The sequence below is a fragment of the Erinaceus europaeus genome, chromosome 19 (assembly GCF_950295315.1).
Source record: "Erinaceus europaeus chromosome 19, mEriEur2.1, whole genome shotgun sequence".
NCBI lineage: Eukaryota > Metazoa > Chordata > Mammalia > Eulipotyphla > Erinaceidae > Erinaceus > Erinaceus europaeus.
The window spans coordinates 64,853,487-64,997,665 of NC_080180.1; the positions used below are offsets into that span (position 1 = coordinate 64,853,487).

Here is a 144,179-nt window from a genome sequence, read left to right on the forward strand (position 1 = left end):
GAAACGTCATTTTTAGTACTAACCACCAAGTAATAGGGTCACACTTAATCAAAATGCTTGCGATCAGCATATCAATTTTTTTTTAAAGAAAGGGATTGTCAGATGTGTGGCCAAGCCTTAAAAGAGAACACATCTTGATTTTTTTTAAAGGAATGTAGATCTATATACTCACAAGTACAACTTTATTCTTCACTCTTAGACACAGCTGATAGAATGCAGACATTATCATACATGAAGACCCGGGTTCAAGTCCTAGATCCACACCTGTAGGGGGCAAGCTTCATGAACAAGCTTTATGAAGTAGTGCTGAAGGTGTCCTCTCTTACCCTCTCAGTTTCACTTTGTCCTAGCAAATGAAGAAGAAAGAGGAGGGGGAAGAAGAAAAAGAAGAGAGAGAGAGAGGAGAGAGAGAGAGAAAGAAAGAAAGAAAGAGGAAGAAAAAGAAAGATAGAAAGAAAGAAAGAAAGAAAGAAAGAAAGAAAGAAAGAAAGAAAGAAAGAAAGAAAGAAAGAAAGGGATACACCAGGGCACTGCTGCTCAGTTCTGGCTTAAAGTGAAACCAGGGATTGGTCTTGTGACCTTTGGAGCCTCAAGCATACAAGTTGGCGTTCTATCAGGCTGGGTTATTTGTCTGGATCCGATTATGCTGGAATCTTAGATGTAATATAATTTATATTCTCTTTTCACAGACTACAAAAAGCAATCTATAGCATTGACCCAAGTTTGAGCGTGAAGTCACCTTCCTTTGCTCTTCCATCTTAAGTTTTGGGGGATGCAAGTTCTCTACAGTATAAGTAGTGAGAATTTCTCCCAAGTAAACTTTAAAATAGATGACTTTATTCAAAGACCACTTGAAGAAAAGTTATTAAGTAACTGCTGTACTAAGCAGACTGCTTCAGTTTACAAAGAACAGGATACCATCACAAATTCATTTAAGAGGGAAAAAAAAAATCACACCTAGATTCTAAAATTCAAGTAAACAATGTCCATACTCTGTCTCTCTCCTGAGTTTACCTTTGCTTCTCTTTTGATAAGTCAGTCACTTGGTCTCACTCCTTTATTGTGTAAATAAACTGGATCACTTTGGGGAGAAGGGTCAACTTCCAGCAGCCCCAGTCTCAACATGTTCATGAGAAAAAAGAAAAAAAAAATCCAAAAATGTATGGGGAAATTAATTACTACTTTTTAACAGTTCTGAAAGTTGAAGCAAGTGGGACTCTTGTCTTACTTTGGAACCAATTCCTTCTCTTTGGGCGGGTTCTAGTAGTGGGAGGCAAGCTATCCAAAGAAAACATGATATTTTATTAACAGGAAAAGGCAATGACTGAGGAGATAACATAATGATTATGCAAATAAGTAAATAAGTAAATCCGTGTCTGAGGCACCAATTCCCAGCATCAGCATAAACCAGAGCTGAGTAGCACTCTCTTAAAAAGAAAAATAAAAGAAAGAAACAAAGAAAGAATATGAAAAATTATTCTAAGAAGATCAAACAACCAAACTAATTAAAACTCCACACAAACTAAGCAAAATGAAGTCTACAACACCTATTATATTAAAAAATTAAAACTTTTCTATTAAAGATAAGTATACAATTCATTCTCATAGTACGAGCTGTTTTCTCAGTTTTATATTGATTTACATTCTGTAATTATCATTGACTTTGAATATCTTTGCATGGACCTGTTGACCATCTGAGTGTCTGCAGTAGTGAAAAGTTGATTCAGGTCTTCAACAGGAAAGAAATAACAAATGCTAGTGAGAAAGTGACAAGAAAGGAGTGCTCTTACACTGTTGGCAGGAATGCAAATTGATTCAGCCAGGCTGGAAATCGTCTGAGGAGTCCTCGAAACATTAAAACTGACCCTTCTCCATTACCCAGCAATTCCTCTCTTACGCATCTATCCTGTGAACACAAAAGCATTTACTTATCAGATCTGTGCCCACCTATGTTTGAAGTAGCACTATTTTAATAGTCAACATTTGGAAAAAAAAACCCAAGTGTCCAATGATGAATGAGTGATGAGGAAGTTGTGGTATACAGACAACAAATGGTTGTCTACTTGGGGCCAGGTGGTGGTGCATCTGGTTAAACACCCACATTCCTGTGAGCAAGGACCCAGGTTCAAGCCCCTGGTCCCCACCTGCAGGGGGAAAGCTTCCAGAGTGGTTAGGCAGGCCTGCGGGTGTCTCTCCGTCTCTCTTCTCTCCATCTCACTCCATTCCTTCTCAATTTATCTCTGTCTCTACCCAATAATAAATAAAATATTTTAAAAAGACAAAGGATTGTCTGATCAACACTTAGATATGATGAAACCTTGTCTTTTGCCACAGCCGGATTAGAACCGAGAGACGCCTGATATACAAAAAAAAAAAAAAAAAGCTGCTAGAAGAATAAGAATGACTGTTAGACCATCTCACACATAGGCAAGGCCTGAGAAAATGAAACAAGGAATAATATAGGAGAAAACCTGATTGGAAAGTGTTGTCCCACAGCAGATCAGAAGACTCAGACATGTGCCGGGTGGCTTAAAGGCTTAAGGACCCAGAGCCCTTTGATGGTGACGGTTTCGTGGAAGGCTAGATAGACTGAGATCCCTCTTGGGGAGATGGGTAATTGTTCTCCTCTGACAGCAGCAATACACATGAATATTTCTTTAGTAAAGTGTGATTTCTATGGTATGTACTGTTACCTAGTTTTTATATTATGGGCGCTTTGAATTTTATTTTGTTGGTATGAAATAGTATGTGATAATACCCATTATATCTAGGGAACAAATTCAGAAAGTGACAGCATGCCGTTTATATGTGTGTTTTCCAAGTTTAATATTGACTGTAAAACACATGAACAACTACATTTTGGAAGCCAACTCAAGTTCCCTATCCCCAGGGACTTTTTACTTTTTGTGGAACCCTCACTGCAGAGGCTTCACGGACAACCCTACTTTATGCCTAGTCCATCCCTCCTCCCTGGAAATCAGAAGCTGCAAGTGTGGGTCCCACTCTGTATTCATTCATGTTGGCTTCTCTGGTAGCCATCACCCAGACCTAGGTGTTTTCTAAGGGATACCTTCATTACTGGGCTATTTTACATCTGGCTGAACACACATGTTATTATTATGAAAGGCCCAAGTTCAAGCCCCCCGCCCCCAGTCCCCACTTGCAGGGAGGGAAACTTCATGAGAAGTGTATCAGTGCTGCAGGTGTCTCTCTGTTTCTGTCTCTCCATCTTTCTTAAGTTTTCTCTATCTCTTCAATAAATAAATAGAATATGTTTTAAAATCTACCTTCCTTAGGCAAGAGCCACATTTTCACTATCCTAGGTTTGGGGAGCTGTAAATGAAGACCAGATAGAATGAGAAATACATATTTGGTCCTCGGAGTCATCCAAACGTGTATTTCTTGCAAATACGTATTTATCTTTTGCTTACTGAGAATTTATACTGGAAAGAAAGCTCCTCAGAGATCCTTTAAATGACAGTTGATACCACTTGAGATAACAAAGATGGTTACTGTCTTTGGAATACTGAGAACATTGAAGTTTCTTGCAGGATGTTGCCCTGTCACACATGTTCCCCATGGTAGGTTGTCACTATAAATACACTCGCCCATTCATATATTGACTTTTTTTTTTCACCAAGGCCTTGTACTTGCATGATTCCATGGTTTTCAGGCCATGGTTTTTTGTTTCATTTTTTTTTCCAGTGTGTGCGTGCGTGTGTGTGTGTGTGTGTGTGTGTGTGTGTGTGTGTGGGTGTGTGTGTGTATGTGTGTGTGTAGTAAGAGAGTGAGAACCACTACTTTGAAAATATGAGATGGGATTTTCTGGAGACATCTTGGAAGCTGGGAGATAGGTGGTGACATTTGACACAAAACAAGTGACATTGGATGAGATTAGGTGGTCTAGGTAAGGGGCAGAGGATACCCACTAATAAACATAATAAACATCATGGTGGTATTTATCTGTCCATTAATTAAAATTATATCAAAGCGAACTCTTCATTATAGCATCATATAAAAGGCGGTCATTTATCATTCTAAATCCACATTTATTGATGTCTGTTTTTGCATGAAGGTTGACAGTTTGGCTTTCTGTTCATGGTGCAATGGACTCCCTCTACTCAGTATTTCTGGTTTTCTGTTCATGGTGCAATGGACTCCCTCTACTCAGTATTTCTGGTTTTCTGTTCATGGTGCAATGGACTCCCTCTACTCAGTATTTCTGGTTTTCTGTTCATGGTGCAATGGACTCCCTCTACTCAGTATTTCTGGCCCCTGCCTCAGGTAACCACTAATTTAGTCATACAGCCTAAACGTTTATTTTTGATGGACGGCAAAGCAGCACACCACCCAGGTAAGTCCTAGCTTCTCTGGTTTTAAATGCAGAATGTCTCTTATCCTGGGAAACCCCTCAATCTAGACATGCATACATACAACACATTTTAATTCTCTATTTTAATAATTTATTATTTACTGATTTATTTTTAGATAGAGGCAGAGACCGTGGCACAGCACAGCACAGAAGCTTCCTGGAAGGCAATGGAGGCTGGGCTTGAACCCGGTGTCATGTTCATGGGAAAATAGTGCATTATCCAAGTGAGCTATTTCTCCAGCACTCCTGATGTTGTCTTTCAGACGAACTACAGTGGGCATAGGCAAAAAAATAACGGGGGAGGGAGGTGAGGAACTAGAGATGGAGAAACACAGAAGGAACCTGCTAGAGTGATTTCAGGGAACCCTCTAAAATAAAGTACCAATGCAGTGGCATTGAACGTAGTGGCTCCCAGACTTCAGACTTTGCGTTTAGGAAGAGACACAGACATCCTTTCAGGTCGCTAAAGGGAAGATGTATGTCTGGTAGGACCAGTAGTTGTTTCAACTTAATCCAGAAAGCAAATTACTAGTAGTGATACTTTAACATGTGGATATGGCAAGCCAGCAAGAGTAGAGAGAGACTAACAACAGAGATAGAGTTTAAGAAAGGGTTTAGATTGAAGAGGTAAAAGGACTTATATAAAGCTCAGTCTGCAGAGACAGAGACCCCTATGGAAATAGTAGCAAACAGTTCATGAGAGCTGACAGTGTCTTGAATAGTGCCAGATGACACCATTGTAGGATCAAAAGCACATTGTTTTCAATAAGTCTGGATTCACTGATGGCTGAAGAAGGAAAAGCAGTTAGCAATTTTTCTCCTATCAGGAACAAGGGCCGTATTTTGCTAGGATAGATTTTTGAACAATGCCATTCAAGAGAAAGTTCTTTAGGGAAGGTGTGAAACTACTTGAAGATTTGGCACAGTAAGAGAAGATTAAAGAATGAGAGATCTTCAGCCCACAGAAGGGCTGATTTGCAGTAGTTCTCAAGTAGTCCTTACTTACATGAAGGACTCTTCTATGGAGACACTCCTCTGGAACTCACCTTTGGGAGTTTAGAATTTAAGACCCGACCACTGCTTTGTTCTAATTCAGAAGAATACAGCTGGTTTGTGATGAATGAAGAGCAAAGTGTATTTGGAATTGTTTGGAATCACAAGGGGTGAGGAGAAAGCTACAAAGAGACAGATTATGGTCCCTGAGGGAATACCAGTGCTTAATTGAGGAGAGAATGCCTTATGGCCTCCTTTCAGAGGGTTATTTTCAGATAACAATGAATATATACATGACTTTGTTTGCTAACTACCTGGGTGCAGCACATTAGGAGACTGAACAGTTTGTGCTTCCATTTACAGAGAATAATATCATTTTGCTTTTTACATTTCCTCTAAAAGTTTCAACTGTTGACTCACTTTCATATTTTTAGAATGAGAATGGGTTGGCTCAGTAAAGGGTTCTTTTATCTTTGATAGTTTCTGGTCTTGGAATGTATATTAACCATCAGGATCATTTAATATTTATTAGTTACTGTAGCTTCTATATGTATGAGGTATGTGAAAACTGAAACGATAGCTTAGTAACAAAACAGATAACACATAAATCTGCAGGATTACTTTTGAAAACCAAGGAAATCTGTAAATCTCAATGAAAATTCCTAGTTTTACTCTGCTGTTTTTTTTTCCCTATGACCACTTTAATATGATGATTTAAAAACAACAGTGTGCTTAGTCTTATATTAAAACTATCGAAGGCCAACAACATTCCTCCCTTGGATAGAGTGATGCCTCCTGCGAACCCAGGTTTGAGCACTGTTCTCACTACACTGAAGGAAGTCTTGGTACTGTAGTCTCTTCCAGTCTCTCTACCACTGTCTCCACAAGAAAAAAAAAGAAAGAAAGAAAGAAAGAAAGAAAGAAAGAAAGAAAGAAAGAAAGAGAGGAGAGGAGACTAGACCTCATGTGGAATAGTAATATATATTTAGAAAGAGTTGTTGGACCTTTGATGACTAAAAGTTTATAATTTACTGTCTTACATCTTTTCCCCATCAAAATGGACAACAGGAGAATAATATAGTTAAAAAAGAATTGAGGGTCTTCTCTCTGGCCAAATGTAGGAAGAGCTCGACTATGCTTTCGAGACAGAAAAGGATACCTTCAATGCTGGTCATCTGAAGCATAAATTTAGCTGTTACTGATCATATTGTCCTCCAGTTGAAGTAACTAATCCTTCAGTTGATGGCAAATGGAAGTAAGAGGGTCTGATTATTTCACTTTGAATTTTAAAAGACACACAGTCTGGTTTAAACTTAGCCGACTAAAAATAAAATAATGGAAAAAGGTGTTGTCAGCTAACTCAACAGAAATAGAAATGTTTTCATTACTTCAAAAATAATGAAAATATATTTTAGTAAAGAAGAAATCAACACTCCATCTCCCAGCATTATTTTGGAAACAGATCATAGAATGGTAATGTGAGGAGGCTGGATGGGAAGCATACAAATCCAAAATGAATCTTTTCAGAATCATTCAGGGTCAGGTGCACCAGAACTCTGTGCCTGGAAATATTTATTGCCCATTGCATAAAAATTTAGCAAAGCTGTTTTTCATTAGGTTGTATATAGAAAAAAGAAGCATATATGGATATATGCATGAAGCATATTTTGGTCTTGATGGTGTGAGACAGAAAATAGAAACCAGTGGCTCGTAGATCCTGTAAGAATTTCATCAAACAACTTTCTGAGTGTTCTAACACATAGTGTGGTACTAAATTTAATCAACTGTAGCATATTATAAAGTTTTCCATAAATAGATTTCTATTATGACTATTAGGGAAATTTCTGCTAATATTTTCTTCATTGAAGCATGTGCTTTGTATTTAAAAAGAATTCCAAAAAAAGCAATATGCCCTAATGGATGTGAGAGATAGAACCACTTGCAATATAGCATACTGCCTTGGAAATAATAGGATCAATCATTTCTCTTCAGTTCACGTGATAAAGGATTTCATAGCACTTAAATTAGAGCTAATTTGTCCTGAGTTAGACAGACCATTTACCCAAATCTTCGTACCCACTTTGGTAAGTCATTCTATAATTTCTTCATCAAATGCCATTGGATGAAATTATTTGTGAATTTTTCACAGCTGTGAAACATCAAACGTGATCAAAATTCTGCTGTTAAAGAGAAAATTTAGAAAATCATTTTGAAAATTGAGACCAATGTACTTTTTTTTCTGATGACTTCTTTTGCCAAAGAAAATAAATCAAAACAACATTCGTAAGACGGGATCATGGAAATTGAAGCAATTGGCTATTAACAGTTAGTTTGCATGCTTTCAGATAATAAGATTCACTCTGGGTGAATCTATGTTGACATGCAGACTACCAGCCATGAGATGATTTTGACATAATAACACATGTTCCTGTGAATACAGTTTAAGCTGTTTCTATAAAAGGAAATCACAAAGCTCTATATTTATATAAGGTGTTACCCTTAATTCACTCATTTAAAGAATGGAAATTTACTATTAGCTTAGAACTGTTCAAGTGTGTTGGAATAAAGAAATTCATGTCAGTTCTAACCTTTCTTCTTTTTTTTTTTTTTTTTTTTGCCTCCAGGGTTATCTCTGGGGCTTGGTGCCTACACCACCAATCCACTGCTCCTGGGGGCCATGTTTTTCTATTGTTTTTGTTGTTGCTGTTATTATTGTTGTTTCTGCTGCTGTTGTTGTTGGAAAGGCCAGAGAGAAATGGAGAGAGGAGGGGAAGACAGAGAAGGGGAGAGAAAGACAGACACCTGCAGACCTGCTTCATCGCTTGTGAAACAACCCCCCTGAAGGTGGGGAACAGGGGTTCGAACCGGGATCCCTGTGCTGGTCCTTATGCTTTGCACTATGTGCGCTTAACCTGGTGTGCTACCACCCAGCCCCCTTAACCTTTCTTTTTAAAATTTTTATCTTTGTGTGGGCAGGCATACACAAAGAGAGAGAGAGAGAGAGAGAGAGAGAGGGAGAGAGAGAGAGAGAGAGAAGGACAGAGAGGACAACACAAAGCTTTCTACGGTGCAGTAGGAGCTAGGTTCAAACATGGATCTTGTTCATGTCAGAGTAGTGTACCTTCATGTGAACTGTCTTCCCAGCCCTCTGGGTACTTTATTTTATTTGTTTCCAAGCTAACCTTGGCGTATAAGACTATGTTTTTTTAAAATTTTTTTTAAATTTTATTTATTCCCTTTTGTTGCCCTTGTTGTTTTATTGTTGTAGTTATTATTGTTGTTGTCATCGTTGTTGAATAGGACAGAGAGAAATGGAGAGAGGAGGGGAAGACAGAGAGGAGGAGAGAAAGACAGACACCCGAAGACCTGCTTCATCGCCTGTGAAGTGACTCCCCTGCAGGTGGGGAGCGGGGGGCTCGAACCGGGATCCTTATGCTGGTCCTTGTGCTTTGCACCACCTGCGCTTAACCCACTGCGCTACAGCCCAACTCCCCTATTTTTTTTTTTTAAGGAATACAATCTCACACCTCTTCAAAACACGTTTCTAAACCACTCCCACCACCAAGGTGCCACTATCTGTCCACCAGGCCCCTGGGCTTCCTCTCCACCCTCAGCCCATGCCTCCCAAGCTAGACTCTGAACTCTGGGCCTACCTTTTGCTCCTCATTTGACTTTGCTTATTTGGTTTCTTTATATACTCCATATGAGTGAGATCATTCACTGTTTTCTTTCTCTCTCTCTGTTTTTTATTTATAAAAAGGAAACATTAACAAAACCATAGGATAAGAGGGGTGCAACTCTGCACAATTCCCACCACCAGATCTCCTTATCCCATACCCTCCCCTGATAGCTTTCCTATTCTCTATCCCTCTGGGAGCATGGACCCAGGGTCACTGTGGGATACAGAAGGTGGAAGTTCTGGCTTCTGTCATTGCTTCCCTCCTGAACACGGGTGTTGACAGGTGGATCCACACTCCCAGCCTGTCTCTCTCTTTCCCTAGTGGGGCAGGGCTCAGGGGAAGCAGAGCTCCAGGACATATTGGTGGGGTTGTCTGTCCAGGGAAGTCTGGTTGGCATCATGGTAGCATCTGGAACCTGGTGGCTGAAAAAAGAGTTAGCATATAAAGTGAAACAAGTTGTTGACTAATCATGAACCTAAGGGCTGGAATAGTGCAGATGAAGAGTGAGGGTCCTCCATTTTGTAGATAGCTAGTAGGCATATTTTAGTTATATTCCAAAGGGCCCATGACTATACGAGTTGTGTTTTTTTTTTTTTTCCTGAGCCTGACATCTGATATGCAGGTGGATCCTAGTTATTGTCTGAGGAGATGATGTCATGACTGGAAAAAGGACCAGAAAGCTGGATCAGGGAAGAGAGTAGCTCCCTAATATGGGAAAGGGGTCTAAATATTGTTGACTGTAAACCCCATTGATTTAATCTGATCTGAGGCCCATATTCAGCTTAGGAGCCTGTGTGACCTCTGCATCCCTGTAGATCTGAGCTCACATTCTGTGGTCATGAGTAGGAACATTCCAAGCTGCCCCAGTATCAGGACCCATCTTCCTCAGGTGGAACATAGAGTATGTTGTCCATCCTCCCCTCGGTATTTGTCTGAAAATGACTTTTTAGCACTCTATCAAGCCTGAGTGAAGACTGGATAGTGTATTCTTGGGTAGATGTCTTTTCTTTCTTCTTCTTCTTTTTTTTTTTTTTTTGCCTCCAGGGTTATTGCTGGAGCTCGGTACCTCTACTATGAATCCACTGCTTCTTGGAGGCTCTTTTTCCCCTTTTGTTGCCCTCGTTGTTTATCATTGTTGTTATTATTATTGTTTTTGTTATTGCTGTCATTGTTGTTGGATAGGACAGAGAGAGGAGGGGAAGACAGAGACGGAAAGAGAAGCTAGACACCTGCAGACCTGTTTCACCACTTGTGAAGCGACTCCCCTGCTGGTGGTGAGCCGGGGGGCTCGAACCGGGATCCTTACCGGTCCTTGCGCTTTGTGCCAAGTGTGCTTAACCCGCTGCGCTACCACCCAGCCTCCTCTTTCTTCTTTTTTCTTATACTTTTTAAGTCTTTACTTATTTGATATAGACAGCCAGAAATCGAGAGAGAAGGGGGTTGGTAGAGAGGCAGAAATGAAGAGAGACTTCTGTAACATTCAAAAAGCTTTCCTGCTGCTGGTGGGGATTTGGGGTTCAAACCCTGGTCCCTGGTGTATTGTAACAGGAGCACTCAACCAGGTGCGCCACCACCCGGCCCCTTTGCGGGGATGTCATTTTCATTCAGAACTTTGGACGCATCCTGCCAGTCCTTCTCCACAGACTCTCTCTAGTCTTCAGACTAGACTCCATGCCCCCTTGAGGGATTCTGCACGAGCTTCTCTTCCTGGAAAGTTTGGCCCAGCCGGTCACTTCTCAGCCTTTTGTTGACTGGCATCCAGGCTAAGCTATCTTCTCAGAATGCCTGCTTCCTGTCGTCACGCTCACAGTACGCTCACAGTTCTGCACTGAGTCGATCCTGTTTATTCTGCATCTAGTATGACAAGACAGAGCGCTCTTAAACTGCTCCGCTAGTAAAGCATATCCACCTCCAGTTGTGGCGATCCAGTGTAAACAGAATTTGTTACATTCTTTCATGGGGTGTGTCTTATTCTTGAGATCAGAAAATGGCTACAAATTCTCTTTACCTCTTTTTCACTTAAATAGGCAAGAGATGAATGAAAGTGTAAAGTGGACGGGTGTCCATGAGACCACAAGCTTGAGAGAGGAAGCTAAACAGGTAAGGACACGCGCGTTCCCGGTTTCATCAAGTCTCTGTAGCAATAGTCTATGCGCTGTTTGTCAAATGAATGTATGTATCTGGTTTTATACCACTTCAGCTACTTGCCGTCAGAAATAGCTACACAGGCCCAGTTTAAGGTCTCAACTCCAACAGGAAACACAAGTTCTAAAATAACTTCCCCAATCACTTAGATTCAAGGGGCTGAACTGTCTTTTTCCGAGCATGAGTTTCATACTTGTTTATTTGTTGACTAGCTAATGATCTCCAATTCTGCAAGAGCTGGGACTTTCGTCTTTTCTTTTCTTTTTTTTTTAAGCACCTTTGTTGTCATATTTCACCTGTCAGAACATCACAGAATATGTGATGACGGTAAATGGAGAAGATAGTCTAGAGATTTCCCATGTTTATACCAGAGGGAAAATGCCCAAGGCAAGAGAGTCTCATGTGGGGAAGTGAAGGAGGCAGGAAGTAATGGCAAATAGGTCTTCCTGTGTGGAGCAGAGTGTCTGGTGGGATGTCTTGAGGAAGATGCCAACAAGTGAGTTACTTTGGAGAAGATCTGCTCTACACCTGCTGCTGTGGCCTGCAGAATCTCTGGTTCAGCTTAGAACAATAAGCGATGGCATAGATTTTTTTTTTTTTAATAGACAACCTTGATGTGCAAGATGGGACCTTATGAAGTTTGGTAAATTGACCAGGCAGTGGCACACCTGATTAAGCACTCACATTACAGTGCCCAAGGATCCAGGTTCAAATCCCTGGTCCCTGCCTGCAGGGGAAAAGCTTCACGAGTGGTGAAGAAGGGCTGAAGGTTTCTCTCTGTCTCTTTTCCTCTCTATCTCCCCTTCTCCCTCTCAATTTCTCTCTCTGTCCAATAATAAATAAAAACAAATATTTAAAAATAGGTTTGGTAATAATAAAAAATATGGCAGTGAGTCATTAAAAACTACTAAAATAAGGGAGTTGGACAGTAGCGTAGCGGGTTAAGTACACATGGCGCAAAGCACAAGGACCTGCGTAAGGATCCCGGTTCGAGCCCCTGGCTCCCCACCTGCAGGGGAGTCGCTTCACAGGCGGTGAAGCAGGTCTGCAGGTGTCTGCCTTTCTCTCCTCTTCTCTGTCTTCCCCTCCTCTCTCCATTTATCTCTGTCCTATAACAATGACGACATCAACAACAATAACTAAAACAAGGACAACAAAAGGGAAAATAAATAATAAAGAAATTTTAGGGCAGAGGGTAGATAGCATAGTGGTTATGCAAACAGACTCTCATGCCTAAAGCTCCGAAGTCCCAGGTTCAATCCCCCGCACCACCATAAGCCAGAACTGAACAGTGCTCTGGTTAAAAAAAAAAAAGAAATTTTAAATTTAAGATAAATAAATAAATACAAATAAAAACTATGAAAGTAGCCATTTTCCTGGGTTTCAACTATGGGCACCATTATACTGAAAACAGAATTTTGCGAGGTATACTCTTTTTGTCCAGTTTTCTTAGCCCAGCATCATGTGTGCCAGTCATTCATTTGCACACATACATAGAGATGATTCCATTGTCTGAGGCACTGAAGTTGCTGGGAAGTGTTTGCTTGAGTCTGGCGGTCCTGACACATGAAAGCATGTTCCCATCTTCGCCTGTTACCCATCTGAATAGTTTTATTTTGTTTACTAGCATATCTATCCTGTGGATGATCTTTTGTTCTGTTTATGTGCTTCTATATGTGAATTTGTGTTTGCCACAGACAGAGTTTCTAGGAATGTTCTCTGCCATGCCATTTGACAAACTATTGCCAAGTCCCCTTGGGAGTGGTTGGGTCTCAAGATACGTTTCTGCATTTCGGTAGATATTGTCCACTTCTCCGTGCTCCCTGTGAATTTCTGTGGCCCCACATTCTGCCCCCCCCCAATTTTTAACATTTATATTTATTTACTTTCCCTTTTGTTGCCCTTGTTTTTTTATTGTTGTTGCAGTTGTTGTTGTTATTGATGTCATTTTTGTTGGAAAGGACAGAGAGAAATGGAGAGAGGAGGGGAAGACAGAGAGGGGGAGAGAAAGACAGACACCTGCTGACCTGCTTCACCGCCTGTGAAGCGACTTCCCTGCAGGTGGAGAGCCGGGGGCTGGAACCGGGACCCTTAAGCTGGTCCTTGCGTTTTGTGCCACGTGTGCTTAACCCACTTTGCTACCACCAGCCAGACTCCCCTATCCCCCAATTTCTATTCTCTGTTTTTCACATTTGAGATTATAGGGCGGAGGGGGTGTGTCCTTCTATCACCTTAATTTGCATTTGTGTGGTGCCTTCCCCACTTTTAAAATAAGTTTTCTGATGTTGCTTATTTGAATTTCTTTTGTTTCGAGTCTATTCAAGTGTTTGGCACAAAGTTTCACTGAGATTTATGTCTATTTACTAATAATTTCTAAGATATCTTTCATTACCTGGACTGAACTCTCCTTTGTTCTGAGTGTGAAGTAGTTTACCTTGTGAGGGTTGCATTTCCATCCTGCTTAGACTGTCCTCTGAAGGCAGAGATGATTTTTCAGAGTCTGTGTTGTGATCTTCACTGATCATTAACTCTGCTTACTAAAAATTACACATCATAGAAGTGGGGCACTTACCCATAGTAGGACTCAAGTCAGGATATTCTACATACCACAGGGTCACAAAAACACTGCTTGACCATTCTCATTCAGTATGTGACCAATCTGTAATAACTTTTAGCTAGTTGTATAGATCTGAATACATAATGCAGATGCATATACAGCTAGCTTTGATTATTTCAGTGCAACATCAATGTACAGAGACCTGATACTGTAGATTTACTATCTATGTCTTTTCATTGCCTATCTTAAACCTTTGAGACTTTCCTGTATCATTAGCAGATAAAATAATGTTGCACTAAGAGAAGATTTTGCCATTGTGAGACCCATTACAAAGACCTCTTGCAATATAGCAGAAACCATCAGAAAATCTCAGAATCTACAGCTTCCTGTTAAAAGAGTCATGACCCTGGGTCCATACTCCCAGAGGGATAAAGAATAGGAAAGCTATCAGGGGAGAAGATGAGATACGGAGATCTGCTGGTGGGAATTGTGTGGAGGTGCGCCCCTCTTATCCTATGGTTTTGTCAGTGTTTCCTTTTTATAGATAAACAAACAAACAAAAAGACCCACAGAAGTGATATCCACACAGGAACCATGGAGCCTCAAGGCAAGGAGTGGCACAGAGACTGAAAGACAGAAAAGATACATGTAGTGGGGTTTTCACAGGGATGCCTTGTGGTAAAAGACATCCTGCTACATTCCTTCTACAAAAATCTGCAGCAAACTCTGAATGATCTACCAAATAAAGCATCCTCTTGTGAGGGCTGACAAAGCCTGTCACTTAGATGGTGAACTGCTTTCCTATGTGCCTAGCCCTGGCTTGAGTTTGGGTCCCATCACCTTGATGGGAACTGTGTGTTGTGGTCTCTCAGTCTCTCTCTGCCTCCACATAAAAAAAAGAAAGAAAGAGAAGAAAAAAGAAGTAAAAGACTATTCCTTTGAAAGGACACTGATTAGTAATGGAATATGGTAGAGCTATTTCTCTTTAAACCCCCTATCCATGTTAGAAGTCATGTCAGGGCAGTGCACATATCATAACCTGGGACACATTTGTCAAGAAGATGGATTCTGACACCACATCTAAAATGTTAAAGAAATTTAGTGAAGGGCCTGGGTGGTGGCACACCTGGCTGAGCACACATGTTACAGTTCACAGGGACCTGGGTTTGAGCCCCCAACCCCCACCTGCAAGGGGAAAGCTTCTTGAGTGGTGAAGCAGGGCTGCAGGTGTCTCTCTGTCTCTCTCCTCTATCTCCCTCTTCCCTCTCTATTTCTGGCTGTCTCTATGCAATAAATAAAGATAATGGAAAAAAAATTAGTGAAGGGCGAGAGAGATGCATCACTAGGTAGGGGACCGGGGGAACTCACTTTGCCAGGTATGTGGCCTGGGTTCTAGCTATGGTATTACATGGGCAATGCCTTGGCAGCAGAAAAAGCTCTCTGCTGCAGTGTCTCTCCCTTTGGCGTGAAAACATACCACACATACAAACAGACACACCCTCACATACACACAACCACACACACACCTATACACATACACACACAGACACACACTGACACATGTGCTATACAGTAGTGGTTCAATTGAATAGTGAATACTTAAAGTTACCTATGAAAGGAATCAATGAATTTTTTTAAAACTCTTTTTTATTTTTTTATATCTATTTATTTATTTTTCCTTTTGTTGCCCTTGTTTTAGGAATCAATGAATTTATCAATATGAGAGGTTTCTTACATCATTTTGAAGATGGGGATTAATTACCACTGATGCTTAAATGGCTTTGCCGGGGAAGTTAAATCAGTGTTGTTGACCATGTGGTTGCATAAGAATGTCCTTAAAAGACTTTTACTTTGCTCCCTTTTAGACTTGGTTGGAATCTGGAAGGCTAGATGGTATGGTGCTCAGAACAATGAACTGTGGGTAGTTCAAGAAACATAGATGCTGTTGTTTGTGTTGAAATGACTGGTGGCAAGCATTCCCCTTCATTCTACAGAGGGTTGATGTCTCGATGACCTTGTGCCAATGTGCATGCTGTGACTGCAAAGGGCTTGGAAGCTTTGTGTGGACACAAGTCAGCGTGTCAGAGAGATTTGTGCTTACTAGAGCTTTTTGATTCCCAAGTAATGGCAGCTTCATGTTCATGGACATTCCCTGACCACACAAGGTGGTGATGGTGTGTGTGCTGGTCATCAGATAGACAGCACTTCCCTTAAAACCTTGGCCATGGAGTCGGGCTGTAGCGCAGTGGGTCAAGCGCACGTGGCGCAAAGCACAAGGACCGGCATAAGGATCCCGGTTCAAGCCCCCACTCCCCGTCTGCAGGGGAGTCACTTCACAGGTGGTGAAGCAGGTCTGCAGGTGTCTTTCTTTCCTCCTCTCTGTCTTCCCCTCCTGTCTCCATTTCTCTCTGTCTTATCCAACAACAACAACATCAACAATAATAACTACCACAACAATAAAAACAAGAGCAACAAAAAGGAAGTAAATAAATATTTTTTAAAAAATAATAAAAAAAACACTGGCCATACACGTGGCTGTGAAACAGATTTCTGAAATTTCAGTCAACAATTGATTTCCTGAGGAGAAGTAGTGGGTAGAGTAGGTCAGTGTGGAGGCCTAAGTGGTAAATACTTAATTAGATCCTTTATGGTGTTTTCTTTAGGTTTTTTTACTTGCTTGCTGAGCTTATTAAGTCCACGTCTAATCACAACAGACTACTGAGCACTTTTACTTTGCAATATCTAGTTTACCCTAACTTACGGACGTATGTGCACGTGTGTACGCTGTCCCCTAGACCCTGGTCTATATCTAAGGTATGTAACTTTATTAGGGAGTGAATCATTTAAAATGGAACTAGGTGGTCCCGTGCATTAGGAAAGGCCTCACCTGATTATTGAGTTGGAAGGTTGACATCTCAGATTGACTGTGTCTTTGGATACAGTCAAAACAACAACAACAAAAATATTTCCTTGGACTTCATGTGCGTCATGTAATGACCTGCAATCAGGAAATGCCTTCCTGTGTCACATATCTCAAGGGCATATTGACCCATAATATTTGGTTTTAGATTTTGCTGTAGTGAGTTTGACACTGTAGTAGAGAAGGTGCCTCTCAGTAACTCCACGAGTCATTGGACATCTGCGGCACTAAAGTGATCAGGAAGTAGTTGCAGAAGAACTACAGGGGCAGTACAGTTAAAAGCAAAAGAAATCCCTGGGAATATTGAGATATGTCTGTCTCTCTTACACACTGTTCCACTCCTTGTCAGTGCAGCTCGCTTTAATTTGGGGGTATTGACCTCACTCTTACCTTCACGGCTGAGGATGCGGATAATGTCCTGCCCAAGTTACAGCAGAGAATATATAAAAGTCATTTATGATGGCTGCCTTTTAGCGTCTGGAACATGAGCTATAGTTGACAACTGAGTGAAGAAATACCTCACTTTGGACATGCTCCAAACATAATCACTCAAGTATTGATCTCAATGTAGAAGGAATGCATTTCTGCTCAGCCTGGTAGACAGATGGAGAAAGTGAAATCCTCAGACCACTTGAGGAAGGTCAGTCCTACACAGTCCATATCAGGAGATTATGGAAAACAGAGACATTGCCTGAATGCTAAAGTATGGAGCTCTGAACACAAGGTGTGCTGAGGAAAGATGGTCACTGTCATCCGCAGCCCGACACAAGAGCAAGAACTCCATCAACCATGGTCAAGACACAGTTTGTCCATGTAGCAGGACCCAGAAAGAGGGCCACAGACTGGCTCGTAAGTCAGCTGCCCAGGCTTTGGTGAGTCAGAGTAATTGCCCCAAGATACAAAAATGGATAAAAGCAAAAAAGTGACAAAGCAAAACTGGGAGCAAATCTCAGTCCGTGAATAACCAAAAGCATCTTTACAGTGAAGGAAAGTTTCTCTATAGTGTCTCAGAAATGTTACCACTAGATTCCTTTCCAGCTGTGATTTATATCAGCTGAACACAGTGGGGACTACTGCTTCTACAATCAAAACTCGTGTTTACTTAAGATTCTCCTCTGCTTGAAACAAGGGGAAACAAACAAAAAAACAAAAAAACTTGCAGGGGCTGGCTGGTGGCGCACCTGGTTGAGCACACATGTTACAGTGCGCAAGGACCCAGGTTCGAGCCCCTGGCCCCCACGTGCAAGAGGAAAGCTTCACAAGTGGTGAAGCAGGGCTGTAGGTGTCTCTCTGCCTCTCTCCCTCTCTATTACCCCATTCCCTCTCAATTTCTGACTGTCTCTATCCAGCAAATAAATAAAAAAGTTGAAAAAGAATTCTATTTATTAAAAAAAAAAGCTTCTGGGGGAGTCGGGCTGTAGCGCAGCGGGTTAAGCGCAGGTGGCGCCAAGCACAAGGACCGGCATAAGGATCCCGGTTCGAACCCCGGCTCCCTACCTGCAGGGGAGTCGCTTCACAGGCGGTGAAGCAGGTCTGCAGGTGTCTGTCTTTCTCTCCTCCTCTCTGTCTTCCCCTCCTCTCTCCATTTCTCTCTGTCCTATCCAACAATGACAACAACAATAATAATAACTACAACAATAAAAAAACCACAAGGGCAACAAAAGGGAATAAATAAATAAAATAAATATATATATTAAAAAAACTTCTGTAGGAATTTTTGTTTTAAGTCAATTTTCTCTGTCATTAAGATAAAATACTTGTGGGGCTGAGTCATAGCACACCTGGTTGAGCTCACAAGTTACAATGTGCAAAGATCCAGGTTCAAGCTCCCTGTCTCCACCTGCAGGGGGAAAGCTTTGAGTGGTGAAGCAGGGCTGCAGGTGTCTCTCTGTCTATCTCCCTACCACTCCCTCCCTTCTCCCTTTCTGGCTGTCTCTATGCAACAAATAAGTAAAGATATTTTTAAAAATTAAAAAGATAAAATACTTGTATATAGAACCAAATGATGGTGCGGGCAGTGGCACATCCAGTAGAGTGTATGTATTACCATGAGCAAGGATCCTGGTTCAAGCCCTTGGTCTCCACCCTTCCTACCTCAATATCTCTCTGTCCTATCATATAAATATAATAAAAAAAAGAAAAAAATGGCAAAGTACTAAGAAGAAATGCCAGAGATAATAAGATACATTTAAAATAAAATACAAAAGTCATAGTAAAAAATTTTTTTCTAAAAAAATATTTGTTCTTTTAAACACCAAAATATGACAAAAAGAGTAACATTTTAAAAATGCTAAATAACTACATAATTCACTGTAGGATATGTCATGATACGCAAGAACTTTACATCAATGAAATAATATCAAGACATAATCACTGTATGTTGGAAAGTTAGCCAGATAGCCCCTCTCCTTCCCGAGTCAATCTGTCTCTGATTTCCTAGCATTTCAGGGGCAACATTACATGACTTCTCAAAATTAATGCAGAACATCAACCTGAATTGAGCAATTTCATTCACAGATCCTTTCAATTTATATTTATTTCAGGTGTACTAAGTGTTGGACATGCTACTAATCCCTTGGGAGAAAAAGCAAGTTCTTCATAGTTCTAGATATTGATGGCAAACTAAATCTTCAGAACTGCAAAATCATTTCTAGATAATTTAGATGAACATGGGGAAGAACCCTCAAACATCCCTTCCCATTTCAATGTTCTTTAAAATCTAAGGCTCTTTTTGATGACAATACACAGCTAAAAAAATACTAATGTCAGCAATATAGCTTTTTATACAGAAATTTAAATTTCCTTACTGGTGTTATATATTAAATCATTCATTTTTACTGAATTATTATTTCAATTTGTAAGAATTATCTCACCAATAAAATTAGGTGGCCTCCACCATGATATTTCTTTTTTTTTAATTTTTTATTTATAAAAAGGAAACATTGACTAAACTTCACACAATTCCCACCACCAGAACTCTGTATCCCATCCCCTCCCCTGATAGCTTTCCTATTCTTTATCCCTCCTGGGAGTATGGACCCAGGGTCATTGTGGGATGCAGAAGGTGGAAGGTCTGGCTTCTGTAATTGCTTCCCCGCTGAACATGGGCGTTGACAGGTGGATCCATACTCCCAGCCTGTCGCTCTCTTTCCCTAGTGGGGCAGGAAGCAGGGCTCCAGGACACACTGATGGGGTTGTCTGTACAGGGAAGTCTGTTTGGCATCTTGTTAGCATCTGCAACCTGGTGGCTGAAAAGAGAGTTAACATACAAAGCCAAACAAGTGTTGACCAATCATGGACCTAAATGCTGGAATAGTGCAGATGAAGAGCTGGGGGGGTGGGGGGTGGTCTCTGTTTTGTAGATAGCTAGTAGGTATATTTTAGATATATTCAGAGGGCCTGTAGCTATACTAGTGTTTTGTTGTTGTTGTTTGTTTGTTTGTTTGTTTTGCCTGAGCCTGAAATCTGATATGCAGGTAGATCCTAATTATTGTCTGGAGAGATGATGTCATGGCTGGCAGAAGGACCAGAAAGCTGGATCAGGGAAGAGAGTAGCTCTCAAATATGGGAAAGCTGTATAAATATTGTTGATTGTAAACCCCATTGATTTGATGTGATCTGAGGCCCATATTCCGCTTAGAAGCCTATGTGACCTCTGTATTCTTGTAGATCTGAGCTCACATTCTGTGGTCATGAGTAGGAACATTCCAAGCTGCCCCAATATCAGGACCCATCTTCCTCAGGTGTAGCATAGAGTATGTTGTCCAGCCTCCCTTCTGAAGATGGAACATTCTCTACCATTGTTGATCCAAGTTGAGGGCAAGGTCCCACACCATGCTATTTCTAAAGGCATACCAATGATTACAAATAATTTAGAAGAGATAGTATATTGTTACAAAATTCTGTTTCATTTGCTTTCTGAAACATCTACTTAAGTCACATCTCTGTAAATGAATATCTCCCAATATCCTTTATCTAGACTTTACTCCAAACTTCTTACCTCATTAGCAAATTTTAAACAGTACAGCGAGTGCATGCATGCGATTCAGATATTCCCACACTTTCAATTCCAGTATTGAGTTTAACAACTCCTTTTGCTCATTTGAATTTTTGATTATAGGGTTGGGGAGACAGCATAATGGTTATGCAAAGAGATTGTCATGATTGAGGTCGAAAGTCTTAGCTTCAGTCCCCCACGCCATCCTAAATAAGAGCTGAGCAGTGCTTCTAAATGGATGGATGGATGGATGGATGGATGGATGGATGGATGGATGGATGGATGGATGGATGGATGGATGAAACCTGGGTCTTTATACATAACCAGCTATAGACCTGTCAGCTACCTGAGTTGGAGAAATCTTGTGTTAATCTAGTGGGTTGATGTTCTGTTTGCTTAGAATCACAAGAGGCCTGACAAAGTGCAACAAAAATTTGCTCTGTGAAGATTGAAAGGCAGGTGCCGATGATGTTGATATCATGAGGTCTGAGGAGTTATAGGAACATTTCTTGCTCTCAAATTATTTCTCTGAGCTAGAAGGCAAAATCATATACTGAAAAGTGTGCAGGGGAATCCTGAACTTAGACTTGAGAAGTAGAAATGATTTAAAATTGAAAAAGGAAAACAGAAATAGAATAAAAAGGTTCTGCTGAGTTTTGTTTATCCTAGGAAATGGACTTGCTGAATTCTCACTAATTGTACATGGCAATGTCACGTAAGCAACTTTACTAAACAGCCTATCTCAGAACACTTATGCATTTAAAAACCCAAGATATTAGTTTCCATCTAATCACAAATTAGAGAGGTGGTCACACTTGCCTGGTATGAACTCTTTAAAATGAGAAAATGTGACTACATGCTCTAATAATTGTACACCTTGGATATTAATAGGGTAAATCAGGTTAGAAAGGAAAAGAAATCAGCAGTTCCTGCAAGCTCACATTAATTCCACTCTCTTCATCAAAGTGCGTTTTCAAACCCCTTTTTAATTAAGAATAAGTAATGAATCCAATCCATCAATGCCTTAAAGCATTTCTTATTGACCTTGATTACATGCAAATCAATTACTAGTCATCTGTTTTTAAACAAAGACTTTGTTTTTCATATCATGTTTTGAAAGATGGTAGATATACTTTTAGTTCATTGGGTGAAATGTTTGCAATTATATGTGTATACAATCACATACATTGTCTAGATGTCTGTCTCTAAACAGGACATATACATATACTTCTGCATTTGTGTATGTACACACACATGCTGTGTCTATATAGCATGCAGGTGTGTCAATCCTAAACACATCTTCATAAGAAAACATGTGTGTTCATGCTTGAGGCTCTAAAGTCTCAGGTTCAGTGCCGTCATAAGTAAGAGTTGAGCAGGGCTTTCCTATGAATGAATGGGTGGGTGGATGAATGAATGAATGAATGAATGAATGAATGAATGAATGAATGGAACCTGGATCTTTATACATGACGTGAAAAACATGCCTGATTTTATATATATATGTTTGTATGGCTAGGAAACCACTCTTCAGGGATATACAGTGTGAGGGACTGAACTTGGGACCTCGCGCTTGCAAGTGCCATGTTCTTTTTTTTTTTTTTAATTTAAGAAAGGATTAATGAACAAAACCATAGGGTAGGAGGGGTACAACTCCACACAATTCCCACCACCCAATCTCCATATCCCACCTCCGCCCCTGATAGCTTTCCCATTCTCTATCCCTCTGGGAGCATGGACCCAGGGTCATTGTGGGTTGCAGAAGGTAGAAAGTCTGGCTTCTGTAATTGCTTCCCCGCTGAACATGGGCGTTGACTGGTCGGTCCATACTCCCAGTCTGCCTCTCTCTTTCCCTAGTAGGGTGGGTCTCTGGGGAAGCGGAGCTCCAGGACACATTGGTGGGGTCTTCAATCCAGGGATGTCTGGCCAGCATCCTGGTGGCATCTGGAACCTGGTGATTGAAAAGAGAGTTAACATACGAAGCCAAACAAATTGTTGAGCAATCATGGACCCAAAGCTTGGAATAGTGGAGAGGAAGTGTTAGGGAGGTACACACTGCAAACTCTAGTGTACTTCTGCTTTCAGGTATATATTTTGCAGTAGTTTATGGGTACGTGTGAACATAAGCTCTCTCTCACAGAAACTGGTGTATATCTAAGTTATGGGACTTTGTTAGAAAGTGAACCACCTGAGATGAAATTAGAGTATACTATGAAAGGAAAGGTCTCACCCGAGTAATGAAACTGAAGGGTTGTCATTCCACTCGTGAAGTCTCTGGACACAGTCTGAGGTGAAGCATGTTGAGGTGGCAATCGTTGCGTTGGTTAGGTTGTGATCGGCGGATGCAATATTATTTGGTATGGATTGGGAGAGGCATACGGGAAAGTGGGCCCTATCCAAGGGTTCTAGGACTGGGGGAAGTAGGGGCTCTATAGTGGAGATGTGAGGTTCCTGCTGTCTTAGGGTTCAAAAAGACGATCGATAGTTATCATCACATTATTTGGTAATTGGGTTAACTTTGAAAAGTCCTTTTGTTATGGTTTGCTGTACAGTACCCAGTATCTTGTATATAGCTGTGCTATTGGATGCTTCTAATCTACTTGGTCTAGGCTTTTGAGAGAGTCTGCATATCAAATACACAGCCTATATATTAAAAATATTCAGTTTGTGTTTTGAAAAACTTTAAGACATACAATTGATTTTCCCCCTCTCATATTAATCAACTAGTGATTTATATGTCTACATTTTGCTAGGAGTGTACATAAACACCATCCCCACCACCAAAAGACTGTGACCCATCCCTCCCACCCATACCAAGGAAGCTACATGTCTACCCCTCACCACAGGGTTTTTACTTTGGTGCCCTAGCAAGTGCCATGTTCTACCCACTGAGTCTGCTCCCTTGTTGCCTTGATATTCTTTCTTTCTTTTTTTTTTTTAACCATAGTCTACAATGGTCAACTCAATAAAAGACATTTCATCTGTAAATGCAGAAAGAAAATCAGAAAGCACTGCACTTATTTTCATTAGTGGGATTCAGATGATATGATTTCAGTGTGGTTGTTCTGTCCTGGGCATCATTAATGTGCATTGCTTATTTCTGTTAGACAGAGAGACAGAGGGAAAGTACTCAGAGCACTATGCTCTGGGGCTTCAAACCTGGGATTGTGCCCTAGTCTGGAGCTGTTTAAGAACTCACAGCCTAGATTCTATTCTATCACTTTTGTCAAGAAAAAATAACTTTCAGCACCTAGAAGTGTAACTTAGAACTTCTGTCCCCATGACTTGGAGTATGTCAGACTTTGGTCATTTGTGTGTATGTTTTTATTCCGTCTCAAATTTGTACTAAACAGAATCTTTCATGTGAGCAGATGGCACAAGTAGACCCCTTCTTCAAGATCACTAAAGATTCTCCCCCAGAAAATAGGTGGTGTTGTGTCTAATTCCATTCCCAACTCAATTCAATTAAGTTCAGTTCTCTTTTAGATAACAGAACTGATCTGAGTTTTTAGATTAACCTCAGGAAATTCCCATGATCACGTGATTTTAGGCAGCAATGCTAGTCCAATTTGGACTGAGCTCAGAGAATCCTGCTGTCCATTATGCCGTTATCTGATAGTTTTCTCTAAAATGCACGGGACTAGCCTAATGTATACATTAAGATTTTGTTCCAAGTCTGACTTTCCTTAAATCCATGTCAACTCTTTCAGCAAAGAGACTTTTTACTAGATTGGAAGAGTTTAAGAAATTGTGGTCTGAGAGCTGATTTCAATTATGCTTTTCCCAAGTACTCCTTGGGCCATCCTTTCCTTCCTTGTATCTTCTGCAGATTCCTCAGCGGTTAGCTTTGCACTGTGCCAACACAGCGAATGTCCTAGCCAGGACTGAGCATTTAAGGTTTATGTTCATGCTGGACTCTATTCTGCTTGAATCAATATTCATTTCAAAGTGCTTATTTTGTTCAAAATGTTTCACCTCCATCTTGTTCTGAATCCATTTGTAGTTACTACTGGCATAGTTTCAAAACACCTAAACGCAAGGCACTTTTGTGCTGAAGTTGAAGTCCCTTCTTTGACTCTGCACTAACCAACCCAGATGAGGTGACTACTCCACACTTACTGTGCATGATAATTTCAAGAATGGATATGGCTTTTAGTTAACAAAAAGAAATCTTTATTTGTGATTTGTACAAAGCACAGTTGTGAAATGAACTTTTCCTTAAGTCACAGCCGTTGGGATAGTGAAACTGCATGCACATAGCCTCTCAGTGTAATATTTCTTAGAGTTGTTTCTTTTAAATAGAGGTACTGACACATACAGCCACTCAAAGCTTCCTGCTGCTGCTAAGATTGTGACCATTTTAAATCCTCTAGATGGGTCTGACACCACACAAAACACTCTTCCTGTGCAGAATGGCCCCTTGTCTGTCACCCAGCTCTCTGTGGAGGTGAAGATTGCCACCTGGGTTTTCTATTGACTTTCTAACATGTCACTTCCTCCTCTTGGCTGCCATGTTATAGTGACAGATGGGCAGACAATTCCATCATCAATGTTCACTGTGTTTTACCATTTGGGGCCAGGTGTCATCTTCGGGGAAGAGATCTAAAGCTTTTGTCACAGAATATTTCTCTTGTTTCACTTAACATCTACTCCTCACCTTTTGGCATTGAAAGAATAAAAAAAACCCAAACTGATAAGCCTATCAGAGCTTCCCTGGCAGAGCTTCCCTGTTACCAAGCAAACTGTGCAGTTATAAAGACCCTTCAGTAGCCTGTCAGAAACTGACATGGCCGGGTAAGGTGCTGCTCACTTCTGTATCTCGCTTTGGATTGATGTGTGTTCACTTTTATATCCTTCAGTTCCATGTAACATTTGGCCTTTCATGTTCTCAGCTTAAGCTACGGGGAATTCAAAGCTATTTCAAAGCTTCATTATACCAATCTGCATATAAAAGGCTGTATGTCCTACAAAGGGCTCCATGGAAAAGAAACTCTTTCAAAGAAGAAAATTAGAATTCCCACAACCGAAATTCATTCAAGTTGATACATTTTTAATCTGATGAGAACAGTTCTTTTTTTTTTTTTTTTCAAGATGACAGAGGATTAATCCAGAAAAAATTGTCCAGATTTTTCGTGAGGTTGGGGGACTGGGGCGGGGGAGGGGTGAGGAGGAGAGGCCTGAAAATTTAAGAGGAAAGCAAAAGAAATGGACGGTACATGTACGTTATACCAATCATTTGTGAAAACGGCCACAGTGCACCAGAAAAATCAATACTTCATATCGCCGCGGCAGACAGTAGGTTCTCAGTTATATATTGCATTAGTTTCTTTTCGCAGAGTAACAATATAGGCGAGCGCACAGCAGCTTATAATCACAAACACAGATTATCTCATCCTTGGCTTGGTTCGAAACTCTGAAGGTAGCTTCCTGGGTGCCTCTGGCCACAGTCTCTCCGGAGTCAGCAGCCAAGTTCTAGTCCACGACCACAGTTTCATTTGTAGACACAACTTGGGGGTAGTCTGTTTCCTCGTTCCCCCCACATGGTGGTGGACAGGCTGCCATCTCCTGCCCCACGGGGCTCTCCACACAGCTGTCTCCAGGAGATCTCTGTAAAAAAATTTGGAAGAGAATGATCTGGAAATCAGAGCATAGCGTTAGTCCGACGTCAAAAGGATCACCTCTCACTGCTACCGCATTCTGATTCTTAGAAGTGGGCCTCGGAGCCTCCTCTCCATTCAGAGACCCAAGAGGGCTTCATGGCGTGTATCCCAAGAGATGAGCATCACTGTCAAGCGGTGTAGGGGTGACCCACCCCCACCGTGCACATGCGGGCTACTTAGCTTTCAGTACTTGTTTCTATTACAGTGGACTTTCCAAAACACAAGTCCTGGAAGTGTGGTTTGATTGACTCATTCTTAAAGGAGTTTCACTTTCAAATGTAAAACTTTTCTTAAAGGAAGATTCTTTTATTTGTAGAGGATAGAGCATGAGCACCAGAGAGGGAGGACTCTGACACTCAGCGGTGCTGGGGACTGAGCTGAGACACCCTGTGACACTGGGCGCACAGATTCTGAGGCTGTGCCCCACGACACATTATACTAAAACAAATTGACTTCTTCTGCCCAAATCCTGTACTTTCATGTGTTCCGAAGCCATCTCTCAATAGCGCCTTGCTAGTTCTTAAAGGTTGAGTCACTCGAGACGGATGAAGTGCTGCGACTTGAAGCTTGAAAACAGTAGTTGTAATTATTATTATTATGAAAAAAAATCAGAATAATGATTTTTTTAAATAATGGGACAGACCATTTTACATTAATAATGGTGTGTCCCATTCCACCCAAACTTCCTCTGCCAAGATTCCTGCTCAAGAGAAAGAAGATGAATTCATTCACTCACTTCTAAAATTTGGCTAAATGAAAGTCAAAATTAAAGATTTGCAAGAACAAGACAACCAAAGAGGAAAATTACTGTGACTGTACTTTAAAAGTTTGGAAAGAGATCAGCAAGTTGTAAAGGAGTTAGTAGTTTTGAAAATATTTTATGCTTTCCTAGTAATGAATTTAAAAAGCCCCAATAGACAGGATTGTGTAGATTCTAGAGATGACAAAATACTTAGCACAGAAGTTATGTAACATATGGTTATCCTGGTCCAAACAGGGGAAATGCAGCTGCCTGTGCCAGCTCTTAATTACCAGCTCATTAACACCCAGGTGTCAACTGCTGGTGGCAAAGGCAATACCCAAATGGCCCTGTTTCTGTCATGCACTATGTAATTAAATTGACCTCAAGTACAGAAGCTTGCATGTTGCCTGATACTATTAGGACAGGAATTCCAGACACTGCTCAGAGAAGAGTGACATGAGGAAAGCAATGCAGACAGAGGGAAGCTCTCTTGGACTTTGCATCATATCTGTAAGGACAGCCTCAACCACAACTGGGTCAGCAATCACCATGTTAGTCCACTTCAAATGCAATAACGTATATCATAGGTTTCATGTTGGCACTATTGAGATGAAATTCTGTAAGAAATCAAAATAAGGTTGTGGAGTTGTACCCCTCCTAGCCTACGGTTTTGTTAATGTCTCCTTTAAAAAAATAATTAATTAAAAATTTAAAAAATAAATCAAAATAAGGATAAAGTTGTTATAAATCAAAAGCAAAAGATGACACCTTCTTAGTTGTGTTTAAGGAAACTGGAATTACATAATGCTATTCTTGGAATTTCATTTATTTCTATGTAATTTACATTTCACCATAAATTCAGCAATTTGGTCCAGAGTCAAACATTTCAATGCTTTTTTTTTTTAATATTTATTTATTTTCCCTTTTGTTGTCCTTGTTGTTTAACATTGTTGTGGTTATTGATGTCATTGTTGTTATTTCAATGCTTTCTACATAGCCCTGACAGCAGCATAAAATTACTAGCAAGAATGCCACATTCTAACTCTATAACTGAGGCTCAGATTTCTTTGTGGTATTTTCTATGATTTCCACAAGGTTTGTCCCATTCCACCCAAACTTCCTCTGCCAAGATTCCTGCTAAAGAGAGAGAAGATGAATTCATTCACTCACTTCTAAAATTTGGCTAAATAACAGTCAAAATTAAAGACAGATTTGCAAGAACAAGACAACCAAGTAGGAAAATTAGTGTGACTATACTTTAAAAGTTTGGAAAGAGATCAGCAAGTTGTAAAGGAGTTAGTAGTTTTGAAAATATTTTATGCTTTCCTAGTAATAAATCAATAGGAAACTGGAGTAAACACACACACACACACACACACACACACACACACACACACACACACACTTCCCAAGGCTCCAGGATGACTGGATGAGTTCATTTTGAAGTGGGAGTGAATATAAAAATCACAAGAATTAAAGGTGTCAACTAGAAGCAATCTGACTTCATAAATGGTCTTATCAGCTGCACATAGGGAGATAATCAGTGACCTCTCAGGTCAGGAAACAGAAGACATCAGTAATATCTAGATTGCCAGACAGCAAGTAGTTAAATGTTTGGTTATTAGAACGTGAAATCCTTACATACTGACTCTCCAAAGATCTTTACCTACTTAGCTTTTTGACTGCAAGTACCTAATCTTACACCTCCAGACAAAAGACTAAAGATATTTCTCTTGCTTCTCTAACTAGCCCAAGAAGAAACATATGTCTCTGACTTTGACATCAGGGGACATATAGATCATAGTCAACAGAGCCTACGTTCTGCATTTTGGCGTACCTTCCTGAGCTAGGAGCAGATAGTGAGGTAGCCAAGTTTCACGAGGCACTTGCAAGTTCTCTCTAAGATAACTTCTGGAGAGAGTTACTTTTTAGGGATGAAGACATTCTCCTGAGAGAGACGCCTTAGGCAGACATCATAAGGGCGTCACAAAGGGGGATGCAAAATTGGGGTAGGGCGATCACGTCACGTAGCACCAGGCCCGCCAGCATGGTCAGTCTCTGAGCGTCCTTTGATTCACTGACAGTGGTGTCATCTCTGACTCTGTCAAGACACAGCAGTGGAAGTACTGAGTGCATATAATGTTTGCACATCTTGTAGATCTTCTTTTGCTTTCTGGAAGCAGTATCTTATGAAGTTACAAATTCTAAGTCAACTCTTTTGTGGAACTACTTAAAATCCAGCTAACCTTTGATGAGGACCAGCAAAAAAAAAAAAACAACAACAAAAAAACAAATCATCATCTATCAACTGAAATCAAATTTAAGAAGTTCACAGAGGATGTATGTGAGCAGATATTAGAATGCTAGCAGACACCAGAAACTTCACCTTATTCTTCTGACATCTCTCCCGCTCCCTCTTGGTCCTCAGTTATCTGAAGCTTGTGGTAAGAAATACTTTGAGCACTGAGTATTAACTATCTAGGATCCGGAGGATGGGGAGGGACACAGAGGGTCCTCCTACAGAGGATTCTTAGCGATATGTCTTGAAATTCTGCAGAGAGCAAACTGTCCTGTCCTGGCCCTTGTGTTCTGGTGATTTACCAGATCACTGAAGGCAGCTGGACATATGTGGGACCAAACGTCTTCTTTATCTCCCTGATGAACAACTCATGCTCTTTCCGAGAAGAATCCCAGACACTGAACTGAGAGTAAAATAATGAAAAGAAACTCATTTTCCATGCCCCAATCCTTGACTCTTGAAATAGTTGGCCCTTTGAGGAGAGCACACCGAAATTTGGCATTTTTAGAAACAAGGGAGTTTAAGAAGTTTCTCTTAGGGAGTCGGGCGGTAGCGCAGCGGGTTAAGTGCATGTGGTGCAAAGCACAAGGACCGGTGAAAGGATCCCGGTTCGAGCCCCCGGTTCCCCACCTGCAGTGGGGGAGTCGCTTCACAGGTGGTGATGCAGGTCTGTCTTTCTCTCCGCCTCTCTCCATTTCTCTCTGTCCTATCCAGCAACAACATCAATAACAACTACTACAACAACAATAAAACAACAAGGGCAACAAAAGGGAATAAATAAATATTTTTAAAAAAGAAGTTTCTCTCAGGGCTCCAGAAGTCTCTGGGCCAACTGTGATGGTTATCTATGCCTAAGGGACCTCTGAGAGGGGGCTCTCCTGTCCTTGGCCGACATCATCCATGAAAGGAATAAGAGTGGTGACCTCCCCAGGAGCTCTTCTGGAAACAGACACTTCCCACCCTCCACACCAAGCCCGCCATTATGCTTCAGGCCACCGTGGCTTCCTTCTCAAACTGGAGCCCAGTCTGGACTTTCAGATGTGGAACGCCTACAGCACCAGTGGTCTGAGCTCTCCACAGTCCTTGCTAGAGTCCTTGCTAGTGGCACCAGAGGATAGGAGCCCTCTCCCAGACCTCTTGGCAACATGGAGACATCCCTTGGCAGCAGCTGGGTGAACTTGACTGGGGTATATTACACGCACTTTGACGATCAGATTGCTACCATTATATCTGATGCATCTCAGTGGACTGTGATATCTTCTTTTTTAAAATCATTTTATTTTATTTATTATGAGACAGAGACAGAGAAATTGAGGAGGTAGAGAGGGAGAGAGACAGAGCGACACCTGCAGCCCTGCTTCCCCACTTGTGAAGCTTTTCCCCCTGCTGGTGAGGGCCAGGGGCCTTGCACACTGTGACGTGTGTGTTTAACCAGGTGTGCAGCCGCCACCTGGTGCCATCTGTGCTTGTTTCCAAAAAGGCTTTCAAAGCCCAAATAGGTAGGCTGTGCTCCTCAAAGACTTCTGCTTAACACAGAGTGACCGGAGGCCAGGTCGTGGCACACCCGGTTAAGTGCACAAGGCACAAGGACCCGCCCCAGGATCCTGGTTCAATCCCCTGCCGGCTCCCCACCTGCCGCAAGGAGGCTTCACAAGTGGTGAAGCAGGTTTGCAGGTGTCTCTCTTTCTCTCTTCTTCTCTATCTCTCCCTCCTCTCTCAATTTCCCTCTGTCCAGTAACAAACAAACAAAAAAGTGACCAGTGACCCCCTGCTGCCTGGAGTTTGTCTAAATGCAGACCTCTTGTAGACATGCTCAGCCAAGACTAACACAGGTGTCCCTCTATTTCCCTTATTAGCCATGGTGGGGACGCCACTTAAACTTCTTCATCTCATGTTTTTTTTTTAACTTTATTTATTTTCCTTTTTGTTGCCCTTGTTGTTTTATTGTTGTAGTTATTATTGTTGTTATTGATGTCATCGTTGTTGGATAGGACAGAGAGAAATGGAGAGAGGAGGGGAAGACAGAGAAGGGGAGAGAAAGACAGACACCTGCAGACCTGCTTCACTGCCTGTGAAGCGACTCCCCTGCAGGTGGGGAGCCTGGGCCTTGAACTGGGATCCTTATGCCGGTCCTTGCACTTTGCACCATATGCGCTTAACCTACTGCGCTACCACCGGACTCCCATCTCGTGTTTTTAATGGCTAACTCCTTCGGACTCTCTTTCCCTAGGTCACTTGTCTGTTTCATGTTCCAGGAAATGTCTCCACTCCTAGAAATATGTATTCCTCACCAAGCTACAGGTCAAACCCAAGACTTCTGGGAGTCAGGGATGGTGTAAGGATTGAAATGAAAACCTGGCAGAATGGATGTGACCTTGAAATCTATCCCTAAAGGGCTTCCAGTGGCTAAGCCTCACCCTCCTCTTCTTGCACAATCCAATATAAGCTCCTCTGGTCTCATAGCAATCTGGATCAGACACCAGATGGAGTTCTTTGCTAGGTAGTAAGGTTGAGTGAAGTGGTGGGTTTCATACCTCCTGGAATGATACAGAAATAAAGACCCTGTAGGTTGGTTGCTTTCATTGGAAGGTCTCTGAAAGCTCAGTGGAGGTTGGCTATTGACATATTTACATGTGCAAAAGAGAAACTCTATGTGAGGGATGTCTCTCACTGTTGTCAAAAGACCTAATCTTTCTTTTCTTTTTCTTTTTTAACTGTCCCTAGGGTTACATTGCTGAGGCATGGTGCCAGTACTACAATCTACCACTCCCGACCTTCATTTTGTCCCTTCCCCCCCCCCACTTTCTATTTTATTTGATAGGACAAAGATAATTTGAGGGAAGAGGGAGATAAAGGGGGAATGAGAGAGGCACCTGTAAAGCATCTCTCTCGAGTGCAGAGCCAGAGGCTTGAACCGTCATCCTTGAGTATTGTGATACCATGTGCATCACCTGGCCCTTGAAAAGAGCCAATCTTTTCACACCTTCTCCATAAAGAAGGCAGGACTCACACCTACATAACAGCCACACCTTTATTCTCTGTGCCTTCTCATAGCAGACCTGCCTGGGGCTCTCCCTAGCCCACTGCACACTCCTCCATGGGCACTGAGCTATTCTGGAAGGTGCAAGGAAGCCACCTGAGTAAGTTGCTAGTCTTTCTGAGGCTGTCCATGGAGTCCAGAGGCTGCCTGTTATTATTAAATTTTTTTGTGTGTTTTTTTTCTTATATGTTTATTTGCCAACCAAGATACCCCCCAAAAAAGTATGTGGCACTTTCTTTGTGCCCTGACACTGCCCATCTCTACTGATTGGGAGCAAACCAACCCTACTCTCTAAAGGAAGCACCGAAGCCCCAGTCTCCTGCTATCAGAAAAGCCTGCTTCTCGTAGCTTTCCCGACCTCTGTGGGTTACCCTAGCATGAAGGGGCCAGGTGGCACAGCACATGTTACAATGCACAAGGACCTGGATTCAAGCCTCCAGTCCCCTCCAGGCAAAGCTTTGGGAGTGATGAACCAAGGCTGCAGGGGCCTCTCCACTTCTCTTCCTCTCTGTCTCTCCATTCCTCTGGACTTCTGGTTGTCTTTATCTAATAAATACATAAAGATAATTTTTAAAAATTAACCCCAGCGTGAGCACCTGTTGGCTCGTGGCAATGCTCGGAGACCGTGAGGCTTGTAACTGTCAATGTCATCTCACTGGCCAGTGTTGGTGTGTGTTGTCCATGCCAGAAGGTGGAAATATTTCTCTCAAGAGAGTTGACAGTTCAAACAACCCGGGTTGTGCCCCACGTTACTTTTCTTTCAGTCCTAGACTAAAGCAGGGGAGGCAAGCTGGGCTAAACTGCGTGACTCTTCTGAGACGGATGACCGTGGCTTGGTGAAGTTAGGATATTCAGACCTCTGCTTGTCAAAGTGTGTTCAGTGTGATTTCTCTGGAAGAAGGAGACTCATGACTGTGAGACTTGGGCTTTGCTTACTCACTGCCGACATAACATGTTATACAGAGGAATGATAATGCCTATATTAAAACAGAATTTCATTCTAAATATAAATCATGAAAGGACTGTCACAAGTGTCTGAAGTTTCCTCAGCCAGATTCCATGGTGCCTGCAACGTGAGACTCAACCTTGCAGATGAACATGTGGCGGAGGGAAGGCGCTGAGATTTTAAAACATAAGTGATGTTTTAAATATAGTTTTTACAAGGATTTCAAGTTAAAAATGAGACGCAGGGACTAGAAACACATCCCACACTGAGTCAAGAAAAAGGACTTCAGGGGGTGTCTCACTGCGTTCTCTCAGCACTTGGTCCAAATGCATTCTTATTATTTCACTAGATCACTGCTAGGCTTTGGCTGATAGTGGTCCTGAGAACTGAGTCTGGAATCTGAACCTTGGGAGGGAAGTAAAGGCATGGAAGTCTTTGGCGTCACCACTATACCGTCTCCTCAGCTCTCAAATTAGCCGTATCTTCACAGCTGGGATTAGAATCAGACATTTCCAGAACCCTGATCTGTACTAAAGTGATCCCGTTTTCTATGGGGTTCCCTGGAAAACCCGTAAGAAATAATCTACATGGAGGACAGCCTCTAGCTGGTGTCTGATAAATCAAGTTGGAATAACACAGACCTACCTTGGCTTTTTCAAGTGTTTTTGCTGAGAAATAATATTTGGAGTCAGATGGAAAAAGGATGATAAATAAGTAAGTTTTTTTTTTTACAGTTCTCATGTATTTTATTTAATTTTATTTACATTTCTTCCTCTTTGATATCTAGTGTTATCTATGTTTCACAAAAAGAGCCAGAGAGTTGGACTTAACTTGTATCCTTTTAAAATTGGCCAAGCCCACTTTGGACATCTCCAACTGTCCAAAATTGCACAAAATAAAAGAAAATACCCTTGAAATTATATATATATATATATAGTTTACATATTATAGCTTTATAGATTTATTTTCAAATTAACATAATGAAGAAAGTTAACTTAAGAGATATTATTTAAAGGCTAATCGTCAATCATTATACAAAGAGAAAAGCAGAATACAATAGTCTATCATTTGATATACAGATGGATAAAAATGTAAATTCTCTAGAAGTCGAAATGTAATGCAGTTCAGCTTTCACTTCAGAGCAAACATGGTGAACTGTGAAAGATAAAGAGAAAATTAGCAAGGCCTTCTCCGGATGGTCACAACCGTCTTTCATTGGGACGGTCTTCTGTAAACACAGCATGATCTACTCAGGCCAACAAGAAATATTGGCCACTGTGCTTTCTCTCTCTTCCCCACCCATCGGCAAAGCCAGGAATCAATGAGGAGGCTCACTTGACTTGTTCTCTGAAAAATCACCCCATTCTGTCCATGCACCTCTTGTTTTTATTAGTCTAGTCTACTAATTAGTTGTGTTCATTTTTTGCCTATGACTAGGAATGTACAACAATGTTGGGTCTCTTCTTACCTCAATTTCTTTGTTCTTTTCTTTTATTCTAACGGTCTATTTTACTACATCTAAATTAGGTAATGCTAGATGTTGGAAGCATTTATTTTCATCTTTTCATCTTAAGTAGTATTATATCTAGTACTGGAGTAATCTCTTCTATAAAGAATGCTGCTAAAAGGAGGCATGATAGTTTGCACGAAAAATGTGCTTTACACCTACACTTTAAATGGACTTAGTGCTCCTCGTCTGCCCCTCCTACAGGACTTGCTTTTGAAAACTTGCTCAGTGGCAGGACCCGTCACCAATACTCTTGGGGTTGGCGTTGCAATAACGTCTACTGCTTTATGAAGCATTATGCCAGTATCACATTTTTTTTTTCTATACAATCTGTTATGGCATTACCGATTTATTTCCGTCCCTTGTAATCACATGCATAGTATCATAGGAACACCAGCACACCTCTGAACTGAGCACTATTTTCAAACACTGGCAAGGAAACAATGGAAACAAAGACAGCATTTAGGGAGGCATCTGAATGGGACAGTGTGTAACTACTGCTACTTTTGTTTTTTATTTGTATACCTCTTCTCTGTTTTTATTTCTTCCTAGCACATATTGTATCACTTTTGCTCATTCCTGGTCATACTTTATCTAGAACTACTTTCACATACTGTCACTAATTCCCCCAGTGTTCTAACTTACAGGTATGTATATTTGGCCACAGAAACTCCAGAATCGATACACTTCTCAGTCCCCTAGACAGAGAGGAGGTGAAGGAAGACAATGATTACATCTTTCCCTTTTCTGGTCTCTCACATTTCTTACTCTGTCTGTCTCTGCAATACTTGGTCCTTACTTAATTAGAACCACTGTATTATCTCTTAGTCTCCTGTGGAATAGGAACTAGTGGTCATTTTTACATAATGTGGAAAGAAATTTAATTTTTATTGTAGAAGTGTAGGAATACCATGCCAGTTTTTTGACAACTAAATATTTAACAACTTTCAATGAAGTATTTTGATATTTTAAAGATTAATCAATAAAAGGACATGGGATGTAAGTGTCTACCAGTGAAATCATTCTTTTTCTTCCTGCACCCCTACATGAGTTCCTTTGGTCCAGGATATGCCCTTTATTCATCTCTCTTTCACACACACCTGCAAATATCAAGTTTGAGAGACATATATTGTCAGAAGACTTTGATATTGGTTATTCTCTCCACTATTAATTGGAGAGTACACCTAGAGTAAGAAAGCTATGACACAGGATAAAATTTAGATTTTTCAAGTGCGTTTCACCATGACACTGCCCATTTTCTTCCCTTCTTGTGATTAAGTGTAAAGTCATGCATGATGATAAAGGAAGGGGGTGTCCGCCTTGAGTTCCAGATTGGGTGACTGGTCATACACTTAAAGGTTCTTATTCTGAGAAAGACTGGTTGTGGACTGACCCAGATTTACTAATTTCTTTAAGAGACAAGATGAGAATTTTCTTATTCATACAATATTCTCAGCAAGTTATTATTTTTTTCAAACACAAATGAATGAATTGCCCTTCACATAGATATGTATGCTCCATTAGTAGCATTAATTTAGATTTACATGGACTTCCTCATTTTAGCTGTTAGATTTGAATCTTAGTTTTTATGACAAAGAAATGAAGCTTTCAATTTGTAACAGCGAACAGGGAACATTAAAAAATGGGAACAGCCAAAGGACAGCTCTAGAGATTAGAGTCTGCCAAGCTAAGAAGACACAGTTTCAACAAGAGTTCAATTAGCATAGTAAAAAAAAAAAATCAAATCTTACAGAATTAATACTGAGTACATGTGATTCTACCAACTTTACGTTAATTTCAGCTGATGTTTACTTGCATGGAAGCCAAAGACATTAAGGAAGCACATTGAAATCAAGGAAAATAATGGGTGAACCTGTCCTAGTGTAAGCATACAATTACTTTTCTGATAGGACAGAGAGAGGTCTGTGTGAATGCTGCAAAAGGATTTGAGGGAGATGACTACAGTGTTATTCCTGGACTCCAAGATGCCAAATAAGAAGAGACAAATATGAACTGTACTCATTGCTGAGTGGCTACCAAGCCGAAGTCCCTTTACATTTGGAGGTTTTGAAATTAGCACTGTTCAGAGGCAAAGCTAAAACACTCTGGAATTCGAAGAAAGGAATTATTTCCCTTTGTAGACTGTATTCCCTTACTTTTGATAATCAAAAAGAATGTGAAAGTGATGAGAAGTAATAATAGAATATTCCACTGATTGTAAGCATTGTGCTATGCATTTCACATACTCAAATCACCTAATTTACACAAAAAATTCGACAACTAAGTGTACTTCCCCATGATTGACAAGATAAAGGGTAAGATTCAGATGTGAAGCAACTTTTTGAAAAAGACCTTCCCTGGCTTTCTACAGTACTAGATAAGTTTCCGTTTGAACTACAGGTCATCTGGTAGGTGCTTCTAAAACATCTGGGGCACTGATTCACAGTAAGAGATCTAGTTCATATTCTGACCTATTTCACACATATGTCTGAGAAAATGTTTCACTAGGAACAATTTGCTTTACCATGAATGATGTGTTTTGAAAACTTTTCTACTCTACTTTTTTTTTTTTTCTATTCTATTTACTTGTTTTGGTCTATACGTTATCATATGGATACACTTAATTGCCCTTGTCAGCCATTATTGAATTGGGACCACACACTTTATTTGATCATGTAGTCACTACTCTCTTCTTTGGTCTCCAAAGCAAAGTAGAATTTTCTTGAGGGCAGACTGCTACCATGCATTCTATTGCCAGACCTTGATATGAGTCTGAAATGCAGTCAAAAATTACTTTAATCTCTGAAAGTCCATCATCTCAGCTAAATAGAAGAGCCCATGATATGGTTCCCAGAAAGTGTGAAGTAAAGAATGGAAGACACAGGTCTTAAGGGAAGCCAAAGCAACGTCTAGGCACAGCTGTTAAGATTTCCTTGAGTTATCATAATTCCTATATATTTTATTCAGTTTATTTCTATCTCTGAGGGTTGAAATTATTAGATGCTTAAAGCTAGGGGGAAAAAAACAACAAACCTTGTCCTCTCTCTTTTAGTTCATCTCTTCCCAGATGTATGTAGTTTGATCACAGTAAAATCAGTTACACAAAACCACAAGTTAGATTAAAAATCTATTTCCTATTATTACATCTTAGCTATTTCAGAAAGTACATTTCTCTAAGATTTGTGAGATTATTTTTACATTAAAAAACTGTATGTAAATTCCATTTCCTTCTTGGAAAATGATATCCATCTGATCTCTTATTTTATATTTCCGTTGGCTTTAAGGATGAAATGATTAGTTTCTGAATAGAGAAAATGTTTTTGTTTAATTGCTAAAGGCACACATTTCTATGTACAAACTCTGCATTAAGACTTAAGAATCATTGATGTTGCTTGCAAATCAACAAAATTTAAAAGAAACCATGCCATTATGTAGAATGAATATATATATATATATATATATATATATATATATATATATATATATGATTTTCACTGCATCCTAAGGAGTAAAAGGAACTAAAAGGTTTTTTCCAAAATTATAAATACAGATAAATCCTTTCAACCTAGCATATTGTTGCTTCAAGTGAGACTCAGTTTGGAACAGATGTACTTTTAGACCTGTTCTCTTAAGTGTAAAGTTTAAAAAAATCAATATTAGTTGTTTTTAAACCTGGGCCATATCTTGTCACTGATTTTTATTCAAAAATCCCACAACCATCATTGGAAGATCCATGCATGGAAAGATGTCATAATGTGTATCCTAGATTCTTTTTATTTCTTATGTATAAAGCAGTATAAAATAATATATTACATTTACACTCATTGTATGTAGGTATTATTATAGTATTCACAGTACAAACACTATAGTTAAGATTTAAACTCATTTTTTGTTATAATACCCTGTTTCACTCACAGATAACTGTATAGAAAATGAGTTGAGAGCTGAAACTCCCTGCTTACTTTTAGCTCAAGGATGGATGGGTGGATGGGTAGGTGAGTTCTAGTGGTCAGAAATATTTGAGACTTGCGCAAAAAAAATGTCCTATTTCTCTCCATCACAAATGCTACGTTTTCACGCAACTCAAAAACATCTGGAGCGTTTCAAACCAAGCAGGTGACAGGTTTTCTAAAAAGAAAAGCCACTTTTCTAAGTTTACAAGTACTTAAAAAATGACTGTTGAGAAATGCACACATGCACACTAAAGATACTAGGTTTCTCGCCATTATTGCCTGTGATACTCTGGCAGTCTCTACTCTCCACTCCCAGAGAACGCTCTCAGCTAAAACCTGGGCCAAGTTTTAGAATCAGAAAAGAAGTTCTCAACAGAACAACAGCATCACAAATTAGCATATAAGGGTTTTGTTGGACCTAGCAGAGAGACATCCTTGAAGAGCTAACAATATATAAAATAATTTTAACACTCCATGGCATAAAAATATGGAATTTTGTTATTTTCTGTTTTTCCTTGTTAAAAAGGAACATAAAAAGGATGTTAAGTGAAAAGCATTTACCACTACAAAATTAGAGTTGAAAAAGATAAAGAACCCAAGAATTTGCAATATGAAAAATAGAAGATTTTCAGAAAAGCTATCAAGTATACCAATGGTTTAGGTATTTTTAGTCTCTTGGGTATTGAAAGTACACAAAGAAATATGGAGAGAGCGATCAAAGCACCTGCAATGACAACACCAGCCAGCAATATAAACAATATTTTTATCCTAACATTTGCAACATCTGACTATGTAATTATATTCATGATTAATTTCATGCTAGCAGATAACCTTTGAGGGTAAAGTGGCAAATTAATGCAGTTATCAAAATATGCATGGAGAATTGTGAGGCTCGTTTTCTTCTCTTTTTGGAAAATCAAGAAGCTTTCTATATTACAAATGTGTCAGCACAAAACATGACTAAGACATGAAATGGAAATGTGATTAATTAAAGTATTAAATCTTCAACTATAGTCCTTAGTGTGGAATATTTGCTAAGAGCACTGCATTTGGTATCCTTATAAGATGAAATATACGTGTGTGTGTGTGTGTGTATGTGTGTGAGTGTGAGTGTGTGTGTACACACACTCACACTCACACTCACACATGTATACTTCCTTTGAATTTCCCAACAAAAAGGACACACCACAATGACTCAGGACCTCAGGACCTCTTCTATCTGAAAACTAACTCAGGTGTGGTATCTAAATATTGGACTTAAAGTTATTTTACAAAAATTACGTTCAAGAGTTAAAAATTAGAATTTTACATGTGAATGAATCATTTCTAAAAATTGTCATTTGACATACCTTTAAAACATTAAGACACTGTTTCCACAGGAAAATAGTTTGACTTCTTACTATTCTAAAACTAACCATGTAAACAAGGAGTAAATGCCATGATTGTTCTTTTCTGAAACAATTTGTTGATAAAAGACTGCCAGATCATCTGAATATTAGTTTTCATTTATATGTGTAAAATTATGGAAGGTGGATATCAGAATAACAAGATTAACTATAAGACCGACTGTAAAATGCTTCTCGTTATCCTTATCTAAGAAGTGTGTAGCTAAGAACTTTCATCGTCGGCTGCGTGCATTTTTTAGTCAATTTACTGAGATTATATCCTCATTATGTTGCGATCCATAGGTGACTTGCAATTTGATCACGAGTATTGTATATTTAGCTGATTTTATATGTCTCACAAATTTAGGTAAGAGTTTTATAACATTTTGCTTTTGGAGATTGCTGATATTATTTAAAACTAAAAAGCAAACTAGTGTGACAGGTTAGGCATTATATAAAATACGGAACACTCAATTGTAGGGTATAAGAAATTGGTTTAAGGGAGAGTATAGATAATGATATAAAGGGTTAAGCAATTTTAAAATTGTCCTATTGATAAGCAAATGGCTAGAGAAGGAGTGTGAGAGGAGGGAGGAGTGGAGAGAACTTAAGGGTCCTGGTGCATAATGCCCTGCAGCTGTGTCTCGGGTCAATAAACTACAAACCTTTAACCCCCCTCAAGAGAAGAAGAAGGAGAAGAAGGAGAAGGAGGAGGAGGAGGAGGAGGAGGAGGAGGAGGAGGAGGAGGGGGAGAAGAAGAAGAAAGAAGAGGAGGAGGAGAAGAAGGAGGAAGGAGGGAGGAGGTGGAGAATAAGAACAGCAAAACAACATATAATCTGATAAGAAAAAAAGCAGAATTCCTGAAGTCAAATGCACCATTACAGCCATTCTCTATGGAACGAATATAACCTTGTTTTCAGTACTGCAGAAAAGCAAATGGATGCTTTCTCCATGTCTTCTCCTGCAACTGTAAAATGATAAATGAAAGGTTTCAATGAAAGCATGGTGATTTAAAAAAAATCATTTTTCTTACTTATAAAAAGTAACGGCAACAAAGTCTTTTTTTGCCTAGTTAAATCTATAGAAACTATCCCTCATGAAAATAGCAGGCCTTCGAAATATTAACATAGTCGTGCCAAAATCTGAGCAAGTGTTAACTGCTTGTGCTCTTTTGTGACACAGATGTCAGCTTAACTTCATCTCTAAAGGGCCCATCAAGGCTGTGAGGCTAGTTTCACTCAGATATACACATCAAACTGCTCACGTTAAGGAAATAAAACGAGGTGGAACATGAATGTGCCGTGTTAAGATTTAGTTCCTTATTTAATAACATAGCATCACTCATTCTATCATTGCACATGAGATCAGTTAATAGTTCAGGAAGATATTTCAAAAATTAGATCTGTAATACAGATTGGACGAGTCCTTAGACATCACACTGAAGGCTTTTTAGAGAGGAGCTGTGATAATTCTGTTTTTTGCTTAGAAGACTAAGGTTCTCTGATTTCCCCCCTCTCTTAGTTCTCTTTCAGTAAGAAATCAACAACAGTAACAAATATATGAAAGAGAGAAAAATGTATCTTACTGAATTTAATAATTAACTTTGTTGACATAAAAGTAAGTGGCAGGTTTTGCTTTTCAAGGCTGACTCAAGAATGTTCTCATAAACAAAACACTGACTATATTTAAGCTATAAAGTTGAACAATAAAATAGTACTGAAACAATGATATACCACTTTTCTATCTCCAAATTTATTTTAAATTTAGAGACATGTTTTATAGTTATTCTTTATCAGTACAGAGATTTATATATCTCCATAATTTGATATAATTATAAATAGACTATATATTCATGTGTTATTAAGAGTCACAAAACTATGTAAAACTATGTAAAATAAAATTCTGTGTGAATTCTATGATTGAGGACTTCTTAAAATAGTCATCTTCAGTTACATATTTTACACCACAAAAATGTACAGACACCAGTGTTTTTTTTTTTCTCAACAACAAATACAGGCAAATTTATATATTCTTTATAAAAGCTTCAGATGATTCTCAATTCAAAGCTATAGAAAGAATTGAAATACTATAGATTGCAAGATGTTTTTTTTTTTTGATAGTACATATTCTGTGTTCTTCTGGTAAAACTGACAGCTCTGTCTTTGGCATTGAAAATTCAGTATGCATTCTTGACAAGATTTTGTAGCTTAAGAGTTTTTTTTTTTCTTTCTTTTTCTTTTAAACAAGGAAAAACAGGATTGGCTAGGTTATGAAAACTGGAAGAAACTAGTCATGGTAATCTTTTTCTCCATAAGTTAATCTTTGGGACCCTGAATACCTTTTACTACATTGTATGATGTGCACTACATGAGTCCATTGAAAAACCAACTGAGTTAGATACCACATTTTAGGAAAATTATATAATATAATATAATATATAGTTTTATATTTATTTAGAAGCTTTGAAATAGTACAGTAAACACTTTGCAACACGGTGTATAAACTACAGAATGATATCATGTGGGTCTTCAGAATACAACTATATATGTGTGTGTATATGTATGTATTTATCTACAAATACATACATATACACACACACACATATATATCCCACAGGTGAAAAGAACATAATCACAATCTCTCTTGTAAAATTGGAATAGTTTGGGTAACACTTGATCACACAAAAATAATATAAAACAGTCAAGTTTAAAACAGTGAAATTGTATTTAGAATGCACAAATTTCCTTTATCTTATGACTGGCTTCTCGTGGTGAATACAGACATCTAAAGGGCTCAGTGACGTTTGGAGAGAGAAAGATAATGTAGTGCTGTAAACAGGCACACGCTGATCGCAGAGGCAAAATCGGTCGCCTCTAGAGTTTCTACAGTTCTGCACATTTCAACTCATTTCTCAGGCCTGCTGAGAGCAATTAGGTCCTATAATTGGCCACGCTGATCCCGCCGGCAATGTAAGACTCAAGTTACACGTAACTAACTGGATGGCCAAGATAATGAAGTTGAAAAGTTGATGCTTTTGTTGGTCGACTTTGTGCAAATCATGCTGCTTCAGGAAAGTCCTGTAGAATTGACTAGCATATCCTTTTCCGTGCTGTGAAAAAGAAAGAAAAATACTCTAAGCAAAGAGCCTGACTTGGGGGATTTCGAATTGTACGTCATTTTAAAGAAACAAATACAGTGGAGACAGGTTGTGTTTTATTATTATTTTGTTTTGTTTTGATCCCTCCACCTGACCCAGGTAGTGTCAAACTGTTTCAGGTTGACCCTGAGTCCTAGTCATCACTGTCATTCTATTATCTGGCTTTCTGAAAATGATAGCTTTGACATTTTCACAAATCAGTGCTACATGGGAAAGGTATAATTTACATACCCATGGTGGATATTGTGAAAACTATCTTTTTAAAGCTACCTACAAGCAATCCCTACTTTATCATTTATGCATTTCTGGAACAAGTTTATAGATTATTTATAAATGATTTTCCAGATGTTTCATTCAGTAAACTCTAAATTATATAAATTAAATCAATATATAGTAAACTCACTCCAGAAAGGATTTATAGATTTAACAAAACTTAAGAATCACATTTCCTGACTTATTTTATCTGAGTTTCTTAGTTCTATAGAAACCAATATCTTATTATGGCTACAAAAAAAATTCTAACATAAATACATTCCGTAAAAGGAGTCCATTTCTCCTTGGCTCCCCACCTGCAGGGGAGTCGCTTCACAGGCGGTGAAGCAGGTCTGCAGGTGTCTGTCTTTCTCTCCCCCTCTCTGTCTTCCCCTCCTCTCTCCATTTCTCTCTGTCCTATCCAACAAGGAAGACATCAATAACAACAACAGTAACAACGACAACAATAAAACAACAAAGGCAACAAAAGGGAATAAATAAATAAATATTTTTTAAAAATTAAAAAAAAAAAAAAAAGGAATCCATTTTCACACAGAAGACAGAGGTGAGTGGGAGAAGATGTCTTCAGACTTGCTCTGAAATTTAAAAAGACATTAACCTAGGAAGCAGTGCCCAGGTTTAGTCCCTCTACAGTTTTCGCATTTTATTTATACACAACACTAGAGAATATTCTTCCTATCTGTCTATAATCTTTGTAATAGTTGACCTGAAGCAGTGTGAACAGAAACTTCACCTGTAGGTGAGCACCTGACTTATAAGAGATGCTTCATGAAAAGGTGCTTTTTTTCAACTGTAGTGCAGCGGGTTAAACACACGTGGTGCAAAGCGCAAGGTCTGGCATAAGGATCCTTGTTCGAGCCCCCGGCTCCCCACCTGCAGGGGAGTCGCTTCACAGGTGGTGAAGCAGGTCTGCAGGTGTCTGTCTTTCTCTCCCCTTCTCTGTCTTCCCCTTCTCTCTCCATTTCTCTCTGTCTTATACAACAACAACAATAAAAAACAACAATCGTAACAAAGGGAAAATAATTAAATATAAAAAAAGAAAATGCGATTTAAAAAAAAAAAGATAGTTCCATTGCAATTCTACATGAAATTGAAGTTTTAGAACTGCACTAAATAGCCCGACCAAACTGCTTCAATCCAGCGACTAGCTGAGATGTCTAGAGAGAGATGCATGTGTGTAGGTGTATTTTCTCTTTCAGCCAATTCAGTTCCTCTCCCGTGGGACTTCCTTTTACCTTTTCCTTCTATTTTATCAGGACAGGAAGACTTGAGAGGGGAAAGGGAAAGATAGAGAAGAAAGAGAGAGACGCCTGCAGCCATGCTTCCTGACTTGCAAAGTTTCACTCCTGTAATTGAGGAGGAGGGTGTGTGGGAGGTCAAACTCAGGTACTTGCTCATCAGCAAATGTGTGGGCTCAACAGGCTTCACCAGTGACCGGCCACTCCTGTGATATTTTCAAAAGGATTTTCTACTCATATACCTTTCTGAATCTTTTCCTTATTTCCTCATTTATTTTTTTTTCTCAAGTATTCAATTTCTAAGCAGATCAAGCATTTATTCACTGGTTTATTTACCTTTTAGTAGAAACATATTAATTAAAATTGTGAAAGTCAGGTACTGCCATTTACAGAAATCAAATTGGAAATCAGCATAATGCATGTACTGTGTAGCTCCCAGTGTTAAAAATAATCCAAGCAGATTTTCTTTGGCAATGTCATATGATATGAATCGAGTTAGCTTTGACACAGGACTACATGGTAATGGCTGTAACTTACCTGATCATAAAGCTAAAAGGAATATTCTATAATCAAAGAGAAACTCGATTCTCATAAAAAAAATTATCAAATCCATTTTTTTCAGGTCCTTGAATTCAAATCCCCTGTTTCATCATAAACATGTGTATCCTTCAATGTATTCTGTTTTTACCAAGTAGAATTTTAATTTGTCAGTAAATTATAATAATTAAAATTCTGCCAATCTATAAATAATATTGCTTTTTCATGAGGTAAGAATATTAATTACAAGTTGAAGCTCTCTTTTTTTTTTCTGCCTCCAGGGTTATTGTCGTGGCTCTGTGCCTGTACCAGGAACCCACTGCTCCTGGAGGCTATTTTTTCCCTTTTGTTACCCTAGTTGTTTTACCATTGTTGTGGTTATTATTATCATTGTTATTGATATCATTGTTGTTGGATAGGACAGAGAGAAATGGAGAGAGGAGGGGAAGACAGAGAGGGGGAGAGAAAGACAGATGCCTGCAGATCTGCTTTACCACCTGTGAAGCGACTCCCCTGCAGGTGGGGAGCCAGCCGGGGGCTCCAACCGAGATCCTTACACTGGTCCTGGTGCTTTGCGCCATGTGCGTTTAACCCACTGTGCCACCGCCCAACCCCTGAAGCTCTTTGTTTTGATATTATGAATCAGAAAAAAATCTTGTGGGGGTTATATGGAAAATTGGGAAATGTTATGCATGTACAAACTATTGTATTTACTGTCGAATGTAAAACATTAATTTCCCAATAAAGAAATTTAAAAAAAAATAAGAAAAAAAAATCTCATGTATTGGAAGCATTAGTTCTACAAGGTTAAGATCAACAGAAACTTGGGAGTGGCCAACACACAGCCTAACGAGTAAGCCAGTGTGTAAGAAAACAAGTACATCAAGAAACTACCTCTTGGGAGAAAAGCAGAAACTCGTCAACCTCACATATGTTTAAGTCAGTAAAAGATTTCTAATTACATTACAATAGCACTTGTGGGAAAAGCTATTAACATACATTTTCTACATTCATTTGATTTAGTCAGAATACAGAAAGGAATTATTACTGAAATGGATCACAGTTGTAACAGCACAGAAGTTTACATGCGTTTGACTATCTATAGGCTTGTTTTACTCACTGCTTAGGGCTCTGTGTAAGTTGCTTCTTAAAAAAAAAAAAGTGAGGGGATCAGGCGGTGGCACAGCAGGTTAAGTGCACAAGGTACAAAGCTCAAGGACCAGTGTATGGATCCCGGTTCGAGCCCCCAGCTCCCCACATACGGGGTGGGGGGGGGTCGTTTCACATATGGTGAAGCAGACCTGCAGGTGTCTATCTTTCTCTCCCCCTCTCTGTCTTCCCCTCCTCTTTTGATTTCTCTCTGTCCTATCCAACAACAACAGCAATAGCAACAATAGTAACAAGGGCAACAAAAATGGAGGGGAGGCACAGGGAAAGGCCTCCATAGCAGTGGATGTGTGGTGCAGGCACCGAGCCCCAGCTCCAATCCTGGAGGCAAAAAAAAAAAAAAAAAAAAAAGTGAATCTGCTCCAGATTTTGAGGAATACAATCAATCACCGTTCATTAAATGTACTTCCTCCTTCCTGCCTATCTGATAATTTGGGAATGCAAACAGAGCAAGGGCTGAGTTTGGAGGTCAAGACTAATCAGAATACGGACACAAGATTCCTTCCACTACAGAAGCCAGCTTCCCAGATGTAAACTACTCACAGAGCAACTGGAGGAAAAGGGAATATCATCCTGTTTCTAAAGCTAGGGACGGATGTATACATACGTGTGTGTCTGTGTACACACGTGTGTGTGTGTGTGTGTGTGTGTGTGTATGGTTTCAAGGCTTTGAAAAGATGTTTGAATACAGAGTAATCATTATATGGCTTCATGTTGGACAAGCACAAGCGGCACACAGATATTTCCAATTCATTGCTGTTGCATTTTTTTGAGTCAGTACTATGGACAGTTACTGCTCAGCATGAACTGGTTAGGCATTTGTTGAAGCATTTCAAGCTAGAATAGGGTCAGGTGCTTCGAGTCACTTTGTTTCTGATGGAGTGTGTGTGTGTGTGTGTGTGTGTGTGTGTGTGTGTACCCAAAAAGCACTGGGGGAATTTTCATCTTTTCTTTTCATTACACAAGTGCATTTTCTCCCTAGGGATTTGTCAGCATATGTAGGGAAATGGTCAGTTGATAATGGATGAGAGATTTATCTCCATCAAATCGAGAGTAAAGGAATAAGGTCTGTTAGGATTTCTTTTTAACTCTATTCATCTGCCACATTTATTCTTCATGTTGAGTCAGAAAAATGTCACACTTAAGACATTTAATGTCTCAACTACAAATGAAAATATACTCCTAATGGAAAATACTCAAACATCTGCCTTCTTATAATTTAGCATCACACGGCAATATTTAGCACATATATTGGGTTGTCAGAAAACTCATGAGGCATTTTTCTATGCAAAATATGCCATGACTTTGAAGATACCCTAATATATGTATCTTTATATGTATATATGCTTAATAAAACGATTTAAATAAAACTTCCATGATGCACATTTTCTTGTATTTCTTATCTTCTGTTGTTTTTGGTAATTTTCAACATGTGTTATTAAATGCCAACAGCAAAAAGGCTGATCAATGAATTGAGAATACTCACTGCAAACATGCATGTCACAAAGAAATGACAAACCTAGCAGTACTTTCATCCTTTCTATACTGCGTCTATTGCTACAAGCTACAGTTACAGCCAGATGGAAAAATAATTTAACGATCTGAAAATTCATATGACTGCACTTGTACAACAGAAAGCAAAATGCCCATTACACTTTATAACAGTATGATCCACAGGAATTAAAGTAATCATTAAAGTTGGGGGGGGGAATCTCATTTATTTCTGGGATGGAAAGAAAGCCCACCATTCAAACAATCCTGATGGTGGAGGATCTCTACTACATTAAAAAAAAAAAAAAAAGAAAGAGAAAGAACAGGAGAGAAGAAAGAAAAGAGATGGAAAAGGAAAGGAATGGGAAAAAAAGGAAAAGAAAGGAAAGGAAAGGAAAGGAAAGGAAAGGAAAGGAAAGGAAAGGAAAGGAAAGGAAAGGAAAGGAAAGGAAAGGAAAGGAGGAATACAGATCAGTAGTATACCCCAGAGCACACTCAAGTGTTTGAGACATTTTCGCAGAGGGAGGACACCTGTTAGGCATGAAGTGAATCTGGCATAGTTTAAGCCTACTGCCTGTTCCAGAAAGCAGGGAGAGGCAAGGAAATCTATTGTCTGTCTCCAGACTAAAGCTTATCAGAAACTGAAAGGCCATTCAAATCAAGTCTCCCTCGGAGTCCCGGTTGGTTATGTTCATGTTCTTATGTCTTATTCTTGAATTGTTATTGAAGATTCTCTTTAAAAATCACTCTAAAGAATTTTTTTTTTCTTTTTAACTCTAGCGCCCCCAAATTGGCCCATTCATGTTAACTATGAAAAGTAGGTCACCGCTCAGTTTATTTTTTCTCTTCCAACTTCAACACCCTTTTATTCGCTTTTAACTTGAGAAATACACTTCTCACTGTGAAAGAAGCCATGGATATAGCTCATATGGTAAATATTTTCCTCTTCACGAAAAATTCAAACAGATTCTAAATTATGAAATATGATGAAAAAACTGAGCACGTTATATCTTATGAAATATAAAATATAGAACTTTCTGTTGGTAGGCTATATATGCATATGCCTTTCGGAAAATGATTACATCATAAAATTGCATTATATTCACACAGTATGTATCAGATAAATATTCTATGATGTTCACTTTCGTGCCTCCTAAAGTTAAGCTTATTTTATAATCATCATGCCATCTTCATTTTATAACCATCCAAGTTAAATATTCAGTCATCAGACAGTATGCCTCTTCATTCTAGCTTGACAGTTAAAGGACTACGAAAAATACCTATGACACAAGATTTTATTTTAAGGAGATGGTTAACATACATGAACTTGATCAGTCTTCTAGAAAAAGAAATTTGCGAAGCAAAGGACTCATATGATCCTTCAGCCCAATTATATAAGCAGTATGTAGCAGGACCGGCAGTGTAGCTCAGCGGGGTAGGGGATACTGCCCACTTAACAATACGTGTCACCCATATTCCATTCCAGCCCTCAACACAGGCAGGGAGCCTGTGGTGCTGTCTCTCTTTTTTTACCTGAAAAAATTAGCCCAGAATAATGAACCACTGGCAACTGTGTGTGTGTCTGTCTGTGTCTGTGTGTGTGTGTGTGTGTCTGTGTATGTGTGTGTGTGTGTGTTAAAGCCAAGTATATAATTATATGTGTATGCAGTGTTTACAATAATGTTTGTAATTAATAAGTATTTGCTGAATTAAAAGATAAGTACATATGTATTTTAAATTATAAAAAGGTGAAAACTATAGTTTCATGAGACAGAAAGGCTTTTTGCAGAATGACTAAAATGGGTGATTTCATTGAGAATATATATATTTTTTCTTAGTCATACTTCCTGGGAAACCTTTAGTTAATCATTGACTACTAAAACTGAATATTATTATCTATAATGCTATGACTTTTGTGAGACCATCTATCAACTTGGGGCTATTAGCTGAAAATAAATGAGAACTCAGTTCCTCAGTTAAAAATATTGGGTGCAAAGGAATTTATTTTATAATCTTTAAGGTATCTTAGAGATCCAATAGAATTATGTATAGTCTTGCTTTTATGAACTGAAAATTCAGATTTTTAGTATTGCTCAGTATTTATTTCTAAGCCAAGATGAAAGACTTAACAGTTTTCATAAATACATATACATATATATTAATATACACCTCTTATTTGTTCACAAGTATATTCTTTAAGTAAGATGATACAATGATACTCTCACTTAGCTTTGTATAGGGAAGTGAGCCACTTGAAACCTCTCTAGGCACTAAAAAATATTTACATTGTCGGGCCAGAAAAATTGCTCATGTTGGTAGTGAACAACATTGTCATATGCACAACCTACATCCAGACCCAGCCAGTTCAATGTTGTGGTCTCTTTCACTCTCTCTGCCTTTCTGTTTTATAAAAGTATAACCGTGTGTGTGTGTGTGTGTGTGTGTGTGTGTGTGTGTGTGTGTGTGTGTAACTGAAATCTATCTTCTAGCACATTGAAAACTGATTTACCAGGAATAACCTTGGTTATGTCAACCATATTAAGAACCACAAATTTTTTTAAATAGGGAAAATATAATGTTAGTAACTCCACTTTATTCCACTTATAACCCTTCTATATCGTTTAATATATTAATTACAGGTGCTTTGAATCTATGAAAAAAAAACCATCAGTGATTATGTGTCAACCTCTAACCAGATGATATACCCTAAGCATTACCACTCTTAAAGTTGATTTGAGCAAGTTCTCTAAAAGCATACTATAATCATACACAACTTTTCCATTTATATAACAAGAATTACCAACATCCAAATTCTTTTTGAATATTAAAATAATTAATGTTGAAAAATTAGCTCGTGTTGAAAATAGTAAGACTATTACGTTCCATATAATTTTCTATAGAGTGTAGATATCTCTTCTAAACTTATGTAAAATTGTCAAAAACAATGCTCTAGGAGCTTAAAACATCTTCCCCAAAGGGAAATAAATAATAGGACATCCCATTGCTCAGGATGCTATAGTCATTGCTCTAGGGCCTCTTGAGAGAGTCCTATTCTGGGTCAGAGACAGACTTCACCTCCTAGGACACACATGTCGTAAGAACCATTCAGGTTCAGGCCCTGGTACCATATGGGAGCTCCATGGCCCTGGGGCCCTGGGGGAAGCTTGAGTTGTGGTTCCTTCTCTATGTCTTTTATATATGACAAATCCGGAGGCACGGAGCAGTGAATCATGCACCAATGCAAAACAAAGAAACCCCACCACACTGGCCTCTTACAATTAAGCTTGGAGCGTGAATTTCTTTTTAAATGCTCTGACCCTACATAACATGTCTTTTAGAGAACACACTTTACCCTAGGTTGCTCTTTTTTATACCATGACTGAAAAAAGATTTTTAAATCCTTTATCATAATCCACTGAAATATTTTCACTGGTTTGTTCTAGAACTATCTGAAAATCAAATCCTTTACAGTGACCAGAGAGAAGTACACTTCGTTTCTTTTGAAGACTATAATCTTACTTTAACACCAAATAAAGGATTCTTTCGTTCTTGCCAGACAAATACTGTTATTTGGTCTATCAAAAATTCTTACACAATGTCAATGTTTCCTTAAAGAATAAATAGGTCCTTTTTTGAGAATTACAAAGCTGATAATATTTACTGACATTTAGACACTTGTACTCCACGTAGTTTCATTCCAAACAAAATTAGGAGATCAAATTAGCTACTTCTTTGTAAGGTGAAAATTAGCATTATTTTTTCCAAACAGAAGGCATAAATTATTACTTAATTGAACATTTCTAAAACTATCAGAACTCCATGCCTTTAGAGATCTGTTTGCAGTAAATACCATCATTCCTTCACAATATTAAATCAACTGCTAGATGTGCAATGACTCTTTGAAAAATGAAAAGAAGCTTGAATCCACCAACAAATGATGAGTAGATTTAAAAATAAAGCCATAGTGCCTTCATTTAAAAATATGTAACCATGTATCTGATTCGTTAGCAACTAATCGTTATTCAAGAAGGATTAAGTGTTCCTCAGTTTTTCTATACCTCTATCAAAAGAAAAAGAAAAAAAGGCCACTAGGAGCAGTGGATTCCGAATGCAGGCAACAAGGCCAGTGACAATCCTGGTGGCAATAAAAATATATAATAAAATGGGTTAAGTTCTTTCTGTTTTTCCTCCAGGGTTATCGCTGGGACTCAGTGTCTGCACTATTATGAATCCATTGCTTCTGAGGCCATATTTTTTCATTTTTTATCTTTTGGATAGGACAGAGAGAAACTGAGAGGGAATGGGGAAGAGAGAAAGGAAGAAAGATAACATTTGCAGACCTGAATGGGTTAAGGTTTCAAAAGAACTGAACTACAACACTAGATATTAAAGTCATGAACATAAATGGAGAATCTTCTGGAGTAGTAAATAACATACCTGTAACATTAATTTATACAAGTGTTCGTCCCAAAAAAGATAGGCACACTACACATTGCTAAAAACTGTGCACAAACATAGGGCTACTTATTACATCCTCGATGACCTGATTTCTCCTAGCATAATTCAGTATTTTAATGGCAAAGCAAACAGTAGGGTGATTAGGATACGATCCAAAAAGACAGATGCACACCTATGCTCACTGTTGTGCTATTTACAACAACTAAGATTTGAAAACAACCCAAGTGTCCAACAATAGTTGAGAGGATAAGGAAGTTTGCATAAAAGCAGTGGGGTGCTACACAGCAGTAGAGAGAGATGGTGCAACAGAGATGAAAGTGGAGACAGTCACGCTACGTAACTGAGCCAGAAAGACGAGTATCCGTCCTGAATGATCTCACTCAGGTCAGAAGAGAAGAGAAACAGAAAGCAAGGGAAATGACAAAGGAAAAGCCCAACAAACTCAGTCTCCAGTAGCAGAGATGAGATTATCCAAGGAGAGGGAAAGGCATCTTGAGGGTTGGAAGGTGACTGACACTTGAATGGTGGGTGAAGTGTGCTAAGGCTTATGCTGAGGAGCTTTGAAATCGGACCCCTAAGACATAATCCGTTTTGCAAAAATAAAAAATGCAATCTTAAAACTATCCTCTACCCAGAGAAACGGCCCTACTGGCAGCTTCAGAACCCAGTAACCCCAGAACAGGGTTGTCAGATACAATACAGAGATCCCACCTACATCTGAGATTCAGATAAGCAAAAACTTAATTTCTTAGCCTATATGTGCACCGTGTCACCTACATGGGGACTCAGCTATTTCATTTCTTAAGCCTCATAGCCCCAGGCTCCAGGAACTTGTGCTTTCATGCCACAGATGACACTAGCAGCCACAGAGATTGGAATGCTGCACTGTCTTTTCTAGAAAAATCTTTTACCCACTTTTCTAATCATCTTGTAGCTTTGTAGATCATGTAACAAATTTTATGCAGATTCACGTCAACAGCAACTTAAAATTAAGATGCTGAAATTTCAAAGGAGAATAAGATCTAAAGTCCAGTTGTCTAAAATGCATATTTACATTTAATGGTTAATTGACTATCCTATGTGAATGCAATCTTTGCTTCTTAAATTATTTCTTTGTATGATAACCAAATTTTAGCCCGTTTGAGTCAAATCTTGTGTGTGAGAGATTGACAGAGCATGTTAAATAAAATATTCTTTCTTCATGGCATAAAACATCATATTTAATTATTTATTCTAAATTGTAGGCTAGGTATGCATTTCAAGTCTAGTTCTATTCTAGAAACTCATTAAGCCACCTCCCTCCTGCCCTTTCCATTTAAGCTATCATAAGATAATTAGAAATCTGAAAACTGATAGACACTGAACCAACAACTCAGCTTCAAAAACAAAAATCTCAAAAATGCTAAATTGTTTCAATAAAGTTATGCTTGTTATAGGTTAGAAATATTTGAACTATGTAGTCGTTAGATGATAAGATTCAGATAGTTAAATAGTTGCCTTGCATTTGATACCTTTATGCTTCCTGTCTGACTGGGGTTCACCTTTGTTACTTCAAGCATTTAACTACTAACAAAGCAAATAAAAGTACAAATCATGTTATACATTTATTTATGAAATTTAAATAAATCTAGGAACAAGTTTAAATGTTAGATAACCAATCTTAGTTGGGACCACTAAAAGGTTCCGATTAAGCATTCTACGGTATCATTATTAATATGTGACAAAGGCACATATTTACTTATATATTAAGTTTTTTGAAAAATGTATCATTACTTTTTAAAAAGTGCCTGAGATGCTCAGTTACCATAATGTGATAAGAATGCAATACATAGTGATCATGAGTAAGAATACCAATGATTTACAAGTGGTTACATGATAAACCCCAGAGACTACAGAAAATCTGTAACTTGTCTCTGCCTGTAAACCTTGTTCCTGCCAGTCAGAGCCTCCCACCCATAACCATGGAGGTACAATGTATGTACTTGATGTTCACATTTAAGATAACCTGACAGCCAGGGTCTTTGTTTAGACTTTGTGTAAAAGGACAACTTACAAGGGAAAGATGAGTGAAATTAGCAGCTGGTGATAAGGAAAGTGACATTCAAGGAGCCTTTCAAGGGAAAATGTGGTAGATTGGGGAAAAATAGTAAACAATGATTACAGTTAAAGCCAGAAAAAAAGAACATGGAGATCCTGAGAGTGTGACAGATGAGGAAATCCAGGCAGAGGTGAGTAAGTGAGGATGGAGTTAGATTTTTTGTTGTTCCTCTCTCTCTCTCTCTCTCTCTCTCTCTCTCTCTCTGTTTCTTTCTCTCTCTCCTTCTTTCCCTCCCTCTCAGCAATAATAGACTACTATAATTATATTAATGTATGTAATGAAAGCCAGGGGCCAAGAAGGACAACTAAAGAGAAGAAAATGGCATATGCGGGAGTCACAGGGTAGCTCAGTGGGTTAAGCGAACATGGCGCAAAGCTCAAGGACCAGTGTTAAGGATCCTGGTTTGAGCCCCCAGCTACCCACCTGCAGTGGGGTCGCTTAACAAGTAGTGAAGTGGGTCTGCAGGTGTCTATCTTTTTCTTCCTGTCTGTCTTCCCCATCTCTCTCCATTTTTCTCTGTCCTATCCAACAACAGTGGCATCAATAACAACAGTAATAATAACCACAACAATGATGAATTTTAAAAAAAGGAGCAACAAAAGGGGAAAAACAAGAAGAAGAAAATGACATATGCTGCTTTGGCTTCAGGAAGTCTCATTCTTTGGTTCCCTGGTGTATTACACAGGCACCACTCAGGGACATAAAATGCTAGAAGGAACACACATTTGGATTCTGCTCTGAAGTGAACAGTCCAATGATGAAGCTAAGAATTGTTTTTGCAAAATATTTTAAAAACAGCAATCACACGTGAGACTCTGAAGAGATTACAAGAAGAAAGGAAGCGTGTCATTGGGAAGACTAATCTTTAAAGGTAAAATGTGTTGGATTTTTGATCGATGGGTAGGAGATCCCGAGAAGTGGTAAAGGATCATTTCTGTGGAGAATAGAGCATTCAAGAAAGAGAAGAAAATGTGCAAAGGACAAAACCCTGGGGAAGATGGTTTGCCGAGAAGCTGGCCGTCACTGACTGACTCGTCTTGTGCTAAGTGTGGTGGCTATCTTTGGGAGGTGGGAGAGTGGGGACAGAGCTTTCCTAGTGGGTATGGTATGGAGCTAGACCCTATAACCCTACAATTCTGTAACCCACTATAATCACAAATAAAAAGAGATAAAATGAAACAAAGCAAAACATGTAAGCATCACTTAAATTATTAAAAATGAGTCTAAAGCTAGTAAAGTTGTATTTATTGTTGTGATTGCAACAGAGAGCCTCTCAGATTTTTAACAAGGGAAAACTGGAAGTCAAAGTCTTGGCAAGCAGAGGGGTCTTTATTAGCTCGTTTAACTCAGGCAGAAAGAACTGGATTAGGGGAGATCTAAAGAAAGTCTGCGAGTGTCTCCTCACAGATCCCAGCAGACGACCTAAGGCCTACACTTTACTGATGTGCTAACACGTTTGCAATCCATCACCCTAATTCACAGTAATAAAGGTGATGAAATGAGGTGCCCCAAGAAGTGATTCTCTCCTACCATCTCAAAGCTTGGATTATGTCAGCAGCAATAAAATCATAGCACTCCGAGAAAAGACAGGACATTTCCCCATACATTTAAACAAAGAAAAAACAAGGTGGGTGATTATACTAGACTCAAATGAAATTCACTTTATAACAATAAAGCTCGTTGTTTTTGTTTTTTTTTTAATGAAATGTTGCTCCTTGGTTTATTCTTTCATAGACTGGCACAAATAAATTTCACCCTAGGAGCCTCTGGTCTACAACTCACAGAAATATCGAAGACATAAAAACTATTTTAATTATGGCATTTAAAATCGTTTATTTTCAATGATTAAAGGTCTCATACATTTAATCTGGTTTTTCTTAGCCAAAAATAACTCCTGCTATATCTGAATGTAATGTTTTCAGTCATCATCTTCCCTTGTGCCTGTTTCTCACTTTTAAAAATCTTAAGTTAAAAAAGAAAGTACACTTATTTTTTTAACATTACCTCATGATATATAGTAAGTGCTTACTTAATATTGTAGATAGATTTTCAGAAACTTCACCTTTAAGTGAAATTATGTATAGATCTTCAGATGACTTTGTTTTGTTTGATGTAAGCCAGGATTTTTTTTCCCCCTCCAGGGTTATCACTGGGGCTAGGTACCAGCATTATGAAGCTACTGCTCCTGGAGCCCATTTCCCCCAGTTTTTTATAGGACAGAGAGAAACTGAGAGGGCAGGGGACATAAAAAGGGCTAGAGACAGATAAGACACCAGCGCACCTGCTTCACTGCTGGTGAAGCCACCCCCCACCCCCCCCTCCGCAGGTGAGGAGCCAGAGGCTTGAACCAGGATCCTATGCAGGTCCTTGTACTTTATACGATGTGTGTTTAGCCGCCCCTCCAGGATTTTTCTTTTTCTCCACCAACATTAAAGTAAAACACATTGAACAGAGCAATGTCATTTGAGGACCAGACATTAAATACACATTTATTTTTCATTTTGCCTTTTTCCATTCCAGTGAAATGTATTATGGGACTTTGCTAATTGGTAATCAATGCTTCAATCACAATAGACTCCCTCCCGACAGATGACCTTGAGTAGAGGTGGTAATGAGCAGTGTAACCTTCTCCCAATTCTAGAGTCTCACGTTTGGACAAACCATCCTAGATAATAACTGTCTTTGCTCTATTTGTTACATTTTGGATTCTAATACCATCCCCGCCACCCCCCAAATATCTCTAAGAGTCCTAGATAATAACTGTCTTTGCTCTATTTGTTACATTTTGGATTCTAATACCATCCCCCCCCCACCCCCCAAATATCTCTAAGAGTAATTGCTTCGCTTTCATTTTCTCCTGGTTTCTTACTCCAACAAATGTTGGAAAACCTCAGAAAGAGTGTGCTAGTAAAGCAAACACATAAATCCAACCTCAACCAGAAAATTCTTGATGAGGTTCTTACTAAAAAGTGCCCAGTTTCTTAAACAGGAGCTTCAAGATGTGAACTAGCTACAAGTGTTCATTTTAGAATCAGATGGATTTAAGTAAGAGACACAGCTCTCACCAGATAGAGCATTTGGGTGTTAATGGGCATCTGTTCTTTATATTATAAATGATGAAACAGGGACAGAAAGAAGACCTATTTAATTTGGCTATTGTAAGATTGAAATGGATTTATGAACAAAGAATTCTTAGAAGGGCAGGTCCATCATAAGATCTCATTATTACTACTGGTATTCTTAAACACAAAATCACCTTCAAGATTTAACTTCTGCTATTCCTCTTGGATTTGTCTTAAAGATTTAGCAACTTAAGAGTATTCACTTTTGTCTCCAAAGAATTCCGAAATGCTTCCCTGATTACCACTCTAAGGCATATTTCTCAAAGATAATAAAGGCATTTTATTCTAATAAGCAAACATCTTGTTCATCTATGAATAAGATGAGAAGCTTAAAATGACATGGAGCCACGGCAGTTAGAAAAGAAGGCCTATTCTTAACTGTGGCGACAGCAATTTCACTCTCACATTAAAGAAGTAACAAAATAAATAGGATGTAAAATGTTTGCTTCGTCTATGACTGTGATCGGCACTATTAACTACAGGAAACTTCACTATTTTATGTTTTTAAAAAATGGGGATTGTTTACTTTCATTCGAGACATGAACATCAAAAGAAACAGGATGTGGCTCTAAAATGCAGTTGTGTTTAGAAGTTAGTTGTTGTTAGCTATCTTGTTATTAGAGCAAAGTGGTGATGTTTATGTGAAGACAATGTAGCAATGTAGAAGACAGAAAACACAGATGTCATGGGGATTATACCAAGAGCCCTTTGAATAAAGCAGAAACAGAGCACGGCTCTGGCATTTTTTATAGACATTCCTCAGATCAATCTGTGACATCATTTGCTAGTTCTGTCTGAATTTGAATGACAAAGGTGCAAAAACAGAAATATGAGACTGACTGCAGGAATGATATTGAGCAGAGAAGAGGACTTTACTGAAGGAAACAGGAGGCAAGAAAAATCTCTGGACATGTGTGTGCATGTTCAAATCCTGACTTAGGGCAGACATAGATGTGTTTGTTATTCATTTTCCCTGCGAATGGGCAGTTATCCTATACTTTCTGAGTGTTACTGTCTCTTACATAAATATCTCAGAACTGTTTGGAGTAAAATATCCTATCCAAGCCAGAGGGTACACTAATGAACTGGCATCACTTTGAATGTCAAGACTAAGTCAAATTATAGGCAACCATTTATATCATATCACTTTAAAACCTTTGGCTTGAACATAATGTCTTATAGGACAGTTACTTTCTGTACTGAGATAAATATTTGCTGTTCCCTAGAAAAGCATTCTTTGCCAGGTTACTTTAACTGTTTATTGAACATAAACACTTCACTTGCAGAGACACCAAAGTAAAGTAAAAATAAAGAGAATTAGAAAGTTTGCAAGTTATAACCTTGATTTTTGTTTGGACATCATGATAAACTGAAGACACAGCTGTCCATGCTAGGAATACCTTTGATCACATTCACTCTGTTCTGTTGGTTTCATGGGCGAAAGAGAAAGTCGCGCTATTGTACTTTTAAAACATGTGCATTATAGAAAAAGCTATATACTGCAGATGTAAGATGGTAATATATCATGAAAAGAACATTTGGAGTCTGCGTTTTTTTTCTTTCTTTCTTTCTGGGAGTAAAAGGGAGCATAATTAGTTCTATTTAAGCCCAGAATTTTAATTTTCTCCATACTCAGGCTGATGTCATTGTTCCAATTTTAACCAAATATGTGGTGCCTTGAACACTTAATGAGTGCTTCTCTGGGCCAGGCACTCACTGCTCTAGAGACGCTAAATAATTTAATCTCCGCAATCAGCTTTGCAGGAACTATGTCACAGATGAGAAAAAAAGAGTCTACAGGAAGGTTCAACTAACGGTGGAGGGCCCAAGGGCTAGTAACAATGTCCCTAAGTATCTCAAAGCTTAGCCCCAGGGCCACGGCTCTTAACATCTCAACAGAGCTGTCTCTGCTAGGAGGGGGGATAAGAGCTGCTCCAGACTTCCACAGTCAAGTCTTAGATCAGAGCAAATGTATGTGTAGCAGCCAGCAGAGTAGCAGACTTGTATAGAAACATCCTCACTTGGGAGTCGGGCGGGAGAAGTAGCACGTGGCGCAAAGCGCAAGGACGAGCATAAGGATCCCGGTTCGAGCCCCCGGTTCCCCACCTGCAGGGGAGTCGCTTCACAGGCGGTGAAGCAGGTCTGCAGGTGTCTGTCTTTCTCTCCCCCTCTCTGTCTTCCCCTCCTCTCTCCATTTCTCTCTGTCCTATCCAACAATGATGACAACAATAATAACTACAACAATAAAAAACAAATAAACAAGGGCAATAAAAGGGAATATATAAATAAATATTAAAAAAGAAAGAAAGAAACATCCTCACAAGTCCCAGGCTCAATCCCCAGCACTATCCTAAGCCAGAGTTGAGCAGTGCTTGGGGAGATCTCTGTCCTTCTAATGAAAAAAAAAAAAAGTCCTATTCAAAAGAAAGTGACATCTTCTGAACTTAGAAGTGCTAAGTCAACATAAAATATCAGTGCTACTTGGGAAAACCTCTCTGGAAAAATAAGACCAAAGTATTTTATTCTTTTTCAAATATCAGAGTAGGGAGCAGGCAGGTTCCCTGCTCCTGGTGGAGGAGGTCAAAACGGTCACTGTTGCTGTATTAAGCTCAAGGTGGGTTTATTTGCTCTGACCTCAGAGGAAGGCTGGTGGCTGGCAAGAGGTTTGAGGCAGGGCACATGTTTGGGTGGTCAGGAGGAGAGGGCAGTAAGACGACCTCTGAATGTGTTCATCTGCATAGCAGGTGAGGCAACCGGACATCTGTCCACACACCAGTGAGGATGCAGGAGGCTGCCTGGGGACCACAGCTGTTGTCACCTCAACTCTCCACCTGCACCCTCATAGAACTACCACTTCCGGGAGTCGAGCGGTGGCACAGTGGGTTAAGCACAGGTAGCACAAAGCGCAGGAACCGGCGTAAGGATCCCGGTTCGAGCCCCCGGCTCCCCACCTGCAGGGGAGTCACTTCACAGGCGGTGAAGCAGGTCTGCAGGTGTCTGTCTTTCTCTCCCCCTCTCTGTCTTCCCCTCCTTTCTCCATGTCTCTCTGTCCTATCCAACAACGATGACATCAATAACAACAATAACTGCAACAATAAAACAACAAGAGCAACAAAAGGGGATAAATAAACCTTAAAAATAAAAAATAATAATTTAATTTTAAAAAAGAACTGCCACTTCCCCCCTTGATACTTCTGCATGTCTTAGTTGATTCAGTTATTATACTGATTTATTGACTTTGTTTTACTTCTTATGCTATTTTTTAAAGATTTATTTTGGGAAGAGAGAAGAGACTAGAATAGAGGGAAAGATCAGGGAGATGCCAAAGCATCTCTCAGCTCCGGCATATGACAGGGGCCAGGAGTTGAACCTGGAATCTCAGGTGTGGTCACAGTCTAATCTAGCTCCCCTGCTTTTTTTTTTTGCCTCCAGTGTTATCGCTAGGGCTCGGTGCCTGCACCTGGAATCCACCACTCTTTGAAGCCTCCCCCCAGCCATGTTTGTTTCACTTGTTGTTATTGTTGCCGTTGCTGTAGTTGTTGGATAGGACAGAGAGAAATCGAGAGCTGGGGTGGGGGGAGAAAGAAAGACACCTGCAGACCTGCTTCACCGCTTGTGAAGCAACCTCCTTGCAGGTGGGGCGTCGGGAGCTCAAACCCAGATCCTTGCACTGGTCCTTGTGCTTTGTGCCATTTGCGCTTAACCTGCTGCACTACTGCCCAGCCCCGCTTTTTTTTTTTTTTTTTTAGCATTTTAAGTGACTGTATTAACTTTATTTTCATAGCGGTCTGTGATGATGAGTGCATCACCGTTTAGCTGCATGCCTGACTCTGAGAGCACTGATGTAATCTAATTTGAGGGAGGTCACACTAGGACCACTGAGCCTGGACTAGGATCCATCCCTGACACTATCTGATCCTGAAGGAAGGGGGTTCATGCTACTTCTGTCAGAAGCTTAGGGCGAGGGCTGCCCCCCAAATAGCCAGTTGAACATGTTCTTCACATTTTCAAGATGCACTTGCAAGGTATGGGCACTGCTTTACAACAAATAGCAGTTATTACAAAGAATAATCACAAGTGACATCGTGCTGAGTAATTGGGAGTAACTGAATGTGAAAAACTTCAAAAGATTTGTGAAAGGACACCATTTCAGTTCAGCTTCAAAGCATCACAGAACTGACTTTGGAAAGTAGGCCATCTGTTTCATGTGAGGGAAAGGCAGTATCCTCCCATATTAGATACATTAATTAGCACATATTATAAACACCATGAAAGCTTAATTTCTATGAAGAATCCAGACAATGCCCACATTTAGAAGTCTTGAAGATTTCTTCTAGACCTTTCCTAAAAGTTATTCTAATGTATGTCGGCTTACATTAAAATTACTATAGCTAGTAATTTCTAGGAATCAATACTTTGCCATTACAATTAGTTGTATCACAATTATCACAATTGTATGACAATGCATGGGCTTCTCAAATCCTTAGCTTCAGAAGAGGTAAAATTAATTCTTTTCTATCAACATTTGTACCTTGCCTAAGTCTTCTGTCTTCATAAAAAGAAGACCAGTCACATGCTTTTAAAGATGTAGATATCATGATTGGGAAGGTGGCACAGTGGATAAAGCATTAGGCTCTCAAGTATGAGGTCCTGAGTTTGATCCCAGGCAGCACATGTACTAGTCTCCTTCTTTCACTCTCTCCTACCTTTCTAATAAGTAAATAAATAATCTCAAAAAAAAAAAAGAAGAGGTAGCTATCTAATTCTAGAATTAGTCTGAGAGTCCTGGGACAAATTTCCTGGTCCTTGCCGGGTAAGAATGATTACTGCCTCACAGCACACTTCAGCAGCTGCCTTCCTGACACCTTCCTTCTCTTCATGCCTAGATCGTGGGCACTCCCCAATACTTACTCCTGTTACTATTAATCTTATTATCCCAGTTTAATGCAGTTCTTTGTTTGGCTGTTTCTTCCTGCGTTTGATTTTCCTTAAACATCTGATTAATTCAGGATTCCACATGATTAAGGACTTGCTACTCACTATTTTAATTTTCTCCCCAAAATATCAACTGAAAAAAAAAAAAAATTGGCCACATCTAGTCTTCAGAAACAGCAGATTAGGAAAGTACAGAGTACATATGACTGGCTACTAGGTATAAGGAAAGCAGGCAGCTTGGCTTTGACCCTTGGACGCTGGCTGTTTCACACTGATCTCGCTGTGAAGCATTTCAAAGAAAGTACAGGAGGGTCTTCTGCAGTAGTTAACAAGAGGCAATAAGATACCAAATAAGTAGGGGCCAAGTGGTGGCACACCTGGCTGAGAGCACATGTTACAATGCCCAAGGATCCAGGTTCAAGCACCCTGCTCTCCTCCTGCAGGGGAAAAACTTCACAAGTAGTGAAGCAGGGCCGCAGGCGTCTCTCTCTCTCTGCCCCTCCCCCCTTTTATCTCAGTTTCTCTTTGTCTCTATTCAATAAGCAAATAAAAGACCCAAAGTAGAAAAATATACTTTGTTCTCAGCTGGGCTTCAAAGCTCTGGACCAGCTTTTTTTTCTTTTTTTCAGGTTAAAAGAGGGGCAGGGAGGGAGAGACCACAGCACTGAAGCTTCCCCAGTGTGGTGGGAGTGACTGGCTTCCATCTGGGTCACCTGCATGGCCAGGCAGGTGCCTTCCTACTGAGCTATCCTGCCAGTTCTAGAAAACTCTTCTTATAAGAACTAATAAGCCAGCTCAGTAAAGAAAAGATCCAGTGTTTGACAGAATAAGATGCTTAACATCTGTATCGTCTCTCTTCTTTATAAGTTGCCATTGTCTATATGGAATCTTAACCCTTCAAATTGTAATGTCCACACATAATAAGACACGGTCTGTGTTGCTTACAGAACATGAGGATATTTCCCAAGTTCGTAGCTTTATTCAAAATCAAAGCAATTAGAATTCATCCCAATCTACCAAAAGGTAGATTCAATTATCACGTTCAGTATCACATACTACACATTCTCAAGCTCAGCAATTGCATAATTCATTATTTTAGGAGATTTCCTTATCAAATATTCCTGGACACTGAGTCACTTAGTGCCCTACAATGGGTGAGGGGAAAGCAATGTTTTAAGAAACTAATTTTTTCCCCTTTTTTCAAAATTCCAAAGAAAGAAAGGAAGAGGAGAAATCACCCACAGGGAAACAGAAAGGAAAAGAAACAACTAAAACTCAAGGCTTTTGTGCTGGCCTTGCCTTCCTCCTGTCACTAAATTCAAAGTCTTGCACTTCCTCCTCTCTGCCCCAGTGAGGGGAAAAGCTTTCTGAGAAAAATACATCACAGAGCTCAGAAATGATGATCCCCTTCCCAGTCATCCTGGGGGTAGGCATGCCTTTGTTGTTGTGAAGCGTTCTAGGCAAAGTGCTTCCATATCTTAGAAGCAAATAACAAGGTCAAGGGCAGCGTATTTCCCACACCGCTCATCTGAAACTCTCAGGATGCAATCTAGACCCATTTTCTCTGGCAGATTAGCTGATCAGTTATCTTATCTCTGCAGTCTTTGTTTAAACACTTAGCATTTGTTATGCTATCTGGACCCTTTGCTTTTCAATGCCAACACCCAACCCTGTGATCCTTCCCAGCTCCCTTCAGATATGCTACTTTTCAAAATGTTAACCTCTTTAATTTTATTCTGAATCTCCTTGGACCTTCAGATTCACCCTCCGAGTCACATACTTCAGTATCTGTCTTTATAAAACACCAAACTCAGTAACAGAGATTACGTTTCAACCAACAGGAAAAGATGCAAATAACAGACCATTAAACATTTCAGAAAGATGAAACACAGGAAGTGCTCCAAAGATAGTAACAGAAATAAAATCCAAGAACGCATCTCAACTATGTAGACCTAGTATATGTTCAGCAGACTGCTTGCTCTTTATCATCAGGGAGAACAGCCTGCTATCAAGGCGCTACACACAGTGAAACTTGATACAATATCTTGGTTAATGGTTACGTAGACATGCTCATTTTGTAAAATTGCTTAATATATCTATGACTTTGGTATGTTTCTTTATGCATCTCGCACTTCAATGAGCCCTGAAACGTATCTCCATCATCACCCAGCAAAATAAATGCAATATAAGACATAGATATTTGTATATATATGGAAAAATTGGCTAGTAACTAGACAACTGATGATAGTTCATTCAGGAGCATTTTTGCTGTTATGCTAAAAAAAAATAGGTTAATTTTTAATAAATGTATGGTGAAGTATTAAAAGATTAAACAATACTATCTCTGGATTTGCCTTAAAACCAGAGTGAAGGGGCCACTGTAGGATGCATATGGATGAAATTAATTTGGCCAAGAGTTGGTCACTGTTAAGCTGGAGAACACGGAATGTTTAGTCCACTAATCTCTCTGGTTTTTGCATGTCTAAAATGGTGCACCAGTTAAAAGTATTTAAAAATATATAATTTAGTAGACCTGTGTAGCTGCTAAGTAGTACAGTTCTCTACTACTGTTTTGCTTATCAAAAAAGATTAACATAAAACTCAAAGGATGTCTACCAAAACATATCTAGATTTCATGACCTCCAGTGTAATAATCTTGTCAGCAATTCTATGCAAAGGAAATACGATAGATTGGGAATTGAACTAGTTCTGGAATTAAGCTTATTAGGGAAGGAAGCAAGGGTACAAGAAATGTGTAGGTCAAGTTCATGTCACTCTCTGATTTTTGAGAATAAAGTGACAACAACTGTCAAACTATAAAATTAACTCTCATATCAATACTCCTAACACCACATCAATTAAACTTACATTTGAATTATTTGATATTACATATACCACTAGTGTATATACTAGATGCACACTGGCAGCTATTACCAGTGTTGACTCAAAACTTTATATAACATGCTACAGATTGAGACCAAACCCAAGAATATATTTAAATATGACAGAATCTCTCTAACTGATCCGCTGATCAGCTCTGGCATATGGTGGTGCTGGGGGTTGAACCTGGGAATTTAGAGCCTCAGGCATGAGAGTCTTTGCATAACCATTATGCTGTGTACCCCTGCTCTCTAACCTGATTTGTTATCCAGGGCGCTTAAAACATTTAATCTAGGAACTATTCATTTGACATTGTCTTGTGTGTGTGTGTGTGTGTGTGTGTGTGTGTATCTGTACTGTTTCAATATGCAGATTTTTTTTAGGACACGTTTGAATATTTTGAAAGCATTCACACACACACACACACACATATATATATATATATTTATGAGATAATATAATTATGGTCTACTTTTTTTTCATGGAAACTTATGAGAAAAGCTTGGTGACAGACTGCAGGCAATATTCAGGAATACATGGATATATGTGACCAAACTTCCAAAACAGCTTAGAATCTACTGTAGAATTCAGGCAACAGCAATATTAAAAGACTGAGGGCGGAGGGCCAGGGGTGGGGGTGGTCAGAGCCCTACTAATTACAGAATTTTTACAAGATGTATAATGTGTATTTTCTCACAGATCATACTGGAACTAGACAGTTTATTTCCTCTCAAGTGCCATGACTGATTTTGCTACATTGTATACCATGATCCATTCTCAAAAAGTAGAGTTCATTCCTTGAAAAATAAAGGAACAAACCCAAACTGATCATTTTTGAGTGTCTTAAGAAGCACCATGGTATCATCATAACAGTTCCGGTAATGAATTAGTCACTTGTTAAATAAATTTACAGTTAAACATAATCACAATCTGCTTTTTATCTGGTAACTGGCAGATACAATTAAAAATTCAATGATGGAATGCTTCTGTAAGTGAGGCCTGTAGTGCAGACACATTCATACAATGATATTATGAAAACTGAACAGGGGTTATAATCACCAATGACTTAAAAAGTTAGCAAAGTTAATTTAGATAGCATTTGCATCATACAGATCCCAGCAGTTTTGCTGAACTGAGATTTACATCTGATCTTTTCAATCCTTAGGGTTAAAATTACAAAGAATTCTAGAGAATGGACCTAAGCTTAGTGACTTAATACATAAGGCTATTTCATCTATCAAGCATAGAACCAGAAATAAAGCTTTGATGTTCATCTGCAAAATTTCTGCCCTATACTTAGTTTTTATTGATGTGCTTCTGTGCATGATTAAGTTTTGGCTTCAGTCTCTTCCATTCCTACATTCCCCCACCTAAATGGGTTCAGGAGATGAGGGTGGGTCACCTACAATGTTGAGGGAATCTAAAGGAGTCTAGATACTAAACGTCTCCTATTTTCACTAAAGACTGGGAAGCATTAAGCCGGCTTATGCTATGCTGAGATTATCTTGATTGATTAACATTATTTAATCTTGAACAATGAACATCAAAGTCCCAGTTTCCAGATGTATTATCTTAATGACACACCCTAATTCCTATTAAAAGGGTTTTAGAATATGCAGTTCCTATTAGAAGACTTCTGAAGACACAGACTCACCCCCCAAGAAGTCTGGGACATTAAGGAATGAGTAATGTTTAATGACATTTATAAGCAATGGTATGTGCAGATTTCAGGCTTATTTACAAATAATCCTTATAAGTTAATGCATTTATGTAAATTTTGACCGAGAAGTCTTCAGTATGATGAAGCAGCAATACATTCCCAAGTAGATATTCCTTTTCGTAATTCTATTTATGTTTTAATTGATAATCTTCCTTTGTCAGGCCCACAGGATGGGCAAGGGCTTAGGTGGATTTACTTCCAATGTAAAAAATAGGCAAGAGGATGGAAATTATCTGTAATATAAAATGAGGTATATAAGTAATATCATATCCTAAATATTTAGTTCAGTTAGATATATGGGTGGAGACTCACATACTTATGAGTGGAAAATAGTAACTACATTTTCTGCCAATTGGATCTGCTACATGTACCTTGAAATATCTATAGTATTTTACTTAGAGGTATTTGTGGACTCTTAATTGTAATTAGCAACCTGTAAACAAATACAACATGGAAATAAAATTAAAAAAATAACTAGCCTAGAGAAGAATATATAATTATTAGGTTAAAAAATGGTGAAAATGAAATGTAAACTCTGAACGCTGATAACAAAACATACAGCATCCAGACTGAGAGACTGAGTAAAGACAGGGAAGCGGGGCGGAGTGGGAGGGGGAAGCTGGGCATCTGGATCCTGGTGGTGGAGCAGGGGATGCTTTAGAGGAGGGAGAGAAGGCCTGCCTCAGGCCTGAGAGAAATGCTCCCTCCACCAACCATCTTGTACATGTTCTCAGTCAAGTGATATTGAAGAAAGGGTCGAGGAATAACTAAAATTCTTAAAGAGTTGAAACAAATACAAAATACATTTAACTTCCTCTTAGGCTATGAAATACGTCCCTGGGATAAATAAAGAAGTTTAAAATGATTTTTTTATTCAGATACTAGATCTTTTTTTTAAAAAAAAAAGATGTTGAAAGGCTTAAAATATCTCCAGGTACTGAGGAAATTCCACCCCAGCTTATAAGCACTGCAATTTCATATTTGAATGGCCTAGTACTGTACTTATCATAAAGAGACTCTAAAACTGAATGGAAAGGAGAAAAATTTTCCTGGAAATATCAAGCCCAGCTTGTGAAAAGCTACAAACAAGGTTTGATATTTCTAGGAAACATATAAAGATAGCATTATAGAAATCTGGATATGTTAAAAGCATCCACTAAACCAGGCCAGGCAGTGGCACACCTGGTTAAGTGCACAAGCTACCATGCTCAAGGACCCATGTTCAAGTCCCTAGTCCCCACCTGCAGGGGCAAAGCTTCAGATATGGTGAAGCAGTGCTGTAGTCTCTGTTGGGGTCGGTCTCTTTCTCTCCCTCCCCCCCATATATATGTGTATATGTATATGTATATGTATATGTATATGTATATGTATATGTATATGTATATGTATATGTATATGTATATGTATATGTATATGTATATGTATATGTATATGTATAAGTGTATGTGTATGTGTATATGTATAAGCATATGTGTATGTGTATGTGTATATGTATATATATCCCTTCTCAATTTCTCTCTGTACTATCAAATTAAATAAAGTTTTAACTATCTTTTTTTAAAGCACACACTCATTCATTTCCTAACATCTAATTATTAAGCATTTGTTTATTTTTGTATTTTTAAAGATTTATTTACGAGAGAAAGGGAGAAAGAGAAAGAGAGACCTTCACTAGACCACCACTCAGCACATGAGACACTGGGACCAAACTTAGTACTGTATGCTTGAGACTTCATTGCTTAATTCATGGCACCACCTGCCAGTACGTGATTAGCCAGGCAGTGAGTCTGAGAAAGTTCTGGAGACTAAGTAGTTCCCAGGTACCTAAAAGCTATCCTCTTAGTGACGCGCAAAAAGTCGCAGAGCAGCACTGCAGATGTACAGCTAGAAAGTCCAGTGTTTCCAATTGGCACCTTAAAAAGATATTTATAGCTTTCACTTGATCCTATTAATTGGGGTAAACCGTCACTCATTACAGTACCTCACTTGTCTAAAAAGATTGAAGGAGGTCCACTCAGCTCCTCCTCCAGTTCACTGCTGTAAAGATGCGTGTTGTTAAGGGGCCAGCCAGTGGCCCAACTGGTTAAGCACAAGGACTGGGGTTCAAACCCCTGGTCACCACCCACAGAAGGAAAACTTCACAAGTGGTGAAGTAGAGCTGCAAGTGTCTCTATCTATCACCCCTTCCTCTCTTTAATTTCTGTCTGTCTCTATCCAATAATAATAATATTAATAAATGTGGGTTCTTAAGAGGTGTTCATCATTTGTTCAAATACATTACAAAAACTCTACGGACACTAAGTTCTAACAGATATGTGAGAAATGTGGACTGCATAGATAGGGATTTTGCCTCATGCTGGACATTTATTTGTTTCCTGCTTATAAAGTAGAGATAAGCAAAGTATTCTGATTCTAGGAGATTAATACTGGATTCCTGAGTGAAGGAATTTAATGAAAAAATAGAAAGACTGTTAAGATTTAAAGATCAGCAATTTGACCTCAGGAAATAAGGTGACAAGAGTAATGTGATTCGTAAATTCAGACCCATCCTTGCATCCTTCTTTCCTTCCTTCCCTTCTTTATTCCTTCCTACCTTCCTTCCTTTTCCCCCTCTTTTCTTTCTCTCTCTCTCTCTCTTTCCTTCCTTCCCTTCTTTCTTCTTTTCTGCTGCCAAGATTATTTCTGGGGCTTGGTGAATGCATGACAACAGGACTATTCTTAATGGTCATTCCCCTCCCTTTTTCATTGTTTCTCTTTATGTTTATTTTCCTCATCTCATCTCTCTCTCTCTCTCTTCTGATAGGGGTCAGATACAGAGTTAGAAAAGGAGAGAGACAGGAAAAGGGAGAGACACTTGCAGCACTGCTCCGGCACTCCGAACACGGCCCTTGAACTTGGGTTCTCACATGTTCCCTCTAGCAGGTGAGGCACCACCCCTCCCCAAGGTGCTTTCATATGCAGAACAGTGTGTATGAAAACTTTGAAATCAAGTGTTTTTGTTGGAGCACAACTTTGGTAAATAATAATAATAATAATAAAATAAAAAACAGAAATTAACATCTACTAGAAAAAAATTTAATGGTCTGGGAGGTGGCACAATGGATAAGGCATTGGACTGTCAAACATGAGGTCCTGAGTTCAATCCCCAACGGCACATGTGCTGGAGTGATGTCTGATTGTTACTCTCTCTCTCCTCCTATCTTTCTCATAAATAAAAGAGAAAAATTATAAAATTATGTTCATTTAGTAATAAATGAGACAGGATTACTTAAAATAATAATAATAATAATAATAATAATAATAATAATAATAAAAAACAGGGGCCAGGCAGTGGCACAGTAGGTTAGGCTCACATGGCATGATGAGCAATAACCAGAATAAGCATCCTGGTTCGAGCCCCCGGCTCCCCACCTGCAGGGGAGTCGCTTCACAGGCGGTGAAGCAGGTCTGCAGGTGTCTGTCTTTCTCTCCCTCTCTGTCTCCCCTCCTCTCTCTATTTCTCTCTGTCCTATCCACAGCAATAACAACAACAATAATAACAACTACAATGATAAACAACAAGGACAACAAAAGAGGAAAATCAAAAAATAAATTAAAAAAAAAAAACAGCCAAGGGGTTTTTAAAAAGTTATCTGTGGATGTCAAGATTTGAAAAAGTGATGCTAGATTACTGACACCAGAAGAATATGCAAGTCCCAGAGAAAATGCTTCACAGGGCATGCAAACAGAAGGACGGTGTGTACCGTAGAGAAAAGCCATCGCACTGTCAACGGATGCTCTTTCCATACTGTGGAGGCCAAGAAATTATAGTAAATCACAGAAAACAAGCTGAGACGATGAAGAGACTGGAAGAGAGACAGCCCGATAAAACAGGTCTGTAGTACTTCAATCAGCGGAAACCCTGAAGTGCTCTGCAGAAGTACTACAGATGCAAAGAACTGTCCCAAAATGAGGTTTACCGACAACAAGTCTAGATGAATGTTAGGGACTTTTAAAATGCAATGTTTTGACATCATTTTGTCTGGTGCAATGAATAGGGTTAAGACTTCAAAAGAGATCCAGAATTTGTGAAATAAATAAAGTTAGAGCAGGACATAACTAGAGTGCTTTTTCGGCACATGAATATTTTGTGGTATGAAGTAGGGTAGCCTAGAAACACGTTTGGAATAGAAGGTTCCCTGAAATCCAGTGACTGTATAAATTCTGACAGATCGAAAAATGTTATATAAATGCAGTTTTCTTCACTTTACTGAATATAGTCTACAGCCCTTTGGACAAATGAAAGTCAGTCTTTTACAAATGTATTTTGGATGAACTTCTGTTGGTTATATATCTTGTGATTATCTTCATTTCTCAGGGAACAATGTTTATTGAGATAAAGTCAATAAGTATTCAAGTAATAAGATCAAATACCTTTACTGTATAAGTTAAGCTAATTTGAACTAAAGGAAATGGTTACTGACAAAAAATTTAAGAGAGGATGTTTGAAATATGAAATCACCATTCTAAACAACAATGACCACAGAGTGATATTCAAGGAAATGTTTGGGGACTCCTGTCACCCAGAGCCTTGTCCCACTAGGGAGAGAAAGGCTGGGAGTATGGATTGACCTGCCCATGTTCAGCAGAGAAGCAATTACAGAAGCCAGACCTTCTACCTTCTGCATCCCACAATGCCCCTGGGTCCATGCTCCCAGAGGGATAGAGAATGGGAAAGCTATCAGGGGAGGGGATGGGATATGGAGTTCTGGTGGTGGGAATTGTGTGGAGTTGTACCCCCCCCCCATATCCTATGGTCTTGTCAATAGTAGTGTGTGGAACTATTGCATCTTTTGTAAATTCTCTTATAAAATAGCTTTTAAAAACTATGTTCAAATTTAAATATCTACCTTCCATACTTGCTGAGACAATCCAGGTTGTTTTATATGTAACTTAATGGCCATTTGGTTCAGTTGTTTATTTTATACTGTGATAATGGCTTCAGAGCTCACAGTTGACTTTTTCCAACAGAGAGACAGGGGAGAGAGGAAAAGACACCACCAGAGGAGGGAAGTCTTCTCCAGTGAGGTGGAGGTGCAGGGCAAACCTGGGTCTTGCCTATGATACACTATACAGGGGAGCTATATTCTGACCTTAGCTCATTTTTAAACAAGTCCTTCATAGTTCTATGCAAGTTCCTGAACTCTTAAGAAAAATGCAGTGAAGTTTGTAAAGCCAAGCCCACACTTAGTAACCCCGTTGAATTACCTAAATCCCGTGTTTAGACAATTTACACATATTTACTTTACTCCCTCTGCTTATTCATGTGTTCCCTCTAAGCCTGGCCAATTTATTCCTCAACTACAGTATTACAGCAGAAAATAAGGGGGGAAACAGAGTGTGTATGACACACATGCTATGCAAATGTTAAAAACAATCTGGGCTCAAAATGACTGCTAATTATTTAAAAAAAAAAAAAAAAGAGTTCCATCTCATCAACTGCGTTATGTCTACGTGCTCTAGACCTTTTCTTACACATCAGCATAAAAATGAAATGCGACAATTTCTTAAACTTAATTAATTTTTTTTTTTTTTACCAGAGCCCTGCTCAGCTCTGGCTTATGCTGGTGCAGGGATTGAACCTGGCACTTGAGGGAGCCTCAGGCCTGAGAGTCTCTTTGCATAACCATTATGCTATCTACCCTGCCCTTGACAATTTTTTTTTTTTTTATAAAACAACAAATTCCATTTTCAGTGCTTTTGAGCATTTTACAAAAATAACTGAATAGACACAGCTACTTTGCCGAACATCAAAATGTGCATTATGCTGATTAAAAAGCTAAACACATGTTTAGAAAAAGAAAAAATGCTACCTTGATAATTATTTAAACATTCTGATTAAAAGTGAGTAATTAGTGTCAATTTTTAGCTTCTTTAATTACATAAGGGGCGTGCTTTTCAATTTAGAAGATGAGAATACTTCCATTTCTGATGATAGATGAGACCAGCATTAACTATTATCGTGTGACTTTGGGGAGAGAATGGTCAGGAATAGTTCTAGCTTATGGTTTGTACTAGTTATTTAACCAGAAAATTGATTATAATTGTTAAACAAGAGCTATAATGTCATTTTGAAGACAATTGTGTGTCTAAGATGACATTAAATACTTAAATGCTTAAAAAAATTCAGACATACAGTGAAATTAAGAAAGCATAAGTAAAAAACAAAAAATCACTCTTTTTTTTTTTGCATATTTCTCATAGAGACCAAACTTCACTTGAAACCCTTAATTCTGAGCACTGTAACTGGCTAAAACAGAAAAAGCTAAATTGCTATTAAGATGCATTCACTGTGATGCAGATCTGTGGACTAGGCATGCAAACCTTAGTTTTCCTGGCAGAAGAAGGGGTTCATTTTTTGTCGCTTTGTACTACACATAACTATTAGCATGTTTCATCATCTAAAATGAGGCAGCTTGATGGCAACATGAAGTAGAGACATTTGCATTAAAATAGATGTGACATTCACATCTGTAACAATAAAAATCACGACTCTACTGTTGGGTTGGGGGTAGGGAGACAGACCTAGGATGGCAATAATGGTGTTAATATATACTCCTATAGAAAAAAAAAAAAAAGCACAACCTTGATTTTGAACATAAAAGGAGAACCTAGTCATTGGAGAAAAGATAGCTCTGAATGTTTAAAATGTCTGTCTTCTGTGCAACTAAAACTTCATCAAGATTAGTTGTCATGAAGAGCAAAAGGCGAGTTGATTTATTTTTAAAGAAAAAATAAGCTTGCTAGCTTCTTCCAACAAGAAGACCCCAAATCTCACCTGCTCTCTTCTTACCTTTAGGTTTCTGATGATTAAACTATTTGTTCTGCTTTATATCTTAATTCTTTTCAGCCACCAAGTTGCAGATGCTACCATGATGCCAACCTGACCTCCCTGGGCAGACGACCTCACCACTGTATCCGGGAACCTCCCCTCCCCAGAGCCCTGCCCCACTAGGGGAAGAGAGAAAGAGGCTGGGGGTGTGCATCCACCCGCCAATAACCATGTCCAGTGGAGAAGCAATTACAGAAGCCAGAACCCCCACCTTCTGCACCCCATAAAGATTTTTGATCTACACTCCCAGAGGGGTAAAGAATAGGGAAGCTTCCAATGGAGGGGAGGGGAACTTAACTCTGGTGGTGGGAACTGTACCCCTCTTCTCCCACAATCTTGCCCTATTTTATTATTAAGTAATAATAAAATAGGGCACTGGGGCAGTGGTGCAGCAGGGTAAGTGCACATGGAATGAAGTGCAGAGACCACCCTAAGGATCCAGGTTTGAGCCCCTGGCGCCCCACCTGCAGGGGGGGGTTCCTTCACATGTGGTGAAGCAGGTCTGCAGGTGTCTATCTTTCTCTCACGCTGTCTTCCCATCCTCTCATTTCTTTTAATATTTATTTATTTCCTTTTGTTGCCCTTGTTGTTTTATTGTTGTAGTTATTATTGTTGTTGTTATTATTGTCATCAATGTTGCATAGGACAGAGAGGAATGGAGAGAGGAGGGGAGGACAGAGAGGGGCAAAGAAAGATAGACACCTGCAGACCTGCTTCACCGCCTGTGAAGTGACTCCCCTGCAGGTGGGGAGCCGGGGGCTCGAACCGGGATCCTTATGCCTGTCCTTGCGCTTTGCGCCACCTGCGCTTAACCCGCTGCGCCACCGCCGATTCCCTTCCCTTCCTCTCTTCATTTCTCTCTGTCCTATCCAACACCAATAATAACAACACTACGAACAACACTAATGATAACAGCAATGATAACAACAAGGGCAACAAAAGGGAAAACAATAATCTCCAGGAGCAGTGGATTCATAGTGCAGGCACCATGCTCCAGCGATAACCCTGGAGGCAAATAATAATAATATAAATCAATATAGCCTTAAAAAAAGATTGCTGTAGACTTGCCAATAAATGCAAACAATGGGAAATATCTGTTTATTTAGGAATATAAATTGCCAGGATGCAAAACCATATTCTCTTTGACTTTCTGCATTAAGGTGATTGACAACATCTGTATATTATATCGTCTTACTTTCAGTGGAACTATAGTGAGAAAATGCTGTTTTAAGTTTGAAAAAGAATTAAACTTGAAATTCAATAGTAAGTATTTTTTACAAAATTCGGACTTGAATTTGAGAGCAAAGACTATATGGCAGTTGTCACTCATTAACATTAGGATTCGGACACTTCAGGCCACTAGTGTGTGCAGATAAGAGTGACATCTTAAGACCTTAGCATCCAAACTACAGCTTCATACAGTACACATTTTCATACTTTCTTTTTAAAATTTTTATTTATTTATTTATTATTGGATAGAGGCAGAGAGAAATTGAGAGGGGTGGGGGGAGATAGAGAGGGAGAGAGACGGAGAGACACCTGCAGCCCTGCTTTACCACTCAGGAAGCTTTCCCCCTGCAGGTGGAGAAAAGGAGCTTGAACCTGGCTCCTTAACGCACTGTAATGTGGGTGCTTCAGCAGGCCTGGCTCCTTAATACTTTCTCTAAATAGTGGTGCTGTTCTTGTATTCTATAGATTAAAGGAAATGAATAAAAACAGTAATTTATAGTCACTACGTGTCTCTGGTATCATTCTTCAGTTGTGGAAATTTTTAAATATTCTGGAAATCTGAAGGCAGCTCTCCACTCATCATTTGCCCACTGTGGACGATCACCGTGTCTTTACTCAGTGGCAAACCCATTTCCAGACACAAAGCTCATCTGTTCTGATCAGGGTCCGTCCTGAGCAAAGCAAACCCTCACTCTATGCAAACCATGTCTAAACATTGACATTCATGGGGGCTATAGTGTCTGTTCTAGTTCTATTTTTTTTTTTTTACTTTGCTCCCATTTCATTTGTCAAAAATCAATGATAATCTGTAATCTTCCTCATCTTTTGTTTCTAGCTTATGCTTCCACTAGCAAGCAAGTAAAAGTAAAAGTAAGCAAATGCCCCGTACGATGGACTTGGAATTCAAGATAAAAGCAACCTTTGATTGAGTTGTTTTGAGTTCAGTCCTTATCAAGAATTAGTTCATACAGTTAGACCAACATACCAAACTGCCCATGATATTTATCCTTTACGTAAAAGGAAAAGGTTTCTAGGGAGCAGACACTAAGTGGGATAATTCTATTACCAAGTTCCCCAAAGAAAATATACTACACAATATCAAAGCATTTTACCATCCACAGGAGTCGAGTAAGATACTTCACTTAGAAAAAAAACGCTCCCTCCGCTGAATGTGCTGAGTTCAGCTGCCAACAACCCCATGTAAAAAGGAATATTAGTTGATATAAACAAAGACGGATGCTGTTCTGCCAAGCTCCTGTGACACAAGACCTCTGAATTGGATCAGAGACAAGACTCACACCAGCACAGGAAGAGGTCATGATGGATGGTGAAAGGGCAGGTGGCTAGAATCTGAATCTAGCCTAAGGGTCCACGTCACCACCTCACCAGGGTAGCTGGGGAAACAGGTGTCAAAAAGACAAGGAGATCTCTTGGTGACTGACTGACTGACTCAAGGGTCAAGAGATGCTTTTCTGCCTCAGTTCGGTCTTCCTAATCACGTGAAAACCAAGTGCTCAAGAATGCACTAGTCAAAGGAAGTAGGAAGGACAAATGACAGTGTCTCCAATGTCACATCACAAGCTAAGTTCAACTGTTGCCACAGCGGGGGTAGGGGGACGGCCTGCTAAGAGGCACATGGTTTTAGTTCTGGCCCACCCCCACCCAAGGGTTACTTCTACCGGACGCCTGCACCCCCGTCCTCTCTCCTGACTCTTGACTTCTGCAAAAGAAGCACTTTGGCAAAGGCTGTGCAGTCATACTTACTCAAATAGGGCGGTTTGTAAGGCGCTCGGGTACTGGACAGCAGCCCGTCCAGCTCTTTCCTCTCCAGGGTGCTGTGCAGGGCCTTCTCTTTGCCGAAGGTGGAGAAGGAACGCTCAGGCCCCGGCTGCGCCTCCGGGGCTTCGAACACCTCGGTGTCGGGCACAGAGTCCATGCCGGGCACGTGCAGGTTGCTGCGGTAGTCGGCCGCCTGGCGCCCGTCGGCGGGCATGAAGGAGGGCATCCAGCAGCGGTCCGAGTGGCCCAGCGCCTTGCACTCCTCGGTGCAGTTGGAGAAGAGGTCCATGCCTGGGGAGGGAGGCAGAGACCACACATGAAGGAGGCTCGCCACCCTGGGGCCAGTGGGCAGACAGGGCGGGACTCCAGGGAGAGGAGGGCTGTGCTCTCTCTCTCTCTCTCTTTCCCTGTCTCCTCCAGGCCTTGGTGCTGCTTAAAAAAAATTTTAAGATAAAATTGCCAGATTGAGGGATTCAGGCAGCAGTGCGGCGGGTTAAGCACACATGGCCCCAAGCGCAAGGACCAGAGTAAGGATCCTGGTTCGAGCCCCCCGGTTCCCCACCTGCAGGGGCGTCGCTTCACAGACAGTGGAGCAGGCCTGCAGGTGTCTGTCTTTCTCTCCCCGTCTCTGTCTTTCCCTCCTCTCTTGATTTCCCTCTGTCCTATCCAACAACAACAACATCACTAACAACAACGATAACTACAAGAACAATAAAAACAAGGGCAACAAAAGGGGGAAAAAAGGCAAAATAAAAAATTGCCAGGTTAGGGAGACAGCAGAATCTTTCTGCAAAAGAATCTCCTGCCCGAGGCTCTAAGATCCCAGGTTTAATCCCCAGCACCATCATCAGCAAGAGCTGAGCAGGGCTCTGGTTTCTCTGTATCTTTCTCTCTGTATTCTTCACTCTTAAAAAAAAAATTGGAGATCAGGCGGTAGTGCAGTGGGTTAGGCGCACATGATGAGAAGTGCAAGGATGGGAGTAAGGATCCTAATTAGAGCTCAGGCTCCCCACCTGCTGGCGGGGGCTTCACGGGGCAGTGAAGCAAGTCTGCAAGTATCTGTCTTTCTCTCCTCTCTGTCTCTCCTGCTCTCTCAATTTCTCTCTGACCTATCCAACAACAACAACAGCAATAACAACAACAACAACAACAACAAGGGCAACAGAATGGGAAAAATGGCCTCCAGGAGCAGTGGATTCATAGTGCAGGCACCAAGCCCCAGCAATAACCCTGGAGGGAAAAAAAGCCTGCAGGCAGGAAAAAGGAAGGGGTGAGTGCATGTAATAATCTGTTCTTGTCTTGAGCTCATGGGAACCAACAGTCTCTCTGTAGCAGTTTGTAAAGGAAAGGACCCTGTGGCCAGATGTTCTCTAAGACAGAGCTTCTGAAACTATGCGGAGTCTGGTGGTAGGCAGGGGGAGGAGAGAGAATGTTGGTTCTGGATTGTTTAGTTGATTAAGAAATAGTGGGTAGGGAAAGAATGCATATAAATATATTCCAAATGTTTTTTTTTTTTTATTTACTTAGCTCTGAGTTCTCACATATGCAAGATTCAACTCCCCTAGCCTTCTACTGCTCTTATTTCAGACAGAGAGGGAGGGAGGGAGGGACAAGGAGAGATTCCGAGGCCCCCACAGCAGCACTGCGGCGTCCAGGGAGCTTCCGCCGGGTGCCGTCCTCGGTTAATCATTGCGAATGAGGATGCCACCCGCCCTTGTTTTATTAGACCCACAACCAGAAGAAGTGTGCCAGATGCCAATGATGATACTTCAATGGCAAAAACCGGATGTGATGTAAAAAGGGAAACTGACAGGTGACCTGAGTGTTCATACATCTGTAAGCAACCAGAAGGAACCAGTTTCACGAATGGCCAAGGGCTCTCCTCACTCTGGCTCTGAGGAAACCATCCCCCTAAAAGGTGTTTCTCACCGACATCTGGAGACTACACACACTTATCATTTCGCACCTTCCCCAAATCCAGAACAAATGACTAATGAGTGTAATGCCAGTTAGCTGCAGACACTATTGACAAAGACCTTATTACTTGTTCTATATTGGAAAGCCCTTGCCCTAGTCAACAGAGACCAGTTTGCTGTCTAATCCAACAACACCAAGATTTCAAATGCTGACTTCAAGGTTCACTGCCTTCCGCAGATTACTAGACTATTATATATGACCTGATTATGATTCAAGAATGCTCTTTCCATTTCTGAAGCAAAGCATCACCCTTCTGAGCACTATGGAATACCACTTGGTACTACTCATCCTGAGAGAGTGGCATGGCTCAGGAAAGCAAGTTAAACAAGCCAAAATTGTGTTTTAATGTTCTTCTAAGAATAGCAATGCTATTTATTGAGCATGTTTTGAAATAGGATCAATGTGAAATAACCAAAGCATGACTTAGTCTGTGTGAAAGGAACTCTGGGATGCTTCTGAGTCAAGAAGCCTTGGGCATTCTTTCTTCACCAATGAAGCAATAATGCCATTTGCTGACACTAGGTTGAGTCTTCTCCTAATCTCAGGCAGTTTTAGTTTCCAGATTTCCTGATAGCCTTCTGTCACACGCTGATTCATTCACATATTGGTGCATGCATATGTCAACATCTGTGCACATAAAATATAAAAAGCTAATTCTTCAAAATCATTAACCCTCTAGATTAACCACGGATATTCTGGAGCTAAGAACCATTAACTAGACAAATTGTTCAATGAAACAACACCACACTTCTTACCATATATTAATCTCACCTTATAATGGCTTTCTGTTTTAAATTAGACCATGTATAATGCTAAGCCTGACTTCTATGATAACATTCCATTGATAATTGTCAGGCATGGGCCTGCAAATAAATTACTGATCAGCGGGCTGTTGAGGAAAGGAGACGTGAGCTGAAGCTGAGATAAAGGCCCTAAGAGCATGGGAGACACATCGCTGCTTCTCTAGATACTAGACTCTGCAGAATGAAGGAGAGAAAGGGCAGGAGACTCAGTGACACACACACACACACACACACACACACACACACACACACACACCGATGGGCCAGGGCCAAGTAGGAAGCAGTTCTTACATACAAAAGAACTAGGGAGGGCTGAGTGTTCACATCCTGCAGTACCATGCTCTGAAGGTGGAGGGGGGTGGTGGTGGTAAAGATGGCATTATGATGGTGGAAACTATCATAAAGAAAATACTTAAATTATTATGAGGAACAGTGATCACAAAGACAAATCGAGGTGGGCAGAAGATGCTGCAGTGGGAGAATACCAGCTCACATGCCGAGGGCCCCAGAGATTCCAGATTTAGCTTCTTAATAGCTGGCCCCACCATAAACTAGAGCTGAGTATTGCTCTCTAGTCTGTCTACCTACCTATCTATTTTTCTCTCTCTCTCTCTCTCTCTCTCTCTCTCTCTCTAACATGAATCCATCTTAAAAAGTAAACTAAGGGGCTGGGTGGTGGTGCACATGGTTAAGTGTACACAGCACTAAGCACAAAAACCCGCACAAGGATCCAGGTACAGAACCCTGCTCCCATATGCAGGGTGAACAACAGCAGTGAAGCAGGTCTGCAGGTGTCTCTCTCTCTCCCTCTATATCTCCCCGTCCTCTCTCAATTTCTCTCTGCCCTGTGTGATAAAATGGAAAATAAGGACCACCAGGAACGTGGATTTATAGTGCTGACACTGAGTCCCAGCAATAACCCTGGAGGCAATAATAATAATGATAAGTTAAAATGAAGTATAAGGTGGAGATATGTCTTGCCTGGGTAGGGCACGGACCGGCAGGGTCCAGAGAAGCTCTGAGGTCTGGCACCCTCTCCGTCTTTCTCTCACTTTGTATCTGAAGAGGGAAAAGATCCCAGAGACCCATATCTACACATAAAACAATACGTTTGCTCAAACGCGAAGCTCACGGCATTGACTCAGATGTGCAGGTAGGACTCCACGGCTGCATCTTGATAAAGATGGGCACTGACACCAAATCTGGAATGCTTCCCCACAGGGCTGCGGAGTATTGATGGGAGGAGAGCACAGGTGATCTCTCACAGCCCTTCATAACTTTCTGCAGGACTGTACTCAAGCACTGTTATGACTCTGAAGCCGTGATTCCAGACAGGGAAGATGTGATGGCCCTCTAGACACTCCTACAGAATGCTGTTTGTTCTCCTAAGAGGTGCTTCCGCAGAACAAGGCTTCATGGGCGGTCAGCTTGTTCTCTCGCACTGTGGGTTTCTGTCTACTGTCATTATCAGAGGCTAGTTACAATTCCATTTGGCGATGACATAAGGTTATCAGTTGTGGAAAAGCTCTAGGAAATATAGAAGGCTCTTGAAAAAGTTACCAGTAGGCTTTTGTCAGAGGAAGAGAAAAAACAGAATGCTTGTATATCATTTCCTTAACGACAGATGTAGGTACGGAGGCTTTTGGCAAGAACCTTCCCTCGTGACATTGCGCTGCATGGTGAGAGTGTCTGGAATAAAAGACCAGGATGGCCCGCCCTGTGTGTGCATGCTTCACCGATTTTACTAATAAGGAAAAGATCTTAGGAAGAAATAATCAGAGAAACAAAACAAAATTGAAAAACAATATAGGGCTACAGAAAGCTCACACACCAGACTGGGTGTGTGCCTTTATGTGCACGGCCCTGGGTTAGACTTTGCGGCTACGTTGGGAAATCCTCTCACACCAGGTGCAGCTTGAGTGCTAACCTGTCTCTCCCTCTCTCTCCCTGTCTCTCCTTCTCTCTATTCCTCTATGTAAAAGAAAACGTGGCCAGGAATAGGGAAACTGCAAATGTGCAAAGCCTTGATCTCCCTCTCCCTCTCCCTGTCTCTTTCTCTCTCGATATATATATATATATATATATATATATATATATGTACTTTTGTATTTCAAGTAGATGGTTAACACCGTTTTTTGAAATGGGATGATTTCTTCTGTTCGCTGATGTATAGTCTGAGACACAAATATACTTTCCCAGAGATAGGCCCTAACAATGGGGCTTCATTCAAAGACTGACACTGTATTAGCTTTTGTCACTTGGTTATTAGCTTCATTAAATATCTTAATTTAACCTCTCAGTTAAAAAATAAGAATACTGAGGAGCCAGACAGTGGAACACTCGGTTAAGTGATTGCATTACAGTGCTCAAGGACCCAGGTTCAAAGTCCCCGTCTGCAGGGGGAAAAGCTTCACTAGTGGTGAAGCTGGGCCGCAGGTATTTCTCTCCTGCTCTATCTCCTTCTCCCCTCTCAATTTCTCTCTGTCTCTTTCCAATAATTAATTAATTAATTAATTAATTTTCAAACATTTATTTATTTTCCCTTTTGTTGCCCTTATTGTTTCTTATTTTTTGTTGTAGTTGTTGTTGTTATTGATGTTGTTGTTGTTAGATAGGACAGAGAGGAATGGAGAGAGGAGGGGAAGACAGAGAGAGGGAGAGAAAGACAGACACCTGCAGACCTGCTTCACCGCCAGTGAAGCGACCCCCCTGCAGGTGGAGAGCCGGGGGCTGGAACCAGGTTCCTTAGTCCGGTCCTTGCACTTTGCGCCCCATGCACTTAACCCGCTATGCTACCCCGCGACTCCCTTAATTAATGAATTAATTAATTTAAAAAGAGGAATAATTCACAGGCATGCCAAATACTAAAGGACAAGTGATATATTCTAGGCAGGCCTTCCACACAAACCTTAGAATGAATTCCTTCATGCCTCAAATGGAAGGCCTGAGTTCTGATGCCAGTTGAATGTAGTCCCCTCTCCCTCCTCAGCTACCTTTCCAGCAGAACCTGTGAGGTTTGATTAACAAGAACCTGCAGGACAAACCAACCTCAGCTCTCAGCTCTTGCGAATTTCTAAGAAACTTTCAATGTATACATTCTGCTTGCAATTTCTTTCCACAGTTATTTATTTTTTTTTCCCATCTCAGAAATAATCTGCTCTGTAAGGCTTGACAGCTGACGTGATAGACTTGCCTGTTATGCAAAGATATATTTAGACACATTTTAAAATGCATCCTTTTAAAGATTGTAGTATCTTGTCCCTTATAGCAAGAGGCAGAGATTACCACTGAGAACAAATTGTGATTTCAAAAAATATGCTTGCATTCAATTTCTACCCTTCTCTGACCAAGATATTAATAAGACTATGTGTATATTTCATTCTCATGTATGCAAAAAATGCTTCACAAAAAATGCTTTTTATCTTCAAGAGAGGATACTTATATGAAAACAAATAGAATTTTTGGAAGGAATTTCCAGTCTCCCTTTAACCACTTAACACAGAGAAACCAAGAGCTGTTAACCGTGACCACGAAAATGATTTTCATTTTTCGGAAATGACGATTTGAGGACATTTTTTTTCCTTCAGATTTCTAACTAAAATTTTGAAAAGTCAAAGTGAGCACATCAAACTTACAGCCCTTACCTATCATCTTTCACAGTGTTTCCATTTTCTCCAATTCTTACTATTTTCTCTCATAAATTTTTAATCATAAATATCTCTGCATCATCAAAACTGTAGTTCAGATGTTCACCAAAAACCTGAATAAGATTTTGTAAACATAGTACGAATTTATTTAAGTAGTCAAAAGCTGCTTTGGTAGTATCAAAGTTCTTACCGGAGGTAGGAAAGGGGAATTTTTATTTCACAATAACTAAGCTTATACTGCTGACATTACAGTAGTGTTATGGTGACTTAATACTCCTAAAATGCTATGTTCTTTTTCAGGGTCTTTCTTCTTAATACTGCTAGCTTGCAATACTAACCATCTAAATAATCTTATTTTTAAATTTATTACTAGACTTCTGACCTAGTCGTGATGAGATCTCATAAGTTATTTATGAAATAAACACCCCATAAAGAGTTTTGGTCCAGGGAGTCGGGCAGTAGTGAAGCAGGTTAAGTGCACGTGGCTACAAGCACAAGGACCGGCATAAGGATCCTGGTTCGAGCCCCCAGTTCCCCAGCTGCAGGGGAGTCACTTCACAGGTGGTGAAGCAGGTCTACAGGTGTCTGTCTTTCTTTCCCCCTCTCACCCTTCCCCATCTCTCTCCATTTCTCTCTGTCCTATCCAACAACAACGCATCAATAACATCAACTACAACAACAACAACAAAAAAGACAACAAGGGCAACAAAAGGGAATAAATAAATATATATATTTTTAAAAGATGAATTTGTGTCCATACTGTCAGAGGGATAAAGAATAGGGAAGCTTCCAATGAAAGGGGGTGGGCCAGAGAGCTCTGGTGATGGGCACTGCATGGAATTGTGCTCCTGTGACCTTCCAATCTTGTTCATCACTATTAAATCACTAATAGTATTTTTCAAAAAAGAAAGAAATATACAGAGAAACAAAGTTCCCTCATGATAAAAAGAAAAAAATTCAGGAAGATAAATCTGAACTGTTAAAAGGGAGATGAGAGGAAAAGAATTCTTTTTTTTTTGGGGGGGGGTTAGGGAAAATATAACTAAGAAACATTAACTGGGTCACTTGTTAAGCTTTTTATATTAATACATTTTTGAGAAAGTCATAATTTTTAAAACTTAGTGTATAATTAAGTCAAGTATCATGTATACTGTAAGTACTTAGTAAATGGCAAATATAACTCCTTATGAATAAAGAGATCTCCTCAAAAATACCTCCAATAGCAGAAAGAAGTTTAAGAGGTAAGTCAAAATGCTAAATCAGTCATTCTCATTTAGAAAAAACTACAGTCTTTATCTTATCATCAAACGGCACAATAAACCAAGGTAAACGTACATACATTGCTTTCAAGTCCTTCTGGACTTGCTCTGAACTCTCTATGCTGTGATTAATCTGCTTTCCCTCCTGTGATGGTTTCTGCAGGCATTTACCACATCTCCTTGGACTTTGGCCATATCTAACCAATACATCAATAACGCACTGAAAAACAAACAAACAACAACAACAACAAAAAAAACAGAAAGCACCTTGACAAGGCCATAGAAAAGCCAGTACCACAGAGCCATGGTCAAGCCCAAGGCGTCTGTACAGAGGGCAGGTGCAGCGGGCACTGAACCAGCTTATGTGTGCCTCTGTGCAGCTGGCTCCATGCTTAAAGCTCTTCTATGAACAAGATGGGGAGCTGGCATGGCTCAGAAGGGCGGGGAGAAAGAAGAGAGAAGAAAACTATATTCAGAGAAGAATGAACAGAGGCGACCTCTAGATAAAGAAATACAGAGTCTTGTCAACTGAGAAAAGGGAAAGTGAGCATAAAGAAAAGGTTAGGAAGTTCAAGCAGGTAAAGCAGTGGGGCTAATCATGTCCATAATGAGGTAGGGTGAAGGTTGCTTTTTTGTTTTTTTTTGTTTGTTTGTTTTCCCATTAACATTCTAACTTTTTTTTTTTACCCATCCCCCCAATCTGTAATGGAGCGGACTCTGCCTGTTAGTATGAGACATTTTCATATCCTCCAGCTGGAAATAGCTCTGCTCTGATTTTGCATATGCCTTGCAAGATTGGAAGATGAGCAGCACCTCCATTTATTAGGAAGTTAAACAGACACACTGGGAGTCGGACGGTAGGTAGTGCAGCGGGTTAAGCACATGTGGTGCAAAGCTCAAGGACCTGCATAAGGATCCAGGTTCCAGTCGCCTGTTCACCTTCAGGGGAATCACTTCACAAGTGGTGAAGCAGGTCTGCAGGTGTCTGTCTTTCTCTTCACCTTCTCTGTCTTCCGGTCCTCTCTCCATTTCTCTCTGTCCTATCTAACAACAACGACATCAATAACGACAACAATAACTACAACAACAATAAAAAAAAACAACAATGGCAGCAAAAGGGAAGATAAATAAATATTTTTAATAAATAAATAAAAAATAAAACAGACACACTTCACAGCGCATCATGGAGTGAACTTTCAGGAAAGTGTCTAGCTCGTTGATGAGTGAATGGTAGTTCAGAACATCAGAAGGGGCTGGAAGAAGTCAGGCGGCAAATGTGTTTTTTACTCTCTGCTTTTAGGCTCTATTTAACACTGAAAAGAGAGCTCTGCTCACCATTTCCCACAGTGACATCAGACATAGGAAATCTGATTTCAGTTCAGCACCCAAGAAGCGAGATTACTACTTGACGCATGTGTCTATGTTACTAAGATTCTAAAGCACCCACTGTTGGGTCAGTATGTTGTGGCAGGCCTGGACCTGTTCAGGAAATAACAGCAATGGATGGGCCATTCTGCACTGCATCCTTTTCCCATGTTGTAGAACTTAAGAGATGGGGGAAGAGTTTGCCTTTCCGATAAAGAAAAATACACTGCCTTGCTTTTGAAAAAAATAAATAAAATTTTTTTCCAGAACTCATTTTGGTATTTTAATTTTCCTTGCATTGTTTTCTCATCTCAGGAACCTGAGAGCAACATTACCAAAATGGCAATACGGAGGGAGGGAAATCAAATTGCTCCTGAGAAGGCACATTGATAAGAATCTGTTCCCATCCATCTTCCAAATTTAGCGCTTTCTGCAGATGTTTATGCCTTTCTCTTTCCTCCTTAGGTTATTGTGGCTCATTATGTTGGAGGGACTGAACTAATTGAAATTGGAGTGTTTCAGAGGGGGAAGAAGAAGAAAAAAAACCACAAAGGGGGGGTTGATGGAGGGGGAGAAGAAGAAAATTCATCCAAAGAACATAAAGCAGACATTCTTTTTCAGATGGCAAACATTTTTGTTTTTAAAAGTTGGAAAAAGCCAAGCGATCAATTAGGAAGCCCGAGCGAAAGAAGACGGTGCCTCTCCCACTGTACAGCTTTTGGCGCTAACAATAAATCATATGCCGTATATAGGGCAAAAATGAAAGGGACTTTGTCCTCCAATATCAACTTCTGGCAAGATCTGGTTTGTTGTCGGGTTCCCAGACACTAAATAGATGCTCTGTTCACTTAGCGTGAAGGCTCGCAAGGGGCAGAGACCTCCGGGGACTCTTGGCAGATCTCAAGTCTCATTAGGTTTGCATGTTAATGACTCACAGCAAATATAAAGAGACCCTTGAGCTTCTTCACAGCCCTCCTCCTGCCTGCCTTTCCCAAGACTCAGCCACCTCCCTTGGCCAAAGGCAGCCAAGAGACCATGTGGCCTGTCCTGCCCTTTGACACACTGCCCTAGCACCATGCAGGGGTCCCCTAGGACGTTCAGGGATGGGTATTCTCTGGAGGACCAATGTTTCCTTGCCAATCAGAACACTATCTCTCTGAGGTTATGTCATCCACCGAACTGTAACTCAAATCTCCACCTGACCAACTCTTACTGAGAGGTGGTCCTGGAACATGAGGTTGAGGTTACAGAAAGTGCCCACCTGCCTGGCTGGCCTTTAACCTCTTTAGAAGTCAGACACACAATCCAGTGAAACTCAATCCAAAAGGAAAAAAATAATTTTTGCTTTAAATGAATTCAACAAGCATCCTTCACAGGGACAGTCTGTGCAGCTTAAGTACAAGAAGACCCCAGCTTTATAACAAGATGCTCCTATTTCAAGACAGCTGCATGCATCTCTCTCGTGTGTGTTTGCTCCAAGTACAGGACTGAGGGACTGAGCTATACCGAGGTCCTATACACCTTGAAGGTTAAACACAGAAAAAAATAAAGCAAAGTAAGTTTTTAAAACAACAGTGCATTGCAGTGCCTATCAGTGGCTACCATGCAGTCCACAAATACATGCACACAAGAGCCCAGCTCCTGACAGATCATGGATTTCAGCTGAAGAAAATAAGAGAACCTGGAAAACTTCAGGAAAACACACAGTCACGCATACACTAAGACCGCAAACCTAAGGACCTAGGGTGGAAAGCCTGCTTTTAACTCTATCAGGACTGTTCATCTCGATTCCATTTCTCTTTCAATACCTGGTGCTGTGCAAAACATGTGTTTCGGGAGAGCCAGGCATCTGGACTCCAGTCTGCAACCATCCACTTAGCCTCTTGTGACCTTGAACATCCCAATCAATTCCATTCATCTTCAGTTACCTTCTCCATAAACAAGTCTAATAATACCTTCAGTGGCTGCAAACTGGAGGCTGAACCAGGTGGTGGGTCTAGAGCTGTTTTGCCTGCAATGTAACTCCATTCCAAAGCATCACATCAAGAAGGAAAAGGTCACTGGCTAGCAGATTCTGCCATGACTGTCAAACCTGTCTTTCCAGAGGAAGTTTCCATGTCTTCAATCCTCTTTGAGCATGCACCCATCAGCATGTCATGGACATCACCATCTTTGGGAAGAGTTCCCAACAGTCAACTTAGAGGAGACTCCCCAGGGCCTCATCCTTTCTGGATGTATTTGCTCTGTAACCCCAAGCTGGAAAGGTCAGTTGCCTGGGTCCCCCCCCCCCCCCGAGAGGCTTGGGGCAGACTTACCAGCAGACTGGCCACGGTTGGTGGCATCGTGATCACTGTCCCCCTGCTCACTGTCCCCATGACCACTGTCCTTGGAGCTGACGATGTCGGCTTCCTGGAATGCAGAACTGGAAGTACAGGAATGTGAATATTAGACTAAAAACAGGTGGAGGACCACAGAAAACATGCTTCTGCCACCATATGGTCACCCAGGGTGCTGCAGACTCACAGATCTCCCAGTGGGCTTGATTTCTTTCTAGAGGGGGCTTTCCTTAGCCTCCACTCTTAACTCTAGAGGGGGCTTCCCTCAGCCTCCACTCTTAACTCTAGAGGGGGCTTTGCTTAGTCTCCACTCTTAACTCTAGAGGGGGCTTCCCTCAGCCTCCACTCTTAACTCTAGAGGGGGCTTTGCTTAGTCTCCACTCTTAACTCTAGAGGGGGCTTCCCTCAGCCTCCACTCTTAACTCTAGAGGGGGCTTTGCTTAGTCTCCACTCTTAACTCTAGAGGGGGCTTCCCTCAGCCTCCACTCTTAACTCACTCTAGAGGGGGCTTCCCTCAGCCTCCACTCTTAACTCTAGAGGGGGCTTTGCTTAGTCTCCACTCTTAACTCTAGAGGGGGCTTTGCTTAGTCTCCACTCTTAACTCTAGAGGGGGCTTCCCTCAGCCTCCACTCTTAACTCTAGAGGGGGCTTTGCTTAGTCTCCACTCTTAACTCTAGAGGGGGCTTTGCTTAGTCTCCACTCTTAACTCTAGAGGGGGCTTTGCTTAGTCTCCACTCTTAACTCTAGAGGGGGCTTCCCTCAGCCTCCACTCTTAACTCTAGAGGGGGCTTTGCTTAGTCTCCACTCTTAACTCTAGAGGGGGCTTCCCTCAGCCTCCACTCTTAACTCTAGAGGGGGCTTCCCTCAGCCTCCACTCTTAACTCTAGAGGGGGCTTTGCTTAGTCTCCACTCTTAACTCTAGAGGGGGCTTCCCTCAGCCTCCACTCTTAACTCTAGAGGGGGCTTCCCTCAGCCTCCACTCTTAACTCTAGAGGGGGCTTCCCTCAGCCTCCACTCTTAACTCTAGAGGGGGCTTCCCTCAGCCTCCACTCTTAACTCTAGAGGGGGCTTCCCTCAGCCTCCACTCTTAACTCTAGAGGGGGCTTTGCTTAGTTTCCACTCTTAACTAAGATCAAGCAGCAACAGACAGACCTATACTTCTCTTCAAGTATGGGAATTGTAGGAATCACCCAAGAACTGGAGCTCAAGGTGTCTGCAAGCACAAGCTGTCTCCACTAATGCACTAATGTGTAGCTACACCTAGAACTTTTTGAAGACCAGCAGAAGCTTGTCCACTGGCAGTAAGTCAGATACATTTAGACACTGCCTGTGGCTGAAGTAGAGAGAGCCCTCATGTTTAACCTGTTGTCTAGGGAATACAGCCCAGTCAGTATTTATGCCTTGTCTTCAAGGGCAGTACCTGGTACATTCTGCATTTCAATCTCAAGTAATATGTGCAATTCCTACTTTCAGTAGGTAGTGATCTGTCCAAACATGAAGCTGGGAGAAAAAAATAATAGTAATGCATACCTGTTAACTCGGCGAGGTCTGTCAACTAGATAGCTGAGCTCTGCTCGCTGGTGTTTAGTCTAGAAGAAAAATAAATAAATCAAGAGCATTTGAATGCTGAGGGTTCTAACAGGGTTTCTGAGGCTGGGAACTCCTGCTAGCTTAGATGGCTGTGTGCAGTGTTAGCAATTTCCAAACTGTCTGAAGACTTGGGTCTAGTGATACCTGGACAAGGCAGGCAGACAGGAAGAGATTCCGTAATCTCAATTTTTCAGTTAAGGGGGTGGGAGAGGTGGAGGGAAAGACAAGAGAGAAAAATACACGTCCCGTCTGAAGTGTGTGTGTGTGTGTGTGTAACAGGTAAACTGTAAATGATCTCCTGACAAGGACTAAGCTACTATCTCCACAGCCTCTCGCCTGTTCTGCTCTGCTGACTTCTCTCCAGTGGCCTAAGGAGTGTCTGGGTGCAAACTAGTTGACACAAGAAATACAGCACACTCAATAAGCCGAAAGTTTGGAAGTTTTGTGGAATTATTTTGTTGTTTATTTTCAAAATGTATTTAAGATACAAATGAACTGTACAAATATTCATTTAAGTCAATGAGTAGTACCTAAGACTCCAATAAATAAAATGACCTGGCCAGGAAGGAGTTGTGAGTTCTGCCACCCAGCCCCCACCAGCAGCTCTCAGTCTCCTCCCTGTCCACCACCCACACTCCCCTTCAGTCCAAACCTGCTTTAACAAGAATCCACTCTCTTTTCCCCCTCCCCCTCCAAACTTTACCACATCACCACACACACACACACACACACACACCCCAAAGAAACCCTAGGATTGCCTAGTCAGGTTCTTGGATAAAGAAAACCTGCAGCAAGGATGTATTGCGACAGTGGCCAGAGGGTGATGCTTAAGCTAAGAGGGAGTGGAGAGAACCACTGCTCAGGCCTCTTGGGCAGGGGCCAGGCCAGGCTGGAGAGTGCTCACACAAGGGGCTGTGGGGCTGAGCCTTCATTCCTATTCACCCCGTGTGGGCGCTGGGTTTCCAGAGCTTCTGTCGGGGCTGTCCAGAGCAGGAGGAAGGCTCTCCTGCCACCCCTGCCACCCGAGTTCACAGGCCAAGCATCTGCTACCCTGTGCGCTCCCAGGGGCCTTGGAGTCCAGACAACTCGTGCAAAGTTAAGCAGCCCAGAGCTTGGCTTTTTTTTTTTTTACACGCGACTGGAAAGCAGGGATCAACAGAGCCACAAGGAAGAAGAAACCCAGAATGAACTTTATTCACGCCTGAGACAGACGCAAAGAGTGAAAAGGCCTGTGCGGGTGCCCCCCTCCCTCCTCCCCACCCCCAAGTCCCAGAAGCGGATAAAGGAAGGTGGGGGTGGGGCGGGGCGTCAGAGGTGGGCCAAGCAAGCTGTCGGGGGTGGGGTGGGGGCCGGCCGAGGGAGGCTCCCTGGGGAGGCGACCCGCGTGAGCCCGAGGGAGGAGGAGGCAGAGGGGCGGGGCGGGGCGCGGGCCACACACCGCGCCCAGGTTCCACGCGGGCCCGGCGGGGCGCGGAGAGGGGGGGGCCCGCCTGCCCCTCCCCGGGCCCCGCACGTCCCCGCAGAGCCCGCGGGCTACAGGAGGCTCTCGGAGGGAGGAGCGGAGAGCCGGCCGTCCTGGCGCTCGAGCCTTACCTCGGAGGACAGGATGCCGCCGTTGGACAGGATGTCGGGCTGCGGGTCGGCGTAGGCGGTGACGATGGCCCCGCAGGGGGTGTGCTCGGCGTCGGCGCTCCGCGAGGGGCTGCAGGGTTTGAGGAACATCAGGTCGGTCTTGGCCGACTCGGGGGTCAGGCAGACCTGGTAGCAGTAGTTCTGGCTGTGGTGGTGCGAGCCGAAGGCGCCCGGCTCCTCCACCGGCACCTGCGCGGGGGTCCCGGGCGCGGCGGCGGCGGCGGCGGCGGCGCTCTGCACCAGCATGATGTCCGCCTTGCTCAGCTTCTTCTGGCGGCCCCGCGCCTGGCGGCCGCAGCACGCCGCGCCCCCCGCGCCCCCGCAGCAGCAGCAGCAGCCGCCGCAGCAGTCGGCCGCCAGGCACGCGTACACGCTCAGCTTCTTGTCCTTGCGGCAGCGCACGGCCAGCACGATCATGGCCAGCAGGAAGACGAACGACACGGAGCCCAGCGCGATGATGAGGATGAGCGTGAGGTCCAGCGCCGCGTCCCCGCCGCCCGCGCCGCGGCCCGCGCCCCCCGCGCGGCTGGGCCGCAGCTGCTCGCCGGGGCCCCCGCCGCCGCCTCCTCCGCCGCCGCCGCCTCCGCCTCCTCCGCCGCCGCCGCCGCCCGCGCCCCCCGCCGCCGGCTCGGCCGCGCCGTCCACCAGCTGCACCAGCAGCGTGGCCGTGGACGACAGCGGCGGCTGGCCGTGGTCGCGCACCTCCAGCACCAGCTCGTAGGGCCGCCGGGGGTCGCGCTGGGCCGGCACGCGGCGCGCGGTGCGCAGCTCCCCCGAGCGCCAGTCCAGGCGGAACAGGTGCAGCTCGTTGCCGCGCAGCAGGCTGTAGGTGAGGCGCGCGTTGTCGCCGTCGTCCGCGTCCACGGCCGCCACGCGCGTCAGCAGGTAGCCCGGCTCGGCCCCGCGCGGCAGCGCCTCCCGCGCCGGGGTGCCGTTGCGGCCGGGCAGGGGCGCCACGAGCGCGGGCGCGTTGTCGTTCTGGTCCACCACCAGGATGTGCACCGTGGCGTTGCCCGCCAGCGCCTGCGGGCTGCCCGCGTCGCGCGCCTCCACCTGGAAGCTGAAGTCCTTGAGCTGCTCGTAGTCGAAGGAGCGCAGCGCGTACAGGTAGCCGTTCTCGGCGTTGATGGACACGTAGGTGAACACGCTCATGCCCTGGATGCGGCGCTCCAGGATGGAGTAGGCCAGCTGCGCGTTGGCGCCCTCGTCGCGGTCGCTGGCGCTCACGGCGTAGATGTAGGCGCCCGGCACGTTGTTCTCGGTCACGTACACGTCGTAGAGCGGCTGGCTGAAGCGCGGCGCGTTGTCGTTCACGTCGGCCACGCGCACCTGGATGGACTTGCTGCTGGCCAGCGGCGGCTCGCCGCCGTCCCGCGCCACCACGGTGAGCGTGTAGGCCGCGCCCGCCTCGCGGTCCAGCGGCGCCCCGGTGACGATGGTGAAGTAGTTCTTGAAGGAGGACTTGAGGCGGAAGGGCACGTCGCCCAGCAGCTCGCAGCGCACCTGCCCGTTGGCGTCCGCGTCGCGATCGGCCACGCTGAACAGCGCCACCACCGTGCCGGGCGCCGCGCCCTCGCTCACCTCCTCCTGGACGGTGCTGAAGCTGATCTCGGGCGCGTTGTCGTTGGCGTCCAGCACGCGCACCAGCACCTTGCAGTGCGCCGGCACGGCGTTGGGGCCCAGGTCCTTGGCCTGCACGTACACCTGCTGCACCGGGCTCTCCTCGTAGTCCAGCTCGCCGCTCACCTCCAGGCGGCCGGTGCGCGGCGCCAGCCCGAACAGCTCCCGCGCCCGCGGCGAGATGTGGCTGCTGAACGAGTACACCACCTCGCCGTTGGCGCCCTCGTCCGGGTCGCTGGCGTTGAGCTGCAGCACCAGCGTGCCGGGCGGCGAGTTCTCGGGCAGCGCCACGGTGTACACGGGCTGTGCGAAGGCGGGCACGTTGTCGTTGGAGTCGAGCACGCGGATGGTGAGCAGGGCCGTGCCGGTGCGCTGCAGCTGCTGCTGCTGCTGCTGCTGCTGCTGCTGCTGCTGCTGCGGGGGGGGCGGCCCCGCGCCCTCCGCCGCCCCCGCGCCGCCGTCCGCGCCCCCCGCGCCGCCCCCCGTGCCGCCGCCGCCGCCGCCGCCGCCGCCCCCGTCCACCGCGGTCAGCACGTAGCGGTGCACCGCCTGCTGCTCGCGGTCCAGCGGCTTCTCCAGCACCAGCTCGGCGAAGCGGTTGCCGTCGCCCTGCGTCTGCACGTCCAGCGAGAAATAGCTGTTGGGCGTCATCTGGTAGTCGCGCAGCGAGTTGGAGCCCACGTCCGGGTCGAAGGCGCTCTCCAGCGGGAAGCGGGTGCCCGGCGTGGCGCTCTCCGAGATCTCCAGCGTCAGGTCGGGCTCCGGGAAGGCGGGCGGGTTGTCGTTGATGTCCAGCACCTCGACCTCCACGCGGAACAGCTCGAGCGGGTCCTCCAGGAACACCTCCAGGTGCAGCACGCACGACGGGCTCTGCTTGCAGATCTGCTCGCGGTCGATCTTCTCGTTCACGTACAGCACCCCGGTCTCCAGGTTGAGGTCCAGGTACGGGGTCCGCGAGTTGGGCACCGTCTGGAAGCGGCGAGCCGAAAGTTTGGTGATGTCCAGGCCCAGATCCTCGGCGATATTCCCCACGAAAGTGCCATGCTCCTGCTCCTCCTGCACCGCGTAGTGAAGCTGGCCCAGGGCTCCCTCCACCATGCAGAGGCAGGCGAAGGCGAATAGCACAATCATCTCCGAAGGGAAAAAAGGCAGCAGAGCTCCCCGCAGCCCGCCAGCCACCCGGGCACCTCCCCCACCACCGCGGGGGAGAAAAAAAATGCAAAAGCAAAATAATAATAAGAAGAAGAATGCTATCTGTCTATACAAATAAGAGTGCGCTGTGTGGGAGGGGGGAGGAGGAGGAGAGAGAGAGGGGGGCTCCTAGGGAGCTCTTAAAAATCGGATTCCGCTGGCTGCGTGGCAGGGCTGCCCCCCCACTTCAGCCTCGTTTGGCCATCTTAGCGCAGGAAGGGGGCCAGGCGTCTCCGGGGCTCGTGTGGAATCTTCCCACCGACCGATTAATAACCGGCGAGCGCGGGCGGCAGCCGCCTGGATTCCCACCGTCTTGGCGCAACGCGGCGCGGGCAGATCCCAGGGAAGGGATTTCGATCTCTCAAAAGACTGTCCTCGGTTTGTCTTCTGGCCGCCGGGAGGCGGAGGGCGAGGAGGTGGAGAAGGACGACGACGGCGAGGAGGAAGTGGAAGATGAGGAGGAGGAGGAGGAGGAGGAGGAGGAAGAAGAAGAAGAAGAAGAGGAGCTTCGGCGGGCACCGCTGACCATCACTCTCTGAATGTCACCGGCTGGCGGAGGCGAAAGGGCTCAGCGGCGGCGAGGGGGCCCTGAGCGCGGAAAGCCCGGCACGGCGGCGGCTCTGCAGCAGCAAACTTTCATCCTCTGCATCTCTCCGGAGGGATGCGCTTCTGGGCATGATCTCTCTCTCTCTCTCTCTCCCTCCCTCTTTCTTCTCCCACCCTCCCCCCTTTCGCTCTAGGTGGACCAGGGGGCTTTCCGAGTCTCGTCTCCTTGCATCTCCATCTCCGCCGCGAGCGGGGCGAATGGCTGGTTCCCGGGGCGCTGGGTGGACGCCCAGCCCGGAGCCCCCTGCCCCTGCGGCCCGAGTCTCTCCCCCCCTCCCAGCCTGCCCGCCCGCCCGCCCGCCCGCCCGCAGCCCTGCTCGGCCTCGGCCCCGGCCCAGCCCGGCGCTGGCGATCCGCTGCTGCCGGAGTCTGAGCTCCGAGCGCGCTGCGGCGGTGTTTTTGTGCCGCGGCCCGAACCCGCCGGCCAATGGGGGGTGGGCGCCACCCCCTGGGCCGCCGCTCATTGGCCGCGCGCGCCGTCCGTCGTGCGCGTCACGGGAGGGCGGGGCGCGGCGCCGGCTCCCCGAGCGGCGAGTGTGAGTGTGAGCGCGGGAGGGAGCGGGAGTGGCCGGCGGGTCCCCGGGCGCCCGCGGGGCCTCCTCCTCCCCCCCCCCGCCCCGGAGCCGCGGAAAGTTCCGGGTCCCCAGCCGCGGGGCCCGCCCGGGGGACGGCCAGGTGGTTCCCCGGGTTGCATCAGCACACACACGCGGGTGACAGCAGCGGCGTCCTCTCCCCGGAGCGGGGTTTCCAATGACGCGAACATTCTTTTTCCTTCAAGGTATTTTCCTCGCTGCTGCCGCCGCCGCCGCCGCCGCCGACCGTGGACAGAAAAGCACCGAGGGCGCGCGGGCCGGGGGCGCGGGGGGCGCGGGGGGCGCAGGCCCGCAGAGGTCACCCCGCCCAGGAAGGGATTCCGCCGCAGGTGGGCCGGGCGCTTAGAAAAATGTAAACGGAGCAGGCGGCCAAGCGTGTGCGGGGGTCCGACGGGACGGGACGGGGCAGGGTGGCGGCGGTGGGGGTGCGGGTGCGGGTGCGGGTGCAGGCGCAGCGGGGTGAGGGTCCTCCGAAGCGGAGGGAGGAGACGCCGAGATGCATTGGAACCCACCCCCCGCCTGGTCTCATCACCCCATAGGTGGCCGTGCCCGGCGGTGCTGAGCGCCCCAGCAGTGATGGGGGGGGTCGCCCTTGAGCCTCCCAGCCCACCGACACCCACCTCCACCTCCACCGCCCCCCCCCCGCACCGGCGCCCCGCATCCCCGCGCCTCCCTGGGCCCGGCGCCAAACCGCGGCGGCGCGCTCCGCCCAGGTCCCGCTCTCCGCGCCGGGCGCCACCCCCCTTCGCGCCCTCCCCCGGCCCACCGGGAGATCGTTCCCCGCCAGCTCCACGGATGGGCTCCGGCAGGGGTGGGAGGAGCGCGCTGGGGGCCTTCCGGGGTGCGGGCACGTACGGCGCCCACAGGCAGCCCGGCTGTGCGCGGGGATCCGCGGGCGCGCTCCCCGGCCGGGGCTCTCTTGCAGCCTCCCGGAAGGGGCGCAGGGCTCGGCGACCCCGGTCTCCGGGGAGCCCTCTCTCTCCCCCTCCCTCCTTCCCTCTCCCGCAGCCTGGGAGCCGGAGGAGGCGCCCCCGGAGTCCGTGCTCACCCCCGGGGCGCCGACCCCCCACCCCCGCAGGGGCCAAATTCCCAACCGGCGCCAACTGGGAGGGGGGGAGAGTTAGTGCTTGCCAGGTCTCCATAAGGGACGGCCAGAGCTTATTTTCCCCAATGAAGAAGCTGGAGAGGGAGTACTTAGCCCCCACCGCCGGGGTAACTCCCCACCCCCACCCCCTGCACCCCACTCTCCGTCCGCCTTTAGGTTCTGCTGGCGCCTCGAGGTGGGAGGGAGGTCCCTTGTGGCCTCCAGCTAATGAGTGACCCCCGAGTGGCAGGGCTGCAGCGGGCGGGGCCAGGAGGGACGTGGCCTGGGGTCCTGACTGGGGGTCCTGGGGGAAGCGTGCAGGGGCGAGGAGGTAGGTAGGTAGAACGAGGCTGGCCCGGGCGGGCCCCGGGGTGGGGGCCCACTGCACCCCCCTCCACACACACACACACACTCTGCACCCCCAGGTCACACACACACACACTGCATCCCCAGGTCTCACACACACACACACACACTGCACCCCCAGGTCTCTCTCTCTCTCTCACACACACACACACTCTGCACCCCCAGGTCACACACACACACACACACACACACACACACACACTCTGCATCCCAGGTCTCACACACACACACACACACACTCTGCACCCCCAGGTCACACACACACACACTCTGCACCCCCAGGTCACACACACACACACTACACACCCAGGTCACACACACACTCTGCACCCCCAGGTCTCACACACACACACACTCTGCACCCCCAGGTCTCACACACACACACACACTCTCCACCCCCAGGTCACACACACACACACACACACACACACACACACTGCACCCCCAGGTCACACACACACTCTGCACCCCCAGGTCACACACACACACACTCTGCACCCCCAGGTCTCACACACACACACACACACACACACACACACACACACACACACACACACACACACACTCTCTCTCTGCACCCCCAGGTCTCACACACACACTCTGCACCCCCAGGTCACACACACACACACACACACACACACACACACACACACACACACACACACTGCACCCCCAGGTCACACACACACTCTGCACCCCCAGGTCACACACACACACACTCTGCACCCCCAGGTCTCACACACACACACACACACACACACACACACACACACACACACTCTCTCTCTCTGCACCCCCAGGTCTCACACACACACTCTGCACCCCCAGGTCACACACACACACACACACACACACACACACACACACACTCTGCATCCCCAGGTCACACACACACACACACTGCACCCCCCACCCCCGTCTCTGTCTCCGGGAGCCGAGTCCAGCCTGGCCACGACAATGGCTTGGCCCTCTGCAGCCGCAGGGGAGCGGCGGGGACCCCCAGGGCCGCGGGCGGCGACCCGGCAGGCAGGGCGGCACTTGGCAGAAGCACCTGTGGCTCCCGCGTGCAGAGGCGGCCGGCGGGACTGTGCGGCACCGGCCCCAGCCCTCCCCGTCGCCTCCCCCTGCAGCCGCGTCCCCTGCTCTCCCAACGCTGACTCATCGCCATCCTGGAGCTTTGGGTTATTATGATTATTTTTTTTAATTGACGGTGATTTGCTCCTGTTTGCATGCGAGCGTGTGGGTGCACTCGTGTGTTTGCGGGAGCCCGAGGCTGCGTGACGGTGCAGATCCACGACACGGTCCGGGGCCCCGGGGCGCGCGCTCTGCTCGCCGAGCAAGTTTGGGGCGACCCGGTGGTGGTGGGAGTGGGGTGGGGGGCTCGTGGAGTGTCCCCGAGGAGGAGGCCAGGACGTGGAGACGTGGCCAGACCGGCCTGTAAATAATCACTCCATCCGCTGCCACACTCGAGCTGCTTTTTTTCCCTCTCCCCCTTTTTTTCTGGGTGGCCGCGGTGCTGGCGCGGGGCCTCGGTGCGCAAACGTGGGTGACCGGCGCCTCCTCGCGGCCGGCGCGGCGCGGCGCAGCCGAGGGAGCCGGGGCCTCGCAGCTCGCAGGCCTGACTCGCCCGCTGGGGGCTCTGCTGGGCTGCGGGGGTCGCCCGCCCACCTCCCCGCCCCGGGGCCCCTAGAGGCCGGGCCTCTGCCTTCCGGCAGGGCACCCCAGGGCCGTGCGCGCAGAGGGTGCCCGCACCCCGGCCGGCCGGCCGGCTCCCCGCGCAGCCTGGGGCGCTCACAGGAGCAGTTCCGGGGAGCCGCGGGGCCCGGCCGGGTGTTCGTGACCTTCTCTGCCTCCCTGGCCTGGAACCTTGCGGGGACGCGCTCTTTGCTTAGTGAGCCTTGGGAAAGCTTCACTGGAGACGGGTTCCTTGCGCCCTTGCTGGGCTAGTCCAGCAGCTGCCCCACAGCCACCCCTTTTCTTCTGGCATTCTTCCTTGCTTGAACTGAACCCCTTTCTCTCTCTCTCTCTCTCTCTCTCTCTCTCTCTCTTTTATAGTTACTATTTGCCTCCAGGGTTATTGCTGGGGCTCGGTATCTGCATTAGGAATCCACTGCTCCTGGAGGCTATTTTCCCCATTTTGTTGCCCTTGTTGTTGTTGGTCCAGAGAGGAGAGGAGGGCGCAGAGAAGGGGAGAGAAAGATACTTGCAAACCTGCTTCACCGCCCTTGTAGGTGGGAGGCTGGAGCCTCAAACCCGGATCCTTGCACTTGGCGCCATGTACCCTTAAGCAGCTGTGCTGCTCTGCGCCCGCCCGCCCGCTCGACTGAACCCCGCTACTAATGAGGTCTGAATTACATCTGCAACACACCGGGGGTGGAGCTCATGATCGTTTTGAAATACAAAGCCTTGAGAAAGAATGTTGTTGCAGACCCAAAACAAACCTCAAGTTTCAAGAGGGCCTGGGGTGGGGGTGGGTGGGGACCCAAAAGGCTATTTGCTATTTTTGGAAGACAAGACTTCAGAGAGGGTGGATCCAAATCACTGCTGATCCCAAACCCTGGCTTAGGAGTTGTGTTAGGGACGCCCTCCATTGTAGTGAGGCCCAAGGGCAGCTGAAAAGGGGCTGTGGGGTGGGCCTTGGGGGAGATGGGGATGCGGGAGCATGGAGATGCCTTTCAGGCCCCCAGTTACAAACTTGGAAACTAGGTGACCTGGTGGCTTTCACCCCTGCCCTTTCGTGCAGAAGGAAGGAGGGAAACAAGTTTGTTAACCAGCCTTTGGATAAATGAGTGTTTGCAGTGATTTAACTTGACTTGAAAGCAATTTGTTTCTAAATCCTCTTATTATTGCAGCGTGCCCAAAGCTCTGGGTGAAGTTTTTTTTTTTTTTTTTTTTTTTTTTTTTTTTTTTAAGAAATGGGAGAAAAAAATTAAAATTGTCAATAAGGAATCTTTGCAGTACCAGGCTCAGCCAGGACTGAGTTAGGTGTGGATGGCTGGCTGGCTTTCATCCTTCCAGCAGGAAGAGGGCTGAGAGCAAAGCTTCTGGAAGACAGTGCTTCTCTCCTGGAGACCCAAGAGCTAGGGAGCTAGGGAGGCTTGGAGGTGTGTAGCTCAGCTGAAGCGTTGAAAGGTGAGGCCTTGGAATTAATGTCTCATTCGTCATGGTTAGTGTATCTTTGTCTCCAATAAGGAATAAACACTGACTAGAGTTCTGGACAAGACTTAATAGCACATACTTTTTGTTTTATTATTTTATTTTGTCACCACAGTTATGGCTGTAGCTCAGTGTCTGCGCTTAGAATCCAGGGCTCCTGGAGGCCTTTTTTTTTTTTCCTTCTCCTTAATTTTTCCTTTCTATTTTTAAAAAGATTTTATTTATCTATGTATTAATGAGAAAGCTAAGAGAGAGAGAGAAGGAACCAGACACCACTCTAGTAGATGTGATTCCGGGGATCGAACTCAGGACCTCATGCTCCAGAGTCCAGTGCTTTATCCATAACGCCACCTCCATGCCTTTCTATTTTTATTTGACAGGACAGAGAGAAATTGAGAGGGGAGGAGAATTAGTGGGAGGAGAGAAAGACACCTGCAGACCTGATTCACCACCAAGGAAGAGGTTCCCTCTGCAAGTGGGGAGCAGAGGCTCAAACTTGGGTCCTTGTTTGTGGTGATGTGTGTGCTTAAACAGGTGTGCGCACACACAAACTTTTTTTTTGCCTCCAGGGTTATTGTTGGGGCTCACTGCCTGCACCATGAATCCACTGCTCCTGGAGGCCACCCCCCCCCCCTTTTGCTGCCCTTGTTGTAGCCTTGTTGTGGTTATTATTGTTGTTGGTGGAGTCCTTCTTTGTTGGATAGGACAGAGAGAAATAAAGAGAGGAGGGGAAGACAGAGAGGGGGAGAGAAAGACAGACACCTGCAGACCAGCTTCACTGCCTGTGAAGCGACTCCCCTGCAGGTGGGGAGCCCCGGAGGCTGGAACCGGATCCTTCCTCTGGTCCTTGCGCTTTGCGCCATGTGCGCTTAAATTAACCTGTTGCTCTACTGCCCGACCTCCAAACGCACAAACTTTTTATATAAGCATTAGGAAGGTGTGTGTGTGTGTGTTACCAATTCCAGGTTTTGTTGTTGTTTGTTTGTTTTGTCCATTCACATGAACGCCATAGCAGCAGGACCACTTCTGGCTCCCTGGCACTTCCTATGTGGTTGGGACATGCATGTGACAAGGCACTTAGCTGACCAGTGAGCCATTTCTGCAGCACCCTAAGGCATTCTTCAGTTATTTTTTTTTAGAAGGCTTGGAGCCCTGCAGAGAACAATACTCTCCATGTCTCAAGGGCTAAGAATGTGTCCATTAGCAGGGAGGACTTGATAGTAAAAGTAGGAATGTTCTTTTCCATTGTGTTGGCCTGGCTGATGTCAACAAAGCTTCACATCTCGCCTGTCTTTTCAGTTGCCAAACAGGGCCAACATTTTGTTCAACTCTAAGACAGTGAATTAAAAGCACCAATGAGCTAGAGTAACCCTCTAATGCAAAATGACAAGTCACATTTGAGCGATACACAAACAAGAAAATGATTTATGGATTTTTACAATGGTCCAAGCAAATGAAAGTAGCATGAATTATACATTCTTGATGCTCACCATATCATTTTCTAATAATACCGTTTAGTTCAGATGCTCTGCTCTCATCCTTGATCTAAGAGACAGTGATCAATAAGAGACCTAGCAGTGTTTTTTGGCTGGGCATTGGTCTTGGATACCAGTTACAAATACAGACATATATGTGCTTCCTGAAAAGAGAGTGGGGAGTGGTAAACATTGAGCATACATTCTTCTTCCTTCACAGAGGATACAGTTAAGGATTTGTTAAGGATTACATAAATAGTCCTTGGGAAACTTTGGTTTCTCCTGTACCTTCTTTCAGAATACAAATACATAGATGGGCTTCAGAATAATAATCTCTATTATATCATGAGGGCTTTTCTTATGAAAATCAGAACATTACCTCATCTTACTCCTTCCTATTGCTTTAGATATTGAAGAGTCATTTCCTCCAAAATGTCTCATCCACTTTAAAATTTATTTCTCCTGATTTTTAAAAAATATCGTTGGAGTATTGTGTTGGAGACATACAATGATCATATGCCTTAGTTTTTTTTTTTTCCATTCAGTAGCAAAAATAGGTCTTATGACAGTCTGAAGCTACAAAGAAAAAGATCAATGAGATAAAATGTTATGTACCACTAATCTGGAGATTAGATAAGAATATAGTTACTTTTATGTTATAATGAGCAATAATTCTTAGTATTTTTATTTGATTTTATTTCCTCTTACATTTTCATCCCCCCCCCCCATTCCCATCACCAAAGGCCTGTGTCCCCACCCTCATAACCATTGTATTTCTATTTCACTCTGTGTCCTACATAAGTAAATATTGTGGGGTGTGCACTAAAGTTTCAGTGAAGACTGCCTTTCCCTCTAGGACAGCCTCAACCAGAAGAAACTTTCTGGAAGTGCATTATTAGGCTTTGTCGTAATGAGCCAAAGAAGTTTACTGATAAGGAATGAAAAAAAGTTAATCCCATTTCTGCTTTTGACAGCATTAATAATCACTCTTGCTGAAAGAATACTGGAACCAGTGATGTGATTAGGATTGTAAGTAAGAACTGGAAGACATCACATTTGAAAAGCCAGATGCTCTGCTAACAGGGAAGCTGTGTGGGTTTTACCAATGGAGCCTGGAGGGAAGAATGAAGCCTTCAACATGGAGGCCAAGAGAGAACAATTTCAGAAATTAATTGCCAGCCCTGATGAAGTCCATGTGGGTATGAGAGAAGGTGTCAAGAACTCTTTCTTCTTCCCCTGTGGGCTTGCTTCTTACTTGACAGCACTGTGTTCTGAGGAAAACTGGTGTTTGTCTGGCAAGTATAAATCGTTCTCTTAAGGGGAAGCCCCTTTGATATGATAAACAGAAGGAGATTTTGCCCAAATTCTGATTAAGGCTACAAGTCACAGAGCTATTTTCAGAAGAGTTTGAAAGTGTTCCTGGAGACAGACACCATGCAAAGAATATGAAACATAGTCTGAGAAGGACATCAGTTAATTGGCACTCTAATAATAAAACAGAGCAAATAGCAAAATGCAGGATGTACCAGCACGTATTTCTCTCAATTAGACTGGTGTTAGTGGGTTTTTTTTCTTTTTCTTTTCCTTTTATTTTATAAGAAGCTTGGATTCCACAATGTCTCCTTTAAAGGGACTGGGCAGCACAGCACTGAGAAATGATGTTTTCTTTTGCCTCCAGGGTTATGGCTGGGACTCCTTGTCAGGATCACTGCTCCTAGCGGCCATCTTTTTCTATTGTTGTTGTTGGATGGGACTCAGAGAAACTGAGAGAGGAGGGGAAGACAGGAGAAGAGAGGGAGATAGATACCTGCAGACCTGCTTCACCACTTGTGAAGCGACCACCCTGCAGATGGGGAGCCGGGGGATTGAACTGGGATCTTTACGCTGGTCCTTGCACTTTGCACCATGTGCGCTTAACCCAGTGTGCTACTGCCCGGCACCCCAAAATGTTTGCTTCTTTAATAATGGCTTGTCTTGCTTTGCTTTTAGGTGAAAGTGAATAATGGTTTTAAGCCAACAATGTCTACCAAGCATGCTGACAGAAGCTAGAATATGTTTTCCCCCAAACCTGTAGCCATTGTCAGTCTAACCTTGTCCACAGGGAATTTAAGTGACTTGCCAAACCACTACAAGGCTCAAGTCTGGGTGTCTTGATACCCATGTGGAAACTCACTGCATGACACTAAACACTGTTATCGCCCTGCTCTATTCTATCAGATTTGGACTTACTGAGAAGATAAAACAAAGAATGACTCAACTTTGAGGTGGGGTTCCTCCTCATTTTGGGCTGACAGGATTTTTTTTTTATTCTGGTCAAATGATTCATGTGTCATTGGACTGAATGAGGGGAGAAGTCAAAGTGCAGCTGAAGAATTTGATTTTGAATTTTCTTTTTTTTAATTTTTATTTATTTATTATTGGATAGAGACAGAAAGGAATTGAGAGGGGAGGGGAGCTAGGGAGAGAGACAGAGAGACACCTGCAGCCCTGCTTCACCACTCCTGAAGCTTTCCCCCTGCAGGTGGGGTCCAGGGCCTTGAACCTGGGTCCTTGTGCACTTTCATGTGTGCACTTAACCAGGTGTGCCACCCTCTGGCCCCTGAATTTTCTTTTTCTATTAATAAGCCAGAGTTTGAACATGACTTCTTGCAAGTGCGTAGGATTAGAAGTAGCTATCTCTCTCTGTGGCATAAAAGTGGGTGCTGACACGAGGAGCAATAATGTAAATGATTGTAAATGAAAAATAAGAAAATGAACAGATATGCAAGGAAGGCCCCTGGAAAAAGTATCATGCTCATCAGTGTCTAGTACTGGCTTGTGAACTTAACTCAGCAGGGCTTGCCTGCATGGCAAAAAGCAAACAGGTGTCCATCTTAACCCACTGCAAATATAAATGTTTAATACTCATTTTGAAACTTTTTGAAAAAGAGATGATATTTTCTAGTGTGAAATTAGCCATCACTTATACTAATTCCTCAATATTGGTCAACACAGACTGATCGAATTTGGATAAGCCTGAAAAATAAACAATTAAAAATTTTTGGCAGTCTTGTGCTGGCTCTCAGAGGCATTGGAAGGCAACAATTTGAAACATAATTTTAAATCCGAAAAGAAACAAAAAATCACAGGAAGCTAATAGAATCGTATTTTCTTATTGTATGGACAAGGTATATAATTTCAATAGTAAATACTAACAGGATAAAAACAAAGGCACATGCTTTTTAGAGACTTACCCAGCTTACTTTCAGTTTGGAAGGTCTGCAGTCAGGACGCTGTAGGGTGAGTCTTCTGCAGCTTCATTCTGGAAGGCACCCAGCTGCGGAGGGAAAGTGGTGATGGGATGGCAGAACTGCAGACTCGAAAAGTAACACAAACTGGCCTTGGACTCCTACTTCTCCAGGTGTTTGAACTTGGCCAAATCACTTATCTCCTTTGAAACTGTTAAAGCCTGTTCAGTATTCTAAACACCTGTTCAACTGTAGTGACATATAGCCTTCCTTAAGTCACTACTGCAGACTCACTCTGAAATGTTAATATGTCAAGTCCTCAGTCAGTAGTAGACTCTGAACTATCAAGTACAGCAAGACACTTCAAATGAGGTGGTTCATAAATAAGGTAGCTGTTGAGAATAATTAACATTGATTTTCATTGTGCTTTGATTTCTTTCATGAACAGGAGCTAAAATATTTACCGTGAGGTGCAAAGCCAATTTTACAGTGCACCTGTACTACAGGAAATCATAATGTAATATTTAAGATGAGATCCAAATAATAAATGAAGAAGACAGTGAAATTCTTCAAGACTAAAAGCACTCATGAACTTCTTTCAGGGTCACGTTTACTTAACACCTTTTTCACTTAAGTTTACACTTTATGTGTTAAAACTCACAATGTCAATCTTTTTAATTTATTTTAATTTTGTGAGAGGGGCCAAGGTTATGTTCTTCCACTTATAGTCCGGTTTTTTGTTTGTTTGTTTTTTTGTCTTTATTGTATTTACACAGTACTGGGGACCAAATCAAGATCCTTACGCAGACAAAACACTAATTGCAACACTAAACCATCCCTCTGACCTTAGGATCTGTAAGTTTTAGTAAGAACATCTCTTTTAATTTTGATGTTTATCAAAAATTGTCTTGTTGTGTTTGATATGTTTCCATTGCTGCTTTAAATAATTTGAAAATAAACCTGTTAAGATATATAGTGACCATGAGTGGTGAGGGCATGGGGAGAAATGCCTAGAGCAGAGTGAAATTAACGCTGGAAGCTCAGGGTTCTGGAGAAGGGCTGTATTTGCTAAGATTTAGAAGGCAACCATGGTAACAATTAGGCAAGACACCTGAGGCAGGTTCCAGGGTGGTGTGCACAACAAAGAAAGGAAGAGAAGGGACTTTTACAGTGTTGACAAAACACTCTTCTACAGAGATCATAAAAGGAGCAAATTCATTTCCATGATGGGTCAGGCTCCTGACTTGGAACCAGTTCCTTAAATCTATGGCATCAGGCCACCCCTGTTAAGTTTCATTGGATTGATTTCTCTCCTGTCAGCTCTTGCAAGGACTGCGGCCAAACTTAAGGTCAGCAGAGATGGCCTTGCATCTCAGCTTTCACTCCTGAGAATTGTGCCTGCATGCCTTGGGCAAATCGCCAGGGTTCAGTCTTGGAATTATGATCAAACTTGATATTATTGCATGCCCATTAGCATACCTATTTGAGAACCTTGGCTGCTCCTGCTAATTGAATGGTCAAGTACTGATCACTGTTCTTCTCAAAACGTGTTTTTAACCTTGTCTGGTCAAACTATCTAGCAGGGACTTTTTTTTTTTTTTTTTTTAATTCTGCTCGACAGGTAAGAGTAAGGCAAGAAACCTCACAAACATTCAACCAAATAGTCAAGTCTTTCTTCTTTTTTAAAAATTTCTTTATTGGGGAATTAATGTTTTGTATTCAACAGTAAATGCAGTAGTTTGTACATGCATACCATTTCCCAGTTTTCCATATAACAATACAACCCCTACTAGGTCCTCTGTCATCCTTCATGGACCTCTATTCCTCCCACCCCCGCCCTCCCCAGAGTCTTTTACTTTGGTGCAATATGCCAACAGTCAAGTTTTTCTGATGGATTTTTTGGTTTATTATTTATACTTGATAACATTGTGCTTCACCAGGGAATTCTAGACCTAACTTCCTACTGTTATTCACACTCACCTTAAAAAGATACTTCTAAGATACTATATTCATTTTCCACAAGGGGTTTGTAACCTATTTCATTACCTATTTCTTCCTTTCTTGCTTTCTTTATTATTATTTTTTTTCTTTACCAGAGCACTGCTCAGCTCTGGCTTATGGTGATCTGGTGGGTTGAACCTGGGACTTCAGAGTGTCAAGCATGAGAGTTTCTGTGCATAACCATTATGCTATCTACCCCCCACCCATTACCTATTTCAAAACAAACCTAAGATGGAAAATCCACTGTATGTGATTGAAGGTCTTTAAAACATTTCATCTTGCTCTTGCACATAATAAAAGGTATTCCTTCTCTCTCCATAGTACTGCTCAGAAGGGATATGTTGTGTCTTCATTTTATTTTCTGATTTTTGCTGGATGATAAGATGGCAAAAGACGGCTAAGATGCTAATATGGCAGAGATGGGAGGGTCTTTCCTGCTGTAGGTAGAGTCAGATATCATAATTTGGAAGCATGTTAGATGGTTATGTTCAAAGGAAGTATGATTGCCTTAGAAGCAAATGAATGTTCTTTTAATTTTAATTTTAAGTTGGAGAGGGCACGGTCTTGCTTCTGCTAGCTTCTCTGATCTTCACTCACCTAAAGTGGAGACACGGTGATGTTAGGAAGGGTTGCTGGGAACCAGAATATTTGCTCTTTTCCTATTTATCTCCAGAACTGAGCTGTGGCTTATGACAGTACCAGGTTTTGAACCTGGGACTTCAGAGCCTCAGGAATAACTACTATGCTTTATTCTTTCTTTTTCTTTTCCTTTTTATCCTCCTCCTCCACCTCTTTCTTCTGCTTCTTTTATCCCCCCTTTACTCCTCTTTCAGCTTTCTTAGTCCATCATGGGCGGACCCATATTGCTTGTGGTGTTGATGTCATGGAATTTGGAGACATGGAATTCTGTAATTAGAAGTAACTATTGTACAAAGCAAGAATTGAGATTAATCTGCTGAGGCTCTTCGCAGACTGACAAAGCCTGGATACCCTGTTTGGAAAACAAGGGGTGAGGTGCACATGTACACATACAGAGAAAAAAACAAGCGTTATCATTATTTAGTCAACAAAAGCATAAGCCACATCTACTAAAACTTTTTTTCATAGTAACACTTAGATTACTAATCGATTAAGTAACTGTGTACTATGGCCTAACCCCTAGCTATGTCAAAGTTTAAGATTTGTAAATATGGTTTCTCTCTTTCATTTTTTTTAAAAAAATTATTTATTATTATTGGATAGAGAAAGAAATTGAGAGGGGAGAGAGAGATAGAGTGGGAAAGAGACAGAGCAACACCTGCAACCCTGCTTCCTCACTCGTGAAGCTTTCCCCCTGCAGGTGGGGATCAGGGGCTTGAACCCCAGTCCTTGCACACCGTAGTGTGTGCACTTAACCAAGTGTGCCACCACCTGCCTCCTCTTTCCTTGTTTCTGAAGTTTCACCTATGAGTGAGACCATTTGGTATGCATCCTTCTCTACTGGGCTGATCTCATTTAACATAGTTCATTCAAGAGATGACTTCATGAGTGTTCATAGAGGTTGTCGGAGTCCTGGTGCAGGATGGGAGAAAGGCACCTAAATTAGGGGGTGTGTGAGATTGTTTTCCATACGCCCACTATGATAAGAGAAGAAACTGTGCCCATATGGGAACAACTCTCTTCTAAATCAGCCCCTCTGTAAAGTAATACACAACCCAAATAGGAATCTTGAAAAAAACAAAACAAACTCATTGTAAAACAGGAAATATCATGTGAAAGAAACTATGTATAGGGGTCCACTTAGTAGTGGAAAAATTCTCTTTTGTGTAGACTTTCTCTCTCTCTCTCTTTCTTTCTTTGTTTCTTTCTTTCTTTGTTTCTTTCATGTGTGGTCCTTTTTACCACCAGGATTATTCCAGGGCCTTGGCACATACATGATGAACACCACCATACCTGTAGTCATTTGTTTCCCTTTTTCATTTACCTGTCTATCATTTTATTTTATTTATTTTTCAATTTTTATATTTATTTTCCCTTTCGTTGCCCTTGTTGTTTTATTGTTATAGTTATTATTGCTGTTGTTGTTGTTGAATACGGCAGAGAGAAATGGAGAGAGGCGGGGAAGACAGAGAGGGGGAGAGAAAGACAGACACCTGCAGACCTGCTTCACCGTCTGTGAAGTGACTCCCCTGCAGGTGGGGAGCCAGGGACTCAAACCAGGATCCTTACGCCGGTCCTTGTACTTAACCTGCTGCACTACACCCGACTCCTTATCATTTTACTTTTTTATCATAAAGATAGGAAAATAAAGAGAGAAAGGGGGGGCATCTGCAGCATCGCTCTACCATTAAATGAGCTTCCCTCTGCAGGTGGGAACTGGGTGCTTGAACCTGGGTCCTCGTGTATGGTAATGTGTGCACTTCACTGGGTGCACCACTGTGCTGTCCTGTTTTTCTATACAAAATGCAAAAAAAAAAAAAAAGACTTGGGAGATGGAATAATGGTTATGCAAAAGACTTTCATGCCTGAGGTACCAAAGGCCGTAGGTTCAATCCCCAGCACCACCATAAGCCAGAGCTGAGCAGGGCTCTGGTATAAACAAACAATTCCCACCCCACCCCAACCCCACAAAAAAAGAAAGATATGCAGATGGATTTTGAAGATTAATAAGACTCCAGATATGTTTCTTTAAACAGGACTTGACCTTATGCTATCCACGTCTACTCCCCAAGACAGGAAGAAAGGTTACAAGCAGAAAGAAAACGCTCTTCTGAAGACAGGGGGACCCTCCCCTGGGACAACCAGCCTCTGTCTGTGGCGGCAACTTGAGGTCCCCTCATGCCCTGGAGCTCTGCGGGTGGAGTCAGGTGGGTGCCTTGGAGGCCAGAACCCACCTTGTAAGTTTGGGGCGCGGGGCTCCCTGGGGCAGGTTCCCTTTACTTTTCACAAGTTCCCATCACATGGCTTTGTGTCCACAAAGACCCGCACCAAGCCCCGGCTTCCTGGAAAGACAAGCACTTCCACCCTCACTCAGTGTCCCCGAGGCCCGGTCCAGTGCCCAGTGCCTGCGCCCTGTGGAGTGTGCGCACCTGTCTGGACGCGCCTGTGCCCTGTGGAGTGTGCGCACCTGTCTGGACACACCTGTCTGGACGCACCTGTCTGGACGCGCCTGCGCCCTGTGCAGTGTGCGCACCTGTCTAGACACACCTGTCGGGCCGCGCCTGCGCCCTGTGCAGTGTGCGCACCTGTCTGGACGCACCTGTCTGGACGCGCCTGCGCCCTGTGCAGTGTGCGCACCTGTCTGGACGCACCTGTCGGGCCGCGCCTGCGCCCTGTGCAGTGTGCGCACCTGTCTGGACGCACCTGTCGGGCCGCGCCTGCGCCCTGTGCAGTGTGCGCACCTGTCTGGACGCACCTGTCGGGCCGCGCCTGCGCCCTGTGCAGTGTGCGCACCTGTCTGGACGCACCTGTCGGGCCGCGCCTGCGCCCTGTGCAGTGTGCGCACCTGTCTGGACGCACCTGTCTGGACGCGCCTGCGCCCTGTGCAGTGTGCGCACCTGTCGGGACGCACCTGTCTGGACGCGCCTGCGCCCTGTGCAGCGTGCGCACCTGTCGGGACGCACCTGTCGGGCCGCGCCTGCGCCCTGTGCAGCGTGCGCACCTGTCGGGACGCACCTGTCGGGCCGCGCCTGCGCCCTGTGCAGCGTGCGCACCTGTGGGGACGCACCTGTCGGGCCGCGCCTGCGCCCTGTGCAGCGTGCGCACCTGTCGGGACGCACCTGTCTGGACGCGCCTGCGCCCTGTGCAGCGTGCGCACCTGTCGGGACGCACCTGTCTGGACGCGCCTGCGCCCTGTGCAGCGTGCGCACCTGTCGGGACACACCTGTCGGGCCGCGCCTGCGCCCTGTGCAGCGTGCGCACCTGTCGGGACACACCTGTCGGGCCGCGCCTGCGCCCTGTGCAGCGTGCGCACCTGTCGGGACACACCTGTCGGGCCGCGCCTGCGCCCTGTGCAGCGTGCGCACCTGTCGGGACACACCTGTCGGGCCGCGCCTGCGCCCTGTGCAGCGTGCGCACCTGTCGGGACACACCTGTCGGGCCGCGCCTGCGCCCTGTGCAGCGTGCGCACCTGTCGGGACACACCTGTTGGGCCGCGCCTGCGCCCACAGCGCCTCTGGGAGGCCTCCCCGGACCGCGCGCTCCCCGGCTGGGCCTGAGTCACACCACCCTGCCGCTGCTGCTGTGCCTGTGAGTGTCCCTTTGGGTCGCAGGTGCGGAGGGGCTGGGCTTGGCACATGTGTTTTGGTCGCGGAGCACCAGGAAACATTAACACACCCATGAGAGGTCGCTCTGGACTTCTCGGGCACTGACCGGCACCCGGAGGCCGGGATGCAGGAAGCATCCTTCTGCAGACGCAGCCCGACCGGGTCCATAGAAGGCTGGGCCCTGAGCACACTGGCACTGGGCTTTTTTTTTTTCCAGTTATCAGCCTGCCTCATAGAAACAAGCTTCACAGGTTATGTTTGTGTGTGTGCAGAGAGTACACCTTGTTTGGCTTCTCAGTAGACTCCGGTGGAAGGAACAGATTCTAAGGCCAGTTGGATGAGAGCAGGGGAAAACCTGGTTTGTGCTGGGAGAAGGAAGGTTGTCACCAACTGCATTTTTTCTTTAAGGAAGAAGTTATCCCTTGTTTTTCTCTTCCTGGCTTTTAACCCTTGCTGTCCTCCAGGTGGCCAAACCTTTGCTTTCTTTATTCCAGCTCCTGGGAGCCCTCAGGGCAAGCTCTGCTCGGAGGTTGGAGGTTGGGGAAGCCTATTGAGAAATGCAGCCCCTCCCTCCCTTCACACACTTCCTCCTCCTCTCCCTCCTGTCTTTTTCTCTTTCTTTTTCTTTTCCTTGCCCCCCTCCTTTATTTTTATTTTTATTTTTTTTACTTTTTTTTGAAAATCTGTCACCACTGGGCTTCACTGCTCTGGGTTGTCCTTTTGTTTGTTGTTTTTCTTTTCTTTTTTCTTCTTAATTCCAGAGTTGCCACTGGGGCTCAGTGTTGGCACTATGAATCCTCTGCTCCTAGAGGCTGTTACCCCTCCCGATTTTATTGGACAGGGCAGAGAGAAATTGAGAGAAGAGGAGGTGATAAGAGAGGGAGAGAGAAAGACAGACACTTGCAGACCAGATTCACTGGGAAGTGCTCCCGCTGGAGGTGGGGGCTTGGATCTGGATCCTTGTGTGGGTCCTTGTACTTAGTCCTATGCGCACTTAACCGGGTGCCTCACTGCCTGGTCCCCTCAGGGCTGACTTTTTCAGAGGTTGAGGGAGGGAAGGAAAGACACACCCTGTGGTGGTGGGGGGGCAGGGAGCCCACCTGGGTCTGGCACATGATGAAGCCAGCACGCTCCCAGGTGAGCTCACTCGCTGGCGCTAAAGCATGCGCTTGATGTTGATGTCAGAAGAATGAAATTGAGCTTGCCAGCCTATTCATAATTTTCTCATTAACAGGTTTTTTTTCAAAAACCCAACTGATTGCATATCCATCACCTGTCTCCCTCCCTCCATAACCTGCTGACTCATCCACCTTTCCACCTGCCTGCCTTCCCACCTGTCTGCTTTGTGATGGCAAGCTTGGGATCTCTAAGAAGAGACTTCTGTTAGTGCAGAGTCCTGTTCATTTATTTTTATTTATTCGGATTTCAAGGACAGAGATTTTGGAAGACAGATTTGTTTGTAACACAGAGAGAGCTCTGAGAAGTCACTTCTGGTCGTCAAACTTAGTGGCTGGTAATTTGATGGTTGTTTCTTACTGAACTGAGATCAGGTGCTGAGTGGGAGAATTCATTTACAATTTAAAAACAAATGACCCCTCAAGAGAATGTGCTGCTGCTGCTTCTCCTTCTCTTTGTTCTTTTCCTTCTTCTTCTTTCCCCCTTAAAACTAGAAGTCTGAGGGTTGTAGAGGTAAATTGCACCCAGTAACTTGCCTTTGCTGCCATGGGGACTAGCCAGGTTGGAACCCCAGCATCCCATGGGAGGTACCAATGGAAGAAGGAAGCTTCAGTGCTGTTCTGTCTAGCACCCCTCCCCTTTGTCTCTCTGGCTAAATTGGCCTAGAGTGGTGATGAGATCCATTTGAATGAGGCCCTGGTCCCACAAAAAATAAATACAAGAAACAAACAAGTAGTTGGCCTTAGCTGTCACTCTTTTAACTTATGTAATATATATATATATATATATATATATATGTATATATATATATGTAGTATATATAATATGTATGTATTTCAAATAGGACATTCATGGGGATGTGATATTTGAATCACAAATTGAACTGTAACAGGGTCTCCTCTATTTAATGTTATTTAACTAAAGTCTTATCAAGAGGAAAAGAAGAGTTTTAGATAGAAAGGCAGAAATGGTGGGGATCTTAGAGTTTTATTTCAGTGTTGAGAATGACGAGTGAAGAGAGTGAAGGGAGAAGGCAAAGGGGTTGGCATCTAGGGGCATCTCTCGAATATGGCGCTTTGGTCCTGCTGCGGCTGGCCACGTGGTCCCTGTTGGATTTCTGTTGTGTTTGGGGACATCCATAAATTTCCTTTTTCTTTTAATCTGAGAAGAATGCATTATATTTCAGTGAATTATAGGTGGCAGTATACACAGCAAAATCCCATGTTTTATTGAAGGTATCTAGAAGACATTTCCATTACCTAACAATTTTATATTTTTGAGTTTACTGTAATCTGGCTCTGATTCAGAAGAGCCCCTTCCTTTTTTGTTGTTAATCTGAGAACATTTAGTAAGTAGCCTTAGAGAGTACGAGTGCTCTTGGGAAGTATTTTCAATCTTAGAATTTTGAAATTTAAAACTCTGAAAGACATTCAAGGTTGTTTTATTATTTTTTAACATTCTTAAATGAAGACGTAGCAGAAAGAGAATAATATTCACTGACCAGTTGGTTCGGTGTTGAGATCTGAATTTTAAGGCTGAAACTATGCTTAAAGTGACATATCAAGTCAGAGACAGAATTCTTTATTTGTGTCTTTTGCATTTACTGTTTTCAAAGATGTGAGCTGCTTGCCCTGACTGCTCTGTTGTCCTCAGGGTTCAGGATTCTGTCCCAGGGTGTGATGTCTGCCTTTGAGAATGTGAGGTTCAAGCTGGCTTGCTTTCTGCCTGATAAACTACCTTGAGTAGAAAGTTCATGAGAATGATCATCAAATTGTGGATGTCTAAGGGAACAGAAGCAACTGTATGTACTTATTTATTTATTTATCTTGCCTCCAGGGTTATTGCCGGGGCTTGGTGCCTGCACTACGAAACCACTGCTCCTGGAGGATATTTTTTTCCCTTATGTTGCCCTTGTTGTTTTTATCGTCATCATTGTTGTTATTGCCATCATTGTTGTGGGAATGGACAGAGAGAAATGGAGAGAGGAGGGGAAGACAGAGAGAGGGAGAGAAAGACAGACACCTGCAGACCTGCTTCACCGCTTGTGAAGCGACTCCCTGCAGGTGGGGAGCCGGGGGCTCGAACCGGGATCCTTATGCCGGTCCTTGCGCTTGGCACCATGTGCGCTTAACCCACTGCGCTACTGCCTGGCCCCCTTATTTATTTATTTATTTATTTATTTATTTATTTATTTATTTATTTACTGCCTCCAGTCTCTGGGGCTCTGTGCCAGCACTACAAATCCACCAGTCCTGGTGGCCATTTCTCCCCCCGCCCCCAACTCCATTTCATTTCATAGAACAGAGAGGTATTGAGAAGGGAAAGGGAGAGAGGGAGAGAGATAGAGACACACCTGCAGACCTGCTTCACCGCTTGTGCAGGGACCCCCTCTGCAGGTGTCGGGAGCCGGGGCTCGAACCTGGATCTTTGTGCTTTAGTGCTACGTGCATTTAACCTCATGTGTCACTGCCCGGCTTCCCAGAGCATCCCCAAGTGGATGACTAGTAGTCAGAGGATTCACAGACAGGGGAACTATTTCATGGACACAATTCCTCCCAGAGATTTTTAAGAGCGTGTCCAAAGTTCTCATGAAGGTTGTTGAGAGACCCAAGAGATTAAGGATGGTGGTGTCACAGGGTGGGTGGAAATAAGGACTCAGGAGGCCAGTGGCCCCACTGTGGTGTCCCTGCTATTTTGTTTTACATGTGGAACTTTGGGAAGAACCACACCCCTTTCTCTTTTCAACTAGACTGCTTCTTATCTAGTCCAAAGTCCTCCAATCTAGAGGAGAAAGCAGGAATGAATGAGAAGAGAGTGCTTAACACACTGGTCCAGAGACTTCAGCCGTAAGGAGCTGACTTTACTGAAAGCCACTTCTGAAGGGTAGGCTGGGCGTACCTTGGACAGGCCACCCCCAAGATTAAAAAAGTAAACAAATCTGCTTGTTTCCTTGCCTCCATCCTCCCCTGTTGTTGATCCATTTTCATGTACTCAATTACTTGGCAATTCTTAGCTCACAGGTCATAATTTTCAGAAAGGTATGTTTGCTTCTAAACCTTCACATGAATAAGGGCACCGTAACATGATTCATTCTCATAGGAACTAAGCAGGCTTAAAGGAATTCAAACAAACTTTTTAGTGTATGTGTGTGTGTGTGTGTGTGTGTGTGTGTGTGTTTTATGATCTTTATTCTTTTCCAAGTTCAGTAAGATAAGTTCTCACAACTAGACTGTTTCTTGAGTACTCTCTAATAAATTTTGTGTGTTTTTGATAAGACTTTCTTCTCTGCTGTTTGGAAGTTCTCAACATCCTGAAGTGTTTGTTGTGGAGTGAGAACAGAGGGAGGGCCTGGGAGGTAGCTCAGATGACTGTGTGCTCACTGAGTATGAAGCCCTGGGCTGCAGCCCTGGGCCCTTCAGCTTACTTAAAGCGAGTGGAGAGGCACAGAAACCCCAGGGCATAGCTGGGGAGCCTGCAGAACTGAAGTCATGTTGCAAATCAAGTGGGGCCACGGCAATATGCTGAAACAGAAGACCGACTTGAAGCCTCCTGTTTGGATTGAAGAAGCACAGTAGGTCCTGGTTTCCACCTCTCTGTTTTCAACTAGTTTCCTCTCTGAATCTGAGTATCTTTTCACCTGGAATTTGTACACCAAGTTGCACAGCATGCTTTAATGAATAAAACAGGGGGTGCTCTTGTCTCCATTCTAACCTCTCTCTGTGGGGCACAGACAATAACAAATGAATGTATTAAATAAATAAATCACCCAGGCACAAAGTGCTATGCCCGATAGGAAGACTAGAACAGGTTAAGAGAGGATCTCCGAGTTTGAACTTTAGGGACTCTCCCCCCTGTGAATTGTATGCGGGTTATGACACACAGGTCTGGGTAAGGCAGGTTATTGATATGTGGCTGTAACTGTCTTGCCAAGGAAAAGAAAACAGATACCACGCTGGCTGCTCTTTTTAAAGGTTCCTTTCAGGAGTAGCTTTCCAGTAGGTGTCTCATCAGCCTCTAGATGGAATGTTTTCCCACTAGGCACTTTGCCCCCGACGCTGAACCCATGAGAGGACCACTAGAATAACGGTCATCCTAATAACAAGAAGACTTTGCAAAGGGATGGGGGGTGGTTTCCCCAGATCTTGTTTCTTTTTTTTCCTCTTTGGCAGAAACCTCAGGTCTGACTGAAGGATGTGTCAGTAGGGGCTCAGCTTTGGTTTCTGGAGTTTCCAGCAGGAGACGTTTGTTTTTCCAGACCATTTCATTGGAGGGATAATGGTTTGCGTCACAGTCCTGGACACCTGGGTGTAAATTCTTTACTCCCTGGCCAGCAGGAAGCCTTTGAGGAATTTCTCGGCTACCTTAAACAAAACCTTGACCTCTGGTGGGAGAGGACTAAAAAATAATAAGAGTAAAGAGATTTCCAAAGCAAAGACAAATGGAGTGCTGATCAACTGAACAAGTTCAGTTCTTCCTGGAAATTGAGGGCAGAAAATGTTGTCAGCCTTGCAGTCACATCACATCCTAATGAAAATGCTTACATCAAAGAAAAGAAAAAAAAAAGAAAGGAGAAAAAGGAAAGGCATACCCCTGCTAAGGGGCAGGGTGATGGCTCTTCTGGTATGCGGGCCCAGCAGCAGTGCAGGTGTGCAGGTGTACAGGTGTGAGGGTGTGCAAGTGTGCAGGTGTACAGGTGTGCGGGTGTGCAGGTGTACGGGTGTACAGGTGTGCGGGTGTACAGGTGTGCCGGTGTGCAGGTGTACGGGTGTGCCGGTGTGCGGGTGTGCAGGTGTACGGGTGTGCAGGTGTGCGGGTGTGCGGGCGTACAGGTGTGCGGGCGTACAGGTGTGCGGGTGTGCGGGCGTACAGGTGTGCGGGCGTACAGGTGTGCGGGTGTGCAGGTATGCGGGTGTGCGGGTGTACAGGTGTGCTGGTGTACGGGTGTGCAGGTGTACGGGTGTGCGGGTGTACGGGTGTGCGGGTGTACGGGTGTGCGGGTGTGCAGGTGTACAGGTGTGCGGGTGTGCAGGTATGCGTGTGGGCTGCCTGCCACTCTTTGTATGATTTCTCCCAACCTGTGCATCATGTAACTGGAGCAGTGGTGGTCTTAGAACATCTCACGCCCTGCACAGTCGCAAACCTGTAATTGCAGAATGTTCACTCTTGTAGTGGTCCAGGATATCTTCTGCTGCGATTTCATGTTTTATTTTATCGGTATGCCCATCTTCTAAGCTTAGTTATTTCTTTACTATCTTCATGCACTTATTAAAAAATATGAAGTGGGTCGGGGGGCTAATGGAGACAGCATAATGGTTCTGCAAAAGACTCTCCTGCCTGAGCCTCCAAGGTCCCAGGTTCAAGCCCCAGCATCACCATATGCTAGAACTGAGCAGGGCTCTGATCTTTCTCTCTGCCTTTCTCGTTAAGATAAAAAATTAAAATATTAAAGAAAAAAATCCAAAATGATTACCTTGAATCCCTCTGGATTCCTCAGAGGACACGTAATCTGGTGTTTTAGACTCGTAATCAAACAAGCAGGAGGCAGACTGATTGGTGAAAGAAAAAGGGAGTGTGCTGATGACACTCAGACTTTCTGTGTGCATGGTGGAGACCCCAAGATCTCCGGTCACTCACTTTGTTGTCTCAGATACTTTAAGTAGCTTCACGAAACTGACTGACTGACTTTGTGAAGAATGAAGAGATCAGTCAGGAAGGTCACCTCAGAACGGCACTGAAAAATAAAGGCAGAGACTGGCTGATTGCCACCTTCCACATGGGCGTTAACTGAGGGGACCAAGTCTCCTGAACATGGGGAGAGAATTCTGCCCTTAGGAAAGCGGTCTTCCTGTGTACATGTAAATAAATGTCTTTGTCAAGGACACCTGCCACCCAGGCTGCTTCCGCAGAGCCCCTCTCATGACGCCAGTCTCTTCCCCCAAGACACATTTGCTGGAGAGGAAGGGTCTGTTTCTCCTCCATAGACTAACCTTCTGTATGTTTGGGACACTGTGGTAAATGCTTAAAGAAATGTGTTGGGGACACATAAATTTTCTTGTAGAAGAGGTAAGGTGGCATGACTAATGTCCCTCCTGTATACTTGAGTGCCAGCGTGGAGCCCAGGGTCCAACTGTCCACGGTCAGAAACAGATGCATGACTGTCCGGGCACAGAGAGGTACCCCCAGGCTGGGAAGCAGAGAAACAGAAGTCATGTTGGTATGCATGAGATGCCTTCTGTTTCATTTGGTTTAAATCCCCCCTGCTTAACACTATTCTATTTACATAACCACTTCATTCTATTTACACAACCGCTGTTAACAAGCACCACCCTCCCTCCAGGGCATTTGTGGTTCAGTGATAGGATTCTCGCCTGCTCCACCCCCTCCTTGTCACACCCTGATCCCTTCTTTGTCACACCCTGATTTTCACCAGTCACTTTTCTCTCCACCCTCTCTATGTCACATCCTGTTTCCACCCTACTTGGCAAGTATATATAAAGACAGCATTGTGAGTTTTAGGGTACTGTACCTTGAGTTTAGCTTAGCTCCTCTTAGATTGTGCTGCGTCCTGCATGAATAAAGAGATACTGCCTACAGCTCAACCATGAGTCCCTGGTCGTCTGTTACCCGCCCGTGAAGCCAGCCCGGCGAAAACAACATAACCAGTCGAAAACAACAAAGTCGGGCTGATTTAGTTAAACTCTCAGAATATTCATGGTGGTCACAAAGAAAGAAAGGACATCACATGCTGTTGCCTAGTCTGCTTTGAATAAAGTGGGCATTTTTAATGTATTCAGAATGATTTCACTATGGTGAGTCAGTCATATTTATATAATTTTCATAACAAGTTATACTGTGATAATAAGACTTTTGTATCATAGACTTAAGTAGTTTGTGAGGTCCTTGCGATGCTATTTTGATTTATTTATTCCCTTTTGTTGCACTTGTTGTTTTATTGTTGTTGTTGATGTTATCGTTGTTGGATAGAACAGAGAGAAGTGGAGAGAGGAGGGGAAGACAGAGAGGGAGGGAGAAAGACAGACACCTACAGACCTGCTTCACCGCCTGTGAAGCGACTCCCCTACAGGTGGGGAGCTGGGGGCTTGAACCGGGATCCTTATGCTGGTCCTTGTGCTTTGCGCCACGTGTGCTTAGTGATGCTATTTTGAAAGCTTCTAAAGAAAATGATTAGATGCAAATCGTCTTGTTTTTAGACCTTGATTGATAACTTATATCACCGCAGACTACTCAATCTACTTTTTAGTTGCTCCTCATTTTTGGCTTTCTGTTGTCTTTGCTTCAGATTTGTTATAGATTTACAATGAAATTAATGAATGTAATTCTTTTAAATGCTTTAAAGTATCGTGTTTAATTTAGTCTTTTTTAAAATTATCTTTATTTATTTCTTGGATAGAGACAGCCAGAAATTAAGAGGGGGGGATAATAGAGAGGGAAAAAGAGAGGGAGACACCTGCAGCCTTGCTTCACCACTTACAAAGCTTTCCTTCTGCAGGTGGGCTTGAACCTGGGTCCTTGTGCGTTGTAACCTGTGTGCTCAACCAGGTGCGTCACCACCCGGCCCCAATTTAGTCTTTTGTCTACAAACAATCCGCTCTACTTTAAAGGCATTTTGTTTATTATACTACTTTTTAAAAATTGTTGCTTGTTCTTAATATTTTTATTATCTTTATTTATTGGATAGAGATAGCCAGAAATTGAGAGGAAGGAGGACATAGAGAGGGAGAGAGACAGAGAGACACCTGCAGCCCTGCTTCCCCGCTTGTGAAGCTTCCCCCCTGCAGGTGGGGACCAGGGGCTTGAACCCAGGTCTTTACGCACTGTAACATGTGCATTCAGCCAGGTGCACCACCACCACCCAGCCCTGATACTGTACTATTTTGTATGTTATAATGTGCTTAGAATATCCGTAAATGTACACATATTTACCTTGCAGTAAATGTGGTAAGTAAAATCTTTGTGTGGATCTTGTTTCTAACCATTTTATTAATAACAGTTAGAAGGACATTTTTTTTTTTAGTGTCCATGGAATGATTGTTAAGTTTCATAAAATCATTTCATAATATCATTCTGGGAGGTATGAGAGTAATTAAGGGACTCAAAGTCACCTACTTAATTACCCTGCTTGTATCCTCAGAAGAATCTTTAGTTGTGAAAAATCAGAGGAAACTGACTCTGAGTTAATTGAATCAAAGGATTTTCCTCTTTTTATGTTTTTCTCCATTTACTTGATTTATCAATAGTTGCATTCACTGTAAGGTAGATCATGAAGAAATTCCAGACTAAATTTCTTTGTGTACATAATATAGCCTTGGTGTCTACAAATTTCTGATCAAACTCAAGATGGGTATCATCTTGTTTGTCATGTGAAAGGCTCTAAATATATATATTCTTCATAAAGAATTATAAATAAGGGGCGGATGGGCATTGGGACACTCAGTTCAGCATATATATTACCATGCACAAGGATCCCGGTTCGAGTCCCCACTCCCCACCCACAGGGAGGACACTTCATGAGCTGTGAAGCAGGTCTGCAGGTGTGTATCTTTCTCCCTCCCTCTCTCTCTATCTCCCTCTCCCCTCTCAATTTCTCTTTGTCATGTCAAATAAAAAATAAAATAGACAGAAAACAAAATGGAAAAAATGACCAGTAGGAGCAGTGGATTTGTAGTGCCAGCACTGAGCCCCAGTGATAACCCTGGGGGCGAGAAAAAATTATAAATAAGAAAATGTCTCTCCTCAGTCTTTTAAGACTGATGGCTTATTCAGCCAGAGCAGGACAGGGAAGCACAGACTTGCCAAGCTGAGGTCTGCTTTGACCCCGTCACCTGGTGATCCTCTGCATCTCTCTGTCTTGTTAATAAATAAGTAAATCTTGATTTTTAAAAATGTAATGAATTGGACTGGGGAGACAGCATGATGGTTATGCCAAAGACTTTCCTGCCTGAGGCTCTGAAGTCCCAGGTTCAATCCCCAGCACCAACCTTCAGCTTGAGCTGAGCAGGGCTCTGGTTTTTCTTTCTATCTTTCTTTCTGTGTGCTCTCCTTCCACATCATTAAAATAAATTTAAAAAATGCATTTAGTGCATAGACCTTTATTGAAGTTTGAGAACCATTTATGTTCTTTCTGGGTGTGTATTTATTTCCAAATGCCACTGACTGAGACCTTGGCTCCCATGTAGATTTCCACCTCCTCAAGATTATTGTTCTGTTTACTAAGTTGAACTTTATCTGTTTTGGTTTAATGTATCTTTGAATGGATGATCCTGATTGGGAATTTGAGTGAAGAAAAGGCCTTTAATGAATTGAAATTGCATTTCATTTTCTTCCCTTTGAGGGCACTGAATTAGATTCAAGTTCTGGAGGAGAGACAAAGCAGAGGGAGTTGCCAGTGAAGAACTGTTTTAAAACCCAGAGTCACTTTACAGAATGGGCCTGGTATACTCTCTGGCGAGCTGCTGAGGAGACATTAGTTAGAGGTCTCTTGTAAAGGAACCGAGAATTTCATTCATTCATGAGACTCATCACAGACTGCTGGGGTTCTGTGACAGTGAATCACCTTTCATTCCTTGGATGTATTCTGTGCTTACATTGTTTGCATTTTTGGTGTCCACGCCATTTCTCTTTAAGGTTTTTACCTTTTGAGATGCATTGCTGTACACTGCCAGTCCAGGAAGGTTTTTTTCATTTCCCTCTTACTTTCATGAAAGATGCAGAGTGGCTTTTCTTAAAAGTAGGGGCTGGGGGAAATACTGGACTTACATGCCCAAGGCTCCTGGTTCGATCCCTGGCACCATACCATATGTACAGTTTTTGAGCTCTGGTCTCTCTCTTTTTCCTCTGTCAGAATTCTATTTCATATAATAAAATAAATCTTTTCTTTTAAATTAAGACTTGGGAGAGTGGGATATATATTGCAATTCTGATAACTCACAGTTAATTCAATAGAAAACACAATAGAAATAGTTTTTGGTTTTTTTTTTAACCTCTAGAAAGTTAATGAAGGCTTTACTTAATAGTGATTTTTTTTTTAATCCGGTAAAATATTAGACTTCTATGGTGATTGTTTTTACTTTTGCTATTTTGCAGCTGAAGTTGAATCAAAGGAAAAATTTCTTTTTCCTTTTTCTCTATTTATTTATTTATTTTGGTCAGCTATTGGGACTTTTCTGTCTTGTACCTAATCATGTTTTGGTTCAAATATAATTAATTTAGAACTTCTAAAATTGAGTTTACTGTTGACATTTTGACAGAGTGGAAAACAGAGATGCCAGACTAATGACAGAATGATATCTTGAGAGGAGAAGTTTACATGTGAAGAGATCAAGCAGTCCTCAGAATTTTAAAAATAGTTGTACATGTTCAAAGTATTTTTCAGTCACTTCAATATGACAGTTTCAGACCACTTATTAATTAATTATAGCATCTGTATTCCTAAAAAACTGTCTCGTTATTTTAAGTCCCAGCATAGTTCAGGCTATTATCATTTTTGTGTAACACATCTTTATTTGTTTGTTTTTTTTTTTTTCCTTTCACAACTGAGAGAAAGGAGAGAGAACCAGACATCATTCCGGCACATGTGATGCCTGGGCTTAAAGTCCGGATTCAGGCCTGAGAGTCCAGCACTTTAATCATAGCTTCACCTTCAGGATCTTCTCATAGCTTCTTAAAAATTATTATTTTAAAATTTACTTTCTCAATGTAGTAAGTTAGCATACATCTTAACCCTGAAAAAGTTCAACGTCCATATTGGTCACCTGCTGCCACCCCAAATCCATTGAAGTGTCCTTGTTTTGGGGGGCTGTCACCCTTTTCTTTTTTGGTATTTTATCCACCTGTGTATCTAACTATCTTATTAACAGTTCTATTTCTTGATATCTCAACAGAGTGAATATATCTATTCATGTTTCCAATGGAAGTTGTCTATGTTTCTGCCATCTGCTCAGCCCCCTATAACACACACTTCCCTCTCTCGCCCCCTCTCTCTCTCCCGCTCTTTCTCTCTCTCCTTTATTCCATTAGAGTTTCTTTATGATGTTTACTGAAAATATTTTGTGTGTTTCTATTACCACAGATCTGTGAATTTGCTCTGTGTGCGCTAAGTGCTGTGTGCTATGCCTATAATGCTCCCTTGCTCAACTTTTTATCTGGAGTTTATAGTTCCTTCCATCACGTGCTTAGTCTGTGACGCCTGTGACTTCCAATCCTGCATGCACACCAACAAATTCAAATGCAACAGATGCTCTAGGCTTTTCTTGCACATTCTGTTTTTTTAAATCTGTCTTCTCTTTCTTTCTTCCTGACCTTATGGAAATCACTACCTTACTTATCACATTTTAGTGTTCCTCTAGAAAAGCAATATAGTTTTACATATTTTGCCTTTGATCAAATGAAACATTATTTGTATTTTAATTGACCCTATAAGAATCAGACCACCTTGGCAGTGGCCGGAATTAATTCATTTTCTTTACAACTTGGGTTTATTTATTTATTTATTATTTTATTTTATTTTTGTTGCTCTCCACAGACATCGTTTGTGCACTTTACTGGAGTCCAACTGGGCAGAGTTTTATGCCAAGGGTAGATAACCTTACTAGATGATGAGTTTTCGATAGGGCTTCCCAGGCTTATTAGGCTCACACGCCATGAGCTGCCAGGCCGGCTCTTTGAGCCGTGGTTTGTTCTGTCTTGCCTTTGGAGCCCCCTCTGCTCTGTGGGGTGTGTTTCTGTGTGGACACTGCCACTCTGACTGACTGAGCTGCTCCTCTCCCCTTGATCCCCTCTCAGGCCCTGACGATACTTACTCTCTTTATTCTTCCAACAGCAGAAGATCTTTTTCCCTTTTTCTGCAGTGAAATGTAATTCTTTTTGTTTTCAAAACCTTTCCTTTAAAGAAATTGCTTGATTGATTTATTTATTTTATTTATTTATTTTTAATTTTTTATTTAAGAAAGGATTAATGAACAAAACCATAGGGTAGGAGGGGTACAACTCCACACAATTCCCACCACCCAATCTCCATATCCCACCCCCTCCCCTGATAGCTTTCCCATTCTCTATCCCTCTGGGAGCATGGACCCAGGGTCATTGTGGGTTGCAGAAGGTGGAAGGTCTGGCTTCTGTAATTGCTTCCCTGCTGAACATGGGCGTTGACTGGTCGGTCCATACTCCCAGTCTGCCTCTCTCTTTCCCTAGTGGGGTGGGGCTCTGGGGAAGCTGAGCTCCAGGACACATTGGTGGGGTCTTCAATCCAGGGAAGCCTGGCCAGCATCCTGGTGGCATCTGGAACCTGGTGATTGAAAAGAGAGTTAACATACAAAGCCAAACAATTTGTTGAGCAATCATGGATCCCAAGCTTGGAATAGTGGAGAGGAAGTGTTAGGGGGGGATACTCACTGCAAACTCTAGTGCACTTCTGCTTTCAGGTATATATTTTGCAGTAGTTTATGGATACGTGTGCACATAAGCTCTCTCTCACAGAAACTGGTGTATATCTAGGTTATGGGACTTTATTAGAAAGTGAACCACCTGAGATGAAATTAGAGTGTACTATAAAAGGAAAGGTCTCACCCGAGTAATGATGCTGAAGGGTTGTCATTCCACACGTGAAGTCTCTGGACACAGTCTGAAGTGAAGCATGTTGAGGTGGCAATTGATTTAATGGGAGAGAAAAACCAGAGCCCTGCTCAGCTCTGTCTCACTGTGGTGCTGGGGATCGAACCCAAGACTTCCCTGCCTCAAAATGAACGGGCTGCTTCTCTGCCCTCACTCCAGTCTCCCTTCTGTTTATCATTCTTCTTTTTGTTATTCTGTAGCCAGCCAGACCTTTCTTAAAAGCCTAATTTTGTAGAGCTCAGGGCATAAGGACATGATTTCATTACTCTGCTGATTTTTTTTCCAATCAGAAAAAGAGGCAGAGATGGAGAAAGGGAGGGATACCATAGTGCTAGAGTTTCCTCTGTTGCCTTAGCACTTCCTTTGTGGTGCCTGGGCTCAGACCTGGAGGAAGTGCATTGTACTGTAAGAGTCCCATCCAGTGAGCTGTCAGACTGCAGGGAAAATGAACTCTTCAGCAAGCATTTTTCTTACACTTCAATTGACTTATTAAAGCTATAGATGTAAATCATATAGGTAGTTATATAGAGCTAATTAATCACCTAAATAAATGCTATGCACAATAAAAAGAAAATAACCTGAATAATGTATAAATAACTAAGAGTCATGGATAATATCACAGAGAGATAAAATTCAATATAGTTATAAATATATGTTAAGCTAGGAGGCTTTCATTGATGAAAGTGATTAAACTCAGGAATATTACGTAACATACAAACAAGCTAGAAAGTTAAGAGCTGAAGTAAGAACTCAGGTCTGATTTGTTTTTTAGATGCGTTTGATGTCTCTCAAATGCAATTTCAAACATTAAAGTGACAAGCCTGTCTCTTAACAATAAGATTGCCCACTGAAAAGTAAGTCTGAGAGCTCTTCTCTCATTTAAACTTCAGAGTGATTCCTGGTGTTTATGTACTATCTGACTGTAATATGATTCTGTTCTGTTTGAGGAATCTTGGGTGAAGCACCCGGAAGCAGAGTCTGGAGGATTGCTTTCTTAGGTGACCAGACTTTCTTTCTTGGTGGCCTTTTATCTGTGATGCTTCTCCAGTGAGATAAGGTGGATGCAGTCAGGACAAGGGAAAAGATTCAAACCCAAACCATTATTCTGCGATCTGAGTGACTGGGTTCCTTTTGGAAAATGAGATTTGTTTGTTAGTAACAAGTATGTTCCATCCAGCCTTAGATCCCAAATCATTCTTTTAAAAAAAAATTTTATATTTATTTATTTATTTTCCCTTTTGTTGCCCTTGTTCAACATTGTTGTTGCTATTGATGTCATTGTTGTTGGATAGGACAGAGAGAAATGGAGAGAGGAGGGGAAGACAGACGGGGAGAGAAAGACAGACACCTGCAGACCTGCTTCACCGCCTGGGAAGCGACTCCCCTGCAGGTGGGGAGCCGGGGTTCGAACCGGGATCCTTACGCTGGTCCTTGTGCTTTGCGCCACATGCGCTTAACCTGCTGTGCCACCGCTCGACTCCCTCAAATCATTCTTTAAGGACAGACTTGTAGTTTTAGATGTTTGCACTGGTACTAACAGTGAAGGTTATATGTTTGAGTAAGGGGTTGGCAAGGGGGCAGCAGGAGAACGCCTAGAACTTTTGACTCATTATATTCATGAAGAAGTGAAAATACAGAAATGAACTGACCAACCTTGAAGAAAATCTCAAAAGTTCTATTTCAATTTAATACAATAACTTCAGATAAGTGTATTGACAGTCATGAGAGTTTCTAATCCCATTTGTCTCTTGTTTAAGGATTTAAACAATTTACTGTCTAATTATTTCCTAGAAATGAGGATATTATCTATACAATATTGAGTTTTAACAAAATTTTGGGTATTGGAAATAAAACCGAATTTTAACAAAATTTGGGGTATTGGAAATAAAACTGAATTTTAGTTACTACTGAACAGTAAGTTCTCGTCTACACATGGTCCTATCTGTGGTGACTTTTTTTAAATGTTCATTCACTTTTTGGGACCCCAGGTGGTGGCGCACCTGGTTGAGTGCACATGTTACAACATTCAAGGACCAGGGTTCGAGCCCCTGGTCCCCACCTGTGGGGAGGAAAGTTCTGTGAGTGGTGAAGCAGTGTTGCAGGTGTCTCTCTGTCTCTCTCCCTCTCTCTCATCTCCTTCCCTCTCAATTTCTGGTGGTCTCTATCTGTCAGTCCCTCTTCAGGGTGCCATTTGCCGGGCTAGCTTCGCAGGCGGGAGACAGATGACCAGGGACTCATGGCTGAGCTGGGAAGCAGTATCTCGTTTATTAATCAGATACATCGCCTTTTAAGCATCTCTTCACCGGAAGTGACAAGGGAAAGGAAATGACTAGGAGAGGGGGCGGAGCAAAAAAAGAGTGGGAACAGAACATAGAAAGCTTCCATCTAACCAGTGGGGATTAAACCAGTACCCTGCAGACAGGGCGGGGACCCAGGTAAAACAGTGATTATGTAAACAGACCACATTGTAAGTAATACAAGCGAACCTAATGTGATGATCCAAACAGAAGGTCTTATAAGCAGAATTTAGAAGCATACCCACATTTATCCAATAAATAAATAAGTAAAGATAATTAAAAAAATGAAAATAAAGAAACCTTTCAGTGATTCCTAGATTGAAATCCTAACTACTACAGTCATGTCTTTAAAAGAATGTCTTCTTCTTCTTCTAGCGTTTGCCCTTCTTCCGTAGCCAATCAACAGCGTCAGGTTGAAAGCTGTCAGGAGCTGCTTGTTGCTGGCTTTGAAAGTGACTGGGATCCATGTGGATTCAGTCGGCTAGGAAGGATCTTCAGTTTCCCCAATGAATGGGGACTCACAGGATGCACCACGAGAAGGTCGATCCAATGCATCCCAAAAGAATGTCTTAGGCTTTATATCTCTACTCATATCTCATTCAGAAGGACAATAGGAAGAAGAAGCTTTTGTGTACCCATCTCTCAGGCCCATTCTGGTTCATAACGCTCCAGTCGTGCAAACACATTCCCTACTAGCTGCTACTGATTGACACCAGAACAATCGTTACTATCTTTCTATGGGGCTTGGGGGTTCCTTTAAAATCATGCTTTTCAATTTACTGGGAGTCTGTTTGGCTTCACTCCTGCTGTTGTTGCAATCACTAGAGGTCCATACGGTTTCTCAAAGTTTCTCAAAGGCAGTTGTATTCACAACACAAGCCTCCCGGCATTCCCTTTTATTTTTCAGTGAGTTTGGCATATAGTAACACACCTTTGACTTGAATGTGCTTGCTCCAGGGCCTGAACACACAGTCTGTTTCCTTCTGCTCCAAGCTAGATGGCTAAAATCCCCAGACTGCCAGAGTTTTTCCTGGCTTCGAGGTTCTGGCTGTCTGTTTCTATGACTTTGGTATGTGAAGATTTCAGTAGTGCAGATAAGGGTCAGGACTTCTTTGTTGGTGAAATATTAAATCACTCTTTGGCTTTCTTACATCTGACAGTGATTTTCCACTTCATCTTTAAAAGTGGAAGTTCCTGAGACTTCCTTCCGGTGAGTGGTTGCTTCTCCTTCATGTTCAGACCCATGGAAAACTACCAACCATAGAAAAACAGTCGCCAGCGTGGGAGAAGCCTTCCTTGTGTTGTGACAGAAAGGGTTTCACTGTTTAAATGTGAACTTAAACTCAAAATGTAGCCTCCGCTGAGAAAAGAAATAGAGGTTGAGGCTTGCTCCTCCCAGGGAGTGAGGGCCAGACTGGGCTTAGGGATGGTTTTACCTAAAGTCTCAAATTCTTCTTCTGTGCGTGTCATATAATTACAGCACATGTGGTTAATAATTACACACACATACACACAAACACATGTCTGTGTGTTTAGACTAACATGACTAGGGCTGTTTTTTACAAGATTTTATTTATTTATTAATGAGAAAGGTAGAAGGAGAAAAAGAAAGAACCTGATGTTTGGTAAATGTGTTGTGGGGATTGAACTCAGGACCTCATGCTTGATCCATTATGCCACCTCCTAGACTACAATTTTTTTTTTGGTATTATCTTCATTTCTTTATTGGCTAGAGACAGCCAGAAATCCCGAGGAAGGGGGAAAGAGAGGGGGAGAGAGACAGAGAGACACTTGTAGACTGGCTTCATTGCTTGCAAAGCTTTCCCCCTGCAAGTGGGGACCGGGGGTTTGAACATGTTCTCTCAATCAGGTGTGCCAACACCCAGCCCCTAGGGCTTCTTCAAAGTAGTTACTGACTTGCTTTTTGAGCCAACTGGGAAAATAAGCAAAGCTTTTCTTTCTTTTTAATTCATGCCTTTATCTTCTGCACCATAATTGAGAGTGAGGTGATGGTCTACAGAAAGGATTAAAAATGAGCTGACTCTTTGGTCACTGAACTTCCTTTGCCCCTAGTTTGTTTATCTCTGCTTCCGGGCTTCTCCCATTAGTGGCTGCTATCTAACTCACCATCACAAGCTGCAAACCTGGGGTCAGCATCAAGAACACATGCGGCCTGATGGTCTTTGCCTGGGTGACCTTTCCTGCTCATTTCTCTTCTCAATCCCATTGTCTCTGTGCCTCCGCTGGGCCCGTCCTCTCTGGCCATTTTGCTTTCCCATCATTGTTTTTTCCCTGAGTGCAATTCATCTGAAATGCTGCTTTCAGTATCATTTTTCAGAAAGATAGTTTCTGTCCCATCACTTTTCCTGTCATGAAGACTCCTTTGCATGGTCCAAGAGGTGGTGCAGTGGATAAGGCAGTGGACTCTCAAGCGTGAGGTCCTAAGTTCAATCCCTGGCAGCACATGCACCAGAGTGATGTCTGGTTCTTTCTCTCCTATCATTTCTCATGAATCAATCAATAAAAATATTAAATGGAAAAAAGACTCCCTTGCCATCTTGTTGTTTGGAGTTAAGTTGCAAATTCCTTAGGAACTTTCCAGTGCTAATAGTACACAGCCACAGGTCAAAGGCAGGGCTTTGCATGTAAAGGAAAAGTCAGTTAAAATGACTCTATTAGGAAGCTGGGCGGTAGCACAGTGGGTTAAGTGCACATGGCGCAAAGCGCAAGCACTGGCATAAGGATCCTGGTTGGAGGCCCCGGCTCCCCACCTGCAGGGGAGTCGCTTCACAGGCGGTAAAGCAGGTCTGCAGGTGTCCCGTCCTCTCTCCATTTCTTTCTGTCCTATCCAACAACACTGACATGAATAACAACAATAATAACTACAACAGTAAAACAACAAGGGCAACAAAAGGGAATAAATAAATATTAAATAAAAAATGACTATTAGAGATGTAATAATGGTGCACGAGATTGCAGGACAGCAGGTATGATGTTCTGTGTGAAAATGTGAAAGCTTTGCAGAGCTTAGGGGAGCTCTCCCATCCTTGGATGGAGGTCTGGAAAGACACCCCACTTGTTAGCCTCTCTCCTTAGAGAGATGAGCCAAGAGGGAAAAGTCTCCCAGACTCAGTTTCTCCTTGTTAGTCTCTCAAGCTCACAGAAAGCCTACAGGCCTCTCACACTTAGTTCCCCTGCTAGCAGGCCAAATGGCTGCCTGCTTTAGGGTTCACTCAAAGTTCATGACAGTCACTCAAAGCTCACACATCCACTTCACCTTTTGATCATAAAGGAGAACACTCTATCATATACCCCCAACACCAGACAGTGAAAAACCCCAAATCCTATTTCCTTGTGTCCTCTGATATCTATGATTTACATCAAGATTTTGTTTTTCTTCTTCTCTCCCTCACCTTACTAGTTTAACCCCTCTGCTTCTCTCAAATGCCTTTGGATAATTAACCTGCCTGCATCATGGAGACTAATCGTTTTGACCTTTATGTATCTCATCAATTCTTATCATCCCAGCCCCCTACCATAGGGGCAAGCTGACCTTTAAGAAACCTGTAATTTCTGACACATGTGAAAAATGTTCTTTGTTTAACTCTCTATATAAACCTGTACCTATCTCCAAATAAATGAGTGTTCATACCAGAGTACTCCCAGAGTCCTCCTTTCTGTATCACACAGTCACTAGAACTGGTGAGGGAGGATCGGAGACTTACCCCCTGGCTGGATCCACTCCACGTGAGTGCCCGCACTGGTCCACGTGGCATCCAGTCCAGAGTTTCATCTGGATTTCTTTTAAGCCTCTGTTTTCCATTCACCTGGGCATACAGATTGCTGAAAGCATCACTGTTCAGTCAGGAAGCTTTATTGAACATCTTCTGTTTGCCAAATCCCATTCTGCTGAAAGCGGTACCATGAGTTCCTACAGGCAAAGGCGCTTGCATGGGGTTTGTATTGGTGTGCGTGGGAGGGGGGGTAGGGCGGGGGTGTTAGAGACTTCTGATTTTTTTTTAAATATAAAACATTTGTTGCCAGGGGTGCGAGAGGAAAGAAACAAAGCAACGGGAAGAGAGCCTATGTGAGCAGCCATACAGCGTGCCCAGGAAAGGTCTTCCTGAGTAGGCTTGTGTTGTTTTTTTTTTTGATATTTATTTATTTCCTTTTGTTGCCCTTGTTTTGTTGTTGTAGTTATTATTGTTGTTGATGATGTTGTTGTTGGATAGGACAGAGATAAATGGAGAGAGGAGGGGAAGACAGAGAGGGGGAGAGAAAGACAGACACCTGCAGACCTGCTTCACCGCCTGTGAAGCGACTCCCCTGCAGGTGGGGAGTCGGGTGCTCGAACCGGGATCCTTACGCTGATCCTTGTGGTTTGTGTCACTTGCACTTAACCCGCTTCGCTACTGCCCGACTCCCAGGCTTGTGTTTTAACAGAGTCCAGTTGAAGCAAGGAAAAGAGCTAGGAAGTGTGGTGGGGAGGCAGGCATCTTTCCCTCCATTGCCTTCAAACCCTTGCCCCTCTCAACTGTCTGGGGAATATCCTTTAAAAAGGTCTATGGGGATTTTTTTGGTTCCAGACTGGTTGCAAGTACTTTGTTTGGTACCAACAGAAGGACCAGACCCTTGGAGTCACTGAAAAACCTGCCTTGAAGAGAGCAGACTCGCAAACTGAGCTCACGGGGTGGAGCCAAGATGGTGACTCTGAAGCAGCTGCTGGCTTGAGCTCTGACAATTGCTGCAAAGCTTCGGATCCTGGCCTTCAGCAGGATGGTGAACAAGACGTTCTAAGCGTGACATCAAGGAGCAGGAACCTCACATTTCCACTATAGAGCCATATTTCCCCCACTTCTGGAACCTTAGGGTGGATCCCACTTTCCTGCATGCTTCTCTCAATTCAAATCAAGTAATATTGCATCCTCCGATCGGATTGCAACCTAATCAATGCAGCGAGTGCCACCCCAGCATGCTTCACTTCAGACTGTGTCCAGAGACTTCAGGAGTGGAATGACAACCCTTCAGCTTCATCACTCGGCCACCAGGTCCCGGTTGCCAGCTTGATGCCGACCAGACTTCCCTGGACAGATGACCCCACCAGTGTGTCCTGGAGCTCAGCTTCCCCAGAGACCCACCCTACTAGGGAAAGAGAGAGGCAGACTGGGAGTATGGACCTACCAGTCAACACCCATGTTCAGCGGGAAGCAATTACAGAAGCCAGACCTTCCACCTTCTGCATCCCACAACAACCCTGGGTCCATGCTCCCAGAGGAATAGAGAATGGGAAAGCTATCAGGGGAGGGGATAGGATATGGAGATTGGGTGGTGGGAATTGTGTGGAGTTGTACCCCTCCTATCCTACAGTTTTATTAATGTCTCCTTTCTTAAATAGATCTTAAAGAAATCACCATGGACCCTCCTGAGCTCTCCAGAGGCTGGGCACGTAATCAAACCGGTGGGAGGCAGATTGACGAGAGAGAACAAATATATATATATATATATATATATTTAAAATTCTCTTTATTCATTGATTGGATAGAGACTGCCAGAAATTGAGATGGAAGGGGGAAGCAGAGAGGGAGAGAGACAGAGAGACACCTGCAACACTGCTTCACCACTCACAAAGCTTTCTCCCTGCAGGTGGGAACCAGGGGCTCGAAATTGGGACCTTGTACACTGTAACGTGTGCTCAACCAAGTGTGCCACCACCCAGCCCTGGGAAAAAAGTATGAAGGACACGTCTCCTGCAGGCGAGAGACCCAGAAATTATAAGGAAGTCCCCATGTGCATGCAGTCACTATCTTTTCAATAGCTTATGAAAGATAAGCTATTTAAAACTTAGAGGACTCAGGAGTTGGGCGGTGGCGCATCAGGTTAAGCGCACGTGGTACAAAGCACAAGGACCAACGTAAAGATCCCGGTTCGAGCCCCCGGCTCCCCATGTGCAGGGGAGTCACTTCACAAGCGGTGAAGCAGGTCTGCAGGTGTCTTTCTCTCCCCTTTCTGTCTTCTCCTCCTCTCTCCATTTCTCTCTGTCCTATCCAATAATGACATCAATAACCACAACCAGGCTACAACAACAAAGGCAACAAAAGGGAAAATAAATAGATAAATATAAAAAATAAAAGTACAAGTTAGAGGACTTTTGCTAGAAGTGTCAGCAAGGTTACCAAAGCATGTAGAGTAGCACAGATTGTGCAGAGCTTAGCTCTGCCTTCTCCACCGAAGGTGATCCTTCTGTCTTGAGGGTTCCTTCCATGAAATTAACCTTTAGGCAACAGCAATTTTTTGAAGAAGGGTAGGTGGCAGAATTGTGCTGCCTTGCATGCCATGGAATCATCAAGAGAGAGTCACATTTGATTCAATATGTCCTCTGTTGTGTGCTGCCGCCTGGCCCCTTAATTGTGATGCCTCAACTTGGAAGACTTTAAATAGCATCGCAAACCTGACATGTCCACACGCACGCCTTTGTGCTTGTGCAAGCTGAGTATGATTCTCCCTTTCTTTGCCATCAGTACTCCATGCCGCTTTGTGTCTACACAGTGTATTAACGAAACCCAGGATGTTCTTTTGTACAATCCTAGATAGCTTGATGGTACTAAGACCACCTCACTGAACCTCACTGAATAGGACGCTATTCTTCTTTTTTTATTTTTTTTTTATTTTTAAATTTTTTATTTAAGAAAGGATTAGTGAACAAAAGCATAAGGTAGGAGGGGTACAACTCCACACAATTCCCACCACCCAATCTCCATATCCCACCCCCTCCCATGATAGCTTTCCCATTCTCTAGCCCTCTGGGAGCATGGACCCAGGGTCATTGAGGGTTGCAGAAGGTAGAAAGTCTGGCTTCTGTAATTGCTTCCCCGCTGAACATGGGCGTTGACTGGTCGGTCCATACTCACAGTCTGCCTCTCTCTTTCCCTAGTAAGGTGTGTCTCTGGGGAAGCTGAGCTCCAGGACACATTGGTGGGGTCTTCAATCCAGGGAAGCCTAGCCAGCATCCTGGTGGCATCTGGAACCTGGTGATTGAAAAGAGAGTTAACATATAAAGCCAAACAATTTGTTGAGCAATCATGGATCCCAAGCTTGGAATAGTGGAGAGGAAGTGTTAGGGAGGTACTCACTGCAAACTCCAAACTGAATCTTTTTAATATATAGGCTACGTATTTGATATGCGGACTCTCTCAAAAGCCTAGACCAAGTAGATTAGAAGCTTCCAATAGCACAGCTATATATAAGATACTGGGTACTGTACAGCAAACCATAACAAAGGGACTTTTCAAAGTTAACCCAATTAACAAATAATGTGATAATAATGTTAACTATTGATTGTCTTTTGGAACCCTAAGACAGCAGGAACCTCACATCTTCACTATAGAGCCTCTACTTCCCCCAGTCCTGGCACCCTTGGATAGGGCCCACTTTCCCGTATGCATCTCCCAATCCAAACCAAATAATATTGCATCCGCTGATCACAACCTAACCAAAGGACGCTATTCTTCTAATGAAGTCCTGAGGAATTGCTTTAAGAATTTGCACAGAGGGTGGCCTTTCCCTATATTTTCTTCCTTCCTTTGTTTCTACTTTTTCTTTTTCCCAGTGCACTACTCAGCTCTGGCTTATGGTGGTGCATGGCATAGAACCTAGACTTTGGAGCCTCAGGCAGGAGTGTCTCTGCGTAAACATTATGCTATCTACATCCACCCTCCACATACATTTTCTGGGGCTACTTTAGAAATCTTAAATTCATCTTTGGTAGGTAAAAGATGAGATCCCTTTGTGGAATACAAGTTCACAGGACATGCCTCAGGGTTAATAGCTTAGTAGTTATTTGTCAAATAAGGGTTCTTTCATTATATTTGCTATATTGTCATTCTGTAATAATGTAATAAAATGCATCTTTATTTAGTAATTTTGAAAACAACAGACGTGAGCATGGAAATCCAGACATTGAGAATACGCAACAAATGAGATGTTTTGCTCTATAGTTTTGTGAAAAGAAACTCTTTTTCTTGGGGCGGTAGCATAGCGGGTTAAGCACACATGGCACGAAGCGCAAGGACTGGTGTAAGGACCCTTCTTTGTCCCCCGTCTCCCCACCTGCAGGGGAGTTGCTTCACAGGCCGTGAAGCAGGTCTGCAGGTGTCTCTCTTTCTCTTCCCCTCTCTGTCTTCCCCTCCTCTCTCCATTTCTCTCTGTCCCATCCAACAACAACAACAACAGTTAAAAAAGAAACTATTTTCTTATGTCATTGAAGCTTTCTTTTATAGGTATCCCTCTATATGATTGATGACCTTTACTTCTTAGTAGGTCCATAATTAAATATCCTAGATGAATATAGTCATCTTTTCAAAGAATAGAAAATGATTTGTCAAGGCTTTTGAAGCACATTCTGTAGTTGCTAAATCTATCCTTTATGGATTTGGATGCAAACTGTGTTCAATTAGTTTAAATTTTGCACTTTGATCCTCTCTCAATTTATCTCTGTCCTATGCAATAAAATGGGGAAATGACCTTGAGGAGCAGTGGATTTATAGTACAGGCAGTGAGCCATAGTGATAACCCTGGAGGCCAAAAAAAATAAAAAAGATTTTGCGCTCTAAGTGTATAGTATCTAACAAGTGAATTATGTGTAGCTATTGCTACGCAGCATAAGAAATGTCTCTTGCCATAGTTTTTGAGAAAATGTATTCACAAGGGAAGGAACAGACACCACTTATGAGATGGTCCTTCTCTGAAGACAATGCCTGGCACGACCATTCAGAGCAATATTCTTCTCCAGTTTTGACCCAAGGCGCAATGTGTTTAGAGTGTCCTGCATTTGGTATCATGCGTCCTTTCTGCCGTCCCCAGGCTAACGACACTCTCATGGCGAGCCTGAGTATACTATTAAGCTTCAAAAGAAAAAAGTGGCTAAAGAGGGTATTAAAATACATACAATTGAGCCAACAGGAAAAATATTCATTTCTGCAAGCCTGAGAGTACTCACAGAATGCCAAAATTAAAGGTCAGCTTAGGAAGGAGCTCTGTAAAGTGAAGCTTATGAACAAGCATATATTCTATATGGAAAGAAAAATCAATTGTGTGTCAGAGTGGTGCTTTTAAAGAAGTACTTTAGTTTTCTAATAAAAATGCGAAATGCATGAACATGTGTTGAGACCTAGTGTGTGGCTTCTTGGACTCCCCCTCCCCACTGACTCCCTATGTGAAAGAAAGGCCAGGGAAATTCTTAAACTTTTAAAATGGAAAATAAAGTGGAGGCATTATGTGGAAATATGGGGAAATGAAAGGTCCCAAGTAGATCTAATTACATTAAATAACAGAAGGAAAAATGGTGAGAAAATGGTCTCTCTAGCCTTTTGTTCTTAGGATCAAAATCTTCATTCCTGGTCATTGGTGGGACCCATTTAGTTACCAAGTTTCATTGAACAAAATCTAAACTCAAATTAATCCCAAATCAGTGAAAATATGAACCATCCCACCTCAGATGGGATTTCAGTGTAGTTATTTTCCCTTTAATATCAGAAAATGGTGAGAGCAGAGCCATTTTCAGAGCCCCACATAAAGTTAGGTAGTTCTTTTCTCAAGAATCAGAAGAAACAGAATATGTGTGGGTTTTTTTTTTTCCATTTTAGTGATGCATTTTATTATAAAATTTGACAGAAGCAACCAAGGAGAGAGAGCAGAGAAAGCCCCAGAGACGCCTGATTTTCTTAGCTGACAAAAACCCAGCCTCACTTGCCACAATTTTTCTTTTCTTGCTATATTTATTTTGTATATGATCTGACTGAGAGCTGAGAAGGAAAGAAAAATACATTCTGCTGTTTTCAACTAAAAGACAGGTTTGAAATGCTTTTACAAGGTTATTTCTGACATAATTTCTCTTTTATTTTTCAAAGAGTAAATTTTCTGAGATTTCTAAATCAACATTCTGCCCATAAGTCAGGGAATCTAAGTGGAGCAGCAGACAAACTGTGAACCCCACGGACATACTGAATGATACATGTAAGGATAAGAAAGGACTTGTGTGAAGGTTCCCGAAGGAAGCTTGAGGGCCTTGGCTTGGAGTGATGGAGTTAGAGACAGACACAAAGTTAGCTGTCCACCTACTGGCTGCTCCACAGCTCTGGCCCTGCTTCAGTGTCTGCCCAAAGATTTATGGGAAAGTCCTCTGGGAAGGCATGACCTGGGAGAGCCCAGTGCTGTCACAGGTGTGCAAGTGTCCTCATAGTGACAAAGCACATTCATGTCTCCAAGGGCAGGAGATAGAAAGAGTATAGCTAGATATCAAGGGCACTGCTAAGTATCTTTGTGACTGTGTGAATGTGCTTTGACAATGTTCAGATTAAGGCTTCTGATCTGTGACCTGCCAACACCCATGTCCAGTGGAGAAGCAATTACAGAAACCAGAACTCCTACCTTCTGCACCTCTAAAATTTTATTGGTCCATACTCCCCAGTGTGGGGAGAAATAATGGGGGAAGTTGAACAGAGGGCTCTGAACTTCAACTTCATCAGGACTTGGAGAAAAAAATAAGGACATTTGGAAGTAGTATTAGGTATAGGTGTGACTTATAAAGGAAGGGGAGATGGGAATAAAATGGGCACATCTATATAAATATAGACAGATAGTTTTAGAAATAATAGTTAACCCATATCTGTGACCTTGGGAGAATGACTGATGTTTCCAGTGGAGGGATGAGGACACAGCACTCTGGGGTAAGAATGGTGCAGAATCATACATACCCCTGTTATCTTAGGATTTTTGTAAATCAATATTAAGACACTAATCATTATTTTAAAAAAAAATGACTTCTGATGGGCAGGGAAAAAAAGGATTCCTGGAGCCATGATCTTTGCACATACTTTTCCAAAAAGGAAATGATCTTTACGTTGTGAGTACTAGGACCTGAAGACGCCCAGATCCCTCTGAGTCGATCCACAGGTGCGACTGCCTTGGGTGGTGGGTGTTCTTTTCTCCACAGCTTCAGGTGACATTTGCAGAAGGGTCTCTTCATTTCAGTTTGCACAGACCATTAAGCTGGCATCATTGGTGGGCTACATCCGTGAGGTTTTGAGATGGGAAAAACTAGGTCTGTGAAGTGTCTGGTAATGCTAATTGTGGTCCTTTGGCGCACCAGATTCGATCTTGACTTGTTTGAGAATGAAGAGTGTAGGATGGCCGATGGTAATTTTCATATTGTGGGAAATCTACAGCCTGGATATTCACCGGCAGAAAATAACAAGGCAGTGGTGCAGAACATGGTGAAACGTGACAGAACTGTAAGCAAGTTCACCGTCACTACTGTCCTCTCAGCAGTGCTTTGGCAGAGTAGTGAGCACTTGTAATTATTGGGGCAGTGAAGCTGATTCCTTATTTGTGAACCCCAAAGGATTACATCTTGTGCCTGACTTCTACTGCTGAGATTCACCCCTAAAATGTCAAGGATCTTGCTGGCTTTAGCATTTTCAAGTCTGGGCATGCAGCCGTTAACGACACATAGTTCGGATTTACCTGTTTTTAAACTTTTAACAGAATTTTGTGCCATATATTCTTTGGCACGCTACTGCGCTTTGAATTCGTCTGGATTCTTACTTAGCTTTTGCCTTTTATCACTGCATGGTGTAATGGATTCAGATTGTGTGACTCTGTTTCCACTTACTGCTGTTTGATACTGGCTCTTTCTTCTGGTGAGTGGAAGTTATCACAGTGCTGTTTTGATCTCTTACTGCACGTGTGTAGAGAATTCTTTACAGTTGCATGTGTGTGTGTAAGCGTGTGTGTACACATGCTGGGTCCTGGTGTGTGTTGAAAAGATGGTACAGCTGTCTGTGCCTGTAATTCCAGCTGCCCCACACTATTACAACCAGTTGTTGCCTTCAGACCATTGTGATTTGCAGAACTGCTAGCTGTTTGGTGGGAAAATGGTTTTCGTTTGGTGTTTCTCATAGACTAATGAATGTGAATGTTTTGTGTTCATGTCTGTAAACCCCTGTGCTTAGTGACTGGATGTTCCCTTTTTTAAAGCGTCTGTTCAAGTGTGTTTCACGATTTTTCTTGTGATGTGTGTAATTTTCTTCTTGATATTGTAGAGTTCATTTTACATTCTGAGTATAGATTTTTTTTTTTGCTAGTTTTACACATTTCAAAAACCCTTCCCCATGATGTTTTTTCATTTGCTTCACCTCATCTGAAGTGGATGAGTCATTTCTTCTTGATAATCAATAATTTCTATTTCATTTATATCTTTTCCTAAAATTTGAAGATGCTGTCCTAGTTATACACTTAGGGTTTTGCTGACTTTAGACGGTTGATTTTTAGCATACAGGTCTGCAGTGCACCTGCTATTGATCCACTGATTGGTTTTGGTATCACGATGACTATGGTCCTGTTCACTGATTCCACACAGCTATTTACCCCTTGCAGTGTCGGATGTTTTCCTACCCTTCTTTACGCACAAATCTACTATGCCATTTTTCATCAGAGAAATATCCTAAGGGTATGAGGTCCTTGCTGGATTCCATACTCTGTTTTGTTGGTCCATTTCTTATCTCTTTGGCCAAACCAAACTGTGGCAATTGTGGATTTATTATAAGCCCTTATACCTCTAGAGAAATTACTCAATATTGTGATTCTTTGAATATATCTTGGTTCTTTGATTTTCACATAAGCGTTTGAATGGATTGGTCATTTCACACATACCAATATTAAAATGTTAGTTTAGGAATATATGTCCTCAGTATGTACGTTTATGGGAGAATCGGCTTTTTTACAATATTGGTTCCCCCAGTCCATAGAATACTATCTATCTAGGTTTATTTGCCCCTCTGGCAGTCTCAGTTAAATGTTCTGACATGCCAAGACTGGATTAATCATTAAGAATAGTTTATTCTCATATTAGTGATAGTCAGATGATTTTCTTTCTAATTTTAATTCAAAGGACTATACATTATTGGGTATCTTGTTGAATGCACTGATCTTAGCTTTCTTTTTTATTTGTTATTTACAGGACTTCACCACTCTGGACTGGCATTTTTTTTTTTCAAATAGAAAGATTGAGGAAGTCAGAGGGAGAGGGAGAGCTACCCTAGCACTTCCCTCCCTCCGTGCAGCAGAGGCCAGAGCACACCTGCAGCCAGGTGGGGTGGCAGGATGCTCTCCCAGGTGAGCCCTCCTGCCAGCTCCAAAATCACCTTAAAATGTGTTTAAACTTCCTTCCATTATCGTTTTTTTAAATTTTTTATATTTATTTTCCCTTTTGTTGCCCTTGTTGTTTTTTATTGTTGTAGTAGTTATTATTGTTGTTATTTATGTCATTGTTAAATAGGACAGAGAGAAATGAAGAGAGGAGGGAAGACAGAGAGGGGGAGAGAAAGACAGACACCTGTAAAGCGACTCCCCTGCAGGTAGGGAGCCAGGGGCTCAAACTGGGATCCTTGAGCTGGTCCTTGCGCTTTGCACCACCTGCTCTTAACTCGCTGCGCTACCACCAGTCTCCCCCATCATCTTGTTTTACTGCACTGACAAGGGACTCTAGACAGTGATATTTATATAGTTACTTACTTATTTGCCACCGAGGTGGGGAGAGAGAGTGCAAGAGACCACAGCGCCAAATCTACCTTTAACATACAAGGACTGAGAGTTTGAACCAAGGATGCACACGTAGCACAGCAGGACACAGTTCTAGTGAGCTGTTTTGTTGGCCTTTATTATTATTTTAATTTTTATTGATTAAAAAGAAAACACTGACAAAAACCATAGGATAAAGGGGTACAGAGCTCAATGGGTTAAGCACACGTGGCACAAAGCACAAGGACCAGCGTAAGGATCCTGGTTTGAGCCCCCGGCTCCCCACCTGCAGGGGAGTCGCTTCACAGGCTGTGTGGCAGGTCTGCAGGTGTCTGTATTTCTCTCCCTCTCTGTCTTCCCCTCCTCTCTCCATTTCTCTCTGTCCTATCCAACAACGATGACATCAACAACAACAAGAATAACTACAACAATAAAAAAAAAAAAAGAAGGTATAACCCCACTCTGGAGAATTGGAGCTCCAGGACACATTGGTGGGGTCATCTGTCCAGGGAACTCAGGTTGGCATCATGTTAGCATCTGGAATCTGGTGGCTGAAAAAAAGAGTTAAAATATAGAGCCAAACAAATTGTTGACTAATCATGAGCCTAAAGGCTGGAATAGTGCAGATGAAGAGTTGGGGGTTAGAACACTGTTGCCTAGGTGTCGCTTCATGCCCCCTCTTTTATTATAACAATTTCTTATTGAGCATTCAAATGATTTGCATGTTGAAACATTCAAATGATTCTTCTCAATGTCTTAATAGACTGAAGCCCAACGTTGAATATAAAAATGCTGAAGAAGCTTTTCTTTCTTGGGAGGCTGCCAACCTATGTACGGTAGGTAGTCCTTTTTACAGAATTCATGTATTGATACTTTTGAAAATTTTCAAAGTTGTTTCTTACCTGTGATCAAAGTTGAAATGAGCCTTATCCCCTTGAATTTTCCCTTGTTGGTTTCTGATACTAAAGATGTTTACAGGGAGCTGCGCAGTGTGCACGTGCAGCAGGGTAAGGGCACATGGCACAAAGTGCACGGACTGGCCTCAGGATCCCAGTTCGAGCCCCCGGCTCTCCACCTGTAGGGGGTTTTGCTTCACAAGTGGTGAAGCAGGTCTGCATGTGTCTATCTTTCTCTCCCCCTCTCTGTCTTTCCCTCCTCTCTCCATTTCTCTCTGTCCTATCCAACAACAATGACAGCAATAACAACAACAATTATTATGATGATAAACAAGGGCCAAAAAAGAAAAAATTTAAAAAAGATCTTTACTTTTTTTCCATCTTTTTAGATTAATTGTGTAAAATAGAAACTGATTTTTTTTTTTCTTAACAAAAGAAATATCCTCAGTGAGGACTTCTGAGCCTACACTGTTGTTTCTAGGCTATCTCTATTTGGCATGAGTGTTCAGGGATGTATTACGGTGACCAGTTGAATGACAGTAAGTGAATGGATAGGTGGTCTCGGGAAACTTGCTTGTTCCATGTTTGGAGTCAGGTTCAAGTTGTACTCGAGTTGGAATTCCAGTTCATGTAGCTGTAAAAATCCTGAATACAACAGTGAAAAAAATGATAGTTATTTGATGACTTCTTAATTATAATTGATCCCTATGATGTGGATCTGAGTTTTTCAGCCTGAGGAGAATTTTCTACAAGCTCTCTCTTCCTTTGGCATCCCTAATCCAAACACATCAACTTGGAGCTTCCTTCTTTCTTCATGGGTAGGAAAAAAAAAGACAAAGGGGGGCTGGGCGGTAGCGCAGCAGGTTAAGCACACATGGCGCTAAGTGCAAGGACTGGCATAAAGATCCCGGTTCAAGCTCCCAGCTCCCCACTTGCAGGGGGTTCGCGTCACAGGCAATGAAGCAGGTCTGCAGGTGTCTGTCTTTCTCTCCTCCTCTCTGTTTTCCCCTCCTCTCTTGATTTCCAACAACAGCTATAACAACAGTAATGATAACAACTACAACAAGGGCAACAACAAGGACAGCAAAATGGAAAAAAAAAAATAGCCTCCAGGAGCAGTGGATTCATAGTGCTGGCACTGAGCCCCAGTAATAACCCTGGAGGCAAAAAAAAAAAAAGACAATCTGGTAAGGACAAGACCAGAGAATTAGTCTATCCATATAGCATCCAGCCATCTAATAGTTACTTTTATTTATTTATTTTTCCTTCATACCCCACTTCTCAGATGACATACATACACATGTGCAGATATGCCCAACCCAACACTAGCTGTGAATGTCTTCATGTAGATAGCTTCCAGTAGCAGCATAATGACCATATCACAATAGGGTCTCTGGGTTTGACTGCTCTGGGTTGACTTCTTCAAGATGGAAAGAGTTGACAGGCCTTGAGAGAGGTGATAAGACACCACCACACTAAAGTTTGTCTCGGTGAAGTGGAGGCTGGGCTTGCAGCTTGCAGTCATGGGCCAAGCATATGACACACAGACACACTTCCCAGTGAGCTATCTTGTCAGTCTATTGTCATTTCTTATTGGTAAGTAGCCTTCTTTTTCTTTATTTGTTGAGTTGAGGACTGACATCTCAATAGTACAGATAAAATATTTATACCCTTCTTTAAAAAAACTGTAATATACTGCAACAAGTTCTCCACATACTGGGGACACTTGCTGAATATCAATGCCCAGGAAAGTTCTCCATGGAGGCATTGGGAAGAAATGCATGAGTAGGCAATATATCTCCTGGCCCCAAATTGTTTATAAAGGAAAATTTCCTTTGCAGTGCTGAAAATTACAGCCATCTATACACTGAAGGGGCTCACTAATCCACCTGTCTCCTGGCATTGTTTGTGAACACACAGTGAAATGGTGTTTTAAAATAGCTCTTGCAATATGCCATGGGTGTTAGTCTCTGCTCAGTAAATGGTGGTAATTTACTTTGCTTTTTTATTGTCCTCTCTCAGATCTTTCAAATCTACAGCAACACTGACAGGTGCCCCCATCCCCTCTGCAGTCAATAAATTCTCTTTGCACCCTGAGGGAATCTAGAATTTTCTTGACTAATTGGCATGCATAACAGAAGAAGGATGACCATAGCTGATAATGGAGGGCCAAAAGAATTCTCTACTATCTTAGAAATACCAGTTTCCAGAGGGAGTAAAGGGGGAAATGTTGGGATATTGTACAGATGTGGTTGAACATTGGCAGGGCCCACAAACCACT

At 42.8% G+C, this 144,179-nt stretch overlaps 1 protein-coding gene across 3 annotated transcripts; it reads right to left on the reverse strand.

Moving 5' to 3' along the window:
- Positions 1 to 24,814: 24,814 nt before the first annotated feature.
- Positions 24,815 to 94,521, reverse strand: PCDH10 (protocadherin 10). 3 transcript variants are annotated; one of them, XM_060179079.1, is made up of 6 exons: positions 91,723 to 94,521; positions 90,070 to 90,128; positions 88,519 to 88,625; positions 77,138 to 77,443; positions 32,828 to 32,951; positions 24,815 to 26,271 (listed from the first exon to the last, which is right to left on the reverse strand). In XM_060179079.1, exons 1-6 carry the CDS (start codon positions 94,510 to 94,512, stop codon positions 26,049 to 26,051), a joined length of 3,609 nt encoding a protein of 1,202 aa, XP_060035062.1. In that variant the 5' UTR covers positions 94,513 to 94,521; the 3' UTR covers positions 24,815 to 26,048. The 3 variants fall into 3 exon arrangements, with proteins under 3 accessions (XP_060035062.1, XP_060035063.1, XP_060035064.1); XM_060179080.1 differs by lacking the exon at positions 32,828 to 32,951; XM_060179081.1 differs by lacking the exons at positions 24,815 to 26,271; positions 32,828 to 32,951 and adding an exon at positions 41,494 to 43,305.
- Between the last annotated feature and the right edge of the window lie 49,658 nt (positions 94,522 to 144,179).

Excerpts from the sequence above, each read along its gene's own strand:
- PCDH10 (XM_060179079.1), bottom strand. The coding sequence starts at position 94,512 with ATGATTGTGCTATTCGCCTTCGCCTGCCTCTGCATGGTGGAGGGAGCC. Across the intron at positions 90,129-91,722 it reads GCGGCATCCTGTCCTCCGAG|ACTAAACACCAGCGAGCAGA; the intron begins GTAAGGCTCGAG and ends TTTTTCTTCTAG. Across the intron at positions 77,444-88,518 it reads CAACCGTGGCCAGTCTGCTG|GCATGGACCTCTTCTCCAAC; the intron begins GTAAGTCTGCCC and ends CTCCCTCCCCAG.